This window comes from Bufo bufo, chromosome 3, assembly GCF_905171765.1.
Source record: "Bufo bufo chromosome 3, aBufBuf1.1, whole genome shotgun sequence".
NCBI lineage: Eukaryota > Metazoa > Chordata > Amphibia > Anura > Bufonidae > Bufo > Bufo bufo.
Genome location: NC_053391.1, coordinates 182,829,652 through 182,973,830, shown reverse-complemented (window position 1 = coordinate 182,973,830; position 144,179 = coordinate 182,829,652).

The window sequence follows — 144,179 nt, the reverse complement described above, 5'->3', positions numbered from 1 at the left end:
ACCTAGTTTTTCCGGCATGTGTAAATGCCTACTTTTTCTGGCCTCTGGTGCTGCACTATGGCTGCAAAAACAAAACAAAAAAAAGGCACATACATGTGTTAATTCCCCTTCATGATCGTTACCTTGTTGTGGTGAAGGGGCTTGCGTATCACAATGAAGCGATCACCTCTATTAGTGTGTTGGCAATGTTGGCACACCCCAGATGATAAGGTCGTTGCTTCATTGTGAACAGGCCAAAAGCGATCGGCTGGATAATTTTGCATAGAAAAAACATTAATTTTCTTTGTGATCATCTAAGGTGATCATTAAAGCCTACTAGGCCAACAATGGGCCCATACTTCAGGATCATTGTTTTCTGGGTCACTTAACTGTCACTGAACTACCTCAGCACGACCATAGGCTTTGAAAAACCCCATCGCCTGCAATCTCCCAAACGTGCTCACGAGCACAGTCATCACTACACCAAGATTGACGCATAGAGGAATAAAATGTATGTCAACTATTGACAACTCTTTGAGGTTGTCTAAAATCTATTCGATACACGTCCCCTGATAGGGGACGTAACAGGGATTAAACTGATAAGAATAGTACTACTTAACACACCACTCATATAGGGTGGCACAGGACATTGCATGGCGCATGCGCAGTGCCCCAAATTGGAAGTAAGAGGACCGACCAATCATCTTTTTCCATTTCCCGGTTCCTAAAATCTATTCGATACACGTCCCCTGATAGGGGACGTAACAGGGATTAAACTGATAGGAATAGTACTACTTAACACACCATTCATATAGGGTGGCACAGTACATTGCACGGCGCACGCGCAGTGCCCCAAATTGGAAGGAATAGGACCGACCAACCATCTTTTTCCATCTCCCGGTTCCTAAAATCTATTCCATACACCAGCCCCTGATAGGGGACAAAACAGAGATTAAACTGTTAAGAACAGATTTTTTTTTTATTAAAAAAAAAGAGGACAGCCTCTGCGGAGCTGGGTATTTTTTGGCCACGTTACTGAACGCTCATGCACAATGGCTGTAGGCTCATTCGTCCTTTTGCGGAGGTGACAAACCTGGTCAGTCAAACCCAAGGCAACATCATCGACCTCATCCCATATACGTTTTTTCTGGATCGTGCCCTGCGAAGAGTGCTGGATCAGGCCGTAGATGAGCATGAAGAGGAAGAGTTGTGGTCACCATCACCACCAGAAGCAGCCTTGTCGCCGTCGATTGCTGGACCTGCAGCAACGCAGAGAGGAGTCTGAAGAAGAGGAGTCAGAGGAGGAAGGTGGCTTTGAGGAGGTGGAAGACCAACCACAGCAGGCGTCCCAGGGGGCTTGTTGTCACCTTTCGGGGATCCTTGGTGTTGTACGTGGCTGGGTGAAGGAAGAGACCTTCAATGACGTCAGTGAGGACAAGGAACGGAACATGGCTAGCTTGGTATTCAACCTTGTGCAAATGGTTTGCTGTTGTTTGCGGTGCGTTAAACGGGGAGTTTGGTCTGTCACTGTGAAGCCCTTACACTACCTGATCAATACAACATCATACCTGATCGTATACACACACTGGATGTTTTAAAGCACGTTATTCCAAACAATTTAGGAATGTTAGGTGATTTATGCCCTTTATGGATTAAAACCCGACTCTGCGTCAACTACGTAATTTTCCATGGGAGTTTTGCCATGGATCCCCCTCCGGCATGCCACAGTCCAGGTGTTAGTCCCCTTGAAACAACTTTTCCATCACTATTGTGGCCAGAAAGAGTCCCTGTGGGTTTTAAAATTCGCCTGCCTATTGAAGTCTATAGCGGTTCGCCCGGTTCGCGAACATTTGCGGAAATTTGCGTTCACCGTTCACGAACGAAAAATTTTATGTTCGCGACATCTCTACACCCCAGTCCAGCTCCTAGGTCCTGTCCAACACACAGTCATCATCGGCGTCCTCTCCCACCCTTCTACTTTTATCAGACTGTGAGATATCATAGTCAGATGCTTGGTCCCAACCCCTGCTCTGCATTTGCTCCAACTGCCACTGTCGTTGCTCCAACCACCAATACCGTGGCTACGGGAGCCACTATTACCACCTCAAAGCTATTTATGGAGACCGTATCCTCCTCCTGAGCCTCCTCCTCAGTGCAGTACAAGCGCTGACTGCTCTGTCACCTCCCTGACTGAACCCTGTTCAACAGAAATGCTGTGGAATGATTCCTCCCTATCCTTTCCCTACACCTTGAATATTCTTTCTGCACTTGTAAATCTTTTTTTTTTAGCACAATGATGTTTTTTCTATCACTGTCCCTAGCGCCTGCAGACATCTTGCCCTGCACTAAGTACACTCGTAAATGGCAGAATCTAAGATGGCTGCTGCTATTTATAGGGCTGTGACGTCACAGGGCTGGCTAGCTGCTGATTGGCTGCATGCATGGCATTATGGGTGATCCCGCCTTCCCAGAGTTTCTTTTCTCCATGTCCTCACACAGGCAGCAGCCATTTTAGCAAAAAATGCAATTCGTTACCACGAAGCGCAAGGAAATTCGCATTCGGTGCAAATCAAATTTTTCTTGAAATTCTAAACTAATTCCACTTCTTCAGCTTCGATTCGCTCATCTCTAAATATGACCTAAGATTTTAAAGGTTATTATGAAAATGAAAGACTATACCTCCTAGATCATTTGTGTCATATTTGTGTTTGTCTATAGTTTTAGTATGTATACAATGCACAGCTTTATGAAACAAAGAACTGCAGGCCCTCGCAGATAATGTTTTACAGGGTCAGCTCACCTGTAGGCCCTCGCATATAATGTTTTACAGGGTCATCTCACCTGCAGGCCCCCGCATATTATGTAGTGGTGAAATTTTTTATGTGAAACTGTTTTTTGGGGGGAAAATTGATGGGTGATTGTAGACTTTCTTCTGCATGAACCAAATTCCATTATCCTTTCATTGGTGAAATTTTTTATTTCAACCATGTTTTCTTCAGGAAAATTGGTGGGTGGTTGTAGACTTCCTTTTGCGGTATGGACCGAATTACGTAGTGGTGATATTTTTTATGTGAAACAGGCTTTTTTTGGGGGAAAATTGATGGATTGATGGGTTATTATAGACTTTCTTCTGTATGAACCGAATTCCATTATCCTTTCATTGGTGAAATTTTTTATTTCAACTATGTTTTCTTCAGGAAAATTGATGGGTGATTGTACACCTCCTTTTGCGGTATTGACCGAATTACGTTATCGTGGGTCCTGCAGTAAACATAATAAAGACGATGATGACAACACACCAGCAGACTTTGCCTTTACAATCTATTCACAATTAAGCAGCTTCACTAAGTTGAAAATATTAATGTGTTTTTATCTGCTCTGTCTGCATTCGATCTCCACAGCACACAAGACATGACAGGAGAGCCTCTGCTTTGGAATCCAAGTCCAGTTTCTTAAGATCAGGAGTTCTATCAGAATTTTACGTAACAATCTTGCTCCCTGTGCAAAGCCATAACAAAAGGACTCCGTAGGCATACAAATCAGAGGAAGCTGAAGCTGGTTGCTCCAATTTTAATTCAGGAGCAGTAAACAGCGGGAAGCAAATAGAGGTGGCTGAACTTCACTGCTCTGTATCTCTTGTGAAGTCAATGTCTCCAGCTATGCCCCTCTCATGATCAGGGGCGGATTAAGTGCATGATAGGCCCGGGGCTGTCTACCAAACTTGCCCCCCCCCCCCCTCCTCCATATTAGTTTTTTTTTTTTGTATGAAGAGGCTGCGGTGCTTCATGGGCGCCACAGTCTCTTCTTAGGCCATATGACATCTTCAGACTAAAAAAAAAATACCTCAAATTGGGTCCTAAACTGAAAAATTTGGTCACCAAATTTAAAATACATATAATTGTAATAAAAAAGACATGGAGGAGAATACAGCACCACATACCTCTTACATCCAGGGACATCTCCTGTCATGTAGACCTTCTCTTTCCTCTTCTCCTCCATTTGACCCAGACCACCATGGCAAATTCTTTCAGCCACATCTCGTCTCTACAGTTTGTAACACAGACACATTCGATTTCTAAATTTTTCCATCAACCTCCTCATCCTGGTGTCTCCACAGCGTCATCCTGCCACCCCCAATACTGTGCCCGTTGTGCTTCCCAATGCCCCAGGAACTATACTGCTGAAAAAATAGTGACCCCAGTAGACATAATTGGGGTAATTTATCAAACTGGTGTAAAGTAGAACTGGATTTCCAAAAGAGCTGTCAAATATGAAAGGTGGAATCTGATTGGCTGCTATGGGCAACTAAGCCAGTTCTACTTTACACCAGTTTGATAAATTACCCCAAATGTTCCTATAGTGTCCACAGCAGCTATAATGTCCCTTAGAGTGCCCCCAGTAATAATAACACCCTCTATTGTGCTCCAGGCAATAATCCCTGTATAGTGCCCCCAGAAATAATAGAATTGCCCCTACAGTGCCTCCCCAATAGCAACACCCCATATAGTAATTTCCACCACACTGCCCCCACTTAGTAATCCCCCCATAGTAATTTGCCCCCACACAGTAATTTCCCCCAAACTGCCCCCATATAGTAGTTTGCCCTCCACACAGTAATTTGCCCTACACTGCCCCCACATAGTAATTTCCACCACACTTCCCCCACATAGTAATTTCCACCACACTGCCCCCACATAGTAATTTGCCCACACTGCCCCCACACAATAGTTTTCCCTACATAGTAATTTGCCCCCACATAGCAATTTCCCCACACTGTCCCCACATAGAAATTACCCCACACTGTCCCCACATGGCAATTTCACCCACACTGCCCCCACATAGTAATTTGCCCCCACACTGCCCCATATAGTAATTTGTCCCCACACTGCCCCCACATAGTAATTTGTCCCCACATAGCAATTTCCTCACGCACAATAGTTTCCCCCACACTGCCCCCATATAGAAATTTGCCTCCACACCGCCCTCACATAGCAATTTGCCCCCACACTGCCCCCACATAGCAATTTGCCCCCACACTGCCCTCACCTAGCAATTTGCCCCCACACTGCCCTCACATAGCAATTTGCCCCCACACCGCCCTCACATAGCAATTTGCCCCCACACCGCCCCCACATAGCAATTTGCCCCCACACCGCCCCCACATAGCAATTTGCCCCCACACTGCCCCCACATAGCAATTTGCCCTCACATAGCAATTTGCCCCCACACTGCCCTCACATGAAATAAAAAAAATAATAAATGAACAAAAAAATTAAAAGATAAATACTCACCTACTGTATGTCCAGGGCCAGGCGCTTGCTCGCAGAGTCAGGCGCGTCACGCCTGCGCCGGGATTTCTCTACCGCATAGGCCTCAGGCCTTCAAGGCCTGAAGCCTATGGCGGTGATCGCGGACGGGACAGGGAGCTATGTACTCCCTTGCCCCGCAGCAGTATGTGGGCGTTCGGGTCAGCGTTGGGCCCCCCAGCAGTGCTGGGCCCGGGGCTGCCGACCCGAACGTCCCTATTGTAATCCGCCACTGCTCATGATTTACAGCAAATACATTATTTTAATGTAGAGATCCAAGAATTATGTTGGAGGCATGTAGTATATGCAAGCCATCTGCGACTCCTCTCAATTAAGGGCCTACTTGACGTTCAGCGGTGCAGTTATATGTGGTAAAGCACTTTTTGCTGGATAAAAGAGCTGTAAACCCACACTGACTAAAAGTGCTCAAATATGTCCAATGTTCCTGGTTAATATACAGTATATTATTACTTAGTCACAGTTATAGTTTTTACCTGCTCCAGGCGTGCTCAGGTAAGCCTGATTACATATAATCTGGTTGGTGTTTGGGTCCTCTCGCAGTCATTCCACGGTAGCTTTGCGATATCTTCAAGCTTCTGTCACTCACGTGCGCACGGCTGTGGCCGGTAGCTCGCATGTGTGGGTAGAAGCCGCTTGATGATGTCAGGGAGACAGCTTCTTCTGTGTGACGTCACACTGTGCTTGCTACGGATGCCTCCTAGGTCCACACTACTGCCGACGTGTTTTGAATTTCACAGATTTCTTCCTCAGGGATAGATGTGGATCCCGTTACCTGGAGTTATACACTCACCTAAAGAATTATTAGGAACACCTACTAATACGGTGTTGGACCCCCTTTTGCCTTCAGAACTGCCTTAATTCTACTGGCATTGATTCAACAAGGTGCTGATAGCATTCTTTAGAAATGTTGGCCCTTATTGATAGGATAGCATCTTGCAGTTGATGGAGATTTGAGGGATGCACATCCAGGGCACGAAGCTCCCGTTTCACCACATCCCAAAGATGTTCTATTGGGTTGAGATCTGGTGACTGTGGGGGCCATTTTAGTACAGTGAACTCATTGTCATGTTCAAGAAACCAATTTGAAATGATTCGAGCTTTGTGACATGGTGCATTATCCTGCTGGAAGTAGCCATCAGAGGATGGATAAATGTTCTCATTCTGTTTACGCCAAATTCGGACTCTACCATTTTAATGTCTCAACAGAAATCGAGACTCATCAAACCAGGCAACATTTTTCCAGTCTTCAACAGTCCAATTTTGGTGAGCTCGTGCAAATTGTAGCCTCTTTTTCCTATTTGTAGTGGAGATGAGTGGTACCCGGTGGGGTCTTCTGCTGTTGTAGCCCATCCGCCTCAAGGTTGTGCGTGTTGTGGCTTTACAAATGCTTTGCTGCATACCTTGGTTGTAACAAGTGGTTATTTCAGTCAACATTGCTCTTCTATCAGTTTGAATCAGTCGGCCCATTCTCCTCTGACCTCTAGCATCCACAAGGCATTTTTGCCCACAGGACTGCCGCATACTGGATGTTTTTCCCTTTTCACACCATTCTTTGTAAACCCTAGAAATGGTTGTGCATGAAAATCCCAGTAACTGAGCAGATTGTGAAATACTCAGACCGGCCCGTCCGGCACCAACAACCATGCCACGCTCAAAATTGCTTAAATCACCTTTATTTCCCATTCTGACATTCAGTTTGGAGTTCAGGAGATTGCCTTCACCAGGACCACCCCCCTAAATGCATTGAAGCAACTGCCATGTGATTGGTTGACTAGATAATTGCATTAATGAGAAAAAGAACAGGTGTTCCTAATAATTCTTTAGGTGAGTGTATGCAAGTTTGTTTCCATAGTAACTAGTCTGTTATATATAAACACCTTGTACGGAGCGTTGTGTATGCATGTCTTCTGCCCCACCTGTATATTGCATGGTATGGTTTATGCTACCAGGGGGAGGTTGGAAGCTCCCCAAAGACATTCAATTCTCTTGAAGGATATATATATTTTTACATGCTCTCCATAACATAGGATCACTATTAGTGTTGATCTAGCACCAAAGTGCTCGGATGCTCTGGCCGACCACATCGGGATGCTCGGGTGCTCTACCGAGCACCCGAGTATAATGGAAGTCAATAGGAGAACCCGAGCATTAAACAAGGCACCCCCTGCTCTGAAGAGGGGAGGGTGCCTGGTTCATAGGAAAAGATCATAAATTGATGGAAACAGCACCAAAATGGTTCGGGAACAGCATGGGGAGGATGTCTCGATGCATCTTGGACTCCTAGGTCGCTGCTGGGAACCATGTTGTCCAAGTAGTATGCCACTTTTACAGACTGACAATAATGCGCACAAAACAAAAAAATAATATCAAATTAGAGGAAAAATTGTTAAGAAACATTCTTTCCTGTATATTTACTTGTATATAAAGTGCAAGTGATGCCAAAAATTACAAGGAAGAGGTACTTCAATACAACCTGTATATCACATAATGGAGGGCCTCATTCACATGGTGGTACAATAGTTCAGGTAGTGGGACTTCTACACTGATAAAGCCTATGCACTATGTGAAAGGGCTGCCAAAAATTACAAGGAACAGGCACTCCAAAACACCCTTTGTTACACATAAAGGAGGGCATCATACACCCCCTTGAAAAATTATGATTGATGGCCTGCTGGTGACTCTCAAAAACATTTGGAGCAAGGGCCTCCTGATCTGACCATCTAAAACCTTAGGGGCGAGGGCCTGCTGCCGCATTGGTGACTCTAGATAACCTCTGGGCGATTGCACGTCCCCGTGACGCCGAAGATCCATTCTGATGTCTGCCTTATCAACTTTCGATGTTCTTTTCTGTGCTTACCATGGTGATCACGGGTAACGGGGAATCAGAGTTTGATGCCTTTAAAACCTGCGCTGCAATTGTAATAGACATGTCTGATTTACCGAACCCCCAGAATACCCTCCAAACCCCTAGAATCCCCACACACACACCCTCTGAATCCCCAGAATCCCCCCACACACCCTCCAAACCCCCAGAATCAACCACACACCCTCCGAACCCCCAGAATCCCCCCAAACCCTCAGAATACCCCCCCACACCCTCCAAACCCCTTGCACTCCCAGAATCCCCCTCATTTCCAAACAACACTGCCATTGTCACGTCACAGATAATCGGCTGCACAGAGTCACCCGAGGTGCAGAGCCGGGAAAAGATCCCCATCAAATCCACATACACAACATGGACACACAGCGTTACACAGCACCAGGGGGGTACAGTTGAAGGACACATGTGCGACCCTAGAATCATATGACATACGTGATGTGGGAAACATACAAGGTTCACATGAAGAAATTCTGTGTAAGCATTTCCTATGCCGAGTATTAGGGTTGAGCGAACCCGAACTGTAAAGTTCGGGTTCGTATCAAACTTTAGGATTTTTGGACCCCGGATCCGAACCCGAACATTTCAGTAAAAGTTTGGGTTCGGTGTTCGGCGATTTCTTAGAGCTTTTTGAAAGGCTGCAGAGCAGCCAATCAACAAGCATTTAACTGTCCGACCGTAGAAGCCATCACAGACCTGCCTACTAATGGCATAGCTGTGATTGGCCAGTGCAGCATGTGACCAAGCCTCTATATAAGCTTGGGTCACGTAGCGCTTCATGTCACTCTGCTGCTACTAGTGTAGGGAGAGGATGCTGCTGGTGATTTCAGGGAGAGAATAGGAGAGAATCTGTGATCAGAACTCAAATCTAACTCAGCAATCTACATACATTTAGTTGTGTGGGTGCAGTGCACAATCTTTTTACCCTGCCCTGAGCCCAGTGACAGAAAAAAATAACTTTTATCCATTTGTCAGTTAGCTGGGCGGCGGCGGCCATTTTATGCAAGCTCAGTGCACCAGCACTGCATCTGAGCTTTTGTGACATTCAAATCCAAGCTTGAAATACTGCACTAGTAAACTGGTTTTAAAAAATCACCCTTTTTTGGCTATTTACAACATGTGGTGCATTTGCAGGATTAGTCAGTGTGTCCAATTTAAGCTAGAAATACAGCCATAATTTTCTGGGTTTTTAAAAACACCCTTTTTTTTGCAAAATCCACTATTTTACAGATCTGCACGTGTGAAATTCAAGTTTAATATATCCAGCTTTCATATTCTGTTACTAAAAAAACATTATTTTTTTTTTGCAATATACAACATCTGGATTAGTCAGTGTGCAATTTAAGCTAAAAATACAGCCATAATTTTCTGGGTTTTTAAAAACACCCTTTTTTGGCTTCCTGCAGAAGTGGTAGCTGCAAATACAGTGAAGGAGTTTAAGCATGCATGGGATAGGCATAAGGCCATCCTTCATATAAGATAGGGGCAAGGGCTATTTGTAGTATTCAGTATTTTGGGCAGACTAGATGGGCCAAATGGTTCTCATCTGCCGACACATTCTATGTTTCTATACAATTTTACAGCCCTTACAGCCTCAGCACATGTGAAATTCAAGGGTTATATACAGCTTTCATATTCAGTTAGCAAAAAAACAAATTTTTTGGGCAATATCCAACATCTGGATTAGTCAGTGTGCAATTTAAGCTAGAAATACAGCCATAATTTTCTGGGTTTTTAAAAACACCCTTTTTTGCCAAAATACACAATTTTATAGCCCTTGCAGCATCAGCACGTGTGAAATTCAAGGGTTATATACATCTTTCATATTCTTTTAGTATAAAAAACACACTTTTTTGGCAATATCCAACATCTGGATTAGTCAGTATGCAATTTAAGCTAGAAATTGTCACGACCGCTATCCCAGCAGCAGTCGTGTCGCACCAGACGGAGGGGAAGGGGGACCCTTATCTACGGATGAGAATAGTATGGCCACCCCTGACTAACCCTTAGCTGGCACCTGTCTGCCCTGATACCCTAGACGGGGTGTGAACCCGTGCGGCGAGCAGGATGCCTAAACCCTCAATCACCCTAACAAGCCTAGAGTGGGGAAAGGCCGATGGGAGCACTAGTCACCATCACTCATGTCTAGGAGAACAGCAGGGGAAGACAGCAACAAACAAACTATAGCAGAGATAGACTTATATAGTCACGAGCAGAGAAGGCGATCCCAATCACGACAGTCCACGCCGGACAAGAGCTCCACAGCAACACCATCAAACGATCTCCTTCAAAGGTCAGAATAGAACTGGAAGTAAGGACTATATCTGGCAATGACTGCAAGTGAAAGTGAAACTAATATAGTAGCTGGGAGTGGCAGACAGGACTCACCTGAGAAGGATGCCTACAAACTCCCAGTCAGGACAAAAAGGTTCACAAGGCAAAACCCAGATGACATACCCTGAACCACGGAGCAAACTCACAAGCTATCGCGAGTAGCAAGTCGCTGCGACCTTCTCCTCCCAGACTTGTCTGGATCAGTCACAGTCGTGACAGTACCCCCCTTTCTACGAGGGGCCCCTGGACCCTCAAGACCAGGCCTCTCCGGATGGGAGCTATGAAAAGCCCGAATGAGTCTGTCCGCTTTTATCTCTGATGCTGGAACCCACATTCTCTCTTCGGAACCATAACCTTTTCAGTGCACCAGGTACTGAAGAGAGTGGCGAACATATCGTGAATCAACAATCTTTTCTACCTGAAACTCAAGACTGCCATCAACAACCACCGGTGGAGGCGGTAGTGGCAATGGTTCAGGAGGTTCTACATATCTCTTAAGCAGAGATCTGTGGAAGACATTATGGATCCTAAGAGTCTGAGGTAGCTCCAGACGAAAAGCCACCGGGTTAATGATCTTAATTACCCTATAAGGACCAATAAATCTCGGACCTAATTTCCACGAGGGAACCTTCAACTTGATATTTCTGGTAGACAACCACACCAAGTCATTCACCCCAAGGTCCGGACCTTCAGAGCGCTTCCTATCAGCCGCACGTTTGTATCTACCACCAATTCTCTTCAAACTTTCTTGCACACGCTGCCACACTGAAGAAAGTGAAGACGCAAATCGTTCCTCCTCGGGAATCCCAGACGGCCCCCCCTCACTAAACGTACAAAACTGAGGATGGAAACCATACGCACCAAAAAATGGTGACTTATCGGTGGATTCTTGACAACGATTATTAATCGCAAACTCGGCTAACGGTAAATAAGATGACCATTCCTCCTGATTTTCGGAAACAAAGCATCTCAAATATGTCTCTAGGTTTTGATTGGTACGTTCAGTCTGACCGTTGGACTGTGGATGGAAAGATGAAGAAAACGACAGATGAACCCCTAAACGAGAACAAAAAGCTTTCCAAAATTTAGAAACGAATTGGGTACCACGATCCGAAACAATATCGGAAGGGACCCCGTGAAGCTTCACGATGTGGTCAATAAAAACCTGAGCCAGTGTGTTAGCATTAGGCAATGCGGCAAGAGCAATAAAGTGCACCATTTTACTGAATCTGTCAACAACTACAAGAATAACAGTCTTCCCCGCTGATACTGGTAGATCCGTAATGAAATCCATTGACAGGTGCGTCCAAGGCCTGTTGGGGATGGCCAGAGGTAAAAGACGCCCTGCCGGACGAGTATGATCTACCATAGAACGAGCACAGGTAGCACATGCAGACACAAAATTCAACACCTCCTGGCGCCATTTAGGCCACCAGAACCGACGAGACACTTACTCAGAGGTTGCCCTACTACCTGGGTGTCCTGCCAATGTGGAGTTATGGTGTTCTTTTAGTATCTCCAGTCGTAAATTTTCTGGCACAAACAGTTTACCCGAGGGGCAGGAGGCCGGGGCGTCCCCCTGAGCTTCCAACACCCTCCCCTCCAAACCTGAGTGTAATGCAGAGACCACCACCCCCTTTTGCAAAATGGGCTCTGGTACCTCAACATCACCTCCTCCAGGAAAACTTTGAGACAATGCATCCGCCTTAGTATTTTTTGCCCCCGGGCGATAGGTTATTACAAAATTAAACCTAGTAAAAAATAACGACCACCGAGCCTGTCTAGGGGTGAGACGTTTAGCAGACTCCAGATATAATAAGTTTTTGTGATCAGTAATCACCGTGACGGGATGAACCGCCCCCTCCAAAAAATGACGCCACTCCTCAAAAGCCAACTTAATAGCCAAAAGTTCCCTGTTGCCAATATCATAGTTCCTTTCTGCAGTAGACAATTTCTTCGAAAAGAAAGCACACGGACGCCATTCACCAGGGTAAGGGCCCTGAGATAGTACCGCTGCCACCCCCACCTCTGATGCGTCAACCTCTACAATAAAAGGAAGCGAGACATCTGGCTGTACGAGAATAGGGGCCGAGGTGAATCTCTCCTTCAGAGATGCAAAGGCAGTTTTGGCTGCATGTGACCATTTGGAAAAATCGGATCCCTTTCGGGTCATGTCCGTCAGTGGTTTGACCACCAAGGAATAGTTCTTTATAAACTTTCTATAAAAATTGGCAAACCCCAGGAAGCGTTGCAATGCCTTCAGGTTCTCAGGCAGATCCCAGTCTATAATCGCCCGGACTTTCTCTGGATCCATGCGGAAACCTGAATCTGACAACACATACCCCAGAAATGGCAGTTCTTTTACGGCGAACACACATTTTTCTAACTTAGCAAACAATTTGTTGGCCCTTAATATCTGCAGCACTTGTCTCACATGGATCTTATGTGTATCCAGATCCGGGGAATAGACCAGGATGTCATCAAGATATATCACAACAAATCTCCCGATAAGGTGACTAAAAATATCGTTGACAAAATGTTGGAATACCGCAGGCGCATTAGTAAGACCAAATGGCATGACCAGATTTTCATAATGCCCTTCCGGAGTATTAAAAGCCGTCTTCCACTCATCCCCCTCTTTGATGCGAACCAGGTTATAGGCTCCTCTGAGATCCATTTTGGAGAACCATTTAGCACCAGCAACCTGATTAAAGAGGTCGGGAATGAGAGGAAGAGGATAGGGATCTCGGATAGTTATCCGGTTTAATTCCCGGAAATCCAGGCCCCCATCTTTCTTTTGAACGAAAAAGAACCCTGCAGCCACAGGTGAAGAAGAGGGTCTGATGTGTCCCTTAGCCAAACTCTCCGAAATATAATCTTTCATAGCCTTCCTCTCCGGGCCGGAAAGATTGTATAACCGGGTTTTAGGTAGTTTTGCCCCAGGTAATAGATTAATCGGGCAATCATATGGACGATGAGGTGGTAACCCCTGACAACCCTTCTCAGAGAACACATCCATAAAATCTGACAGAAAGGCAGGTAAAGATGTTACAGAGAGTGTAGAGCACCTACTACTCAAGCAGTTGTCCTTACAATGTTCACTCCACTCCACAATCTCCCCGGCCTGCCAATCCACCACTGGATTGTGAGTCACCAGCCAGGGAAGCCCCAATACCATAGGAGCCGGAAGACCGTCCAGGACATAACAAGAGATATGCTCTTTATGGAGGTCCCCTACCTGCAGATGGATATTATGGATGATCTGGTAATAGATTAATCGGGCAATCATATGGACGATGAGGTGGTAACCCCTGACAACCCTTCTCAGAGAACACATCCATAAAATCTGACAGAAAGGCAGGTAAAGATGTTACAGAGAGTGTAGAGCACCTACTACTCAAGCAGTTGTCCTTACAATGTTCACTCCACTCCACAATCTCCCCGGCCTGCCAATCCACCACTGGATTGTGAGTCACCAGCCAGGGAAGCCCCAATACCATAGGAGCCGGAAGACCGTCCAGGACATAACAAGAGATATGCTCTTTATGGAGGTCCCCTACCTGCAGATGGATATTATGGATGATCTGAGTTAACTCTCTCTGAGTAAGAGGGGAGGAGTCGATGGCAAACACAGGAATAGTTCTGCATACCGGTTCCGGAGTAAAACCCAGAGCCTGAGCAAACCATGAATCCACCAAGTTGACCCCCGCCCCACTGTCCAAAAAGACAGAACAGATCTCAGTCTTATTGCCCGCCTCAACGGTAGCGGACAACAAAAACTGAGACATGCGTATGGAGGAAACGAATACGCCCAGACTGTTCTCCTCCACACAATCTGGGGACTCTAGTTTTCCGGCGGCTCCTTTGTTTGTGGTCTCTTGGGTTCTGAGGGACAAACCTTTACAAAATGACCCCTCCCCCCACAACGAAAACAAACCTCTGACCTACGGCGGAACTTAGGAGGATTCACCCGTCTAGTGGCGCCCCCTATTTGCATTGGTTCGACTGGACCATAACAGACCGATCCCTGCCCTATAGAGGCCTCCATAAAATTTAATAGTCTCTCCCTGAGTCGTCTGTCGATTCTTATGGACAGAGACATAGCAGCCTCAAGAGACCCAGGAACCTCGTATACCGCCAGCGCGTCTTTAAATTTTTCAGACAACCCCTGGCAGAACTGACTCCTAAGGGCCGAGTCTTTCTATAATGTATCAGTAGCCCACCTACGGAATTCGGAACAATATAGTTCAGCAGACCGGTTCTCTTGCCGAAGTCTACGTAGCTTAGACTCAGCCAGTGAGACCCTGTCCGGGTCATCATATACGAGACCCAGGGCTTCAAAAAACTCCTCCACTGATCGTAAGGCTGGAGAGTCTGATGGTAGGGAGAAAGCCCAAGCCTGCGGATCTCCTTGCAGGAGAGAAATTACAATGCTCACCCGTTGTTCCTCACCGCCGGAGGATCTAGGGCGTAACCTGAAGAACAATTTGCAAGCTTCTCTGAAGGTTACAAATTGGTCTCTCCCTCCTGAGAATCTATCAGGTAAAGCCACTTTTGGCTCAGGAGTACCTTGGTTTCCCGTAGCAATGGTGGAACCCAAGGATTGCTGCTGCAGCACTGTTGCTTTTAATCCTGCCACTTCAAGGGATAATCCCTGTAATTGTTTCGCCAAAACCGAAACCGGATCCATAGTGAAACAGAAAAATACAAAGCAAAACAGCAAGCAAAAAAAAAAAAAAAAAAAGAAATGTCCCTTTTTTTTTTAAAAGGCCAGATATACTGTCACGACCGCTATCCCAGCAGCAGTCGTGTCGCACCAGACAGAGGGGAAGGGGGACCCTTATCTACGGATGGGAATAGTATGGCCACCCCTGACTAACCCTAAGCTGGCACCTGTCTGCCCTGATACCCTAGACGGGTTGTGAACCCGTGCGGCGAGAAGGATGCCTAAACCCTCAATCACCCTAACAAGCCTAGAGTGGGGAAAGGCTGATGGGAGCACTAGTCACCATCACTCATGTCTAGGAGAACAGCAGGGGAAGACAGCAACAAACAAACTATAGCAGAGATAGACTTATCCAGTCACGAGCAGAGAAGGCGATCCCAATCACGACAGTCCACGCCGGACAAGAGCTCCACAGCAACACCATCAAACGATCTCCTTCAAAGGTCAGAATAGGACTGGAAGTAAGGACTATATCTGGCAATGACTGCAAGTGAAAGTGAAACTAATATAGTAGCTGGGAGTGGCAGACAGGACTCACCTGAGGAGGATGCCTACAAACTCCCAGTCAGGACAAAAAGGTTCACAAGGCAAAACCCAGATGACATACCCTGAACCACTGAGCAAACTCATAAGCTATCGCGAGTAGCAAGTCGCTGCGACCTTCTCCTCCCAGACCTGTCTGGATCAGTCACAGTCGTGACAGAAATACAGCCATAATTTTCTCGGTTTTTAAAAACATACTTTTTTGCCAAAATACACAATTTTACAGCCCTTACAGCATCAGCACGTGTGAAATTCAAGGGTTATATACTGCTGTCATATTCAGTTATTAAACAAACACCCAGTTTGGGCAAAAAAATTAAATTGTGGCCTAGTCTGGATCAGTATGTGTGAGATACACCCTTTAGATACTGTGGTTCTATTCAGTTATTTGAAATACAGCCATTTTGGGCGAACAAATTTAATTGCGGCCTAGTGTCAGGGCCTTTGGTGTGTGCCGTGACACTTTTGCTGTGCATGCTGGTTGCCGTTGGCAATTTGTTGATATGCATGTGTGCGCTTTGCCTTTAAGGATGTTTCCTTTCCCTGCTTTGGTGTGTACAGGGTTAAGGTGTGCTTGGTAGGTGTGGTGGGTGTGACCTCAGGCCTCCTTATATGTTGGTGTGGTGGAGCCTGAAGGTCAGTTTGATTTTGCTTCAGTCTGTGTAGGAGCTCTGCTCCCTGGCTGAATGAATATGTCTGTGTGAGCTATCCCTATTTGTTATTTTGTTTACCTTGCTCTGTCTGTTGTCCCCTCCGGTGTGTTTCTGTCATCCCTCCCCCCACCTGGTGTATGTAGATATGGTGTGGGTTTTGCTTGGAGGTTTGATTGTGGTATGTGGCTCCGGAAGTGGCGTGCTTTCCCGGAGGGGTTTAAGCGAAGACTAGTCTGTGGGTTTTCCAGCTTGGAGCCCCCTTTCATCATGGCTGCGGCAGGTAAGGGTGGATAGCATTGTTATGTTGCTGTTACTTACCTGCCGTACTGTTTAGCCCATTGTCTTGCATCCTGTTTGCTACTGGGCCTCTGGAAACACCATTCATCCGTGGTGTAGGATGAATGGGTGGTCTCTGCCCTGTCATAAGGCCTAGGGCTTTGCAGGGATAGCAGGGTCAAAGGTTGGTGAGCATGAGCCCCCTTACCTTCTGAGGCGGCTCATGCGTTAGGAGTCTAGGGAGAGTTCACGGTTGCATTAGGAGCTGACCTGCTCCCTGTTCCCTGCTATCTGGCATTGCAGCCACTGCATTGCACGGTGGGGGGTTTTCCCCACTCCCCGCCGCGACACCTAGTCTGGATCAGTCATTGTGAGATACACCATTTATAAACTGTGGTTATATTCGTCTATTAATAAAACACCCTTTTTTGGGCAAAATACACAATTTTTCAGCCTTGCAGCATCAACACTTGTGAAATTCAAGGGTTAAATACACTCTGTCATATTCAGTTATTAAACAAACACCCGTTTTGGGCAAAATAGTTTATTTTGCAGCCTTTGCTGCATATGTCATTGTGAGATACACCCTTTACATACTGTGGTTCTATTCAGTTATTAAACAAACACCCATTTTGGGCACAAATCTTTAATTGCGGCCTAGTCTGGATCAGGGTGTGTGAGATACACCCTTTACATACTGTAGTTTTATTCAGTTATTTCAAATACAGCCATTTTGGGCAAACAAATTTAATTGCGGCCTAGTCTGGATCAGTCAGTGTGAGATACACCATTTATATACTATTCTTCTATTAATAAAACACCCTTTTTTGGGCAAAATACACAATTTTTCTGCCCTTGCAGCATCAGCACATGTGAAATTCAAGGGTTATATACTGCTGTCATATTCAATTATTAAACAAACACCCGTTTTGGGCAAAAAAGTTTATTTTGCAGCCTTTGCTGCATATGTCATTGTAAGATACACCCTTTACATACTGTGGTTCTACTCAGTTATTAAACAAACACCCACATTGGGCAAAAAACTTTAATTGCGGCCTAGTTTAGATCAGGGCGTGTGAGATACACCCTTTACATACTGTGTTTCTATTTAGTTATTTGAAATACAGCCATTTTAGGCACAAATCTTTAATTGCGGCCTAGTCTGGATCAGGGCGTGTGAGATACACCCTTTAAATACTGTCGTTCTATTCTGCTATTAATTAAACACCCATTTAGGGCAAGATCCTAACTTTGAGAAATATGAGGAGAGCGTCAAATAAGGGACGTGGCCTAGGTCGTGGTGCTGCTGGTGAAGCTCCTGTTGCAGGGGGAGGACGTGGTCGATCTGTGCCAGCTACACGCACAAGTTAAACCCCTTTCTCAGGTGCGAGTATGCGACAGATCCTGCAGCGGTATTTGGTAAGGCCTAATGTGGCTCTGCGAATGGAGAGGCCTGAACAAGTACAGGTTACTGACAGTGCCTTCAGTTCCTTCACATTGTCTCCCACCCAGTCTCCTGCTGAAAGATCAGAGTTTGCACCTGCAGCCGATGTCCATCAGTCTTTCACCTCATCCCCTTGCAAATCAGTTAAGCAGTCTGAGCCCCAAGTCATGCAGAAGTCTCTTCTGATTTTTGATGACTCTGTTAGCAGGGTTTTCCAGGGCCATCCACCTATCCCTGCCCCAGAAGTGGAAGAGATTGAGTGCACCGATGCCCAACCACTTATGTTTCAAGATGAGTACATGGGAGGACCATCGCATCACGTCACGGATGATGACGAAACACAGGTGCCAACTGCTGGGGCTTTCGAAAGTGTGCAGACCGACAAGGAGGGCAGGGGTGAAGACTGGGTGGAAGATGATGTAGAGGACGATGAGATCCTCGACCCCACATGGAATCAAGGTCATGCGAGCGACCTATGTAGTTCGAAGGAAGAGGCGGTGGTCGCACAGAGCCACCAGCACAGCAGAAGAGAGTGCAGGGTGCAAAAGCGGAGCGGCCGTCCCCTAGACAGTACGCCTGCTATTGCCCACCGCAGCAAGGGACTGAGCACACCAAAGCCAGCTCCAAGGAGTTCCCTGGCGTGGCAGTTCTTCAGACAATGTGCTGACGACAAGACACGAGTGGTTTGCATCCTGTGCAATCAGAGCCTGAAGCGAGGCATAAACGTTCTTAACCTAAGCACAACCTGCATGACCAGGCATTTAAGTGCAAAGCACGAGCTGCAGTGGAGTAGACACCTCAAAAACCAAGAAAGGTCTCTGGCTCCTCCTGCTTCCTCTTCTGCTGCCTTCTCGGCCTCTTCATCCACCTCTGGAGTGACAGTGCCACCTGCCACGCCGGAAACAGAGGATCTGCCAGCAACACCAACTTCTGGGTCACCAAGCATCTCCACAATGTCCCATGGAAGCGTTCAGCTCTCCATCTCCAAAACACTGAAGAGGAAGAGGAAGTACCCCCCTACCCACCCGCGATCCCTGACCCTGAATGCCAGCATTTGAAAATTACTTGCCTTTGAAATGCTGTCATTCCGTCTGGTGGAGACGGAAAGTTTTAAAAGCCTTATGGCGGTGGCTGTCCCACAGTACGTCGTGCCAAGCCGCCACTACTTTTCCAGGCGTGCCATCACATCCCTGCGCAACCAAGTGGGTGACAAAATCAGGTGTGCACTGCGCAACGCCATCTGTGGCAAGGTCCACCTAACTAAGGATACGTGGACCAGTAAGCACGGTCAGGGATGTTATATCTCCCTAACAGTACACTGGAAAAATGCTGTGGCGGATGGGCGTGAGGCAGATAGCAGTTTGGCGCATGTCCTATCACCACCGAGGATTGCAGGGCGCTTCAGTTTGCCTCCTGTTGCTTCCTCCACCTACTCCGCTTCCTCATCCTCTACCGCCTCCTCATCCGGTCAGCGTAACACCTTCACCACCAACTTCAGCACAGCCAGGGGTAAACGACAGCAGCCAGTTTTAAAACTTATCTGTTTGGGGGACAAACGCCACACAACGCAGGAGCTGTGGACGGGCCTTGAACAACAGACCGATGAGTGGTTTGTACCAGTCAGCCTCAAACCCGGCCTGGTGGTGTTCGAAATCTCGTAGCAGCTCTGGGACTAGCCGGTTTGATGCACATCCCTTGCCTGGCGCATGTGCTGAATTTGGTGGTGCAGAGATTCCTTACAAATTACCCCGATATGTCAGAGCTGCTGCATAAAGTGCGAGCCGTCTGTGCGCGCTTTCGGTGTTCTCACCCTGATGCTGCTCGCCTGTCAGCGCTGCAGCGTAACTTCGGCCTTCCCACTCACCGCCTCATATGCCGTGCGAGCAGCAGCAGGCGATAGTGGAGTTTCAGCTGCAGCACGCACGGGTGAGTCGCTCCGCTGAACAGCACCACTTCACCACCAATGAGTGGGCTTCCATGCAAGACCTGTGTTCCTTGTTGCGCTGTTTCGTGTACTCCACCAACATGGCCAGTGCCGATAACGTCGTTCTCAGCGTTACTATCCCACTTCTATGCCTCCTTGAAAAAACAAAGCTGGCGATGATGGAAGAGGATGTGGCACAGGAGGAGGAGGAGGAAGAGGGATCATTTCATAGGGTTTCCGGCCAGTCATTCACAAGTGGCTCCGAGGGTGCGTTTCTGCACCCACAAACGCCAGGTACACAATTGTCCAGCCAGAGCACAGTTCTGGAGGATGAGGAGGAGGAGATGGAGGAGGAGGAACCGTGTTCACAGCAGGGTGGCACCCAAACCAGCTCATGGCCATCACTGGTGCGTGGCTGGGGGGATACAGAGAACACAGACGATACACCTCCCACAGAGGACAACTGAGTGATTACATGCTGCAGTGTCTCCGCAACGACCGCAGAGTTGCCCACATTCTAACTTGTGCTAATTACTGGGTGGCCATGCTGTTGGATCCCCATTACAAGGACAACGTACCGTCCTTAATTCTGTCACTGGAGCGTGATCGTAAGATGCGCGAGTACAAGCGCACGCCGGTAGACGCGCTGCTGGTGGCCTTCCCACCTGACAGCGGGGGCACAGTGGAAGCACAAGGCAAAGGCAGAGGAGAAGGAAGAGGTCGCCAACGCAGCTGGGGCACCACCAGCACCTTAGAAGGTAGGGTTAGCATGGCCAAAATATGGAAAAGCTTTGTCAGCACACCACAACAACCAGCACCACCAGCTGATATGGAACGTCTTAGCAGGAGGCAGCATTTCAGCAACACGGTGGAGCAGTATGTGTGCACACGCCCACAGGTACTGAATGACGGGTTTGCCCCCTTCAACTTCTGGGTCTCCAAATTGGGCACATGGCCTGAGCTTTCCCTTTACGCCTTGGAGGTAGCACGGCAGGGGGCGTTATCACAGACAAGCGCAGCCGCCTGTCCACAGCCATTGTGGACAAGCTCACGTTCATTAAAATGAACCAGGCATGGATCCCACAGGACTTGTCCGTACCTTGTGCAGAATAGACATGTACTCCACCAACATGGCCAGTGCCGATAATGTAGTTCTCAGCATTACTATCCCACTTCTATGCCTCCTTGAAAAATAATGCCATTGTTATACTACAAACCGGATTCCAAAAAAGTTGGGACACTAAACAAATTGTGAATAAAAACTGAATGCAATGATGTGGAGATGGCAAATGTCAATATTTTATTTGTAATAGACTGTAGATCACAGATCAAACGTTTAATCCGAGTAAATGTATCATTTTAAAGGAAAAATACGTTGATTCCAATTTTCACGGTGTCAACAAATCCCCAAAAAGTTGGGACAAGTAGCAATAAGACGCTGGAAAAAGTTAATTTGAGCATAACGAAGAGCTGGAAGACCAATTAACACTAATTATGTCAATTGGCAACATGATTGGGTATAAAAAGAGATTCTCAGAGTGGCAGTGTCTCTCAGAAGCCAAGATGGGTAGAGGATCACCAATTCCCACAATGTTGCGCAGAAAGATAGTGGAGCAATATCAGAAAGGTGTTACCCAGCGAAAAATTGCAAAGACTTTGCATCTATCATCATCAACTGTGCATAACATCATCCGAAGATTCAGAGAATCTGGAACAATCTCTGTGCGTAAGGGTCAAGGCCATAAAACCATACTGGATGCCCGTGATCTCCGGGCCCTTAAACGACACTGCACCACAAACAGGAATGCTACTGTAAAGGAAATCACAGAATGGGCTCAGGAATACTTCCAGAAACCATTGTCAGTGAACACAATCCGCCGTTGCCAGCTGAAACTCTACAGTGCAAAGAAGAAGCCATTTCTAAGCAAGATCCACAAGCTCAGGCGTTTTCACTGGGCCAGGGATCATTTAAAATGGAGTGTGGCAAAATGGAAGACTGTTCTGTGGTCAGACGAGTCACGATTCAAAGTTCTTTTTGGAAATCTGGGACGCCATGTCATCCGGACCAAAGAGGACAAGGACAACCAAAGTTGTTATCAACGCTCAGTTCAGAAGCCTGCATCTCTGATGGTATGGGGTTGCATGAGTGCGTGTGGCATGGGCAGCTTACATGTCTGGAAAGGCACCATAAATGCAGAAAAATATATTCAGGTTCTAGAACAACATATGCTCCCATCCAGACGTCATCTCTTTCAGGGAAGACCCTGCATTTTTCAACAAGATAATGCCAAACCACATTCTGCATCAATCACAACATCATGGCTGCGTAGGAGAAAGATCCGGGTACTGAAATGGCCAGTCTGCAGTCCAGATCTTTCACCTATAGAGAACATTTGGCGCATCATAAAGAGGAAGGTGCAACAAAGAAGGCCCAAGACGATTGAACAGTTAGAGGCCTGTATTAGACAAGAATGGGAGAGCATTCCTATTTCTAAACTTGAGAAACTGGTCTCCTCGGTTCCCAGACGTCTGTTGAGTGTTGTAAGAAGAAGGGGAGATGCCACACAGTGGTGAAAATGGCCTTGTCCCAACTTTTTGGGGATTTGTTGACACCATGAAATTCAGATTCAACATATTTTTCCCTTAAAATGGTACATTTTCTCAGTTTAAACTTTTGCTCCGTGATTTATGTTCTATTCTGAATAAAATATTAGAAGTTGGCACCTCCACATTATTGCATTCAGTTTTTATTCACGATTTGTATAGTGTCCCAACTTTTTTGGAATCCGGTTTGTACAACGCAATTGCTCATTGTTGTATTTTGGATATTTCACACTCTTTTGGAGGGTTCTCTAATTTAAAAATAAATAAAAATTTAAACCAAAAACCAGTGTTTGCTACCTCGTCCTCCTCCACTGCCGCTTCCACCTACACCGCTACGTCCACCGCCTCCTCAAACTCCTACTCCATATGGTCCTTCATAAATCAATTTTTAATTTTTTTTTGTACGTATTTTATTTAATTGTATTTCACTAATTTGTCTGTTAAATTTTCTGGTGAAATTCACCAATTTTGGGGTGTGATATACCCCTGCTCTACCTAGTAGACAGGTAAAAAAAATCACTAATTTGTCTGTTACATATTCGGGTGAAATTCACCACTTTTTGGGTGTGATATACCCCGGCTGTACCTAGTAGACAGGTAAAATCATTTCACTAATTTGTCTGTTACATTTTCTGGTGAAATTCACCAATTTTTGTGTGTGATATACCCCTGCTCTACGTAGTAGGCAGGTAACATTTCACTAATTTGTCTTTTACATATTCGGGTGTAATTCACCAATTTTTGGGTGTGATATACCACTGTTATACCTAGTAGACAGGTAAAGAAATTTCATTAATTTGTCTGTTACATTTTCTGGTGAAATTCACCAATTTTTGAGCGTGATATACCCCTGCTATACCTAGTAGACAGGTAAAAAAAAAATCCTACATTTTTCTGTTACATTCTTGGGTGACATTTTACCATTTTTGCCGTGAATAAACCCCTGCTCTGCATAGTCGACAGGGACCGAAATTTTAAAAAATCATCTGTTCCATTGGTGGGTGACATTAACCCATTTCTGGCGATGAAAAACCCCTGCTCTGCATAGGTGACAGGGAATAAAAATTTTAAAATTCGTCTTTAATTGGCCATTTCATTCGATCCTTCTGCTTTAATAATTTGTCCCACATTTCAGCTCGATCACATTGCAGCCATTGACCACCCTTGAATGCGGTTTCCCTTTCTCACGCTCCCTCTCCGGCGTGGAACCCTGATTTGCCGATAACCGTGATCAACATGGTAGGCTCAGAAAAGAACATCAAAAGTTGATAGAAAAGATATCCAAATGGATCGTGGATGTCACGGGGACGTGCGATCAGGCAGAAGTTATCTAGAGTCAACAAAGAGGCAGCAGGGCCTCTCCTGTCTAACGTTTCCAAATCCAAAATACCCTAGTGACATTCCCTATAATTTTTTATTAATTATTCCAATAACAGGGCATCTTAAGTGTCCTGTATTGTTATTTATCATCACTACCTCCCCGAGTCGGGAGTGGGTAATTGCCGCGCGCCCCCTCCTTTCCTTTAATTCTTCTGCTTTAATAATTTGTCCCACATTTCCGCTCGATCACAATAAATTTTCATCCATTGATCTCCCTTGGATGTGGTCTCTCTTTCTCACGCTCCCTCTCCGGTGTGGAACCCTGATTCGCCGCTAACTGTGATCTACATGGTAGGCGCAGAAAAGAACATCGAAATTTGATAGAGCAGATATCCAATTGGATTGTGAACATCACGGGGACGTGCGACATGGTGGGGCAGTATGTTTGCACAAACTGACTGATGGGTGTAACGGGATTCCGAAGGTGCACTCGGTCCCCCATTGCCTGCAGAACTGTTGCTTAGCTTTGGGAATGAGAATCTGTGTTTGACCTCATTCCCAGGGTGGCTTTACTAGCTGGGTGGCTTTACTAGCTGGGTGGCTTTACTAGCTGGGTGGCTCCCTGCTCTTAAGTCTGCCTTGAGCACCGAGCTGATCACTCGGTGCTTGACTGGTTGGTCTGTCGGTCATGTGACGCTGGCCACGTCACATGATCCTCACTCCCCACTATAAATACAGGCAGCCTGCTAGCCACAGGTTGCCTGTTAATTTAGGTTCCACCTGTGATTTGGTCTTTTCTGGCGTACTTACCTCCTGCTGAATTCCTGACGATCCTCTGCCTGCTCCTTGTGTACTTTGTAGCTTTCCTGGTATTGACTCGGTCCGTTCACATCCTGTTGTTTGTCTGTCTGTCATCCCTGCACTTATTCCAAGTTAGGGATTGCCGTCCAGTTGTCCCCTGTCATTAGGACTCGCGAGGCAAGTAGGCAGGGCCAGGGGTAAAGGTGGAGCGCAGTGGTCACTTCCCTCCCCCCTGTGTGTGTGTGTGTGTACGTGACCGTTACAGATTAACAGGCCCAATAATCACTGTATAATGAATCCTCTGGTGACCCTGACTGACCATGTCTCTAATCTGATGCAGATAGTGCAGGAGTTAGGAGAAAAACTCAGTTCTTTTGAGTTAGGGCAAGGCTCTTCCACTCCTCAGGCCTCCAGTCCGCATTTTGAGCCCCAGATTAAGCTCCCAGAACCCTTTTCTGGAGACCGGAAGAAGTTTCTCTCTTTTAAGGAGAATTGCAAACTGTACTTCCGTTTGCTCCCTGTGTCCTCTGGCCCCGAGAGTCAATGCGTGGGCATTATCATTTCCCGATTACAGGGTGATCCCCAGGACTGGGCGTTCTCTTTACCTGCTGGCACCAGTTGTTTATCTTCTGTGGAGGGGTTCTTTCAGGCCCTGGGTACGCTCTATGATGAACCAGACAGGGCTCTAGTAGCCAAGACGGCTCTAAAGGCACTGGTTCAGGGCAATCTACCAGCAGAGGATTATTGCACCCAATTCAGAAGGTGGTGTGTCCCCTCAGGATGGAACGAACCAGCCCTGAAGAGTCAGTTCAGGTCAGGTCTGTCTGATAAATTAAAGGATCTTCTGGTCAGTTATCAACTTCCAGAGACCTTAGAGGAGATGATGACCCTTGTTGTCCGACTTGACCGACGGGCTAGAGAGAGACGACGGGAACAACAGTTTTCTTCCCAGATGGTGGTCCAGCCAGAGGCCTATCCCAGAGACAATGCTGAGGTCTCCACCGAGGAACCCATGCAGGTTGGCATGACCCGAGGGAATCTTCGCCGCAGACGTGGAGAATGCTTTTACTGTGGAGATCCTGACCATTGGATCAACCAGTGTCCTAAGAAGGTCCTCTCTGTCAAGTCTCCAAAGGCAAGGCAACCTAAAGACCAGGTACACCCTGAATTTTCTAAATGTAAGCTTTCAGTACCCATTACGATTTCTCTGGGAGTAGATAAATGGCCGGGTAAGGCCTTTATTGATTCTGGCTCAGCGGCTAGCTTTATTGACTCTGAGTATGCTATAAGATTGGGTATTCCTATGTTTGCCTTACCAACTCCTATTCATGTCATGGCTATTGATGCTACTCCTCTTATTGGTGGTACGGTGAGCTTATGTACCTCAGAGATTTCTCTAACCGTGGCTGTGTGCCACTCAGAGAGATGTTCGCTTTTAGTCCTGGAGAACCTACCGGCTGAGGTGGTACTAGGGTTGCCTTGGTTCCGACTACATAACCCCACTATAGATTGGTCCAATGGGGAGTTGGTGAGATGGGTGCCTAAGTGTGACTCGTGCTTGTCCGTGGTACAGGCTGGGGTCTCAGTAAAGTCTGATACTTTACCCTCTGTTGTTAGAGAATATTCTTATGTATTCTCATCACCAACCCCGGAGGTTCTACCCCCCCATAGACCTTATGATTGTACCATAGAGTTAGTAGAGGGGGCCAAGTTTCCTAAGGGATGAATTTATAATCTTTCTATGCCCGAACGCAAGGCCATGGAAGATTATATTAAGGAGAGCCTTGGTAAAGGGCATATTAGACCTTCTGTCTCTCCCATGGGGGCGGGGTTTTTCTTTGTTAAGAAAAAAGATGGTGGTCTTAGGCCATGTATCGATTACCGGAGATTAAATAAAATCACTGTCCAGAATAGATACTCCCTCCCATTGATTCCGGATTTATTTAACCAGGTTCTGGGGGCAACCTGGTTTTCCAAAATTGACCTGAAAGGGGCATACAATCTAATCCGAATCAAGGAGGGAGACGAATGGAAGACGGCGTTCAATACTCCGGTAGGACACTTTAAATATCAGGTGATGCCTTTTGGACTCAGCAATGCCCCAGCTGTGTTCCAAAACTTCATGAATGACATTCTTAGGGAGTTCTTAGGTCAATTTGTTATTGTCTATCTTGACGACATTTTGATATTCTCTCCTGACTTCGAATCCCATGTGTCTCATGTTAAACAAGTATTAGAGGTGTTGAGGGAGAATCAGCTATCCGCTAAGCAAGAGAAATGTGTCTTTGGTGTACAGGAGATTCTGTTTTTAGGGCATGTTCTGACTCCTCACGCCTTCAAGATGGATCCTGGTAAGGTAATAGCAATTAAGGAATGGGTAAGACCTTCATCCTTAAAGGCCTTACAACGGTTCTTAGGTTTCGCCAATTACTATTGTAAATTTATTATGATTTTTTCCGTAATTGCTAAACCGTTGACCGACCTTAAAAAGAAAGGGACGGATTTGGAGAATTGGTCTACTGAGGCCATTTCTTCATTTGAAAAATTAAAAAAGGCATTCAGTAGCGCTCCCATTCTGATCCAGCCTGATCAGGAGAAACCTTTTATTGTGGAGGTGGATGCGTCCGAGGACGGCGCAGGAGCAGTCCTTTCACAAGGTCCTGCTAGCCTCACTAACCTGAGACCATGTGCCTTCTTCTCCAGGAAATTCTCTCCCACGGAGAGAAACTACGACATAGGGAATAGGGAGCTGCTGGCCATTAAATGGACTTTTGAGGAGTAGAGGCATTTTCTGGAGGGGGCAAGGCATTGTGTAACTGTCACTGACCATAAAAACCTTATGTTTCTCGAGTCTGCTAAGAGGTTGAATCCCCGTCAAGCCATATGGGCTCTGTTTTTTACTCGTTTTGATTTTCCCATTACGTTCAGTCTGGGAAGTAAAAATGTGAAGGCGGAGCATTATCTCGGAGCTTCCAGGCTTTTCAACCTACTGAGGTACCACCTGAATCCATCCTACCAGCAAAAATCTTCTTAGCAGCTCTTACCCAGGATATCTCGGCTCGCATTAGGTCTGAACAACATCTGGCACCGGTATCCACCCCAACAGATAAGTTGTTTGTTCCCGTACAATTTTGTCTCCAGCTGTTGGGTGAGTGTCACGATTCTGCCTTTTGTGGACATCCGGCGGTTGAGGGCACTAAGGATCTGGTTTCTAGATCTTATTGGTGGCCCACTCTAACTAGGGATGTCAAGTCCTACGTGTCAGCCTGTGAGGTTTGTGCCAGGTCCAAGACACCTAGGACTCGCCCTGCTGGTAACCTACGACCCCTACCCATTCCCAGTAGACCCTGGTCCCATATCTCGATGGACTTTATAACTGACCTACCGCCGGCGGAGGGTAAGACTGTAGTTTGGGTAGTGGTCGATAGGTTTATCAAGATGGTCCATTTCATTCCCCTGTCTAAAGTCCCGAATGCCAAAACCCTGGCGTCTATTTTTGTGAAAGAAATTGTTCAATTGCATGGTATCCCGGAAAATATTGTTTCTGACAGGGGTGTGCAGTTTGTGTCCAAATTCTGGAGGGCCTTCTGTCAAAAATGTAAAATTTCATTGTCTTTTTCCTCTGCCTACCACCCTGAGAGTAATGGGAAGACTGAACGCCTTAATCAGTCTGTGGAACAATTCTTGAGGTTGTATGTTGCTGATGACCAGCAATTATGGGTGAAATTTCTTCCATTGGCTGAATTTGCTTTGAATAACCGTGTCAATTCTTCTGCTGGGGTTTCACCTTTCTTTTGTAACCATGGTTTCCATCCCCGTTTTCATTCTGGGTCATCCGTCTCCTCCTCTAACCCTGAGGCGGATAGGTTCTCCTCTGAACTGTGCACAGTTTGGGCCCGGGTTCAATCGAACTTAGAAAAGGCTCAAAGTTCTCAGAAACTCAAGGCCGATAGGAGACGTTCAAGGGGGGTGAATTTTCAGGTTGGGGATAAGGTATGGTTGTCCTCCAAGAATCTCTCTCTTAAGGTAGATTCTAAAAAGTTTGCTCCTCGTTTTATTGGACCATATAAGATCACGGAGGTGATTAACCCGGTATCATTTAGGTTGGAGCTGCCCAAGTCATTCCACATTCATGATGTGTTCCATAAATCTCTACTTAAAAAATATTTTGAACCGGTAGTACCATCGAAAGCCTCGCCTCCGCCGGTTCTTGTTAATGATGCTGTCGAGTATGTGGTGTCTAAAATAGTGGATGTCAGGAAGGTGCGTAATTCCTTGCAGTACCTGATTCACTGGAAGGGGTATGGACCTGAAGAGAGATATTGGGTACCTGCCAGGGAGGTTCATGCTCCTAGACTTGTTCGAAAATTTCATTTAGAACACCCTGAAAAGCCATCGCCTGAAGGGTCCGGTGGCCCCTCGTAAAAGGGGGGGTACTGTAATGGGATTCCGAAGGTGCACTCGGTCCCCCATTGCCCACAGAACTGTTGCTTAGCTTTGGGAATGAGGATCTGTGTTTGACCTCATTCCCAGGGCGGCTTTACTAGCTGGGTGGCTCCCTGCTCCTAAGTCTGCCTTGAGCGCCGAGCTGATCACTCGGTGCTTGACTGGTTGGTCTGTCGGTCATGTGACGCTGGCCACGTCACATGATCCTCACTCCCCACTATAAATACAGGCAGCCTGCTGGCCACAGGTTGCCTGTTAATTTAGGTTCCACCTGTGATTTGGTCTTTCCTGGCGTACTTACCTCCTGTTGAATTTCTGACGATCCTCTGCCTGCTCCTTGTGTACTTTGCTGCTCTCCTGGTATTTATGACCCCGGCTTCTCCTGACAATTCTCTCCTTGCTCCATTTGTACTTTGTAGCTTTCCTGGTATTGACTCGGTCCGTTCACGTACTGTTGTTTGTCTGTCTGTCATCCCTGCACTTATTCCAAGTTAGGGATTGCCGTCCAGTTGTCCCCTGTCATTAGGACTCGCGAGGCAAGTAGGCAGGGCCAGGGGTAAGGGTGGAGCGCAGTGGTCACTTCCCTCCCCCCTGTGTGTGTGTGTACACGACCGTTACAATTGGTCTGCCCCTTGCAACTTCTGGGTCTCCAAATTGGGTACATGGCCTGAGCTTGCCCGTTATGCCTTGGAGGTGCTGGCCTGCCCTGCAGCCAGTGTATTGTTTGAACGTGTGTTTAGCATGGCTGGAGGGGGTTATCACAGGTTTTATTTCCCAATATTTTGGGGTGTACCCTAATTTAAAAAAATCAAAATAAATTTAAAACCAAAAGCAGTGTAGGCTACCTCCTCCACAGTCGCTTCCACCTACACGGCCACATCCACCGCCTCCTCAACCTCCTACTCCATATGGACTTCGTCCTCCTAGCTCAAGATTATTATTTTTTATTTTTACATATTTTATGTTATTTAAAGTCATTTCCCTATCCACATTTGTTTGCAGAGCACTTGCCATGCTCTTAACCACATTTTGCTGGCATTTGCAGCCCTCTAGCCCTTTCCATGACATTTTTACAGCCATTTTAGTGCTCAAAAGTTCGGGTCCCCATTGACTTCAATGGGGTTCGGGTTTAACCACTTAAGGACCACAGGTTTATACCCCCCTAGTGACCAGGCCCTTTTTTACAAATCGGCACTCCGCAACTTTAGCGGTTTATTGCTCGGTCATGCAACTTACCACCCAAATGAATTTTACCTCCTTTTCTTCTCACTAATAGAGCTTTCATTTGGTGGTATTTCATTGCTGCTGACATTTTTACTTTTTTTGTTATTAATCGAAATTTACAGATTTTTTTTTTTTTGCAAAAAAATTACATTTTTCAATTTCAGTTGTAAAATATTGCAAAAAAAACGACATCCATATATAAATTTTTCTCAAAATTTATTGTTCTACATGTCTTTGATAAAGAAAAAAATGTTTGGGTAAAAAAAAAATTGTTTGGGTAAAAGCTATAGCGTTTACAAACTATGGTACAAAAATGTGAATTTCCGCTTTTTGAAGCAGCTCTGACTTTCTGAGCATCTGTCATGTTTCCTGAGGTTCTACAATGCCCAGACAGTAGAAAACCCCCACAAATGACCCCATTTCGGAAAGTAGACACCCTAAGGTATTCGCTGATGGGCATAGTGAGTTCATAGAACTTTTTATTTTTTGTCACAAGTTAGCGGAAAATGATTTTTTTTTTTTTCCTTACAAAGTCTCATATTCCACTAACTTGTGACAAAAAATAAAAACTTCCATGAACTCACTATGCCCATCACGAAATACCTTGGGGTGTCTTCTTTCCAAAATGGGGTCACTTGTGGGGTAGTTATACTGCTCTGGCATTCTAGGGGCCCTAATGTGTAGTAAGTAGTTTGAAATCAAAATGTGCAAAAAATGACCTGTGAAATCCTAAAGGTGCTCTTTGGAATGTGGGCCCTTTGCCCACCTAGGCTGCAAAAAAGTGTCACACATCTGGTATCGCCGTACTCAGGAGAAGTTGGGCAATGTGTTTTTGGGTGTCTTTTTACATATACCCATGCTGGGTGAGAGAAATATCTCGGCAAAAGACAACTTTTCCCTTTTTTTTATACAAAGTTGGCATTTGACCAAGATATTTCTCTCACCCAGCATGGGTATATGTAAAATGACACCCCAAAACACATTCCCCAACTTCTCCTGAGTACGGAGATACCAGATGTGTGACACTTTTTTGCAGCCTAGATGCGCAAAGGGGCCCACATTCCTTTTAGGAGGGCATTTTTAGACATTTGGATCCCAGACTTCTTCTCACGCTTTAGGGCCCCTAAAATGCCAGGGTAGTATAAATACCCCACATGTGACCCCATTTTGGAAAGAAGACACCCCAAGGTATTCAATGAGGGGCATGGCGAGTTCATAGAATTTTTTTTTTGCAACAAGATAGCGCTAACTTGGGACAAAAATTTCAATCTTTCATGGACTCAATATGCCCCTCAGCGAATACCTTGGGGTGTCTACTTTCCAAAATGGGGTCACATGTGGGGTATTTATACTGCCCTGGCATTTTAGGGTCCCTAAAGCGTGAGAAGAAGTCTGGAATATAAATGTCTAAAAAATTTTACGCATTTGGATTCCGTGAGGGGTATGGTGAGTTCATGTGAGATTTTATTTTTTGACACAAGTTAGTGGAATATGAGACTTTGTAAGAAAAAAATAAAATAAAAAATTTCCGCTAACTTGCGCCAAAAAAAGTCTGAATGGAGCCTTACAGGGGGGTGATCAATGACAGGGGGGTGATCAGGGAGTCTATATGGGGTGATCACCCCCCTGTCATTGATCACCCCCCTGTAAGGCTCCATTCAGATGTCCGTATGTTTTTTACGGATTCACGGATACATGGATCGGATCCCCAAAACACATACGGACATCTGAATGGAGCCTTACAGGGGGGTGATCAATGACAAGGGGTGATCAATGACAGGGGGGTGATCAGGGAGTCTATATGGGGTGATCACCCCCCTGTCATTAATCACCCTCCCCTGTAAGGCTCCATTCAGACGTCCGTATGTTTTTACGGATCCGCGGATACATGGATCGGATCCGCAAAACACATACGGACATCTGAATGGAGCCTTACAGGGGGGTGATCAATGACAGGGGGGTGATCAATGACAGGGGGGTGATCAGGGAGTCTATATGGGGTGATCACCCCCATCATTGATCACCCCCCTGTAAGGCTCCATACAGACGTCCGTATGTGTTTTGCGGATCTGATCCACATATCAGTGGATCCGTAAAAATCATACGGACGTCTGATTGGAGCCTTACAAGGGGGTGATCAATGACAGGGGGGTGATCAATGACAGGGGGGTGATCAGGGAGTCTATATGGGGTGATAAGGGGTGATCAGGGGTTAATAAGGGGTTAATAAGTGACAGGGGGGGTGTAGTGTAGTGTGGTGCTTGGTGCTACATATTACTGAGCTACCTGTGTCCTCTGGTGGTCGATCCAAACAAAAGGGACCACCAGAGGACCAGGTAGCATGTATATTAGACGCTGTTATCAAAAAAGCGTCTAATAAACCTGTTAGGGGTTAAAAAAATCGCATCTCCAGCCTGCCAGGAAATGATCGCCGCTGGCAGGCTGAAGATCCACTCGCTTACCTTCAGATCCTGTGAACGCGCGCCTGTGTGCGCGCGTTCACAGGAAATCTCGGCTCACGCGAGATGACGCCAATCGGCGTTAGTGTAGCCTGGGAGTGCCGCAGCAATGACGCCTTTCGGCGTTACGTGTGCGGCAAGAGGTTAAGTTCGGCTTCACTTTTTTGTGAACTTCGGCCAAAACCGTCAAACCCGAACATCCAGGTGTCTGCTCAACTCTATGTATTAAGTATTTTTGTAACAATGTGTATTTGGCGCAAAGGATGGGCGGGCCTTAAACTGCTTAAAAAGACTGCCCAAAACATGGGAGCATTTTCGCCCCTGACGAAGCGTCAAGCAAAACCCAGGTCGGGCATGAAAAAGAGGATATACACCTTTTATAATATGTTTTAAACTCATTTACATTTGTGAGTATAATAAACCTTTTAAATTTATTTGTGGCTGACGGTACATCACTATTTGTGCGACCCCTTTGTTAATCCGCAGATAAAGTTAAAGGATTAAAGGGCATTTTGTGAGGATATTGACGTGTTCCTATATCAGAAGCTGTGTATAGCTCCGAACTAGAAAGGAACTCTTCCTGGCGATACTTTAGCAGCGCGGTCCAATACCTACAAAGACTTGTTGTGTGAACCTACCCACTTCACTCCTGGACCTGCAGCGCATAACGAACAGGCAACGTATTGGAGACTTTTTATCGTTTTGCATATGGAGGGTGGAATTCCAACGGGTGTAAACGTCGCAGATCAGCCTAAGTTGGGGGATGACATTCTGCCACTGCAGCTCAAGGAGGGTGTGTATTGCGGTGTACGAGTGGCTGAAGTGCATGCAAAGTTTCTTGACCATTTTTAGGATGTCTTGCAGATGGGTGGAAGACTTCAGGAACCGCTTAACAACCAGATTGAACACGTGTGCCACGTGTGCCTTCCCTGACGCAGCGCCGACACAATGTTCTTCCCATTGTCGGTCATTATGGTTCAGATTTTGAGTTGTCAGGAAGAAAGCCAGGATTCGATCTCTTGACGAAGGACATGGAGCAGTTCCTCCCCTGTGTGACTCCGTTCGCCCAGGGAAATGAGGTGCAGAACAGCGTGACACTGCAGTGCTCTGCACATGTGGTATGCTGGAGAGGCACTGTGACTTGTCCCTGAAGTGGAGGCTGAGGACATGGTGGACGATGAGGAGGCAGAGGCGGACATTTTAGCAGGACCAATGGCATGACAACGTGGAGGCAGAAGCGGCATGACCTGGCAAAGTTACTGGTGTGGCTGTGCAGGAACCACATTCACCCAGTGGGCCGTAAAGGACATATGCTGTCCCTGACTATAGTTATAGCTCCACGCGTCGGCAATGCCATGCACTTTGGCAGACACTGACAGGCTCAAGAACTGGTCCACCTTCTGTTCTACATATTTGTGCAGGGCTGGTACTGCCCTTTTGGCAAATAAATGATGGCTTGGAACTCTCCACCTCGGCTCGGCACAAGCCATCAGTTCTCTGAAAGATGCAGAGTCCACCACTTGGAAAGGGAGGGACTGCAGCACCAGCAACTTGGACAGGAGCACGTTTAGCTTCTGCGCCGTTGGATGCGTGCACGCATACTGCTGTCTTTTAGCAGTCGCTTCGGTGATCGATTGCTGACGAAATGACTGACGAGGAGTAGGAGGAGGAGCAGGAGCATCTGGACCAGCAGAAGATGGGAATGACAGACAGCTCCCTTCGGCTGAGGTGGTGGAGCCTTGACTGCCTGAAACCGGGTGCGTGCCGCTGGGTGATGCAGCGGTTGCTGCGGCCGGCTGGACCACCACATCGGAGCCACGGTTCTCCCAGGTCACTTTATGGTGATGCTGCATATGTTGACGCAAGGCTGTGGTGTCAACAATGGCACCCTGGCCACGCTTTACCTTCTGCCCACATATTCTACATATGGCCATGTGAACCTCCTCCGGCGGCTTAACAAAAAACTGCCACATCATCATCATCGAGTAGTGTCTGCACGTCACTGATGTCCTCCTCAATGGTCTCCGGGTCAGGAGCCTGACCGCGCGCAACACCATTCTCCTCATCACTACTTGCCCGCCTAGTGGAGGAAGCAGCGGATGTCTCCTCCAGATCTTGGCTGGGCAGTAGCTGCTGACTGTCCTCTAGTAGCCCTTGCTGAAAAGTGGAGCTAAGCCTACGGCATATAATACTTCTCGCGGTGAGGGAACAGAATAGGATTGAGGCCAGGTGAGGGCACAGGGCCTGCTCCCGGGCCATGCCAACTAAGGGTTGTGTCTGACGAACCCACTGACTGTTGGCTGGGGTGTCTGATGTAACTTGGGATGAAGTGGATGACCGAGTTAACCAATCTAAAACCGCTGGGTTGCTGGTCAAGACACGACCAGTAGATGACACCGGGAGCTCAGGTCTCTCGCTGCGACTCCTGCTGCCACGCCCCCTTACTCTGCTGCGGCCTCTGCCTGTTCCAGAAACATTTATGCCTCTGCCACTCCACTGTGCATAGCCTGGCACTTCTCTGTCTGACATACTTTTAGCTGAACTAAATAAATTAAAAGCAAATTAAAACACCCCTAAAAAAGAAAAAGAAAAATTTATTTTTGTACTGAAATAGGCCACTAAACTCTTTCACCACAAATAAATGTACCAGTGAAGTGCATATATAGTTTTCTTTTGGTACTGAAATAGGCCACTAAACGCTTTTGCCACAAATAAGTGCACCAGTGAAGTGCGTATATCTTTTTCTTTCTATAATGAAATGGGCAACTAAACAATTTTGCCACAAATAAGTGCACCAGTGAAGTGCGTATATATTTTTTTCTTTCTGTACAATTTCAACACATATAACTGCAGAAGTAAACTGAGAATATATTTTTCTTTTTGTACTGAAATAGGCCAGTAAACGCTTTTAGCAGAAACAAATGCACCAGTGAAGTGCATATATATTTTTCTTTCTGTACTGAAATAGGCCAGTAAACGCTTTCAACACAAATAACTGCAGAAGTGAACTGAGAATATATTTTTATTTTTGTACTAAAATAGGCCAGTAAACACTTTTAGCATAAATAAATGCACCAGTGAAGCGTGTATACATTTTTCTTTCTGTACTGACATAGGCCACTAAATCCTTTTGCCACGAATAAGTGCACCAGTGAAGTGCGTATATATTTTTCCTTCTATAATGAAATAGGCCACTAAACGCTTTTGCCACAAATAAGTGCACCAGTGAAGTGCGTATACGTTTTGCTTTCTATACAATTTCAACATATATAGCTGCAGAAATGAACTGAGAATATATTTTTCTTTTTGTACTGAAAAAGGCCAGTAAACGCTTTTAGCAGAAATAAATGCACCAGTGAAGTGCGTATATTTTTTTCTTTCTGTACTGAAATAGGCCAGTAAACGCTTTTAGCAGAAATAAATGCAGAAGTGAACTGAGAATATATTTTTCTTTTTGTACTGAAATAGGCCAATAAACGCTTTCACCACATATAACTGCAAAAGTGAAATGCGTATATATCTTTTCTTTTTGTACTGAAATAGGCCACTAAACTCTTTTACAAATAAATGTAAAAGTGAAGTGCGGATATTTTTTCCTTTTTGTACGGAAATAGGACAGAGGACGCTTTTACCACATACAGTATGTGAATTTAACAATTAATTAACCAACATGTGTGAACAGTAACAGGAAGTGCCTGAGATAGGAGGTGGCTATTTAGTCACAGACCACTGTTCACATAGTGAGGTTGAGTAAAAAACAAGGCACATTCCAAAATGTGTCAACCAGCTCTTCATGCTAATCTGCTGAATAACTGCCACTGGACTATGCTGCATTTTGATTTTAGTAGTAGCAATAGTGTTCTTAACAGTAATAATGTCCCCACTAAGCCCCAGTAATAATTCTCTTTATAATATGTAACAGTAGAAAAATGCCCCTTATAATGTGTGCCAGTACATAAAAATGCCCTGTAGAGCCTATGTCTCCATAGTGCCCTCATAATGTGTGCCAATGCCCCCTACTGTGTGCCCAAAAAACCCTATTAGTGCCCCAGTTGAGCTAAGGTGCCCATAGTGCCATATAATTTGCGTCAGTATAAAATACTCCTATATGGTGCCCCCATAGTGCTCCTCCCTTTGTCCCCCTGGTGCCTGACATAATGTGCCAGTATAAAATGACCCATAATGTGTGCCAGTATAATGCCCCTATAAGATGACACCAATAGTGCCCCCTTCTCCATAGTGCCCCCCATGTGTGCCAGTATGTAAGATAGGGCCCCCATAGTGCTCCCCCTCTCCATAGTGCCCCGCATGTGAGCCAGTAGTTAAAAAAGGGCCCCCATAGTGCCTCAATGTTTGCCAATATATAAGATAGGGCCCTCCTAGTGCTCCTACCCCTCCATAGTGTTCCCAATGTGTGCCAGTATATAAAATAGTGCCCCCATAGTACTGCTACCCCTTAATAGTGCCCCCCATGTGTGCCAGTATATAAAATAAGGCCCCATAGTGCTCCTCCCCTCCATAGTAACCCCCATGTGTGCCAGTAAATAAGATAGGGCCCCCAGCATAGTGTAAATGAAAAAAATAAACACATATACTTACCTCCATGCCACTTTCAGAGCTGCGATGCAGGCCTCTTCCGGCCTATATCCCGCGCTCTACAGCTCTGGTGGCGCGATGACGTCATTGCACTGCCTGTGCCAGCCTTTGGTAGGCTATAGGCACTAGGTCTGCAGCCTATCAGAGGACTGGGGAAGGGAGATGTCTTAAGGACGGCGATACCAGTGGCGTACATAGAGAAGTAAAAGCCCCATAGCATGTATCAAACCATGCCCAACACACAGGACAGAAGGGATTCTGCCTAAACCTTTTTCAATGACCATTGGGCCATTTTTACACTGCTTCATTTGCTAAAAGTTGTTCCTTTAGAGGGCAGAGTCCTAACCAAGTTTTCACCTCCAGTAGAAGAGGAGATAATGCCAACTAAGACTGGACCCCCTCTTGCCCTCTGCCCCATAGCAGTCACATGGTCTGCCGCTATGGTAGTTATGCCCCTGGGCAACACAGATGACTATAGAGAGATGAGTGCTTCCACAATAGAAACACTCATCTCTCCCTGCTGCCGGTAAGAAGGGACCCCCTTCCGCATGGGGCCCCTGTGCAGCCGAGCCGTGGCGGTATCAAAGGTAAACAGAAAAACAAGGCGAAGCTTGCACTATATGCTTGTGACGGTGCTCATGGAGCCATTCCGGCCAGTAGCATGCTAACGTCACAAGCTTCTGCCAATCTTCAGGGGTCCACAGTGACATCACTTGGCTCCATGAGGGCGCTAATGTTAGCCACAAAGCTTCCAACATGTTTCATTATGACTGGTTTCCTTCATCAAGGATCTGTCATAGATTCAGTGGAATGAAGAGCACAATGTACGTTATATTCCCTGCTAATGAAATCTTTATTTGAAAACCAGAGGGTCACTTTAATTTGTAGACATTATTCAAAAGTGTATGCATATGTTATAAATGCAGGTTTGTTTTTTTCAATGCTTTGTTGGTTAGTCAGGAATATTATTTCATTTGGTTGCTTTATGTGCTAGTCACTACTTTACTACCCCAACAAATTCCCAAAAGGACAGAGCTGCACTGTAGATTGAAGCTTGAATTGCTTCTAGGAACCTGACTTGGGGATACAATCATACCAGTATAATAAACAAGACTCAGCCCTACAGTGGATAAAGAGAAGTCACAAAATTATGTTCACAAGGCTTGTGAACATGGGAGAATAATTTTTTTTTTACTTCACTTTATCCACTGGAGAGCCACTTGTTTTTGCTTATACTATTTTAATGCCCAAAGGTGTTTTATCGTGGTTTTCCTGATCCAAGGGCAAATATCATATGTTTATAGCTTTACAAAAAGAACCTGGAGTGATCTGCATTTGTTTCCTACAAGCAGAATGTGATCAGTATCATTACTGCATTTTAGGAACTAAGTTAATCATCATATATATCACTTGTAACTTCATCCTCATTAGCAAGTGATCCAATTGAAAGGGGTTTTCCATGCTCCTAGCATTGATGACCTATCCTTAGTTTAGGTCATTAATATCCAATTGGCTCCCCCACCAATCAGCTATTCCCTGCAGCCTCCAGTGCCGGAAGTAGAAAATGAATCAAGAAGGAAACAGACAGCTCCGTTCAAAGTGTAGTGGCTGTGCTGGGTTACTGCAACTCAGCTCCCTTTGAAGTGAATGGGAGCTTACCTGCAGTAACTCGATACGACCACTGCACTTTGAATGGAGCTGTCCTTCCTGTTTCATTCATTGTGCTAATTCCAGGGCCAGAGGCTGCAGGGAATAGCTGATCGGTGGGGGAACATGGTGTTATCCTGAGGATTATTATTACATTTCTAACCATGTTTTTAAACTTAGATATTTTTTTTAAGATTCTGTAATAACTCTATTTTTGCTTCAGTACATTTATTATGGTATTATTTAATGAACGTACCAGTACTTTGTGATATTACTAAATTTAATCTGTATATCACTTATAAACACACAATAAGGCCTCAGAAATACATAAATCTTTATTGACAAAATCAATAAATGCAAAAGGAAAAATAATTAAAATAATGGAGTGACACAAATTGCACACTGAGCCCACTTGATATTTCTAGGTATGTAGACCGTGCCAAAATTCCACAATGCTAAGTTCATAATTAGGTATACAGACTCTGGAGTACAGAGGCTGTCTATTACTGGGTAGCCTTAAAAAAAAAATGTATATATGGACAAATCCGACAAATGGTCAGTTACAAGGCTAGACTCTGTTTAGCTATACCCCACATACATACAAAGTGCATAATGACAAACAATACAGGTAAGGGTACTTTCACACTAGCGTTATTCTTTTCCGCCATTGAGTTCCGTCCTAGGGGCTCAATACCAGAAAAGAACTGATCAGTTTTATCCTAATGCATTCTGAATGGAGAGCAATCCGTTCAGGATGCGTCAGGATGTCTTCAGTCTTTTTGCCATTTCAGGACGGAGAAAATACAGCAGCATGCTACAAATTTCTCTCCGGCCAAAAAGACTGAACACTTGCCGGAATGCCAGATCCGGCATTAATTTACATTGAAGTGTATTAGTGCCGGATCAGTCATTAAGTGTTCTGGCAAAACGGATCCGGCATTGAGTTCCGTCCTAGGGGCTCAATACCGGAATAGAACTGATCAGTTTTATCCTAATGCATTCTGAATGAGGAGCAATCAGTTCAGGGTGCATCAGGATGTCTTCAGTTCAGTCTTTTTGCAATTTCAGGATGGAGAAAATACCGCAGCATGCTGCAGTTTTCTCTCCGGCCAAAAAGACTGAACACTTGCCAGAATGCTGTATCCGGCATTAATTTACATTGAAGTGTATTAGTGCCGGATCCGTCATTAAGTGTGCCGGCAAAACGGATCCGGCATTCCGGTCTGCGCATGCACAGACCGAAAAAAATGCTGAAATTTTTTTATACTGGATCAGTTTTTCCGGATGACACCGGAGAGACGGATTTCAGTGCATTTCAATGCATCTGTCAGACGGATCGGCCTGCCGAATCCTCTGCCAAAAGTGTGAAAGTACCCTAATACTATCTTACATACCATAAATAACCCAACTTGTAGAACACTACCCTAGACATGCATGTACAGAAAGCCAAAATACAGACAAAGGTGATACCCAGTACGCCAACGCACCTTACGCTGATGCTTCTGCTGGGCACTATGCACTTTATATGTGTTTGTAGGGTATAACTAGCCATATAACTTAGCACTGTGGGATTTTTCCCTATATACATGTTTTTTATACCACCCAGTAATATACAGGGTGGGCCATTTATATGGATACACCTTAATAAAATGGGAATGGTTGGTGATATTAACTTCCTGTTTGTGGCACATTAGTATATGTGAGGGGGGAAACTTTTCAAGATGGGTGGTGACCATGGCGGCAATTTTGAAGTCGGCCATTTTGAATCCAACTTTTGTTTTTTCAATAGGAAGAGGGTCATGTGACACATCAAACTTATTGGGAATTTCACGTAACTTTAACGTAACTTTATTCTTTCATGAGTTATTTACAAGTTTCTGACCACTTATAAAATGTGTTCAATGTGCTGCCCATTGTGTTGGATTGTCAATGCAACCCTCTTCTCCCACTCTTCACACACTGATAGCAACACAGCAGGAGAAATGCTAGCACAGGCTTCCAGTATCCGTAGTTTCAGGTGCTGCACATCTCGTATCTTCACAGCATAGACAATTGCCTTCAGATGACCCCAAAGATAAAAGTTTAAGGGGGTAAGATCGGGAGACCTTGGGGGCCATTCAACTGGCCCATGACGACCAATCCACGTTCCAGGAAACTGTTCATCTAGGAATGCTCGGACCTGACACCCATAATGTGGTGGTGCACCATCTTGCTGGAAAAACTCAGGGAATGTGCCAGCTTCAGTGCATAAAGAGGGAAACACATCATCATGTAGCAATTTCGCATATCCAGTGGCCTTGAGGTTTCCATTGATGAAGAATGGCCCCATTATCTTTGTACCCCATATACCACACCATACCATCAATTTTTTTGTTCCAACAGTCTTGGAGGGATCTATCCAATGTGGGTTAGTGTCAGACCAATAGCGGTGGTTTTGTTTGTTAACTTCACCATTCACATAAAAGTTTGCCTCATCACTGGTCCTGTTCCAATTTTTGTTTTGCCCATTCTGCAAATTCAGTGTGCCGATCTGGGTCATCCTCGTTGAGATGCTGCAGTAGCTGGAGTTTGTAAGGGTGCCATTTGTGAGTAGCTAATATCCACCGAAGGGATGTTCGACTAATGGCACTCTCCAGTCACATGCGGCGAGTGCTACGCTGTGGGCTCTTGCTGAATGAAGCTAGGACAGCCACTGATGTTTCTTCATTAGAGACAGATTTCATTCGTCCACATTTTGGCAAATCCAACACTGAACCAGTTTCATGAAACTTAGCAAGCAGTTTGCTAACTGTAGCATGGGAGATGGGTGGTCTCGTAGGGTGTCTTGCATTGAAATCTGCTGCAATGACCCGGTTACTGCGTTCACCAGACATCCACACAATTTCTATCCGCTCCTCACGTGTTAACCTCGGCGACATGTCAATGGCTGTAAACAAAGAGAAACTTGTAAATAACTCATGAAAGAATAAAGTTCCGTTAAAAGCAAGCACACCATTGTTTTTAGTGTGAAATTTCCAATAAGTTTGTGTCACATGACCCTCTTCCTATTGAAAAAACAAAAGTTGGATTCAAAATGGCCGACTTCAAAATGGCCGCCATGGTCACCACCCATCTTGAAAAGTTTTCCCCCTCACATATACTAATGTGCCACAAACAGGAAGTTAATATCACCAACCATTCCCATTTTATTAAGGTGTATCCATATAAATGGCCCACCCTGTAGAGTGAATAAAAATTTATACATTTTAGGTTAGTTTTTAGGACTTATTGTGGGTTTATAGGTGATATCATATGGAATCAAGCCACAATTAGACAGTCATAATATGGTCACATGTTAGCATTCCTTTTAGAGCTGCAGGATTATAAATGAAGGACAACTGGTCTGGTCAATCAAACCTTTTTTACTGATGGAAAATACAAACATAATGACTAGGGATGAGCGAACCCGAACTGTATAGTTCGGGTTCGTACAGAATTTTGGGGTGTCCGTGACACGGACCCGAGCCCGAACATTTTCGTAAAAGTCCGGGTTCGGGTTCGGTGTTCGGCGCTTTCTTGGCGCTTTTTGAAAGGCTGCAAAGCAGCCAATCAACAAGCGTCATACTACTTGCCCCAAGAGGCCATCACAGCCTTGCCTACTATTGGCATGGCTGTGATTGGCCAGTGCAGCATGTGACCCAGCCTCTATATAAGCTTGGGTCACGTAGCGCTGCACGTCACTCTGCTGATACAAGCGCAGGGAGAGGTTGCAGCTGCGACGTTAGGGCGAGATTAGGCAGATTAACTCCTCCAAAAGACTTCATTCAGTGATCGATCTCCAGCTGTGGATCATTGAAGTGCTGATATTCAATTGCTCACTTTCTTTAGGCTGCCCAGAGCGTTTTTATATCACTTTTTTCTGGGGTGATCGGCGGCCATTTTGTGGCTTGTGGTGCGCCAGAACAAGCTACCACCAAGTGCATTTAACTATCAATAGTGTGGTTATTTTTTGCTATATCCTACATCAGGTGCAGGCTGAGCCTGTGTGACCCAAGTGCATTTAACCATCAATAGTGTGGTTATTTTTTGCTATATCCTACATCAGGGTCAAGCTTTCATCAAGTGCATTTAACCATCAATAGTGTGGTTATTTTTTGGCCATATACTACATCAGGTGCAGGCTGAGCCTGTGTCACCCAAGTGCATTTAACCATGAATAGTGTGGTTATTTTTTGGCCATATACTACATCAGGGGCAAGTTGAGCCTGTCACCCAGCGCCGAAAAAATAGGCCTGACATTTATATTCCTCCAAATCAGTACTGTTTTAGCTGGTCAAGTTATTTTTAGTGACCGTAAAAGCACAGTTTTTGTTCTGGGTTGAAAAACCATTCCCAAATTTGCCATTCTAAAAAATAATTGTGGTTTCTGCTGTATCAGGCCTACTTTAAATCTATCCCTAAAAGGGTATATTAGATTCAAGGTGCTGATAGGATCATTCTGAAAAACTTAACACACACGCTACAGTGCAGATACAAGTCTAATTCTGTGATTAAACGTATACCTGTCACACAGCGCCTAAAAAATAGGCCTCACATTTATATTCAGCTAAATCTGTCATTACTGGTGTGCCTGTATTAGTGTAATACGGTACCTAAATAGATAGCCAGACAGTGTTAGGTGTCTGTAAAAAAAAAAGGCCTGAATTTTAATTCAATACATTGGCCCGAATAATATTTTTCTTATTGTGGTGAACGGGAACAATGAGGAAAACATCTAGTAAGGGACGCGGACGCGGACGTGGACATGGTCGTGGTGGTGTTAGTGGACCCTCTGGTGCTGGGAGAGGACGTGGCCGTTCTGCCACAGCCACACGTCCTAGTGTACCAACTACCTCAGGTCCCAGTAGCCGCCAGAATTTACAGGGATATGGTGGGGCCCAATGCCGTTCTAAGGATGGTAAGGCCTGAGCAGGTACAGGCATTAGTCAATTGGGTGGCCGACAGTGCATCCAGCACGTTCACATTATCTCCCACCCAGTCTTCTGCAGAAAGCGCACAGATGGCGCATGAAAACCAAGCACATCAGTCTGTCACATCACCCCCATGCATATCAGGGAAACTGTCTGAGCCTCAAGTTATGCAGCAGTCTCTTATGCTGTTTGAAGACTCTGCTGCCAGGGTTTCCCAAGGGCATCCACCTAGCCCTTCCCCAGGGGTGGAAGAGATAGAATGCACTAACGCACAACCACTTATGTTTCCTGATGATGAGTACATGGGAATACCACCTCAGCACGTCTCTGATGATGACGAAACACAGGTGCTAACTGCTGCGTCTTTCTGCAGTGTGCAGACTGAACAGGAGGTCAGGGATCAAGACTGGGTGGAAGACGATGCAGGGGACGATGAGGTCCTAGACCCCACATGGAATGAAGGTCGTGCCACTGACTTTCACAGTTCGGAGGAAGAGGCAGTGGTGAGACCGAGCCAACAGCGTAGCAAAAGACAAAGAGGGAGCAGTGGGCAAAATCAGAACACCCGCCGCCAAGAGACTCCGCCTGCTACTGACCGCCGCCATCTGGGACCGAGCACCCCAAAGGCAGCTTCAAGGAGTTCCCTGGCATGGCACTTCTTCAAACAATGTGCTGACGACAAGACCCGAGTGGTTTGCACGCTGTGCCATCAGAGCCTGAAGCGAGGCATTAACGTTCTGAACCTTAGCACAACCTGCATGACCAGGCACCTGCATGCAAAGCATGAACTGCAGTGGAGTAAACACCTTAAAAACAAGGAAGTCACTCAGGCTCCCCCTGCTACCTCTTCTGCTGCAGCCGCCGCCGCCTCGGCCTCTTCCTCCGCCTCTGGAGGGACGTTGGCACTTGCCGCCCAGCAAACATGGGATGTACCACCAACACCACCACCTGCGTCACCAAGCATCTCAACCATGTCACACGGCAGCATTCAGCTCTCCATCTCACAAACATTTGAGAGAAAGCGTAAATTCCCACATAGCCACCCTCGATCCCTGGCCCTCAATGCCAGCATTTCTAAACTACTGGCCTATGAAATGCTGTCATTTAGGCTGGTGGAGACAGACAGCTTCAAACAGCTCATGTCGCTTGCTGTCCCACAGTATGTTGTTCCAAGCCGGCACTACTTCTCCAAGAGAGCCGTGCCTTCCCTGCAAAATCAAGTTTGCACTGCGCAACGCCATCTGTGGCAAGGTCCACCTAACCACAGATACGTGGACCAGTAAGCACAGCCAGGGACGCTATATCTCCCTAACTGCACACTGGGTAAATGTAGTGGCGGCTGGGCCCCAGGCGGAGAGCTGTTTGGCGCACGTCCTTCCGCCACCAAGGATCGCAGGGCAACATTCTTTGCCTCCTGTCTCCTCCTCCTCCTACTCAGCTTCCTCCTCCTCTTCTTCCACCTGCTCATCCAGTCAGCCACACACCTTCACCACCAACTTCAGCACAGCCCGGGGTAAACGTCAGCAGGCCGTTCTGAAACTCATATGTTTGGGGGATAGGCCCCACACCGCACAGGAGTTGTGGCGGGGTATAGAACAACAGACCGATGAGTGGTTGCTGCCGGTGAGCCTCAAGCCTGGCCTGGTGGTGTGCGATAATGGGCGAAATCTCGTTGCAGCTCTGGGACTAGCCGGTTTGACGCACATCCCTTGCCTGGCGCATGTGCTGAATTTGGTGGTGCAAAAGTTCATTCACAACTACCCCGACATGTCAGAGCTGCTGCATAAAGTGCGGGCCGTCTGTTCGCGCTTCCGGCGTTCACACCCTGCCGCTGCTCGCCTGTCTGCGCTACAGCGTAACTTCGGCCTTCCCGCTCACCGCCTCATATGCGACATGCCCACCAGGTGGAACTCCACCTTGCACATGCTGGACAGACTGTGCGAGAAGCAGCAGGCCATAGTGGCGTTTCAGCTGCAGCACGCACGGGTCAGTCGCACTGCGGAACAGCACCACTTCACCACCAATGACTGGGCCTCCATGCGAGACCTGTGTGCCCTGTTGCGCTGTTTCGATTACTCCACCAACATGGCCAGTGGCGATGACGCCGTTATCAGCGTTACAATACCACTTCTATGTCTCCTTGAGAAAACACTTAGGGCGATGATGGAAGAGGAGGTGGCCCAGGAGGAAGAGGAGGAAGAGGGGTCATTTTTAGCACTTTCAGGCCAGTCTCTTTGAAGTGACTCAGAGGGAGGTTTTTTGCAACAGCAGAGGCCAGGTACAAATGTGGCCAGACAGGGCCCACTACTGGAGGACGAGGAGGACGAGGATGAGGAAGAGGTGGAGGTGGAGGAGGATGAGGATGAAGCAGGTTCACAGAGGGCTGGCACCCAACGCAGCTCGGGCCCATCACTGGTGCGTGGCTGGGGGGAAACACAGGACGATGACGATACGCCTCCCACAGAGGACAGCTTGTCCTTACCTCTGGGCAGCCTGGCACACATGAGCGACTACATGCTGCAGTGCCTTCGCAACGACAGCAGAGTTGCCCACATTTTAACGTGTGCGGACTACTGGGTTGCCACCCTGCTGGATCCCCGGTACAAAGACAATGTGCCCACCTTACTTCCTACACTGGAGCGTGATAGGAAGATGCGCGAGTACAAGCGCACGTTGGTAGACGTGCTACTGAGAGCATTCTCAAATGTCACAGGGGAACCAGTGGAAGCCCAAGGCGTAGGCAGAGGAGGAGCAAGAGGTCGCCAACGCAGCTGTGTCACGGCCAGCTCCTCTGAGGGCAGGGTTAGCATGGCAGAGATGTGGAAAAGTTTTGTCACCACGCCACAGCTAACTGCACCACCACCTGATACGGAACGTGTTAGCAGGAGGCAACATTTCAATAACATGGTGGAACAGTACCTGTGCACACCCCTCCACGTACTGACTGATGGTTCGGCCCCATTCAACTTCTGGGTCTCCAAATTGTCCACGTGGCCAGAGCTAGCCTTTTATGCCTTGGAGGTGCTGGCCTGCCTGGCGGCCAGCGTTTTGTCTGAACATGTATTCAGCACGGCAGGGGGCGTCATTACAGACAAACGCAGCCGCCTGTCTACGGCCAGCGTTTTGTCTGAACATGTATTCAGCACGGCAGGGGGCGTCATTACAGACAAACGCAGCCGCCTGTCTACAGCCAATGTGGATAAGCTGACGTTCATAAAAATGAACCAGGCATGGATCCCACAGGACCTGTCCATCCCTTGTGCAGATTAGACATTAACTACCTCCCCTTAAAAATATATTATTGTATTCCAGGGCACTTCCTCATTGAATCCTATTTTTATTTTCATTTTACCATTATATTGCGGGGCAACCCAAAGTTGAATGAACCTCTCCTCTGTCTGGGTGCCGGGGCCTAAATATGTGACAGTGGCCTGTTCCAGTGGTGGGTGACGTGAAGCCTGATTCTCTGCTATAACATGAAGACTGATTCTGTGCTGACATGAAGCCAGATTCTCTGTTACGGGACCTCTCTCCTCTGTCTGGGTGCCGGGGCCTAAATATGTGACAGTGGCCTGTTCCAGTGGTGGGTGACGTGAAACCTTATTCTCTACTATGACATGAAGACTTATTCTGTGCTGACATGAGCCAGATTCTCTGTTACGGGACCTCTCTCCTCTGCCTGGGTGCCTGGGCCTAAATATGTGACAGTGGCCTGTTCCAGTGGTGGGTGACGTGAAGCCTGATTCTCTGCTATGACATGAAGACTGATTCTGTGCTGACATGAAGCCAGATTCTCTGTTACGGGACCTCTCGCCTCTGTCTGGGTGCCGGGGCCTAAATATGTGACAGTGGCCTGTTCCAGTGGTGGGTGACGTGAAGCCTGATTCTCTGCTATGACATGAAGACTGATTCTCTGCTGACGTGAAGCCAGATTCTCTGCTATGGGACCTCTGTCCAATTGATATTGGTTAATTTTTTTATTTTTTATTTTTTTTATTTTAATTCATTTCCCTATCCACATTTGTTTGCAGGGGATTTACCTACATGTTGCTGCCTTTTGCAGCCCTCTAGCTCTTTCCTGGGCTGTTTGACAGCCTTTTTAGTGCCGAAAAGTTTGGGTCCCCATTGACTTTAATGGGGTTCGGGTTCGGGACGAAGTTCGGGTCGGGTTGGGATCCCGAACCCGAACATTTCCGGGAAGTTTTGCCGAACTTCTCGAATCCGAACATCCAGGTGTTCGCTCAACTCTAATAATGACAAATGCTCATCAGTTGTACAATTTGGGACATTTGTCATATGACTAACCCCAACTTTTCCATTTAAAATATAGGGTTTGGGCTATACTCGCCATATAAGATTACCCCTGAATGCCCAGCCCTCCCTGTCTTCAAGACGATCTTATCCATTCCAGGGAACTGACTGGGATCTGTGGATGGCACTGTTATGGGGAGGGGGATCTGTGAATGGCACTGTTATGGGGAGGGGGATCTGTGGATGGCACTGTTATGGGGAGAGGGATCAGTGGATGACACTGCTATGGGGAGAGGGATCAGTGGATGACACTGCTATGGGGGGATCTATGGATGACACTATATAGCATCTTATGCTATATGTGTCATCCACAGATCCACCCCATGACAGTGTCATCCACAGATCCTCCTCCCTATAAGGCCTAGTTCACACAAACGTATGGCTTTTATAGTTTTTAGCGGTCCGTTTTTCACTGATCCGTTGTTCCGTTTTTGAGTTCCGTTGTGTTTCCGTTTCCTTTCCGTTCCGTTTTTCTGTATGCCATGAACAGTATACAGTAATTACATAGAAAAAATTGGGCTGGGCATAACATTTTCAATAGATGGTTCAGAAAAAACGGAACGGATACGGAAGACACGGATGCATGTGTTCCGTTTTTTTTGCGGACCCATTGACTTGAATGGAGCCTTGGAACATGATTTGCGGGCAATAATAGGACACTTTCAACGGAAAAACGGAAATACGGAAATGGAATACATACGGAGTACATCCCTTTTTTTTTGCGGAACCATTGAAATGAATGGTTCCGTATACGGAACACCAAAAAATGGCCCATACACTCGCAAAAAAAAGTTAGTGTGAACTAGGCCTAACAGTGCCATCCACAGATCCCCCTCCCCATGACAGTGCCATCCACAGATCCCCCTCCCCATGACAGTGCCATCCACAGATCCCCCTCCCCATGACAGTGCCATCCACAGATCTCCCCCATGACAGTGCCATCCACAGATCTCCCCCATGACAGTGCCATCCACAGATCCCCCTCCACATAACAGTGCCATCCACAGATTCCCCCCCCCCCTAAACAGTGCCATACACAGATCCCCCTCCCCAACGCTCACAGGAGTATACATTTATCAACTGTAATCCGTAACTCTAACTTTAAATCAGCTCTCATCTCTTTACTAGGGTACCTTACTCTCAGCTCTGGTAACAGGCAGTGCGGGCGGCGCTCACTCACTGACGTCACACGCCTGAGCCGCCTAGTGGGAGGAGCATGCGCGTGACATCAGTGAGTGAGCGCCACTAGCACTGCCTGTTACCGGAGCTGAGAGTAAGATACCCTAGTAAAGAGATGAGCGCTGACTTAAAGTTAAATTTACGGATTACAGTTTATAAATATATACTCCTGTGAGCGGCGGGGCCCTGTATATTGTAACCCCCAGGCAAGCGTATCCGTCACCATGGGAATGCCTGGAGGTTAAATATATACCATTGGATTTGAGTTTTCACGATGAGATTGTGAAAACTCAGATTAATGGTATATTCTAACCCCCAGGCAAGCATCCCCGTCACCATGGGAACGCCTTAAGGTTAGAATATACCATCGGATTTGAGTATACCCGGCGTATAAGATGACCCTGACTTTTGAAAAGAATTTCTAGTGTTAGAAAGTAGTCTTATACGCCGGAAAATACGGTAAGTGGAAATACCATAAATGTCCAATAGGTGCAGGTCCAACCATTGAAACCCACCCTTATCTCATGGGCTGAAAATTAATTTCCAGATCATCAACTCGCAGTGATCTGTGAAAACCACTGACCAAGCATGGATGGCATCCATGTTGTGCCCATGGTTATTACAGTCCCATAGACTTTAATGTGCATGAGGGAGCCGTAATAATAGACAAAATAGGGCATGCTTCTGTGGTGTCACCACAAACCCATGGTCCATGAAAAACCACTGATGTCAATACACACATTAAAGGGAACCTGTCACCGGGATTTTGTGTATAGAGCTGAGGACATGGGTTGCTAGATGGCCGCTAGCACACCCGCAATACCTAGTCCCTATAGCTCTGTGTGCTTTTTTTGTGTAAAAAAAAGATTTGATACATATGCAAATTAACCTGAGATGAGTCAGGGACAGGACTCATCTCAGGGTTAATTTGCATATGTATCAAATCAGATTTTTTACACAATAAAAGCACACAGAGATATGGGGACTGGGTATTGCGGATGTGTTAGTGGCCATCTAGCAACCCATGTCCTCAGCTCTATACACAAAATCCCGGTGACAGGTTCCCTTTAAAGTCTATGGGTACGTGTTAGTGATGCTCTGATGTGTGAAAGAGGCCTTATTCTTCTAATGTTTGCTTCCCCCGGACATGCCATTGTAGTGCTTAACTCTGACAGTCTAATCAGTCCAGGAAGAAGAAAATATAGATGAAAGGAGTGATACAAATGAGTGAAAGTGATCTAGGCCTGCATAATGTGTGACTAACAACTGTCACTGACAACAAGGACTATGGCTGACATTATTGCATTATTTTTAAGAGGACCCTTTGGCTGACTGCTAAATATGAGATGCCTACAAATAGTAACAACCTTGACTAAATCCATTCTAAGGTCTTATTCAAGCGAGGTTCTATGGTGATCTAAACTGAGAGAGCCCAGATTTTGCCATTGCATTATCGCCCTCTAAATAAAGCCTGACGCTTGATTTATTGTTTTTACTACTATTATATACTTTAATTTAAATATTTGTCACCCACCACTTTATTTGCTAACATAACAAACATCTTCTGTTAGGAATTATGGATTCTGAAAGGATTATAATAAATATTTCAGCATTATAAATAATCAATTTCACAAAAATCAAGCATCTGAACAAAGCATTTGCATGGAATTTGTAATCTTCCCTTGTGTTTACACAGATGGCATCTATGTATTCTGATACAATGTGCTTTTTAGTTTAGCATTTCTATAATATTAAACCCAGATAGAACATAGCTTGCCTAAGGACAGATACATTAGATTGCAAGCTCCGCTGGACACAAGGACTATATTCTGTATTAGAGATGGCCTTGAAGTTCATCTGGCGGTGGTTTTGCGACTGAATATATGGCGATATTCGCACGTGCCATATTTGTTTGCATAGCGCCGAACTTGACCCATGACACATCCATCAGGTGGGACAGGACAGCCAATTGAGACTTGCACATGGAAACACCCCCAACCCTATAACAGAACCCGATCTGGAAGCCATTTTACATTATGTGTTTTGCCAGTGTAGGGAGAGGTTGCATTTTGGAGCAGGAACAGTTAGGGACAACAAACGCTAGCTAATTGGGCAACAAAAGTCCTTTTAAGGACTCTTATAGGTGTGTTATCGATAGGTGTGATATAGAGGGGTGTGATATACTTATAATATACTTTCTAACAAAGAAAATTATATTATAGTGTATTTGTATTGTGCAGCAGTTGTGTGTGGTTCTGCTGCGATACCGCAGCTAGATAGAGGGACAAATGCTATTGGACTAAATAATTGCAACGGGTGTGATAAACCTGTTGCTCCCCCAAAAAACTGCTTGAGGGCTGCGATATACCTTCTTCCACAAAATTCGGATTGAGGGGTGCTATATACCAGTTTCTGCCAAATACTGATTGAGAGGTGCTATATACCTGTTTCCACTAAATACTGATTGAGGGGTGCCATATACCTTCTTCCACCAAATACTGATTGAGGGCTGCGATGCACCTGCTTCCACAAAATACTGATTGAGGGGTGCCATGTACCTGCTTCCGCCAAATACTCATTGAAGGGTGCTACATACCTGTTTCCGCCAAATATTGATTGAGAGGTGCTATATACCTTCTGCCACCAAATACTGATTGAGGGCTGCGATACACCTGCTTCCACAAAATACTGATTGAGGGGTGCCATATACCTGTTTCCGCCAAATACTGATTGAGGGGTGCTATATACCTGTTTCCGCCAAATACTCATTGAGGGGTGCCATATACCTTCTTATACAAAATCCTGATTGAGGGGTGCTATATACCTGTTTCCACAAAATACTGATTGAGGGGTGCTATATACCTTCTTCCACAATATTCTGATTGAGGGGTGCTATTAGTATATACCTTCTTCCACCAAATACTGATTGAGGGCTGCGATACACCTGCTTCCACAAAATACTGATTGAGGGGTGCTATTGCTATTTACCTTCTTCCACCAAATACTGATTGAGGGCTGCGACACACCTGCTTCCACAAAATACTGATTGAGGGGTGCCATATACCTGTTTCCACCAAATATTGATTGAGGGGTGCTATATACCTGTTTCCACCAAATACTGATTGAGGGGTGCTATATACCTATTTCCATCAAATACTGATTGAGGGGTACTATATACCTTCTTCCACAAAATACTGATTGAGGGGTGATATTGCTATATACCTTCTTCCACCAAATACTGATTGAGGGCTTTAATACACCTGCTTTCACAAAATACTGATTGAGGGGTGAAATATACCTGTTTCTGCCAAATACTGATTGAGGGGTGCTATATACCTATTTCCACCAAATACTGATTGAGGGGTGCTATATACCTCTTCCACAAAATACTGATTGAGGGGTGCTATTGCTATATACCTTCTTCCACCAAATACTGATTGAGGGCTGCGATACACCTGCTTCCACAAAATACTGATTGAGGGGTGCCATATACCTGTTTCTGCCAAATACTGATTGAGGGGTGCTATATACTTGTTTCCGCCAAATACTGATTGAGGGGTGTCATTTACCTTCTTCCACAAAATACTGATTGAGAGCTGCGATACACCTGCTTCCACAAAATACTGATTGAGGGGTGCCATCATGGGCGTACGCAGGGGGTGGTAAGGGGGGGCAAGTGCTCTGAAGCACTGGTGGATCCAGGGGGGGCAATGGGGCAATTGCCCCCCCCCCCCCGAGCTGATCAGAAGTGGGGGATGCGGCGGCGGGGCACAGGGAGATGAACGCTTCCATTGTGGGAGCTTTCATCTCCATAGTCATCTGTATCGCCGTTCTCAGGACAGCGATACAGATGACTGTGCTGAGGCAGGGGAGGGAGAGGCGTGTCCCTTTCCCTTCCGCTGATAGGCTGCCGGCCTAGTGCCTGCAGCCTATCAGAGGCCGGCGCAGGCGGCGCGATGACGTCATCGCGCCGCCTGAGCCGTACAGCGCTGGACACAGGCCGGAAGAGGCCTGCATCGCATCGCTGCCAAGGAGGTAAGTATAAGTGTTTATTTTTTTTGTGTACAATACTGGTGGCTACTGGCACATAATGGGGTCTCTGGCTACTGGCACATAATGGGGTCTCTGGCTACTGGCACATAATGGGGGTCTCTGGCTACTGGCACATAATGGGGGTCTCTGGCTACTGGCACATAATGGGGGTCTCTGGCTACTGGCACATAATGGGGGTCTCTGGCTACTGGCACATAATGGAAGGGGCTGTCATTACTGGCACATAATGGGGGGCTGTCATTACTGGCACATAATGGGGGGCTGTCATTACTGGCACATAATGGGGGGCTGTCATTACTGGCACATAATGGGGGATGTAATTACTGGCACATAAGGGGGGCTGTAATTACTGGCACATGATGGGGGGGCTGTTATTACTGGCACATGATGGGGGGCTGTTATTACTGGCACATTATTGGGGGCACTATAGGGGCATATACTGAGGCCACAAAGAAGGGGGTGTTTTAATATGGGGGGCTCTGTACAGTAGAATTTTATACTGGGACACATTATGGTGGGTACTATGAGGAAGGGGGGAGAGGAGTACTATGGGGTCATCTACGGGGGGCACTAAGAAGGGGTATTTTATACTTGCAAATTATGGGGGACACTGAGGGCATCTACTGGGGCATTTTATACTGGTACATTATGGGAGGCACTATATAGGGGTATTTTATACTGGCACATTATGTGGGCACTATGGGGACATTAGCTCAACTGGGGGCATTACAAGGGGGTATTTTTTGCACTGTCACCTTATAAGGAGAAGTATTTCTACTGGGGGCATATGTGGGCTTTATTACTCCCACATGGTATGACCCCCTAGTAGCAGTACCATCCTCTCCCTGCTCTGCTATTCCTCTGCCCCTTCTCCAAATCCTTATTATGAAATCTTTCTCATTAGGATAAAACACAACATCAGCTCCGCCGAGCCCCCCAGCCAAGTGTTGAAATGGTGTCCAAGATCCCCAAGGGCCAAGCCAAGTAATTGTAAGTTTTCATGTGAAATATGTTTGTTATACACAGCCTACACTGTGCCACACAATATACAGTATACCGCTACACTGTGGAGTCTGTTCTATAAGCACCATTGTTTTGTAGCGGCGGACAGAAAATAATCTGGAAGTGCCCCTCCCGAGACCAGGCTCTGGATTCGCCACTGCACAGCTCATGCGTTATTATACTTTGTGATAATGAATATGCCCCTCCCCTTCATTACATTCTCAGAAACAAGCAGAGCATGGATGTCAATAAAAATTTGCCCCCCACTGGAAAAATTTCTGCGGACGCCCATGGGTGCCATATACCTGTTTCCACCAAATACTGATTGAGGGGTGCTATATACCTGTTTCCGCCAAATACTGATTGAGAGGTGCTATATACCTTCTTCCACCAAATGCTGATTGAGGGCTGCGATACACCTGCTTCCACAAAATACTGATTGAGGGGTGCCATATACCTGTTTCCGCCAAATACTGATTGAGGGGTGCTATATACCTTCTTCCGCCAAATACTGATTGAGGGGTGCCATATACCTTCTTATACAAAATCCTGATTGAGTGGTGCTATATACCTGTTTCCGCCAAATACTGATTGAGGGGTGCTATACACCTGTTTCTGCCAAATACTGATAGAGGGATGCTATATACAGTCCTAATCAAAAGTTTAAGACCACTTGAAAAATTGCAAAAAATCATATTTTACATTGTTGGATCTTATGTGGGGGATTCAGTCAGCACAACCCTGTATGCAGGTGCACATCGCTATGGCAAAATACACATACAATCGCAAAAACACAAATGCAATAGCACTCTGCAACCAGCACTCTGCCCTGCCTCCATGCTGGATGTTGAATGAGGCATTGGTGTACATTTTGGCCAAAGCGTAACAAGCCACTCACCAAGTCAAGGTCGCCTCTATGAGTGGTCCCTAACACTAGTTCCTACCTGTTTATGGGCCATGATAGCCACACAAAGTCCAGGGAGCACAGGTACAGCACGCACGCCAGGCACACTCTGCTTTTAACCCCGTCCGATGCCGTGACAGCTTTCATCGGATCCAGGGATGCAAGTACCAACATGCATGCTGAGCCCACTATATACTTCTCCTGGAGCCAAATGGCTACTGGTAGGCGCTGTAGAAGTAGACTCAGTTTTATACTGACTTTAAAACCAGCCTCCAGGGCACACTAACTGGTCAGGTGTGCATGACTGCATGGAGATCGCCACGCCTCCAATATATGTCTCATTCAACATCCAGCATGGAGGCAGGGAGAGTGCTGGTTGCAGAGTGCTATTGCATTTGTGTTTTTGCGATTGTTGGATCTTAACAAGGTTCCAAGTAGAGCTTCAACATGCAACAAGAAGAAATGAGTGAGACAAAATATTTTTTGAGCATTCAATTAATTGATAATAACGATTAAACTGAAACAGGCTGTTTTTCAGCTGATCCAAATTTTAGGACCACATGCCTTTTAAAAGGCCAAATGTGGATTCATTGTCATTTTCTGTCAGGTAGTCACACGTTGTGATGGCAAAGGCAAAAAAACCTCTCCCTTTTTGAATGTGGTCGGGTTGTTGAACTGCATAAGCAGGGTCTCTCACAGCGCGCCATCGCTGCTGAGGTGGGACGCACTAAGACAGTCATTTGGAATTTCTTAAATGATCCTGAGGGTTATGGAACAAAATAGTCAAGTGGAAGACCCCAAAAAATGTCACCAGCACTGAGCCGGAGGATCCAATTGGTTGTCCGTCAAGACACTGGACGATCCTCGACCCAAATCAAGGCCCCTACTGGTGCTGACTGCAGCCCCATAACCATCAGACGGCATCTGAGACTGAAGGGCTTCAAAAACAAAAAAACTTCTTCAAAGTCCTCGTCTCCTTGAACGCCACATAACTGACTTTGCAAGAGAGCACCAAACATGGGACATTCAAAGGTGGAAGAAAGTTTTATTCTCTGATGAGAAAAAATTTAACCTTGATGGTCCTGATGGTTTCCAACATTACTGGCATGACAAGCATATCCCACCTGAGATGTTTTCTACGTGCCACAGTAGAGGGGGCGACTTAATGGTCTGGGGTGCTTTTTGCTTCCGTGGAACAATGGAGCTTCAGGAAGTGCAGGGGCGTCAAATGGCCGGTGGCTATGTCCAGATGTTGCAGAGAGCATTCCTCATGACTGAGGGCCCTCGTCTGTGTGGTAACAATTGGATTTTTAACAGGACAACGCTAGGAGAATAACATCACTCTTTTGGCTCATCCTGCGTGTTCCCCTGATCTAAATCCAATTGAGAACCTTTGGGGATGGATGGCAAGGGAAGTTTACAAAAATGTACAACAGTTCCAGACAGTAGATGGCATTCGTGCGGAAGTCTTCACCACTTGGAGAAATGTTCCCACTCACCTCATGGAAACGCTTGCATCAAGCATGCCGAAACGAGTTTTTGAAGTGATCAACAATAATGGCGGAGCTACTCATTACTAGAGATGTCCCGAACTATTCGCCGGCGAACAGTTCCCGGCGAACATATCTTGTTCGCCGCGGCGGGCGTACATATGCGATGTTCGGTCCGCCCCCTATTCGTCATCATTGAGTAAACTTTGACCCTGTACCTCACAGTCAGCAGACACATTCCAGCCAATCGGCATCATACCCTCCCTCCCAGACCCTCCCACCTCCTGGACAGCATCCATTTTAGATTCATTTGGAAGCTGCATTCTTAGTGAGAGGAGGGACAGTGTAGCTGCTGCTGATTTAATAGGGAAATCGATAGCTAGGCTAGTGTATTCAGTGTCCACTACAGTCCTGAAAGACTCATCTGATATCTGCTGTAAGGACAGCACCCCAAAAAGCCCTTATTAGGGTCTGCTTTTTTTTTTTTTTCTATGTAATCTAATTGCAGTTTCCTGCCAGCGTGTGTCAGGCTCACAGCGTATACTGTGCCCACTTGCCCAGTGCCACCACTCATATCTGGTGTCACAGTAGCTTGCATTTTAAAAAAGAAAAAACTTTTTTGACTGTGAAATAATAGCAGTCAGTTGCCTTAACGCGTGTGTGTTTCAGGCCCTGCCAGTGCACAGTGTCACACCAGTGCAACTCATATCTGGTGTCACAGTAGTTTACATTAAAAAAAAAACTACAATTTTGACTGTGAAATAATAGCAGTCAGTTGCCTTAACGTGTGTGTGTTTCAGGCCCTGCCAGTGCACAGTGTCACCAGCGCAACTCATATCTGGTGTCACAGTAGTTTACATAAAAAAAATAATACAATTTTGACTGTGAAATAATAGCAGTCAGTTGCCTTAACGTGTGTTTGTTTCAGGCCCTGCCAATGCACAGTGTCACACCAGTGCAACTCATATCTGGTGTCACAGTAGTTTACAAAAAAATAAAACTACAATTTTTACTGTAATAGATTGAATAGCAGTTAGTTGTCTGCAAGCGTGTGTGTGTCAGGCCTACAGCGTCTACTCTGCCAACTTCTGCCAGTGCACAGTGCCACACATATCTGGTGTCACAGTAGCTTGTACGCATAGTACAACTAAACTAATCTAAAAAAAATGACAGGCAGAGGCAGGCCACCCCGCAGGGGCAGTCGTGGTCGTGGTGCTGTGATTCCCTTTGGCCCTAGAATAATGCCCAGTGTTCAGAGGCCACGTACCCTGAACTCGAAAAGTTCTGAGGACATAGTTGACTGGCTAACACAGGACACCCAATCTTCTACAGCTTCCGCTCGGAACCTTGACGCACCATCCTCCTCCAGCTCAGCTTCGAACACCTCTCAAGTTACCACTCGACCGCCTGCCGCCACCACCAACACTATCACCACAGCCGCTTCACTTGATCTGTCAGAGGAGTTATTTACACATCAGTTGGAAGAAATGAATGATGCGCCACCATTATTGCCAGAGGATGTAGATAACAGGGATATGTCTCAGTCAGGCAGCATTACACACAAGGACATACGGTGTGATGATGGTGATGTTGTACCCACTGCTGCTTCCTTTGCTGAGTTGTCAGATACAAGTGAAGCGGTTGATGATGACGATGTGTCCGTGGATGTCACATGGGTGCCCGCTCGAAGAGAAGAACAGGGGGAAAGTTCAGATTGGGATACAGAGAGGAGGAGGAGACGAGTTGGAAGCAGGGGGAGGTCGTCGCAAGGAGCTAGTGGCACAGTCAGACAGCATGCATCGGCACCCGGGGTCAGCCAGACAGCACGCCAATCAACGCATGCTGTTGCCACCACCAGAATGACGTCATTGCAGAGATCAGCAGTGTGGCATTTTTTTGGTGTGTCTGCCTCTGACACCAGCGATGCCATTTGCAACCTGTGCCAAAAGAAACTGAGTCGTGGGAAGTCCAACACCCACCTAGGTACAACTGCTTTGCGAAGGCACATGAACTCAAATCACAAACGCCTATGGGATCAACACATGTGTACAAGCAGCACACAAACTCAAAGCCGCCATCCTCCTCCTGGTCCAGCATCTTCAGCCACGTCAACCACTGCTGTCCTCCTTGCCCCCTCTGAACCATTCGCCACTCCGTCTCTCGCCTTGAGCAGTTCCTGCTCATCTGCCCACAGTCAGGTGTCTGTCAAGGACATGTTTGAGCGTAAGAAGCCAATGTCACAGTCGTCCGGCGTCTGAGGCCTTCCAAAAATTTTTAGCTATTGGGACACCGCAGTGGAAGGTACCCGGCCGAAATTTCTTTGCACAAAAGGCAATCCCCAACCTGTACTCGATTGTGCAAAAGGAAATTATGGCATGTCTGGCACACAGTGTTGGGGCAAGGGTCCATCTGACCACTGATACCTGGTCTGCAAATAACAGGTCAGGGAAGGTATATCACCTACACTGCGCACTGGGTAAACCTGCTGACGGCTGCCAAGCATGTAATGCGTGGCTCTGCAGAAAAGTTGGTGACACCGCCACGACTTGCAGGCAGGCCTGCTGCCACCTCCTCTACTCCTCCTACTCCATCCTCTTCCATAACCTCCTCGGCTGAGTCCTCTTCTGCTGCTGCGTCTTGCTCCACATCAACGGCACACCCCCAGCTCCCTAGGGGCTATTCCACATCCCGGATACGACAGTGTCACGCCGTCTTGGGGTTGACTTGCCTGAAAGCAGAGAGTCACACCGGACCAGCACTCCTGTCCTCCCTGAACACACAGGTGGATCAGTGGCTGACTCCGCACCAACTGGAGATCGGCAAAGTGGTGTGTGACTATGGAAGTAATTTGTTGGCGGCATTGAATTTGGGCAAGTTGACACATGTGCCGTGCATGGCACATGTGTGAATCTAATTGTACAAATATGTCATATTCTAGGTTCTTCAAAGTAGCCACCTTTTGCTTTGATTACTGCTTTGCACACTCTTAGCATTCTCTTGATGAGCTTCAAGAGGTAGTCCCCTGAAATGGTCTTCCAACAGTCTTGAAGGAGTTCCCAGAGATGCTTAGCACTTGTTGGCCCTTTTGCCTTCACTCTGCGGTCCAGCTCACCCCAAACCATCTCGATTGGGTTCAGGACCGGTGACTGTGGAGGCCAGGTCATCTGGCGCAGCACCCCATCACTCTCCTTCATGGTCAAATAGCCCTTTCAAAGTTTTCCCAATTTTTCGGCTGACTGACTGACCTTCATTTCTTAAAGTAATGATGGCCACTCGATTTTCTTTACTTAGCTGCTTGTTTCTTGCCATAATACAAATTCTAACAGTCTATTCAGTAGGACTATCAGCTGTGTATCCACCTGACTTCTCCTCAATGAAACTGATGGTCCTAACCCCATTTATAAGGCAAGAAATCCTACTTATTAAACCTGACAGGGCACACCTGTGAAGTGAAAACCATTTCAGGGGACTACCTCTTGAAGCTCATCAAGAGAATGCCATGAGTGTGCAAAGCAGTAATCAAAGCAAAAGGTGGCTACTTTGAAGAACCTAGAATATGACATATTTTTAGTTGTTTCACACTTGTTTGTTATGTATATAATGCCACATGTGTTAATTCATAGTTTTGATGCCTTCATAGTCATGAAAATAAAGAAAACTCTTTGAATGAGAAGGTGTTTCCAAACTTTTGGTCTGTACTGTACATGTGTCAATTCCCCTTCGTGATCGTTACCTTGTTGTGGTGAAGGGGCTTGCGTATCACAATGAAGCGACCACCTCTGAGTGTGTTGGCAATGGCAATGTTGGCACACCCCAGATGATAAGGTCGTTGCTTCATTGTGAACAGACCAAAAGCGATCGGCTGGATAATTTTGCATAGAAAAAACATTAATTTTCTTTGTGATCATCTAAGGTGATCATTAAAGCCTACTAGGCCAACAATGGGCCCACACTGCAGAATCATTGTTTTCTGGGTCACTTAACTGTCACTGAACTACCTCAGCACGACCATGGGCTTTGAAAAACCCCCATCGCCTGCAATCTCCCAAACGTGCGCACGAGCACAGTCATCACTACACCAAGATTGACGCATAGAGGAATACAATTTATGTCATGAGTGTGTCAACTATTGACAACTCTTTGCGGTTGTCTAAAAATCTATTCCATACACGTCCCCTGATAGGGGACGTAACAGGGATTAAACTGATAGGAATAGTACTACTTAACACACCACTCATATCTGGTGGCACAGTACATTGCACGGCGCACGCGCAGTGCCCCAAATTGGAAGTAGGAGGACCGACCAAGCATCTTTTTCCATCTCCCGATTCCTAAAATCTATTCCATACACATCCCCTGATAGGGGACGTAACAGGGATTAAATTGATAGGAATAGTAGGGGGAGGTTGTGGGCGGTGCGGGCGGTGCGGAAGGCGGGCAGTGCGGCAGGCGGGATCGCGATCCCCCGCCCGCCTCCCCTTGAATAATCGTTGGTGTACAGTGGGTATACCAGGGTGTCAGCACATTGCTGACACCCTGGTATAAACGGCTGACATCTGTGATGCGATGTCAGCCGTTTAACCCTTTTCATACCGCGGTCCGTACGGACCGCTGTATGGAAAAGGTTAACAGCTCAGGGAGCTCCCTCCCTCTCCCATCGGGGGGCTGCTGTGCCTTTGCAGCCCCCCGATGGAGAGGGAGAGAGCCCCCAGACAGCCCCCCCTCCTTACCCTTCCCCGTCTGCGCAGTTGTGGCCACAACTGAGCAGATGGGGAAGGTTCCCATGGCAACAGGACGCCTTCTCAGGTGCTGAACAGATCTGTGCTAAAGGCATAGATCTGTTCAGACAAAGTGTAAGTAAAATACAGTACAAAACACTATATAGTGTACTGTACTGTATTATACAGACATCAGACCCACTGGATCTTCAAGAACCAAGTGGGTCTGGGTAAAAAAAAAAGTAAAAAAAAAGTGAAAAAAAAGTAAAAATCAAAAAACACATTTATCACTGATTAAAAATGAAAAAGATAAAATTCCCTACACATGTTTAGTATCGCCGTGTCCGTAATGACCTGATCTATAAAACGGTCATGATACTTTACCCGAACGGTAAACTCCATAAATATAAAAAATAAAAAACTATGATAAAATTGAAATTTTGCCCACCTTACTTCCCAAAAAGGGTAATAAAAGTGATCAAAAAAGTCGCATGTACGCCAAAATAGTGCCAACCAAACAGTCATCTCATCCCGCAAAAATCATACCCTACCCAAGAAAATCGCCCAAAAACTGAAAAAAATATGGCTCTTAGACTATGGAAGCACTAAAACGTTTTTTTTTTGTTTCAAAAATGAAATCATTGTATAAAACTTACATAAATAAAATAAAAGTATACATAATAGGTATCGCCGCGTCCGTATCGACTGGCTCTATAAAAATATCACATGACCTAACCCATCAGGTGACCACCGTAAAAAAATGAAAATAAAAACGGTGTAAAAAAGGCAATTTTCTGTCATCTTACGTCACAAAAAGTGTAATAGCAAGCGATCAAAAAGTCATATGCACCCCAAAATAGTGCCAATCAAACCATCATCTCATCCCGCAAAAATAAGACCCTACTTAAGATAATCGCCCAAAAACGGAAAAAACTATGGCTCTTAGACTATGGAGACACAAAAAAAAAATTTTTTTAAAAAAATGAAATCATTGTGTAAAACTTACATAAATAAAAAAAATTGTATACATATAAGGTATCGCCGCGTCCGTGACAACCTGCTCTATAAAATTACCACATGATCTAACCTGTCAGATGAACGTTGTAAATAACAAAAAAAAAACGGTGCCAAAAAATCTATTTCTTGTTACCTTGCCGCACAAAAAGTGTAATATAGAGCAACCAAAAATCATATGTACCCTAAACTAGTACCAACAAAACTGCCACCCTATCCCGTAGCTTCTAAAATGGGGTCACTTTTTTGGAGTTTCTACTCTAGGGTTGCATCAGGGGGGCTTCAAATGGGACATGGTGTCAAAAAAACCAGTCCAGCAAAATCAGCCTTCCAAAAACCGTATGGCATTCCTTTCCTTCTGCGCTCTGCCGTGTGCCCGTACAGCAGTTTACGACCACATATGGGGTGTTTCTGTAAACTACAGAATCAGGGCCATAAATAATGAGTTTTGTTTGGCTGTTAACCCTTGCTTTGTAACTGGAAAAAAAATATTAAAATGGAAAATCTGCCAAAAAAGTGAAATTTTGAAATTGTATCTCTATTTTCCATTAAATCTTGTGCAACACCTAAAGGGTTAACAAAGTTTGTAAAATCAGTTTTTAATACCTTGAGGGGTGTAGTTTCTTAGATTGGGTCACTTTTATGGAGTTTCTACTCTAGGGGTGCATCAGGGGGGCTTCAAATGGGACATGGTGTAAAAAAACCAGTCCAGCAAAATCAGCCCTCCAAAAACCAAAAGGCGTACCTTTCACTCTACGCCCCGCTGTGTGGCCGTACAGCAGTTTACGGCCACATATGGGGTGTTTCTGTAAACAGCAGAGTCAGGGAAATAAAGATACAGTCTTGTTTGGCTGTTATCCCTTGCTTTGTTAGTGGGAAAAAATGGGTTAAAATGGAAAAATAGGCAAAAAAATGAAATTCGCAAATTTCATCACCATTTGCCAATAACTCTTGTGAAACACCTAAAGGGTTAACGAAGTTTGTAAAATCTGTTTTGAATACCTTGAGGGGTGTAGTTTATAGAATGGGGTCATTTTTGGGCGGTTTCTATTATGTAAGCCTCGCAAGGTGACTTCAGACCTGTAGTGGTCCCTAAAAATTGGGTTTTTGTAAATTTCTGAAAAATTTCAAGATTTGCTTCTAAACTTCTAAGTCTTGTAACATCCCCAAAAAATTAAATATCATTCCCAAAATAATTCAAACATGAAGTAGACATATGGGGAATGTAAAGTCATCACAATTTTTGGGGGTATTACTATGTATTACAGAAGTAGAGAACTGAAACTTTGAAATTTGCTAATTTTTCAAAATTTTGGGTAAATTAGGTATTTTTTTTGTGCAAAAAAAAATAATTTTTTTGACTTCATTTTACCAGTGTCATGAAGTACAATATGTGACGAAAAAACTATCTCAGAATGGCCTGGATAAGTCAAAGCGTTTTAAAGTTATCAGCACTTAAAGTGACACTGGTCAGATTTGCAAAAAATGGCCTGGTCCTAAGGTGAAATAAGGCTGTGTCCTTTAAGGGGTTAAACACACCACTCATATCTAGTGGCACAGTACATTGCACGGCGCACGCGCAGTGCCCCAAATTGGAAGTGGGAGGACCGACCAAGCATCTTTTTCCATCTCCCGGTTCCTAAAGTCTATTCCATACACGTCCCCTGATAGGGGACATAACAGGGATTAAACTGATAGGAATAGTACTACTTAAACACACCACTCATATCTGGTGGCACAGTACATTGCAAGGCGTACGCGCAGTGCCCCAAATTGGAAGTAAGAGGACCGATCAAGCATCTTTTTCCATCTCCCGGTTCCTAAAATCTATTACATACACCGGCCCCTGATAGGGGACAAAACTGAGATTAAACTGGTAAGAACAGATTTTTTTTTTATTTAAAAAAAAGAGGGCAGCCTCTGCGGAGCTGGGTATTTTTTGGTTGCGTTACTGAACGCTCATGCACAATGGCTGTAGGCTCATGCGTCCTTTTGCGGAGGTGACAAACCTGGTCAGTCAAACCCAAGGCAACATCATCGACCTCATCCCATATGCGTTTTTCTGGAGCGTGCCCTGCGAAGAGTGCTGGATCAGGCCATAGATGAGCATGAAGAGGAAGAGTTGTGGTCACCATCATCACCAGAAGCAGCCTTGTCGTCGTCGATTGCTGGACCTGCGGCAACGCAGAGAGAGGAGTCTGAAGAAGAGGAGTCAGAGGAGGAAGGTGGCTTTGAGGAGGTGGCAGACCAATCATAGAAGACGTCCCAGGGGGCTTGTTGTCACCTTTCGGGGACCCTTGGTGTTGTACGTGGCTGGGTGGAGGAAGAGACCTTCAATGACGTCAGTGAGGACAAGGAACGGGACATGGCTAGCTTGGTATCCAACCTTGTGCAAATGGGGAGTTTGCGGTTGTGCAAATAAACTGTTTGCGGTTGTTTGTGGTGCGTTAAACGGGGAGTTTGGTCTGTCATAGTTTGGTCTGTCACTGTGAAGCGGGCGTAACCCTTACACTACCTGATTGATACAACATCCTACCTGATGTTTTAAAGCACGTTATTCCAAACAATTTAGGAATGTTAGGTGATTTATGCCCTTTATAGATTAAAACCCGACTCTGCGTCAACTATGTAATTTTCCATGGGAGTTTTGCCATGAATCCCCCTCCGGCATGCCACAGTCCAGGTGTTAGTCCCCTTGAAAAACTTTTCCATCACTATTGTGGCCAGAAAGAGTCCCTGTGGGTTTTAAAATTTGCCTGCCTATTGAAGTCTATGGCGGTTCGCCCGTTTGCGAACATTTGCAAAAATTCGCGTTCGCCGTTCGCGAACGGAAAATTTTATGCTCGCGGCATCTCTACTCATTACTGAGTTTATGTTTGGAAGTTGGATTTCTGTTTTGGGGGGGTTTAGTATTTTTTTTGGAGGTGTGGTCCTAAACTTTTGATCAGCTGAAAAACAGCCTGTTTCAGTTTATTCGTTGTTTTCATTAAATTGAATGCTCAATTTTTTTTTATCTCACTCCCATTTTTTTCTTGTTGCATGTTGAAGCTCTACTTGGAACCTTGTTAAGATCCAGCCATGCTAAATATGATTTTTTTCCATTTTTCTAGTGGTCTTAAACTTTTGATCAGGACTGTACCTTCTTCCACAAAATAGTGATTGAGGGGTGCTATTGCTATATACCTTCTTCCACCAAATACTGATTGAGGGCTGCGATACACCTGCTTCCACAAAATACTGATTGAGGGGTGCAATATACCTGTTTCCGCCAAATACTGATTGAGGGGTGCCATATACCTTCTTCCACAAAATACTGATTGAGGGGTGCTATTGCTATATACCTTCTTCCACTAAATACTGATTGAGGGCTGCGATACACCTGCTTCCACAAAATACTGATTGAGGGGTGCCATATTCCTGTTTCAGCTAAATACTGACTGAGGGGTGCTATATACCTGTTTCCGCCAAATTCTGATTGAGGGGTGTCATATTCCTTTTTTCAACAAAATACTGATTGAGGGCAGTGATACACCTGCTTCCACAAAATACTGATTGAGGGGTGCTATATACCTGTTTCCTCTAAATACTGATTAAGGGGAGACATATGCCTTCTTCCACAAAATACTGACTGAGGGGTGCTATTTTTTCATACATTCTTCCACCAAATACTGATTGAGGGCTGCGATACACCTGCTTCCACAAAATACTGATTAAGGGGTGCCATATACCTGTTAACACCAAATACTGATTGAGGGGTGCAATTTCTTCATACATTCTTCCACCAAATACTGATTGAGGGCTGCGATACACCTGCTTCCACAAAATACTGATTAAGGGGTGCCATATACCTGTTAACACCAAATACTGATTGAGGGGTGCTATATACATGTTTCCGCCCAATACATATTGAGGGGTGCCATATACCTTCTTCCACTAAATACTAATTGAGGGGTGCTATTGATATATACTTTTTTCCACCAAATACTGATTGAGGGCTGCGATATACAGTACACACCAAAAGTTTGGACACACCTTCTCATTCAAAGAGTTTTCTTTATTTTCATGACTATGAAAATTGTAGATTCACACTGAAGGCATCAAAACTATGAATTAACACATGTGGAATTATATACATAACAAACAAGTGTGAAACAACTGAAAATATGTCATATTCTAGGTTCTTCAAAGTAGCCACCTTTTGCTTTGATTACTACTTTGCACTCTCTTGGCATTCTCTTGATGAGCTTCAAGAGGTAGTCCCCTGAAATGGTTTTCACTTCACAGGTGTGCCCTGTCAGGTTTAATAAGTGGGATTCCTTGCCTTATAAATGGGGTTGGGACCATCAGTTGCGTTGAGGGGAAGTCAGGTGGATACACAGCTGATAGTCCTACTGAATAGACTGTTAAAATTTGTATTATGGCAAGAAAAAAGCAGCTAAGTAAAGAAAAACGAGTGGCCATCATTACTTTAAGAAATGAAGGTCAGTCAGTCAGCCGAAAAATTGGGAAAACTTTGAAAGTAAGGGCTATTTGACCATGAAGGAGCATGATGGGGTGCTGCGCTAAATGACCTGGCCTCCACAGTCACCGGACCTGAACACAATCAAGATGGTTTGGGGTGAGCTGGACCGCAGAGTGAAGGCAAAAGGGCCAACAAATGCTAAGCATCTCTGGGAACTCCTTCAAGACTGTTGGAAAACCATTTCAGGGGACTACCTCTTGAAGCTCATCAAGAGAATGCCAAGAGTGTGCAAAGCAGTGATCAAAGCAAAAGGCGGCTACTTTGAAGAACCTAGAATATGACATATTTTCAGTTGTTTCACACTTGTTTGTTATGTATATAATTCCACATGTGTTAATTCATAGTTTTGATGCCTTTATAGTCATGAAAATAAAGAAAACTCTTTGAATGAGAAGGTGTGTCCAAACTTTTGGTCTGTACTGTACCTTTTTCTACAAATACTGCTTTTCTCTACGGACTTAGACCGAGGGTCATTTAGAAAATGACAGGCAGAGGAACAGGCAGACTGTTCCGCAGGGATGGTAGGGGTCGGGTAGGTGCACCAGGCCGGAGCCTAAGTGGGAAGTTCGAGAAAGCGCGTGCGATAACTTCAAAGGGTGCACCAGAGTTGGTTGAGTGGCTCACTCAGCTTTCCGCTTCTGCATCCACCTCATCCTCTGTATCTGCACCCTCTTCAGATTATTTTCCCATCTATTCCCAGATTTTTCCGATGCACAGCCATTCTTGGCATCGGAATAGGAAGAGGAAGTAGCAACGGCTGCCACCCAGCCGTCTGACGACAGTACCTAGATCAGCCCAAGGAGGGTGGCCCCCGCTGTTGCTGCCTACTCTGAGATCTCTAATGTCAGTGGTGATGAAGGTGACGATGATGAAGTGTTGATGGACGTCATGTGGGTGCCCACAAGAGAGGAAGAGGAGGGGAGTTCAGAGGGAGAGACGGAGCAACAGATAAGGAGGAGAAGCAGTCAAAACTCGCAGTGCACAGGAGGCAAAAAGCAGACTGCTAATGTATCTGGAGCGAGCCATCAACCATGCAAGGTCACATCTTTCGCTTCCAGGACGCCGGCACATGGCTCCTCAGTGTGGGCTTTTTTTAAAGTGTCAGCTGCTGATAATAGTGTTGCCAACTGCAGCATGTGCTGTCAACGCATAAGTTGCGGTAAGCCCAACACTCACCTTGGGACGACCGCCTTAAGAAGGCACCTGGCATCCCATCACCGAGCCCAGTGGGAGCAACGCCGTCAGAACCCACAAAACCACACTCCCGGCGCTCCACGTCCTGCCTCTTCTCCTCTCTCCCCCCATTTGTCCTCCACTTCACTTTCCACCGTGCCGTCGTCGCGTTCATCTGGCACAAGGCAGGCCTTCGTGGCCCAAATTCTCGAGTGTAAAAAAATGATGACACCGGATAACCCTCTTGCCCAACGGCTGACCGCTGGCTTGTCCGAACTGCTAGCCTGCCAACTACTGCAATATATCTAATTGGTGGACTCGGAGTCCTTTCGAAAATTTGTGGCCATTGGCACACCGCAATGAAAGGTCCCCAGAAGGAAACACGGGCAGGGAATGTACATAACTTTTACTGCCCACTGGGTGAACCTACTCCATCCTCCATCTCCTCCTCGACTGACTCCTCCTTTTCCACTGTTACCGCCTCTTCCACTGCGCCCCCCTCCCCCAAGCTCCCCAGAACCTATTCAACGTGCCAGGTGAGACATTGCCATGCTGTGCTGCGTCTGTTGTGCCTGGAAGCCAAGAGCCACACCGGTCCTGCACTGCATTCAGCTCTGCGGTCACAGACCGATCAGTGACTATCCCCGCTCAATTTGACAGTTGGTAAAGTGGTGTGCGAAAATGGTGCCAATCTACTGAGCGCGCTAAAACAGGGTGAAATGACACATGTGCCGTGCATGGCACACGTCCTGAACTTAGTCGAGCATCGATTCGTTGCCAAATATTCCGCGGTCCAGGACGTCTTGCGGCAGGCCAGTAAAATCTCTGGCCATTTTAGAAGATCTTACATGCTTAAATTTGGTTTGAGACAGCACACCAAATGATCTTCAAGTAAAATTGATACTTTTATTGATTTTTCAACATCAGTGGTACATGTTATAGCAACGTTTCTGGTCCAAATTTGTGCTCTTCATCAGGCTATAAAATAGGTAAAGACACACAGTGAAAATACAATCCATTTTGAGATTATACATGCTTATAAAAGGGGAAAGAGGGAGGGGGATGGGAAGAGAGGAGGGTGGGAAAAGGAGCGAAAAAAAGGAGGGGAAAAAAGTCGCCCATATGTTTTTTACATGATTGGAATATTGGCATATTTCATGGCTATAACAATAAGTAGCTGGCACCATCAGATAAATTTAGATGAATAAGTATTATACCATTGTCATGGTTATACCATATTAACATTATATGCAGAACATAATGACGTAATTGTACTTCGCTATAGATCTATAGCAATTTCGGCAATGTCTTGTATACTCATATGATCTTTATAACTGCCGGCATGATAAATACATATAATAAACGTATACTCATATAGCCTTCATAATTAGCTACATGATAAATACATATAATATAATAGATGTTGAAGAGAAATTGATTATACAGGGAAGAGATCAGGTGATAAAAGATCTCATGAGAATAGTACAAGACATAGGTAGGAAGCATGATTGTCTAAAGACATGTGTTGCAAAGGTAGGGAAACTGGGTCTACATGTATTGGACCGAGTCCCTATGTCCAAGTGACTGAGGTAAGAGAAACATAATAAAGCAGCCTACAATATCAGTAAATGTGGAGTATAACTATCTACTTGTAGGAATGAGGTAGATTACCTGTGTAAGACCAATGTCGGATTTCACAGCGTGCATAGCGCCTGGAGCATGCCGTGAGTTTATAAAGGAGAGAGGCTTCAATTAGGACGGCATGATGCCGATACGTGCACCGCCCATAAAGAGCGCATATGGGTGACCGGAAAGACATGCGACTTCGTGTGAACACTTGCGCCATCTCAGGATTCTGTCATCATCTTTAAATATGGCTTGGTGTAAGCGTAGTTTAGGCAGGCTGGTGCATACGCAAAGGCTCACAATGCGATTCATCGCCATCTAAAGTAGTGGCAAATCCCGTATGATATATCAAAAACTACCAAATGCAGTAAATGTAATAACAGTCAATGAAGTATAGTCAATCTATTGTATCATAATTTAACACACTTGCATAAAGTTATGTATATCAATTAACATGAGACATTATGAAGGGCCACCATACATTCAGGACAAAACAACTTGAAGGTGACATTGTAACTTTGGTGACTCTCAACTCCATTATCTAATATTGACAGACTTTTACATATTTGCTTATAGATAATATTAATCACATAAGAGTTGATGTGGACAATATTTCTCATATCAAAAAGCTACCAGGTGGGTGCTAATTACACCTAATGTGGCAGTGTTGTGCAAAAGAAGGAGAATAGGACAAAGAGCAAAAAAGGGGGAAAAAAGGGAGGAAGGGGACAAAAAAAAGATGAGCAGGTTTCAAAGGAAGATGGCTACAAGAAGTCAATGCAAAGGACCCATCTAGTGCTTCTCGGGTGTCCCCACCCGTTACTAGACATAGTCATGGTCCTAGAAAGAAAGAAAATACATATTTAGAATAAAAAAAAATACAGTCAATAGTATATAGATACATGACCTGTGTCTAAACAGTAAATAGTGTACAAATACATGACATGAGTTTATAGGAACCAATACTCTTTATTCAGACCACCCGGACCCAAAGTATCCAGGCGCCGAATCCATTGCATCTCTTTCGTATGTAACAGTCCCTCGCGGTTCCCCCTTCTTCTTGGTATAGGCACCCAGTCTATAACTTGAAAACGGAGTTGGCTGGGTGTATGTTTGTGCTCATAGAAATGTTGTGCCAAAGGGGCTTCTTTCTTATTCGTCCATATATTGGACTTATGCTGGCTTATTCGATCTTAGATTTTTTGTGTTGTCTCACCAACATAGCCCAATCCGCACGGACATTTGATAAGGTAAATAACATAAGTTGAGGTGCAACAAAAGTGTCCCCTAATGGAATATTTCTTCCCTGATGAGAATTTTTTTTAATTCTAAATATGTCTTTTCTTTCTTTCTAGGACCATGACCATGACTATGTCTAGTAACGGGTGGGGACACTCGAGAAGCACTAGATGGGTCCTTTGCATTGACTTCTTGTAGCCTGCTCATCTTTTTTTTGTCCCCTTCCTCCCTTTTTTCCCCCTTTTTTGCCTTTAGTCACATTGCTACATTGGGCACAGCCTAGGCATGTATAGGTGCCAGGGTTGGAACTACCTGTGATGGTGGTTTGTGGGTTATTCATCTCAATTTATCTGATGTGCCAGCTACCTATTGTTAGAGCCATGAAATATGCCAATATCCTAATCATGTAAAAAACATATGGGCGATTTTGTCCCCTCCCTTTTCCCCCCCTCCTCTCTTCCCCTTCCCCCCTTCCCCTTTTATAAGCATGTATAATCTCAAAATGGATTGTATTTTCACTGTGTGTCTTTATCTATTTTACAGCCTGATGAAGAGCACCAATTTGAACCCAAAACGTTGCTATAACATGTACCACTGATGTTGAAAAATCTGTAAAAGTATACATTTTTCTTGAAGATCATTTGGTGTGCTGTCTCAAACCAAATTTAAGTATTTATATTGGTCCATAGGTTGGAAGAGATCAACCTGGGACGTGCATCCATGTAAGCCCTTTGGATGAGTGCTGTAGCCGTACTTCTGTCTACAAGTTACTGACTCCACCTCCTGACTACGTGACACCTTCCTCGGCTACAACCCACGGCCTTCATGTTGTTCAACAGTATCAACATTCAACTTGACACGAGTGGTACTTTTTCATTTATGGATGAAGATGCTAAAAGAATCACCTCAAGTGTGACGGCATCAAACAATTTTCAGGTGAATCCAGAGTCTAACGTCTCGATCTCAACTCTCGAGAAATCCTAAAAGAAGGCAACTTCCCTGGAACTACATGCAGTAACTCTGGCAGAGTATTATAAGTCTAAACGCATACCAAGAGGACTAAGGTGCAAATTAAGCCCTACTTTATTTTCCGAAGATTCTGAGTTTTGCCATCAATTCGAAAAGATTTTGAATAAAGCGTAATTTGACATTATTCTATTGATTTTATAGCGAGCAGATCATGAACTGAAGAAAACCCAAGAAGAAATCAATACCCTAGAAAATAACCTGTTCCGTAATATTTCAGAAGAAGTAACTAATACGCTTAAAACTAACCTGACACAAAAAAATTACTATTTTAAGAGAAATTTAGAAGACAGAAAACGTACAAAATTCTTGCGGGATACTCAGGATTACGAAACGGGCTTTGTTTATACGACCCCCAAAAACAAGCCACCTATCAACGATCCACATCTAGAGCATCTGGCTCCTCTAGCACTATTGAATCTCATTTTTTAGAAGGACTTCAATCCCGAAGAAGAGGACGGCGAGAAGGTCTGGGCGCAAACACCGGACGCAATCCAAACACCATTACATCCCGCAGGGAACCAATCCTGACCAGGTCCAGCAACAGGACCCAGAAGAGATGAGACCAATAACATCTCGAGAACAAGAGAACTTAGTGATAAATCTATTAAACACACTGCTTGATTCCAGACAAACCACACTACTCTGAATAAGGGACTTGGCTTTGCTCCAATGAATAATGTGAATCTATTCCTTCTGGATTCCAAAATGGCCAAGTTTTAATGTATCCTCCGTCTAAAGGTCCATATTGAGATCGTCGAACCAATGTGGACAACTACTCTAGGTATACCTCTGTCATCAACCTTCGGCATTAGAACCCAGAAATGTAAACCCAGAATCACATATGAACCACCACATGGCAATGATGCAGTGGAGACCTACATCTCCTTTGTGAAAACTGACCTGATGAAATTGGAAAAGAACTTCCATCAAAAAAAAGGTGAGAAATAACTTGAAAAGGTCTGAGAGAGCTGCATTAACTAACTTTATGGAGAATAGAGACATTGTCATAAAACCAGCTGATAAGGGCTCAGGGATTGTAATTCTAGACAGCGGAGCATTATAGAATGGAGTTTTGAGACAATTAAATGATACCCACACATATGTGAGGATAGAACAGGATCCAAAAAGTAGTTTACAACAAACACTTAAAGGGGTATTCCCACTTTGCTTTTTCAATCTTACCAGCAGTAAATGTCCTGATAACTTCCTGGTTTGGCTCAGGCATTAGGCCGGCCACGCCTCCTCATGACTCACCCTGAGGGTTCAGTCCATGCGTGCTCGTTCATGTGGATGAGTCATCATTCTGGGAGATGGGAAGTTCGGATCTTTTTCATGAATCGATTCATTTGAATCAGTTCATTCAAAAGAACCGATTCATGAATCGGATCTTCGGTTCACTTCCTGAGCCGGCAGAAGCAAGTGAACTGAAGATCAATGCGCATGCTCAGTTCATCGGATCTTCGGTTCACTTGCTGAGTCGGCTCTCAAGTGAACCGAAGGTCAGGAGCAGGGGCGTAGCTAGAACTGACTGGGCCCCATAGCAAAAAAAATTTATGGGCCCCCCCCCTCCCGGATTTCCCACCCCCACACACCTCTCGGACCTCGCCACCACATCAGCAGCTCCTCATGCACTTGCGACGGTTACGCATAGGACTGAGCACATACAGTTAGTCACTGGCAACACATTTGTGCCAGTGTAGGAAATGTATGAATCTAAATGTCTGTGTATTAAAGAAAATTGTTAAATTGTACAGGGGTCTGTAACACAAGAAGGTGAAAGTACATATTGTGAGGTGTGTATGTGCATTACACAGAAGGTAGGGATATGTATCTTGTGTAGTTTGGGTATTAGGGAGAGTAAGGGGTATATATCTAGTGCTGATACACGTGTAGGTGAAGAGCCGCTCTGACATAATTTATCTCTTTCATATTATAAGCTCCCCTTATATATAATTTACTTACAGTTCTGAAGACTCAGGAGTGCTGGCTGGCTTGGCCTCAGGGGTGCTGGCAGGCTTGGTCTCAAGGGTGCTGGTAGGCTTGGCCGGGCAGAAGGAGTGTCGGAGACTGTGAGGCCTTTTTTCTCCAAGCTGCTCCGGAAAAAAAATATTTTTCATTATACCTCAGGTCAGACCACCAATCAGACCCCCAATGTTAATCAGACCTCAGCTAACAGCCCCAATAAGATCCCCAATGGTAATAAGACCCCAATAAGTCCTCAGATCACACCTCAGCTCAAACCCCAATATGAATGACCCCCAATCGGACCTCAGATAAGAGCCCTCAGTAGCCTCATAGCAGCCCCAAGTAGCCTCATTGCAGCCCCCAGTAGCCTCATTGCAGCCCCCAGTAGCCTCTCCATCAGCCCCTAGTAGCCTCTCCATCAGCCCCTAGTAGCCTCTCCATCAGCCCCCAGTGCCTCTCACCAGCCTCCAGTACCCTCTCCATCAGCCCCCAGTGCCTCTCACCAGCCCCCAGTCCATCTCCGTCAGCCCCCAGTGCGCCCTCCCCGGTATTAAAATCATTGGTGGGCAGTGTGCCCTCACCAAACCCCCCCCCCCCCCCGGTATTTAAATCATTCATTGGTGGGCAGTGTGCCCCCCCTCCCCTGTATTAAAATAATTTATTGGTGGGCAGTGTGCCCCCCCCTCCCCTGTATTAAAATCATCCATTGGTGGGCAGTGTGCGCCCCCCTCCCCTGTATTCTTCTTGTAACGCGTCACAGGTCTGTGCGGCAAATTGCTTATGCTTATAGCAATGCGCCGCACAGACCTGTGACGAGTTACAAGAAGGAGGAGCGCCCGGCGGCCACAGCGAATGTAAGTATGACTAACTGACCATGGCAGCCAGGAATTCAGTAGCGTCCTGGCTGCCATGGTAACCGATCGGAGCCCCAGCATTACACTGCTGGGACTCAGATCGGAGCTGCCGCTGCCACCAATGAGGAGAGGGGGGGCCCCGATCGCACCACCACTTAAATATATTTTTTTTTATCCTCAGCCGGTGGCGTAGGGTCCCATAGCCATTGCTATGGCTGCTATGGCGATCCCTACGCCACTGGTCATGGTGAATGCAGTGGAGCAGACTGGGATGTAATTACACTGTATAGTTATTGCAGGTATTTTGATAATTGTCTAAGAGTTTATTAGTTAAAAGAATCGTGTCACCGAGTCCCTGCCAGGCTTCCTACTCTGCTACATTGCTGCAAGCACCCTATACACACACAGCTCTGCTACATGCAATACTATACCCCCCTATAGCACCCTATACACACACAGCTCTGCTACATGCAATACTATACCCCCCTATAGCACCCTATACACACACAGCTCTGCTACATGCAATACTATACCCCCCTATAGCACCCTATACACACACAGCTCTACTACATACAATACTATACCCCCCTATAGCACCCTATACACACACAGCTCTCCTACATGCAATACTATACCCCCCTATAGCACCCTATAACACATACAGCTCTGCTACATGCAATACTATACCCCCCTATAGCACCCTATTACACACACAGCTCTGCTACATGCAATACTATACCCCCTATAGCACCCTATACACACACAGCTCTGCTACATGCAATATTATACCCCCCATAGCACCCTATACACACACAGCTCTGCTACATGCAATACTATACCCCCCTATAGCACCCTATACACACACAGCTCTGCTACATGCAATATTATACCCCCCTATAGCACCCTATACACACACAGCTCTGCTACATGCAATACTATACACCCCCTATAGCACCCTATACACACACAGCTCTGCTACATGCAATACTATACCCCCCTATAGCACCCTATACACACACAGCTCTGCTACATGCAATACTATACCCCCCTATGGCACCCCATACACACACAGCTCTGCTACATGCAATACTATCCCCCCTATAGCACCCTATACACACACAGCTCTGCTACATGCAATACTATACCCCCCTATAGCAACCTATACACACACAGCTCTGCTACATGCAATATTATACCCCCCCTATAGCACCCTATACACACACAGCTCTGCTACATGCAATACTATACTCCCCTATAGCACCCTATACACACACAGCTCTGCTACATGCAATATTATACCCCCCTATAGCACCCTATACACACACAGTTCTGCTACATGCAATACTATACCCCCTATAGCACCCTATACACACACAGCTCTGCTACATGCAATATTATACCCCTCTATACACACACAGCTCTGCTACATGCAATACTATACCCCCCTATACACACACAGCTCTGCTACATGCAATACTATACCTCCCTATAGCACCCTATACACACACAGCTCTGCTACATGCAATACTATACCCCCTATAGCACCCTATACACACACAGCTCTGCTACATGCAATACTATACCCCCCTATAGCACCCTATACGCGCACAGCTCTGCTACATGCAATACTATACCCCCTATAGCACCCTATACACACACAGCTCTGCTACATGCAATATTATACCCCCCCCATAGCACCCTATACACACACAGCACTGCTACATGCAATACTATACAACCACCCCCCACCCACGGACTTGTCAGAAGACGCAGAGCAGGAGGCCTGGCAGTACTCGGTGACACAGTCTTTGACTCATTCGATTCTTTTAACTAATAAACTCAGACGACTCCCCCTGCGCTGTGAGTCAGTGCTGGACTGCTGGTTGCCTCTGATTGGTTGGAAGGCGGGGAGGGGCGGGGCTAGCTTCCACTGTCGGCTCCTATTACACTGCCTGCTGCTGCCTCTATGCTAATCTGACTGAGCCTTTTCACTCGTGCGCGCTCACAGTGTGAGTGAGAGGCCGGCTGCAGGATCGCAATAGAAACCAGTGCGCAAGTGCGGCATGGATGCGGCCGGCGAGATGTGGCCGTATCCATGGGATACCAGCACAAACACAGGGGAGTGAAAGGAGCATTTTTAGGCTGAATGGTATGCTTTTTTTTATTACATGTATTATAAGAAATGTTCAGTGGGGGGCAATGATTTAATGTAACCCTATTTAATGAAGTGGGAATACCCCTTTAATAACATCGTATCTGCAGCCTTAGAGGATAGGGTTATTACAAAGAAACTGGCAGATTTTCTGAGAGTAGATTAACTGAGAGTTCCAAAAATATACGTACTCCCAAAAATCCAAAAAAGCCTTGTTAACCCCCCTGGCCGTCCCATTGTTTCAGGCTGCGGATCTATTTTTCAGCCAGCTGCGGTCATGCTTGATCAACTATTATGCCCATATGCGCAATCTGGAAAGTCATTTATTCTAGATACTACAGACTTTTTGAATAAAATTTAAAACCTAGAAGTTCAGTGGAGTTATTGTCTTTTGGTTACTATGAATGTAACAAGTCTATATACGAACATCCCCACTGAAGAAGATATAAACTGCGTTAGGGAAGTACTAACACAACAAAATGACTTCCTAACCAGTGATGGAAGAACATCGACCGGAACGGTTCGCGAACACGATAAAAATTTTTCGCGAAACACAAGTTCGCGGCGGGCCCCATTCACTTTAAAGGCAGGCGAACCTGGAATACCTTCAGGTCATATGCAGCCACAAAATAATTACTAGAATTGCACAAATAATCCCACAACATGGACAGTGGCATACCAGATGTATTATTCGAATTTGCAATCTCCATTCATAATTTTTTTCAATGCAAAATATCGGCAATGTAATTTTCGCCTATTTGCATGAGAAAAATAGGCGCGACCTACTATAGCAACTGGGTTTCCACCAGACCGAAGTTGGATGCAATCAGAATAGATGGTTGGCAACAATTGTCGCGACGTTGAGGAAAAATTTCTGATCACTGTAAGTAATTTGACATTAAAACAGTGTATTTGATTACATTGCATATGCATGATATAGCAATCGCTGTATATGCAGATCGAGTGTTTAAAAAAAGCGCCATTGCGAAAATCCCTAATGATGCAACTTATTTTTTCGCGGTACACACAACTTCACATTTTATAAGGTCTCATGAGATATTAGTGATTCGTGCACTAAGTATTGTTGTGAGAACTTGCCCACTCCAGTATAGGCCCCAAAAATTTGCCAATAGGCATTCACCTGACAGCACACAACTTTGCAGGATTCTGTGGCTGGAGGTACATTAGGCGGTCACAGGATAAATATGTAACTGTCGGCCAGTACAGGCCCCAAAAATTAGGCATTCAATGGACATAAAAGGCCTTTTATGCTGCTGTATTTACCTAAGACAGGGACCATGATTTGTTCTGGGTGGTGGCGGATATTGTGGGCTGTCATGAGGGAAATTCAATCAAACATGGTCGACTCGTCACATGTGTTGAATTCCTCCGAGATCCATGCCTCATTCATTTTTAGAAATGTGAGTAGTCCACACTGTCGTGAGATAGGCGAGTGCACTTATCGGTCACGATCCCCCCCTGCTGCCACTGAACGTCCTTTCGGACACTAGATGAGGGGCAACCAACAGTTCCATGGCAAATTGTGCCAGCCTCTGGCCACAGGTCAAGCCCTGCACACCCAGTAGTCCAGGGGTTCATCGCTTCTCAGAGAGTCCACATCGGCCGTTAACCCAATATATGTCGGACACCTGTTGGTCTAGTCGTTCCCTGAGGGCTGGATCCGGAGAACGGCTGTCGATGGGTTGGCTGCCAGAATGATCTCATATCCGAAGTAACCCAACACTCTTCAAAACCGCCCTCTTCTTCCGCTGTTGTATTGGTACCCGCAACTGTTTCTCTATGAGTGGAAATTCTCTGGCAGCACCCTGCAAAAGTAGAATGCAGCATTTCTAGAAGCATGGCCTGGAAGTTGCTGCATTCTGACAGCCCTCTGTGATGGTGGTAACATTTCCGCCATTTTGTGTTTGTACCGGGGGGCTAAGTACGTTGCCACACAGTACTGGTCATTTCCCTTTATTATTTTTATACGGGGGTCCTCTTCAAACACTGAGCATGAAGGCCCCCATTTTCACTAAACTAGAGCGGTGGAGTGGCCTGGCTCCAGCTCATCATCCAGGATAATGTCGTCCTTTTCTCCTCCCCCCATTTACGAACACCAGGCACCATCCTCCTCTGACTCTTCTTCAGACTCCTGTTGCTGACTTGTCTCAGATGTAGTAGCCCCCCTGGGAATTCATCCAGCATTGCGACTTCCTCATCTTCCTGCTCCTGCTCCTCGACGGGCTTGATCAATGACACGACGCAATGCACTCTCCTGAAAGAAGGCGTAAGGTACGATGTCACTGATTGCGCCCTGGCTGCGACTGACCAGTTTGGTGATCTCATCAAATGGCTGCAAAAGTCTGAATGCGTCGCGCATGAGCAGCCACTGGCACGGTGAAAAAAAAAAAGAAGTTCCCCAGAACCTGTCCTGCCGCAGAGTTTGTACAGGTAGTCATTAACTGCACGTTTCTTTCTTGAGCAGCCTATTAAGCATATACAAGGTGGAATTCCATTGCGTCGGGGCCAGTCACAAATCAGACGTCTGACAGGTGGTGTTGCAGCTGAATGTCAGCAAGGCGAGCCATGGCCGTGTAAGATCTTCTGAAATGGCCATAGATTTTCCAGGCCTGCTGCAAGACGTCCTGTACCCACGGGGTATTTGGCAACGAATCGCTGTACGACTAAGTTCAGGACGTGTGCCATGCACAGCACGTGTGTCATTTTGCCCTGTTTGAGCGCGCTCAGCAGATTGGCACCGTTGTCGCACACCACTTTACCAACTGTCAAATTGAGCGGAGTTAGCCACTGATCTGCCTGTGAACGCAAAGCTGAAAGGCGTGCAGGACCGGTGTGGCTCTTGGCTTCCAGGCACAACAGACGCAGCACAGCATGGCAACGTCTCACCTGGTACGTCAAATAGGTTCTGGGGATCTTGGGGGGCGCAGCAGAAGAGACGGTAGATGCGGAAAAGGAGGAGTCAGCCGAGGAGGAGAGGAGGATGGAGTAGGAGGAGAAGAAGAGGCAGTCCTGCATGCAATCTGTGGCGGTAACCTACATGGGTGCCACGGGTTACATGCTTGACGGCTGTCAGAAGGTTCACCCAGTGGGTAGTAAAAGTTATGTACCTTCCCTGCCCATGTTTGCTAGACCACGTGTCTGTGGTCAGATGTATCTTGGCACTGACACTGTGTGCCAGAGATACATTCTATTGCCGCTGAAAGTGGCCATATATCTCTGGGATGCCCTTCTGGGAGAAATATTTCCTTCTGGGGACCTTCCATTGTGTTGTTCCAATGACCACAAATTTTCTAAAGGCCTCCGAGTCCACCAGTTTATATGGCAGTAGTTGCGGGCTAGCAGTTCTGACAAGCCAGCAGTCAGTCGCTGGGCAAGAGGGTTATCCGGCGTCATCATCTTTTTCGCTCGAACATTTGGGGCAAGGAAGCCTGCCTTTTGCCAGATGAACGTGACGACGGCATGTGGAAGTTGGAGTGGAGGATAACTGGGAGGAGAGAGGAAAAGGAGAAGAGGCAGGACAGTGAGCGCCGGGAGTGTGGCTTTGTGGGTTCTGACAGTGTTGCTCCCACTGGGGCTCGGTGATGGGAGGCCAGGTGCCTTCTTAAGGCGGTCATCCCTAGGTGAGTGTTGGGCTTACCGCGACTTATGTGTTGACAGCACAGGCTGCAGCTCGCACACTTTTATCAGCAGCGGACATCATTAAAAAAAGGCCCTACTGCGGAGCCATGTGCTGGCATCCTGGGAGCACCAGATGTGACCGTGCATGGTGGATGTTTCGTTCCAAATACATTAGCAGTCTGCTTTTTGCCTCCTGTGCACTGTAAGTTCTGCCTGCTTCTCCTCCCTATCTGCTGCTCGTCTCTCTCCCTTTTCCTCTCATTGTGGGCACCCGCGTGACGTTCATCGACACGTCATCATCAGATTCCTCACCTTCACCACCACTGACATTAGAGATCTCGGAGTAGGCAGCAACAGCGGGGACCACCCTCCTTGGGCTGATCTGGGTACTGTCGTCAGACTGCTGGGTGGCGACCATTGATACCTTCTCTTCCTGATCCGATGCCAAGAATGGCTGCGCATCCGTAAGGTCTTGTTATGTATGGGAAAATAATTCCTCTGACTCGAGCGAAGGGGATATGGTGTGGTGTCTTTGGGGGTGGACACAGCAGAGGGTGCAGATAGAGTGGATGAGGAGGGTGCAGAAGCGGAAGGCTGAGTGAGCCACTCAACCAAGTCTGGTGCGTCTTTGATGTAATCGCATGCACCTTCTGCAACTTCCTACTTAGTCTCTAGCCTGGTGCACCTGCCCGACCCTACCACCCCTGCCTCTTCCTCTGCCTGTCATTTTCAAAATGACCCTGTGACAAATGTCCCCTATATAAGAGCAGTATTTGTGGAAGAAGGTATATCACACCCCTGCCTCAATCAGTTTTTTTTGGGTTCCAATAGGTGTTTATCACTCTGTGTAGATGCGGTAACGCAGCAAAGCCGCAGACAAATGCTGCACTACCTAATGCACTATATAGAATGTATATTATTGGTATATAAAATCCCTGCTTCAATCAGTTTTTTTGGGGGGCAACTGGTTAATCACACCATAGAAATTATTTCTTCAAATAGTGTTTGTCACTCTGTGTAGCTGCAGTATCACAGCAGAAACCGCACACAACTGCTGCACAATACAATCGCACTATAATAATACTTTCTATGTTAGAAAGTATTTATAAGTATATAACACCCCTCAGTAAGTCACACCTATCGATAGCCACGGCCGTTTGAAGGAATTTGGGGCCCCAAGCAAAATAGACATGGAGGCCCCCCCCCCTCCACGCCCCCCCACCTTACGCACGCCAAGCCTACAGGAACCACAGTTATAGCCATACAGTTTAAGTTCACCCACACTTTATATAAATAAAAAGGAGGTTTACAGTGCAAATACTGCTGTTGCATTTAATGTGCATGAAATTTGAACAGTTGCATTCACAGATCCCCCGCACTGCCATCCACAGATCCCCACACAGTGCTATCCACAGATCCCTCTCCACGACGCTCACAGCAGTATATTTATAAAACTAATCAGTAACTACTTTAACTTTTAATCATTGCTCATTGCTGAGCTCTTTACTTGATTATTTTGATATCTTACTTTGTCTTAGCTCCGTAATAGCAGGCAGTGCGGGGGGCGGCGCTGACTCACTGTCGTCACGCGCCTGTGCCCCTCCCCTAAACAGTGCCATCCACAGATCTCCCCCTAAACAATGCCATCCCCAGATCCCCCTCTAAACAGTGCCATCCACAGATCCCCCCCCTAAACAGTGCCATCCACAGATCCCCCCCCTAAACAGTGCCCATCCACAGATCACCCCCTCCCCTAAACAGTGCTATCCACAGATCTCCCCCCTAAACAGTGACATCCACAGATCTCCCTCCTCCTAAACAGTGCCATCCACAGACCCCCCCTAAACAGTGCCATCCACAGATCCCCCCTAAACAGTGCCATCCACAGATCCCCCCTCCCCATAACAGTGCCATCCACAGATCTCCCCCTAAACAGTGCCATCCACAGATCCCCCCCTAAACAGTGCCATCTATAGATCTCCCCTAAACAGTGCCATCCACAGATCACCCCTCCCCTAAACAGTGCCATCCACAGATCTCCCACCTAAACAGTGACATCCACAGATCCCCCCCTAAACAGTGCCATCCACAGATCCCCCCTCCCCTAAACAGTGCCATCATGGCACTGATTAGGGGAGGGGGATCTGTGGATGGCACTGTTTAGGGGAGGGGGATCTGTGGATGGCACTGTAGGGGGATCTGTGGATGGCACTGCCATCCACAGATCCCCCTACAGTGCCATCCACAGATCCCCCTCCCTGACGCTCACAGCAGTATATTTATAAACTAATCAGTAACTACTTTAACTTTAATCATTGCTCATTGCTGAGCTCTTTACTTGGATTATTTGGATATCTTACTTTGTCTTAGCTCCGGTAATAGCAGGCAGTGCGGGGGGCGGCGCTCACTCACTGTCGTCACGCGCCTGAGCCGCCTAGTGGGAGGAGCAGGCGCGTGACGTCAGTGAGTGAGTGCCGCCCCCCGCACTGCTTGCTATTACCGGAGCTAAGACAAAGTAAGATATCCAAATAATCCAAGTAAAGAGCTCAGCAATGAGCAATGATTAAAGTTAAAGTTGTTACTGATTAGTTTATAAATATACTGCTGTGAGCGGCGTGGCCCTGTATAATTCTAACCCCCAGGCAAGCGTCCCTGTCACCATGGAACGCCTGGGGGTTAGAATATACCATCGGATTTGAGTTTTTACGATCTCACTGAGCTCGTAAAACTCAGATCGATGGTATATTCTAACCCCCAGGCAAGCGTCCCTGTCACCATGGGAACGCCTGGGGGTTAGAATATACCATCGGATCTTCTGAGTTACTCAGCCTTAAAGGAAGCAAAACAAGCATCGGCTCTGCTTGGCCCCGGGCCAGCTCGGGGGCCCCAAGCAATTGCTTGTTTTGCCTGTCTGTTAGCGACGGGCATGTCGATAGCACACCTATACCAGTCCTTAAAAGGACTTTTGTGGCCCTATTAGCTAGCGATTTGTGTCCCTAACAGTCTGTCCCTGCTCCACACAGCAACCTCTCCCTACACTGGAAAAAGACTGAAATGTAAAATGGCGCACAGATCAGGTTTATTTATAAGGTAGGGGATATGTCCATGTCCTGAAACGTCTCAATTGGCTGTACTGTACCACCTGATGGATGTGTCATGGGTCAAAGTTCTTCACAATGTAAAAAGAATATGGCGGCGCGAATATCGCCATTTGGTTCGCATGTCCGGCAAATTGCGAACGCGCAAAGTTCGCAGCGAAACAACCGCTGGGCGAACTGCAAGGCCATCTCTATTCCTATCTGCCTGAGAATCTATTTATCCTGGATCTATTGAACTTCGTGCTGAAAAGCAATTATTTTCTTTTTGAGGATGACTTTTACTTGCAGATAGCCAGGACTGCAATGGGATGTATGTGGCCTCGACTTTTGCAGTAATATACATGAACTCTTTTGAGGAACATTTTGTATATACCCATAACTCTTTTTAAAAAATGTGTGAAAACCTGGTTAGGGTACATTGATGATGTATTTTGTGTTTGACAGGGAGAAGCCGACGATCTGTTGAAGTTCCACTTGGGACCTGAACTCATGCACCGAATCCATTGTATTTCTCTAGAAAAAAGCCAGACTGAACTCCCATTTCTGGATGTCCTTCTCAAGGTACAGAATGACACATTGCAGTTTGACTTATACTCAAAACCTACAGATAGGAACAGCCTTCTATGTTTTAATAGCCACCATCCACCAGGCCTAATAAGATTGCTCCCATTGTCACATTAATGAGAGTTAAAGGGCTTCTGTCACCCCCAAATGTAATTTTTCATTTTTGGGCGAATTAAAATCCTTATAGTGCGATTATTCAATATACAGGGTGGGCCATTTATAAGGATACACCTTAATAAAATGGGAATGGTTGGTGATATTAACTTCCTGTTTGTGGCACATTAGTATATGTGAGGGGGGAAACTTTTCAAGATGGGTGGTGACCATGGCGGCCATTTTGAAGTCGGACATTTTGAATACAACTTTTGTTTTTTCAATAGGAAGAGGGTCATGTGACACATCAAACTTATTGGGAATTTCACAAGAAAAACAATGGTGTGCTTGGTTTTAACGTAACTTTATTCTTTCATGAGTTATTTACAAGTTTCTGACCACTTATAAAATGTGTTCAATGTGCTGCCCATTGTGTTGGATTTGTCAATGCAACCCTCTTCTCCCACTCTTCACACACTGATAGCAACACCACAGGAGAATGCTAGCACAGGCTTCCAGTATCTGTAGTTTCAGGTGCTGCACATCTCGTATCTTCACAGCATAGACAATTGTCTTCAGATGACCCCTGTTGATTGACAGGGCCAGCGAGCGCTCTCCTCCTCCGGCTGGCCCTGTCTGCGTTCCAAATATCGTGCCTGCGCCGTACCGGTCTTCAGTCAGCGCAGGCGCACTGAGAGGAGGACGCTCGCTCGGCCGCTCCTTCCTCAGTGCGCCTGCGCCGATGACGTCACATCTACACCCGGCGCAGGCGCACTGAGGAAGGAGCACCGAGCGAGCGTCCTCCTCTCAGTGCGCCTGCGCCGACTGAAGACCGGGTACGGCGCAGGCGCGATATTTGGAACGCAGACAGGGCCAGCTGGAGGAGGAGAGCGCTTGCTGGCCTTGTCAATCAACAGGAGGAGGTGCCGTTTATTTGAAAGGAGGATGCAGAGGCTACCAACAAGCAACCGTCCTACTTGGCTGGTAGCGAGGTAATTAACATATTATAAAAGTTTGTTTTTTAAGAAACTAAGCCACAGAAAAAGGTAAAAGCACTATATATTGAATAATCGCACTATAAGGATTTTAATTCGCCCAAAAATGAAAAATTACATTTGGGGGTGACAGAAGCCCTTTAAGAGAATAGTATCTGATCCAACTGTCACTGAGAAAAGAATGGTACAAATGACTAGGAAATTCTCAGTCGGGGATTTCCCAAACAACTCTTAGACAACACCCTAGATCGGAACAAGAGCTTATCTAGAGATGATTTGCTAAAGCATAAACTCACGAGGAGTGTTCTGGGGACTCGGAGCTCCCCCTTATTCAAACAAATAACTGTCCCTTCTCTCCATCTTCCCCCACATCCTAAACCAGACCAACGCCATAAACTTCTTAGTCCCTAACCCAGAGGTGACAATGATCACTGGCCTCCACGACACTTTATATAAACATGCCTGTATAGTGGACAGCTTAAAAGGGTTTATTAAGTAAAAAATACAGCTCAATAGAGATTAGTGCGCCATTTTAACGGTCAGGATGTGACGGTGCCACACATACCAAAAACCATCCACTTATGTTGAATCCTGGCTCAGAAAATTTGTTCTTCTGATTGGGGTCACGTGGACACCCGTGTTTGGTGCCCCTGTGACCCCAATACTGAGAGCTGAAAAATGAGCCCACAATTATCGGGCGGGCATTCTCTGTGTAGAGTTATGGGCCAGAAATCCATTTTAGACCAGATTTCAGTGTGACTGACCGGTCATAAAATGTCACAGCCAACACCCTATGTCACGCCCTAAAGGTGGGGTTTACAGACTGCCTGACCAATTCTTATAAATTGGACAGAGCAGAATTGTACTGGGTTCCCCATTTTGAGCCAATCTGATTGAATGAGGATCTGTGTCTTTCTGGTCTTGCCTCAGGACCTGATAGCTGCAAGTCTCTGTGTGAGTAAGGCCTTATGCACACGACCGTATTTTTTTGCGGTCCGCAAAAACGGGTTCTGTTTTTCCGTGATCCGTGACCGTTTTTTCGTCCGTGGGACTTCCTTGATTTTTGGAGGATCCACGGACATGAAAAAAAAGTCGTTTTGGTGTCCGCCTGGCCGTGCGGAGCCAAACGGATCCGTCCTTGAATTAGCAATGCAAGTCAATGGGGACGGATCCGTTTGACGTTGACACAATATGGTGCAATTTCAAACGGATCCGACCCCCATTGACTTTCAATGTAAAGTCAGGAGTTCTCCAATCCGATGGTATATTTTAACTTGAAGTGTCCCCATCACCATGGGAACGCCTCTACGTTAGAATATACTGTCGGATATGAGTTAGATCTGAAACTCAAATCCGACAGTATAATCTAACACAGAGGCGTTCCCATGGTGATTGGGACGTCTTCAGGTAAGAATACACTAAAAGAACTGTGTACATGACTGCCCTCTGCTGCCTGGTAGGTGCTGCCAGGCAGCAGGGGGCAGCCCCCCCCCCCTGTAGTTAACACATTGGTGGCCAGTGCGGCCGCCCCCCCCCCCCTCCCTGTAGTTAACTCATTGGTGGCCAGGGGGCCCCCCCTCCCCTGTAGTTAACTCGTGGTGGCCAGTGGGCCCCCCTCCCTCCCCTGTAGTTAACTCGTTGGTGGCCCAGTGGGCCCCCCTCCCTCCCCTTAGTTAATTGGTTGGTGGCCAGTGGGCCCCCCCTCCCTCCCCTGTAGTTAACTCGTTGGTGGCCAGTGGGACCTCTCCCCTCCTCCCCCTCCTAATTAAAATCTCCCCCCCTATCATTGGTGGCAGCGGAGAGTACCGATCGGAGTCCCAGTTTAATCGCTGGGGCTCCGAACGTAACCAAGGCAACCAGGACGCTACTGCAGTCCCGGGTTGCCATGGTTACTTAGCAATTTGTAGAAGCATATACATACCTTGGCGAGCTCCGATGTCTGCGGTCCGGCCGGGAGCTCCTCCTACTGGTAAGTGACAGGTCTGTGTGGTGCATTGCTTAACCGTGACAGGATACACGGATCACAGTCTCGGCTGCAAAACGGTGCATTTTCCGATTTTTCCACGAAACATTGAAAGTCAATGGTTCCGCGAAAAAAAACGGAAAACGGAACAACGCCGCGGATGCACACACTCGTGTGCATGAGGGCCTAAAGTAGGTGTCAGTATTTCTTTCATCCTTTTTATTTTAAAACTGTTCTGTGTATATTTGTATGTTTCTGTTTTTTACATCTTTCAATTTTTATTAAAACCAATTATTTAACCTAGCACAGGCAATATTTTTTTAAGGCAATTAGAGTTCCTAATTTTCAGCTACCTGTTTGCTTTAAAATGCCAAATCTCAGAAGTTTATTAGTTGTTGGAAGGAATCGGCAACAATTTGATCTCCCATGCAATCTGGAAGATTGTAGGAAGCAGGGTGATCAAAAGTCGATAGTGTGTGTAGTGTCAGTACTTGTCCCGATTGACCGCTGGGACTGATCTGATCAGGTACTGCGACCTGGGAATCGGGCAAGATCCTGACACCTGTGTCACGACATATTCCACACAAGGTTTGGCAATTAGGAAAATAGTGTACAAGCACTGGCCCATTTTTACAAAAAAGTGCACTAATATTTCGCATACGAAATCGTAACAAACGACCAGTTAACATACGGGATCGGCTAATCCTATCTGATTTGGGTTCCAGAAAGAGTAACCTACAAACCACCATCACAGGCAGTTCCAACCCTGGCACCTATCATGCCTAGGCTGTGCCCAATGTAGCATTGTGGACTAAAAGCAAAACATTCACCCACTCCTCATCAGGCAAGAAATATTCTATTAGGGGACACTTTTGTTGCACCTCAAGTTATGTTATTTGCCTTATCACATGTCCGTGCGGATTGGGGTATGTTGGTGAGACAACACAAAAAATCAAAGATCGAAGAAGAAGATACCAAGAAGAGGGGGGAACCACGAGGGACTGTTACATACGAAAGAGATGCAATGGATTCGGCACCTGGTAACTTTGGGTCCGGGTGGTCTGAATAAAGAGTATTGGTTCCTATAAACTCATGTCATGTATTTGTACACTATTTACTGTATAGACCCAGGTCCTGTATCTATATACTATTGACTGTATTTTATAATTCTAAATATGTCTTCTTTTTCTTTCTTTCTAGGACCACGACTATGTCTAGTAACGGTGTGGGATACCGGAGAAGCGCTAGATGGGTCCTTGGTTAACCATCAGGCATTGAACTAAGATAACTTTGCATTGACTTCTTGTAGCCATCTTCCTTCAAAACCTGCTCATCTTTTGTTTGTCCGCTTCCCCCCCCCCCCTTTTTTTTCCTCTTACTTTGTCCTATTCTCCTTCTTTTGCACAACACTGCCACATTAGGTGTAATTAGCACCCACATGGTAGCTATCTGATATGAGAAATATTGTCCACATCAACTCTTATGTGATTAATATTATCTATAAACAAATATGTAATAGTCTGTCAATATTAGATAATGGAGTTGAGATCATCAAAGTTACAATGTCACCTTCAAGTTGACAATGTTTTGTCCTGAATGTATGGTGGCCCTTCGTAATGTCTCATGTTTAATTGATATACATAAGACTTATACAATTGAGTTAATTATGATACTATAGCGTGACTATACTCCCCTTGACTGTCATTACAATTACTGCATTTGGTAGTTTTTGATATATCATACAGGATTTGCCACTACTTTAGATGGCGATGAATCCCATTGTAAGCCTTTGCGCCAGCCTGTTTAAACTACGCTTACACCAAGCCAGATTTAAAGATGATGAAGGAATCCCCGTGAGTCATCGCGCATGCGCAGGTCCTGAGATGGTGCGAGTGTTCACACGAAGTCGCACGTCTTTCCGGTCACCCATATGCGCCCTTTAATGGGCGGTGCATGTACCGGTGTCATGCGCGTCCTAATTGAAGCCTCCCTCCTTGATAAACTCGCGGCGTTCTCCAGGCGCTATGCACCGCTGTGAACTCCGACATTGGTCTTACACAGGTAATTTACCTCATTCCTACTAGTAGATAGTTATACTCCACATTTACTGATATTGTAGGTTGCTTTATTATGTTTCTCTTACCTCAGTCACTTGGACATAGTGACTCGGTCCAATACATGTAGACCCAGTTTCCCTACCTTTGCAACACATGTCTTTTGACAATCATGCTTCCTACCTATGTCTTGTACTACTCTCATGAGATCTTTTATCACCTGATCTCTTCCCTGTATAATCAATTTCTCATCAACATCTATTATATTATATGTATTTATCATGTCGCTAATTATGAAGGCTATATGAGTATACGTTTATTATACAGGTGAAACTCGAAAAATTTGAATATCGTGCAAAAGTCCATTTATTTCAGTAATGCAAAATTAAAAGGAATTGCATTAATGCAGCTTAAAATTAGAATTTTGTGAAAAGGTTCAATATTCTAGGCTCAGAGTGTCACACTCTAGTCAGCTAATTAATCCATACCTCCTGAGCAAAGGGTACCTGAAAATTGTGACTTTGGGGTTTCATAGCTATAGGCCTCATGCACACGACCGTTGTTGTGTTCCGTTCCGCAAAATGTGCTTCCATTGTTCCGTGATCCGTTTCCGTTTTTGCTTCCGTGTGTCCTCCTTTATTTTTGGAGGATCACCAGACATGAAGAAAGTAAAAAAAAGTCTAAGTCAAGTTTGCCATGCAAATAATAGGAAAAAAACGGACTCAGATGCGCGAAGCGGATGACAATCTTGTGTGCCTCCGCGTTTTTCACGGACCCATTGACTTGAATGGGTCCGCAAACCGTTTTCCGTGAAAAAAATAGGACAAGTTATATTTTTTGACGGACTGGAATCACGGATCACGGACGCGGATGACAAACGGTGCATTAGCTGAGTTTTCAACGGACCCATTGAAAGTCAATGGGTCCGCAGAAAATCACGGAACAACGGACACGGAACACAACAACTGTCGTGTGCATGAGGCCATAAGCCATAATTATCCAAATTATAACAAATAAAGGCTTGAAATATCTCGCTTGCATGTAATGAGTCTATCTCATATGTTAGTTTCACCTTTTAAGTTGCATTACTGAAATAAATGAACTTTGCACGATATTCTAATTTTTCGAGTTTCACCTGTATGTATTTATCATGCCGGCAGTTATGTAGATCATATGAGTATACAAGACGTTGCCGAAATTGCTATAGATCTATAGCGAAGTACAATTACGCCACTATGTATATAATGTATATAATTTTTGGGGCCTGTACTGGCCGACAGTTACAGTTTTAGCATGTGACCACCTAATGTATGGTATCTCCAGACACAGAATACAAAGTTATTTGCTGTCAGGTGAATGCCTATCGCCTAATTTTTGGGGCCTGTACTGGCCGACAGTTAAATTTTTTTATCTCTAGCCACATAATCACACCCTTATATCACTACTCTGCCTCTCATCATGTTGACGCATGAACCGCATTCACAATAAGGACCTTCTAATGTCACAGGGTCATGTGACTGTGCCCCCCACCCCGTACTGTGCCCCTCACCCCATAATGTGCCCCCTTATACCCTGCATTGTGCCCCTAGTCATTCCCTGCACTGTGCCCTCTTATACCCTTTATCTGGTCACGGTATAGCGGTGTTATCCAGTCACTGTACAGAGGTGTTATCCGGTCAAAGTATGGCGGTGGTATCCAATAACTGATGGCCATAACTATATCCCTTTCCCTGCCCGTGCCATCCTTTCCTTTTTTAGACCTGGCATGAGCATGAATAAAATGCAGATTGCGGTGCTAAGGACCTTTGCGCCACAATCGGTGTCAGAAATACGTCTAAGGCTAGTTTCACACTAGCGGCAGAAGACTCCGGCAGGCTGTTCCGGCGGGTGAACAGCCTGTCGGATTCCATCCTGCCGCTAGGTCTGCCATTCCGTCCCTATTGACTATAATGGGGGCGGGGCGGAGTTCCGGCGGCGGCATGGCAGTGCAAGGCGAGAGGTAGCCGGACTAAAAGGACGGATCTGACAGGCTGTTCACCCGACGCAACAGCCTGCCGGAGTCCCCTGCCGCTAATGTGAAAGTACCCTAACATAGACGTATTTTTATATAATAAATGACCACCTAATTGTATTATTATTCGGGGGTAGGGCTAATATCTTTATATTATATAAATGCTAGTGTTTTATACTGTGCCCTGTATTTCCCAGTAGAAAATGATCCTTAGGAAACACAGTCCTCATCCCTGACCACCAGGACCAGGTAGCGCTCTGTCAGTACATGGCGGCCTCCCCTCTCCGCCATGCTGCTCCGCTATGTACTGGTGCTTATTCTGACACTAGGGCTGGGTTCACATCCTATTTTTGCCATCTATCTAATGCATACCAAAAAATGTATGCGTTAATAGTGATGAGCGGCAGGGGTCATATTTGAATTAGTGATATTTCGTTAATATTTTGTAGAGTATATATCACATATTCGCAAATTCGTATATTCGTTATATTCAACAGTCTTATTTTTTTACGTGAAAATCTGCAAAGTAATTGCGTAATATGCGAATATTGCGCGCTCAATACAGGCGTGGGTCAAAAACGAATATATAGCACCATAGAATATAGTGCTATATATTCGTTTTTAGAATATTCGTCATTTTTTCCATCTGAACACATGATTCCTCCCTGCTTCTTGCTTGTGGGCCAATGACTCATTGGCCCACAAGCAACTTAAGCAGGAAGGAATCATGACTTCAGATGGAAAAAAATGCTTAATATTCTAAAAAACGAATATATAGCACTATATTGAATATAGTGTTACATATTTGTTTTTTAGAATATTCGTAATTTTTTTCTATCTGAAGTCATGATTCCTCCCTGCTTAAAGGGATTCTGTCACCAGGTTTCACCCCCTGTCAGCTAAACATATGCTGATGTTCAGGGCCTCATCACGATTCCTAATGTGGGCTTATAAATGTGATCTGTAGCCTTATTTTGCTAAAAAAACAGCTTTTACTAACCTGTCACTCAAAGAAATAAGGTGCCCAAGGGGATGTCAGGGGATGTCAAGGGATGCAAGGTGCCCGCCGCACCCACCGCCGTTCGTGCCCAGCGCCGCCTTTCCAGACTTCTGCGCCGCCTCCTAATCCACAGTTTGTTCTAGGCTTCTCAAGGTCAAAGTCTGCCATAGCATGTGCGTGATGAGAAAACTCAATAGTTATTGTTTATTTCACCATTGACTAAGTGTTTGCAAATTAACATATTTCTGTTCTACCCTATAATATACATATTTTTTTGTTCCAGACAGTTACTTCGATGATTTTGTCTTTATTCCTTTGGGTTATATTCTCAGTGCGTGCAGATGCAGAGTAATCAATTCCTCCACTGCAAATCCATCTTAACAACCATCTCCAAAACCAGCTCATTAATTTGACTGCATTTATCTTCAGAAAAAAAGTTAAAGAACCCGTGTACTGTGTGCATACAACAAAAAAAGCTCTAAAGAATTATGAAAAAGGAATATAGATGTAGCAGGGTTGAATCTTGCATTTATCGCACTACAGAGTGCATCCGAGGTGTTTCTTTCCGTTGTTCCGCACTGCAAATAAATATGACATATCATATTTTTTTGCGATGCGGACAGACCACAGACCCATTCAAGTTGAATGGGTCCGGCCCGATGCACGGAGGTTGCCTGTGTGCATGAGGCCTAAATGGAATAAAAGACATTTAGCCCTGTTACATGTTAATCTATTACAGATTTGTTAATTTGCATGGTAACTAGAGATGAGCGAATTTAAAAAAAATTCTATTTGCGAATCGCAAATTTCCGGGCTGCAGACAGCCTTTATAGGGGTGTAGAACACTGTGCTATGCAGTAACACGCATAGGGAGTCTGCTGTGGTAGTGAAACAATACTGTGGGTCAGTACGACAAGCACATGACAGGCGTCGCTCTTAGAATCACTGCATACTTCACTTATTTGGGCAGTCACGGGGCCAACACTGACCAAATAACTCAAGTATGAACTCGGCCTTACAGGTAGATGTTAGCGTCTAGAAGAAGCGTAATCGTTTTACACCGTCATCAGCTGATTTCACATAGATGTCTACAGAACCTATTCTACTAAACGCTTATACAAGTAAAGTCCCCCCTGAGAGTGGAGAGGGTGTCAGCAGTAAGTTTGTGTTTATTTGTAAATATTTTGCCCTTCCTCTGATCCGTCACAACAATAACCTCTCAAAAAACGGATCCTGTCTGTTGAGCATTTGCCTTCACTCGGTCAGCATTTGGTCAGTAATCCATCAGTATTGCTAATGACAAAAAAAACAGGAGTGGATCTAAAACAAATGACCTGTGAACCAAATATTTACATGTCTTCTGTGTTTTCTACCCACTCCTGCTTTTGGCTACCAATTCATAAGCCAATTCTGATGGGACCATATAGGCCTTAAAGCTGCTACACAGACAGGATCCGTTGTGTGTCTCATTTTTCCTTCCGACAGATCAGAAGAAATGTCAAATAAATGATGGTGTCACATAGTGATGAGGTGGAAGCAGCATCAGGAGACCACAGAGTGGCTCAATTAAAGGGTCTAGAGGTGGAAGCAGTATGAGGAGACCACAGAGTGGCACAATGACGAGTCTGGAGGTGGCAGCAGCATGAGTAGGCCACAGAGTGGCATAATGACCGAGTATGGAGGTGGCAGCAGCATGAGTAGGCCGCAGAATGGAACAATGACCAAGTCTGGAGGTGGCATCAGCAAGAGTAGGCCACAGAGTGGCACAACAACAGAGTCTGGAGGTGGCAGAAGCATGAGTAGGCCACAGAGTGGCACAATGACAGAGTCTGGAGGTGGCAGCAGGAGCAGCAGCATCAGGAGGAGGCCACAGAGTGGTACAACGACAGAGTCTGGAGGTGGCAGCAGCATGAGTAGGCCACAGAGTGGCACAATACCAGAGTTGGAGGTGGCAGCAGAATCAGGAGGCCACAAAGTCGCACAATGACAGAGTGTCGATTGACCAAGATACTTCTGGGGGAACCTGCCTGCCATGAACAGGCCTCTAGTAGCTACAGTCCCCCCCTGACGAAGGCACGCCGAAACGCGCGTTGGGGTAATGCCATCCCGGGTTTGGATACACTAGCTTCATAGGTGAGTCTCCCTTGTATATGGCAATTATTTTTCATTGTCAGCAGTCTGGAAGATTCTATGTCCCCACTCATGGGCACTATACCTTTCTGTGATATTTGTTGCCTAGACTGCTGCTGTTATTTCTGGTCTCATTGTCCTATATATAGACATTTGCAATATATGAGACTCGGATATATATACAGATTTTTACAAGTGTTGATTACCATACTAAAACTTGTAGCTAGTGGGCCACTGGGATGGTGGTTTTCTTGCTGCTACCTTTTTAATCACAACGTCTTTTATGTATGTATTTATGTAACTCAATAAAGTATATCTTTTGTATTGGTACCTGTGAGCTTCAATTTTTGTAGGTCTTTGTTTGTTGTAGGAGCTGGTACTCTTATATATTTTTCAATCTGTTGGCCCCCTCATTTGCCGCAATATGTGTTGCATATACTCATTGTAGTTTGGGCATGCGGGCCAGCGTTGGTCTTGTATCGGTATTAACTTAGCTACAGACAATGACAAGACAAAGCCTCAAGATAGCTTTGAGCCCAGAAGAGTTGCAAAGTTCATCAAGATACGTCACTAAAGATTTTAACCGCATATAACCGCAGCGCTTGACCGCAGAATAAATGTTGTTTTTTGACCGACATACTTCAATAAAGATTTTACCACATATTACTACAGCGCTGAAAGCTGAATAAAATTTGTTTTTCACCAAAATAAGTCACAAAAGATTTTTACCGCATATAACTACAGCACTGAACGCTGAGCAAAATTTGTTTTTCCACCGAAATACATCACAAAAGAATTTACTGTATATTACTACAGCGCTGAACGCCGAATGAGATTTGTTTTTCTACCGAAATACGTCACTAAACATTTTACCGCATAGAACTGCAGCGCTGAACGCTGAATAAAAATAGTTTTTACACCGAAATTAGTCACAAAAGATTTTACCGCATATAACGGAGATGGAGAGGGTGTTCGGATTCCCCCCACACTATAAGGACCTCTCAGAAAGGAACCGCTGCTCCCGACAGCAGCTCCTGGGAAGGTCAGGGAGCGCCCCGGTCATCCGGCATCTATTCGCTCAGCTGAAGGATGATTTTGAAAGTGTGTAGAAGCCATAAGGAGCCCCCACGCTGCAGATTTATCATGGAGACATCATGGAGATTTTACCACATATAACCGCCGCACTGACTGACTGCTACCACCGCTATATCCGTGAACCCCTGCACCACTACTTCCCAGGAAAGTAGACTGCTGTGGAAGCAGGTGGTCTACACCGGGCATCTTTGGCTCCCAACCTCCCACTGCTGCCACCCTGCTGACTCCCAGCCATGCCTTTTAACACATATAATCGCCGACCTGAACTGAGAATATATTTTTCTTTTTGTTCTGAAATAGGCCAGTAAACGCTTTCAGCAGAAATAAATGCACCAGTGAAGTGCATATATATTTTTCTTTCTGTAGTGAAATAGGCCATTGAATGCTTTTTACACAAATAAGTGCACCAGTGAAGTGCGTACATTTTTTTTTCTTTCTGTACTGAAATAGGCAACTGAATGTTTTTGCCACAAATAAGTGCACCAGAGAAGTGCGAATATATTTTTCTTTTTTTACTGTAATACACCCTATACGCTTTCACCAGAAATAACTGCAACAGGGCAGTGCGTATATATATATTTTTTTTACTGTAATATGCCCCTATGTGCTTTCAACAGAAATAACTGCAGAAGTGAACTGAGAATATATTTATCTTGTTGGACTGAAATAGGCCACGATACGCTTTGACCAGAAAAAACTTAAACATTTGGCTCCTGACCTCCCACTGCTGCCACCCTGCTGACTCCCATCCATGCTTTCAACACATATAACCGCCGACGTGAACTAAGAATATATTTTTCTTTTTGTACTGAGTTGGCCACTAAACAATTTCAAGACATATAACCGCCGCGAACGTGAACTGAGAATGTATTTTTTCTTTTAGTACTGAAATAGGCCACTAAACGCTTTCAACACATATAAGTGCGTATATTTTTTTTCTTGTAGTACTGAAATACGCCCCTATACGCTTTCACCAGAAATGACTTTAACAGAGCAGTGTGTATATATTTTTCTTGTTGTACTGAAATATGCCTCTATACGCTTTTAACAGAAATAACTGCAGAAGTGAAATGCGTATATATTTTTCTTGTCGTACTGAATAAGATACTAAGATATAAGCCACTAAAGGCTTTTCAACGTAACACTTGCAGCCCAATAACAAAAGCTGGAATGACAGATCTGTCCTAATGACTATTTGGATCCCCAAATAATCCTTCCCTGCACTTGTAATTCACTTTCCTATCAATGTCCCTAGTGCCTTCTGACGTCTCTCCCTGCACTAAGATGCTGTGAAATGATTCCTATCCATTCCCTGCACTTATAAATCGTTTCCTTCATATGTCTGTCCCTGCACTCTGATCGAAGGGAAAATGGCAGAATCTAAAGTGGCTGTATTTATAAGGCTGTGACATCACAGAGCTGGCTGACTGCTGGCTGGCTGCATTGCAGACATGTCAATCTGGGTGATCCCGCCTTCCCAGAGTTCCTTGCCCCATGTCCTCAGTCCTCACACGTGTAGCTGCTATTTTAGGAAAATTGTTAGTCGTTACCACGAAGCGCAAGGAAATTCGCATTCGTTGCTAATCAAATTTTTTCCACTTCCATTTCGTCAGCTTCGATTCGCTCATCTCTAATCGTAACAATAATGAATAACACCATGTTAAAACAAATCTAATCAGACCTGCACTACTAATGGACAGTCATCAAATATTTTCATGGGTGTATGACTCATTACACATGCTATATAAACACTGCACACAGTTTAATCACTTGCATTTGTGTAAAGTTATTTGTGTGATTCATTCTACAAATTTCTTTTCATATAGCTGTACTATGCCTACAAGTCTATATCAGTATTATCATGGTCAAAATTGATTATTTTTTTTATTTAAAACTAGAATGTTTGGCAGAAGAGCAAATAAAAAGATATTTCTCTACCAACTGAGATAAATGATTGTGATGAATTGCTTACTTTAGAGCTGGACATAGACATATTAATTCTTCACTAGCAAACAATAGTCAGATATAGAATTGAGCAGACACCTGGATGTTTGGGTTCGACGGGTTCGGCCGAACTTCTGAAAAAAGTTCGAGTTCGGAACCCGAACTTGACACAGAACCCGAACCCCATTGAAGTCAATAGGGACCCGAACTTTGAGCACTAAAATGGCTTGTAAAAATGTCATGGAGAGGGCTAGAGGGCTGCAAATGGCATCAAAATGTAGTTAAGAGCATGGCAAGTGCTCTGCAAACATATTTGGATAGGGAAATGACTTAAAATAACATAAAATATGTAAAAAGGAGGACGAGGTCCATATGGAGTAGGAGGTTGAGGAGGCGGTGGATGTGGCGTGTAGGTGGAAAGCGGCGGTGGAGGAGGAGAAGGTAGCCTACCCTGCTTTTTGGTTTTAAATTTTTTTTTATTTTTTTTAATTACGGTACAACCCCAAAACATTGGAAATATAACCTGTGATAACCCCCTCCAGTCGTGCTAAACACACGTTCAGACAATACAGTGGCTGCAGGGCAGGCCAGCACCTCCAAGGGGTAAAGGGCAAGCTCAGGCCATGTGCCCAATTTGGAGACCCAGAAGTTGCAGGGGCAGACCCCTGTCAGTCAGTTTGTGTAGGCGTGTGCAAACTTACTGCCCCACCATGTCGCACGTCCCCGTGATGTTCATGATCCAATTTAATATCTGCTCTATCAACTTTCGATGTTCTTTTCTGCGCCTACCATTGTGATCACGGGTGGCGGGGAATCAGGGTTCCACACCGGAGAGGAGCGTGAGAAAGAGAGACCACATCCAAGGGAGGATACATTTTTCAAATTTAAAATTATAGAGTTGAATTATGGAACAAATTATTAAAGCATAAAAGTGTGACAACTTTTTAAAGTTTAAGCATTGAATGAAAGGATGTGGTGCGCATTAATTACTGAAGAATTTATTAAATTTATTCCCTGTCAACTATTCCCTGTCAACTATTTTATTCCCTGTCAACTATTACGTCCTCTATCAGGGGCCGGGTGTATGGAATAGATTTTAGGAACCGGGAGATGGAAAAAAGATGCTTGGTCAGTCCTTTTACTTCCAATTTGGGGGCACTGCGCGTACGCCTTGCAATGTTACTGTGCTACCAGATATGAGTGGTATGCTAAGTAGTACTATTCCTATCAGTTAATCCCTGTTACGTCCCCTATCAGGGGCTGGTATATGGAATAGATTTTAGGAACCGGGAGATGGAAAAAGATGCTTGGTCGGTCCTCTTACTTCCAATTTGGGGCACTGCGCGTGCGCCGTGCAATATACTGTGCTACCAGATATGAGTGGTATGTTAAGTAGTACTATTCCTATCAGTTTAATCCCTGTTACGTCCCCTATTAGGGACGTGCATCGAATAGATTTTAGACAACCGCAAAGAGTTGTAAATAGTTGACACACTCATGAAATAAAATTGTATTCCTCTATGCGTCAATCTTGGTGTAGTGATGACTGTGCTCGTGCGCACGTTTGGGAGATTGCAGGCGATGGCGGTTTTTCAAAGCCTATGGTCGTGTTGAGGTAGTTCAGTGACAGTTAAGTGACCCAGAAAACAATGATTCTGCAGTGTGGGCCCATTGTTGGCCTAATAGGGCTTTAATGATCACCTTAGATGATCACAAAGAAAATTAAGGTTTTTTCTATGCAAAATTATCCAGCCGATCACTTTTGGTCTGTTCACAATGAAGCAACGACCTTATCGTCTGGGGTGTGCCAACATTGCCATTGCCACACACTCATAGAGGTGATCGCTTCATTGTGATACGCAAGCCCCTTCACCACAACAAGTAAAGATCACAAAGGGGAATTGACACATGTATGTGCCTTTTTTTTTGTTTTGTTTTTGCTGCCACAGTGCAGCACCAGAGGCCAGAAAAACTAGGTATTGTAGCCGCGGCCAGAAAAATTTATGTTTTCCATGCAGAAAGTGCACGAAAACATTGCGGCTTGAACCTTAGTTGTGGCGGAGAAGACACGCAAGTCATCCGGCATGCAGAGATAAAATACAGCAGCGTGTGGACCATTGTTAGCCCAAGGCATCTCATCTCATCAGGCCTTTTTTTAGTCAAATGTATCGCCCACTGTCAGTCCCTTCGGGATCCATGCCTCATTCATCTTAATAAAGGTGAAGTAATCTAGACTTTTTTGACCTAGGCGACTTCTCTTCTCAGTAAAAATACCTCCTGCTGCACTGAAGGTCCTTTCTGACAGGACACTTGAAGCGGGGCAGGCCAGAAGTTCTATTGCAAATTGGGATAGCTCAGGCCACAGGTCAAGCCTGCACACCCAGTAGTCAAGGGGTTCATCGCTCCTCAGAGTGTCGATATCTGCAGTTAAGGGCGAGGAAGTCTGCTACCTGTCGGTCGAGTCATTCTCTGAGGGTGGACCCCGAAGGGCTGTGGGCGATGTGTAGGACTTAAAAAGCTCTGCATGTCCTCCATCAACAACACGTCTGTAAAGCGCCCTGTCCTTGCCGGTGTGGTCGTGGTAGGAGGAGGATTACTTTCACCTCTTACCCTGTTAGATTCCCGTTGTGCTGTGACATCACCCTTATACGCTGTGTAAAGCATACTTTTTAACTTGTTTTGGAACTGCTGCATCCTTTCTGACTTCCGGTATTTTGTAACATTTCAGTCACTTTCTGCTTATACCGGGGGGTCTAGTAGCGTGGCCACCCAGTACAGGTCGTTCTCCTTCAGCCTTTTTATACGAGGGTCCCTCAACAGGCACGACAGCATGAAGACCCCATTTGCACAAGGTTGGATGCTGAGCTACTCATGTCCCGTTCCTCGTCCTCACTGATCTCACTGAAGGTCTGTTCTTCCCCCAGTAGAGATGTCGCAAACATAAAATTTTCCGTTCGCGAACGGCGAACGCGAATTTCTGCAGATGTTCGCGAACGGGCGAACCGCCATAGACTTCAATAGGCAGGCGAATTTTAAAACCCACAGGGACTCTTTCTAGCCACAGTAGTGATGGAAAAGGGGACTAACACCTGGACTGTGGCATGCCGGAGGGGGATCCATGGCAAAACTCCCATGGAAAATTACATAGTTGATGCAGAGTTGGATTTTAATCCATAAAGGGCATAAATCACCTAACAATCCAATTTTTTTTTGAACAACGGGGTTTAAAACATCCAGTGTGTGTATACGATCAGGTATGATGTTGTATCGATCAGGTAGTGTAAGGGTTACGCCCGCTTCACAGACATTGACAGACCAAACTCCCCTTTTAATGCACCGCAAACAACCGCAAACAGTCCATTTGCCCAACCGCAAACTCACCATTTATACAAGGTTGGATACCAAGCTAGCCATGTCCCGTTGATGTCATTGAAGGTTTCTTCCTCCACCCAGCCACGTACAACACCAAGGGTCACGGAAAGGTGAATTTAATTGATTTTTCGAACGGGGAGATGGTTAAAAAAACGCTGGCTCCCTCCCCTTTGTTTGGAATCCACGGTCACTGCGTCTGTGCCGTGCAATTTACTGTTCCCACCCGATATGAGTGGTATTTTCTGTAGTTCTCTCTTCTCATCAGTTTAATCCCTGTTACATCCCCAATCTGGGGTCCATTTATTAAATAGATTTTTCGAACGGGGAGATGGTTAAAAAAAAGCTGGCTCCCTCCCCTTTGTTTGAATTTACGCCACGGTCACTGCATCTGCGCCGTGCAATTTACTGTCTCACCCGATATGAGTGGTATTTTCTGTAGTTCTCTCTTCTCATCAGTTTAATCCCTGTTACGTCCCCAATCTGGGGTCCATTTATTAAATAGATTTTTCGAACGGGGAGATGGTTAAAAAAAAGCTGGCTCCCTCCCCTTTGTTTAAATTTACGCCACGGTCACTGCGTCTGCGCCGTGCAATTTACTTTCACACCCGATATGAGTGCTATTTTCTGTAGTACTATTCTCATCAGTTTAATCCCTGTTACGTCCCATATCAGGGTGGGATTGCCTTTTGTGAAAAAAATTTTAGGCCAGGTACCTTCGACTGCCTTCACAGTGACAGACCAAACTCTGATACACCAAACTGAATTGATTTTAGGAACCGGGAGATGGAAAAAGCAGCTTGGTCGGTCCTCTTACTCCCAAGTTGGGGCACTGCGCGTGCACGGAGCAATGTGCTGTGACACCCTATATAAATGGTGTCTAGGGATGAGCGATACCCGAACTGTATAGTTCGGTTCGTACCGAATGTTGGGGTCCGTGACACGGACCCGAACCCAAACATTTTCGTAAAAGTCTGGGGTCGGTGTTCGGTGCTTTTTGAAAGGCTGCAAAGCAGCCAATCAACAAGCGTCATACTACTTGCCCCAAGAGGCCATCACAGCCATGCCTACTATTGGCATGGCTGTGAGTGGCCAGTGGCAGCATGTGACCCAGCCTCTATTAAAGCTGGAGTCATGTAGCGCCGCACGTCACTCTGCTCTGATCAGTGTAGGGAGAGGATGCAGCTGCTGCTGTTAGGGCGAGATTAGGCAGGGATTTATTTACTGAGTGATCGATATACAGCTGTGTATCATAAAACCTCTGCTATTGAATTGCTCACTGTTTTTAAGGCTGCCCAGAGCGTTTTTTCAGTCACTTTTTTTCTGGGGTGATCGGCGGCCATTTTGTGTCTTGTGGTGCGCCAGCACAAGCTGCCACAAGTCCATTTTTAACTATCAATAGTGTGTTTGTTGTTTTTTGCTAATCCTACAATCAGGGGCTTGGCTGTGCTTGCTATTTTTTTGAGGGGTAAAAATACAATTACAAAGAAAAAGACACAAATGCAATGGCACTCTGCAATCAGCATTCTGCCCTGCCTCTATGCTGGATGAGGCATTGGTGTACATTTTGGCCAAAGCGTAATAAGCCACTCACCACGTCAAGGTCGCCTCTATGGAGTGGTACCTAACACTAGTTCCTACCAGTTTGTGGGCCATGACAGCCACACAAAGTCCAGGGAATGCAGGTGCAGCATGCACGCCAAGCACAACTCTGCTTTTAACCCCATCGGTTGCCATTACAGCTTTCATCGGATCCAGGGATGCAAGTACCAACATGCATGCCTGAGCCCACTATATACTTCTCCTGGAGCCAAATGGCTACTGGTAGGTTGCTGTATATAGCAGACTCAGTTTTATACTGACTTTTAAACCAGCCTCCAGGACAGATTGACTGGTCAGGTGGTGCATGACTGCATGGAGATCGCCACGCCTCCAATATATACTACAAAGAAAAAATGTGGGGGATTAAATATAAAAATACAATTGCCAAAATAGCAGTTACCCCTAAATCTGGTGTTTCAGCTGTGGCTAGCCAATTGTAATACTGTCTGCTGTCTGCCGAAGCACAGTTTTTGTCTGGGTTGAATACAATCCCAACTTAGCAATTCCCTAAATCAGTGGTTCTGCTCTATCAGGCCATAGGTTAAATCTATCCATAAAAGGGTATATATAGATTGAAGGTGCGTATAGGGTCATCCTCAATAACTTTACACGCTACCGTGCATTTCCAAGTCTAATTCTGTCCGTAAAAGGGATACCTGTCATCCAGCGCCTAAATACTAGGCCTACAATTTATATTCAGCTAAATTGTTACTGCTGTGGCTGGTCAATCTATTTAGTGTCTGCCAAAGCACAGTTTTTGTTCTGGGTTGAATACAATTCCCAACTTAGCAATTCCTAAATCAGTGGTTTCTGCTCTATCAGGCAAGGTTAAATCTATCCATAAAAGGGTATATTAGATTGAAGGTGCGGATAGGGTCATCCTCAATAACTTCACACGCTAACCGTGCATTTCCAAGTCTAATTCTGTCCGTAAAAGGGATACCTGTCATCCAGCGCCTAAATACTAGGCCTACAATTTATATTCAGCTAAATCTGTCGTTACTGCTGTGCTGTATTAGTGTAATACGGTACCTAAATAGATACCTAAATAATTTTTTTCTCATTGTGGTGAACGGTAACAATGAGGAAAACATCTAGTAAGGGACGCGGACGCTGACGTGGTCGTGGTGGTGTTAGTGGACCCTCTGGTGCTGGAAGAGGACGTGGCCGTTCTGCCACAGCCACACGTCCTAGAGAACCAACTACTCAGGTCCCAGTAGCCACCAGAATTTACAGCGATATTTGGTGGGGCCCAATGCCCGTTCTAAGGATGGTAAGCCCTAAGCAGGTACAGGCATTAGTCAATTGGGTGGCCGACATATCTCCCCACCCAGTCATCTGCAGAAAGCGCCAAGATGGCGCATGAAAACCAAGCCCATCAGTCTGTCACATCACCCCCATGCATATCAGGGAAACTGTCTGAGCCTCAAGTTATGCAGCAGTCTCTTATGCTGTTGAGGACTCTGCTGCAGGGTTTCCCAAGGGCATCCACCTAGCCCTTCCCCAGGGGTGGAAGAGATAGAATGCACTAACGCACAACCACTTATGTTTCCTGATGATGAGGACAAGGGAATACCACCTCAGCACGTCTCTGATGATGACGAAACACAGGTGCCAACTGCTGCGTCCTTTCCGCAGTGTGCAGACTGAACAGAAGGTCAGGGAGGAAGACTGGGTGGAAGACGATGCAGGGGACGATGAGGGTACTAGACCCCGCATGGATGAAGGTCGTGCCACTGACTTCAGAATTCGGAGGAAGAGGCAGTGGTGAGACCGAGCCAACAGCGTAGCAAAGAGGGAGCAGTGGGCAAAAAGCAGAAACACCCGCCGCCAAGAGAGTCCGTCTGCTACTGGCCACCGCCATCTGGGGACCGAGCACCCCAAAGGCAGCTTCAAGGAGTTCCTGGCGTGGCAGTTCTTCAAACAATGTGCTGACGACAAGACCCGAGTGGTTTGCACGCTGTGCCATCAGAGCCTGAAGCGAGGCATTAACGTTCTGAACCTTAGAACAACCTGCATGACCAGGCACCTGCATGCAAAGATGAATTGCAGTGGAGTAAACACCTTAAAACAAGGAACTCACTCAGGCTCCCCCCTGCTACCTCTTCTGCTGCTGCCACCTCGGCCTCTTCCTCCGCCTCTGTAGGAACGTTGGCACCTCCGCCCAGCACACAGAGGATGTACCACAACACCACCACCTCCGTCACCAAGCATCTCAACCATGTCACACGGCAGCGTTCAGCTCTCCATCACACAAACATTTGAGAGAAAGCGTAAATTCCCACCTAGCCACCCTCGATCCCTGGCCCTGAATGCCAGCATTTCTAAACTACTGGCCTATGAAATGCTCTGATACAGGCTGGTGGACACAGACAGCTTCAAAACAGCTCATGTCGCTAGCTGTCCCACAGTATGTTGTTCCCAGCTGCACTACTTCTCCAAGAGAGCCGTGCCTTCCCTGCACAAACCAAGTATCCGATAAAATCAAGTGTGCACTGCGCAACGCCATCTGGGGCAAGGTCCACCTAACCACAGATACGTGGACCAGTAAGCACGGCCAGGGACGCATATCTCCCTAACTGCACACTGGGTAAATGTAGTGGCGGCTGGGCCCCAGGCGAAGAGCTGTTTGGCGCACGTCCTTCCGCCGCCAAGGATCGCAGGGCAAACATTCTTTGCCTCCTGTCTCCTCCTCCTCCTACTCGGCTTCCTCCTCCTCTTCTTCCACCTGCTCATCCAGTCAGCCACACACCTTCACCACCAACTTCAGCACAGCCCGGGGTAAACGTCAGTAGGCCATTCTGAAACTCATATGTTTGGGGGACAGGCCCCACACCGCACAGGAGTTGTGGCGGGGTATAGAACAACAGACCGACGAGTGGTTGCTGCCGTTGAGCCTCAAGCCCGTCCTGGTGGTGTGCGATAATGGCGAAATCTCGTTGCAGCTCATAGGACTAAACCGGTTTGACGCACATCCCTTGCCTGGCGCATGTGCTAAATTTGGTGGTGCAGAAGTTCATTCACAACTACCCCGACATGTCAGAGCTGCTGCATAAAGTGCGGGCCGTCTGTGCGCGCTTCCGGCGTTCACATCCTGCCGCTGCTCGCCTGTCTGCGCTACAGCGTAACTTCGGCCTTCCGCTCACCGCCTCATATGCGACGTGCCCACCAGGTGGAACTCCACCTTGCACATGCTGGACAGACTGTCGAGCAGCAGCAGGCCATAGTGGAGTTCAGTGGCAGCACGCACGGGTCAGACGCACTGCGGAACAGCACACTTCACCACCAATGACTGGGCTTCCATGCGAGACCTGTGTGCCCTGTTGCGCTGTTTCGAGTACTCCACCAACATGGCCAGTGGCGATGACGCCGTTATCAGCGTTACAATACCACTTCTATGTCTCCTTGAGAAAACACTTAGGGCGATGATGGATGAGGATGTGGCCCAGGAGAAGGAGGAGGAGGAAGAGGGGGCATTTTTAGCACTTTCAGGCCCAGTCTCTTCGAAGTGACTCAGAGGGAGGTTTTTGCAACAGCAGAGGCCAGGTACAAAAGTGGCCAGCCAGGGCCCACTACTGGAGGACGAGGATGAGGAGGAGGTGGAGGAGGATGAGGATGAAGCATGTTCACAGCGGGGTGGCACCCAAAGCAGCTCGGGCCCATCACTGGTGCGTGTGCTGGGGGGAACGCAGGATGATGACGATACGCCTCCCACAGAGGACAGCTTGTCCTTACTTCTGGGCAGCCTGGCACACATGAGCGACTACATGCTGCATTGCCTGCGCAACGACAGCAGAGTTGCCCACATTTTAACGTGTGCGGACTACTGGGTTGCCACCCTTGCTGGATCCCCGTACAAAGACAATGTGCCCACCTTACTTCCTGCACTGGAGCGTGATAGGAAGATGCGCGAGTACAAGCGCACATTGGTAGACGCGCTACTGAGAGCATTCCCAAATGTCACAGGGGAACAAGTGGAAGCCCAAGGCGAAGGCAGAGGAGGAGCAAGAGGTCGCCAACGCAGCAGTGTCACGGCCAGCTCCTCTGAGGGCAGGGTTAGCATGGCAGAGATGTGGAAAAGTTTTGTCAACACGCCACAGCTAACTGCACCACCACCTGATACGGAACGTGTTAGCAGGAGGCAACATTTCACTAACATGGTGGAACAGTACGTGTGCACACGCCTCCACGTACTGACTGATGGTTCGGCCCCATTCAACTTCTGGGTCTCCAAATTGTCCACGTGACCAGAGCTAGCCTTTTATGCCTTGGAGGTGCTGGCCTGCCCGGCGGCCAGCGTTTTGTCTGAACGTGTATTCAGCATGGCAGGGGGCGTCATTACAGACAAACGCAGCCACCTGTCTACAGCCAATGTGGACAAGCTGACGTTCATAAAAATGAACCAGCATGGATCCCCAGGACCTGTCCATCCCTTGTGCAGATTAGACATTATAACTACCTCCCCTTAACCATATATTATTGTACTCCAGGGCACTTCCTCATTCAATCCTATTTTATTTTTCATTATACCATTATATTGCGGGGCAACCCAAAGTTGAATGAAACCTCTCCTCTGTCTGGGTGCCGGGGCCTAAAAATAGTGGCCTGTTCCAGTGTTGGGTGACATGAAGCCTGATTCTCTGCTATGACATGAAGCCTGATTCTCTGCTATGGGACCTCTCTCCTCTGTCTGGGTGCCGGGGCCTAAAAATATCTGACAATGGCCTGTTCCAGTGGTGGGTGACATGAAGCCTGATTCTCTGCTATGACATGAAGCCTGATTCTCTGCTATAGGACCTCTCTCATCTGCCTGGGTGCCGGGGCCTAAAAATATCTGACAGTGGCCTGTTCCAGTGTTGGGTGACATGAAGCATGATTCTCTGCTATAACATGAAGCCTGATTCTCTGCTATTGGACCTCTCTCCTCTGTTTGGGTGCTGGGGCCTAAAAATATCTGACAATGGTCTGTTCCACTGGTGGGTAACATGAAGCCTGATTCTCTGCTATGACATGAAGCCTGATTCTCTGCTATGACATGAAGCCTGATTCTCTGCTATGACATTAAGCCTGATTCTCTGCTATGACATGAAGCCTGATTCTCTGCTATGGGACCTCTCTCCTCTGACCTGGGTGCCGGGGCCTAAAAATATCTGACAATGGCCTGTTCCAGTGGTGGGTGACATGAAGCAATGATTCTCTGCTATGACATGAAGCCTGATTCTCTGCTAGGGACCTCTCTCCTCTGTCTGGGTGCCGGGGGGCCTAAAAATATCTGTAGTGGCCTGTTCCACTGTTGGGTGACATAAAGCATGATTCTCTGCTATGACATGAAGCCTGATTCTCTGCTATGGGACTCTCTCCTCTGTCTCGGTGCCGGGGCCTAAAAATATCTGACAATGGGCTGTTCCAGTGGTGGGTGACATGAAGCCTGATTCTCTGCTATGACATGAAGCCTGATTCTCTGCTATGGGACCTCTCTCCTCTGTCTGGGTGCCGGGGGCCTAAAAATATCTGACAGTGGCCTGTTCCAGTGTTGGGTGACATGAAGCCTGATTCTCTGCTATGACATGAAGCCTGATTCTCTGCTATGACATGAAGCCTGATTCTCTGCTATGACATGAAGCCTGATTCTCTGCAATGGGACCTCTCTCCTCTGTCTGGGTGCCGGGGTCTAAATATGTGACAGTGGCCTGTTCCAGTGGTGGGTGACATGAAGCTGATTCTCTGCTATGGGACCTCTCTCCAATTGATATTGGTTAATTTTTATTTATTTTATTTTTATTTTTATTCATTTCCCTATCACATTTGTTTGCAGGGGATTTAACTACATTTTGCTGCCTTTTGCAGCCCTCTAGCCCTTTCCTGGGCTGTTTTACAGCCTTTTTAGTGCCGAAAAGTTCGGGTCCCCATTGACTTAAATGGGGTTCGGGTCGGGACGAAGTTCTGGTCGGGTTCGGATCCCGAACCCGAACATTTCCGGGAAGTTCAGCCGAACTTCTCAAACCCGAACATCCAGGTGTTCGCTCAACTCTACTGATATGGTGTCTGATAGGGGGATGTAATTTGTTTCCAGGTTTTTGGAGGGCGTTTTGTTCTCGTCTGGGTATTCAGTTGTCTTTCTCTACGGCTTTTCATCCTCAGTCGAATGGTCAAACTGAGCATACTAACCAAAACCTATAGACCTATTTGAGGTGTTTTGTCGCTGAGATCAGGATGAGTGGTCCTCGTTCTTGTCTTTAGCTGAGTTTGCCTTGAATAACCGTAGGCAGGAGTCAACTTGATAAGTCACCATTTTTTGACGCATATGGTTTTCCACCCTCAATTTGGTACTTTTTATGGGACCAAATCTTCTGTGATACCGAAAGAGGAGAGATTCTCTTCCTCTTTGTCATCTATCTGGCGGAAGATTCAGGTTAATTTGAAAAAAATGGGTTAAAGATATAAAACGGATGGCTGACAAGAGACATATGACTGTCTGGGACCTGTGTGTCGGTGATTTGGTGTGGTTGTCCACTAAAAACATTAAGCTGAAGCTGCCTCTTGGAAATTGGATCCAAGATTTATTGGCCCTTACAAAATCTCGGCCATTGTCATTTCGGTGGCGTTTCATCTGGAACTTCCGCAGGCCTGGAAGATCCATAATGTGTTTCACAGGTCCTTGTTGAAGAAATATGTGGAACCTGCAGAACCATCTCCTTTGCCTCCTACTCCTGTGTTTGGTTGATGGTAATCTGGAGTTTTAGATCTCTAGAATTCTCAACTCACGTGTTCTTCGGGGTTCTCTTCAGTACCTGGTGCATTGGAGGGGATACGATCCCGAAGAAAGAATGTGGGTTCTGGCTACCGATGTTAATGCTAGCCGCCTTGTCAATGCTTTTCACAGGGCACACCCGGATAATGTTGGACCTGGTGTCCGGAGGTCATCCATAGAGCGGGGGGGGGGGGGGGTTACTATCATGCCCTGCCCTGTGGGTGTTCTGAGGAGATCTGTCAGAGTTGCTGCACGTGACTCGATCTGACAGTTTGTTTTGTTGTGGGTTTGAACTGAATCCCACCTCCTTCCAGGTGTTGTTCTTTAGGTAAATGGTGAGGCTATTTATTCCTCCCTCTCCCCTATAGCGTTCGCGGGTTATAGTTCTGCCTTGTGTGAACTCTCGAAGTTCTGTTTCCTTCCCTTATCTTACCTACCGTGACAGAGGGAGCCTTCTGGGATACCTGAAGAAGAACGGTTTACATCATCACTCTCTTCTGTATGGCGAAAGGTTCAAAGCAATTAAAAAAATATGGGAGGCAGATATAAATGTATGGCTGATAGAAAATGTTTGCCAGGTCCGGACCTAGGGGTGAATGACTATGTGTGGTTGTCGACTAGAAATATTAAGTAAAGGTTCCCTCTTGGAAATTGTAATAGTTCCCCTCTTATAAATAGTCACCGTAATTAACCCCGTAGCATTTAACCTGGAGCTGCCTCAAACATTAAAAATTCATAATGTATTTCATAAATCATTGCTCAAAAAGTATGTTGTACCTTCGGAACCATCACCGGTTACCGCCCCCCTCAAATTATTGTTGATTGTCAATTTGGAGTTTCAGGTGGCAAGAATTGTCATTCTCGTTTTGTCCGTCGCTCCCTTCAATATCTGGTGCATTGGAGGGGTTATGGTCCGGAAGAAAGAATGTTGGTGCCAGCGTCGGAAATAAACTCAAGCAGGTTAATTAGTTCTTTCCACATTTCTCATCTGGAAATACCTGGTCCTGAGTGTCCGGTGGTACCCTTGTAGAAAGGAGGGTACTATCACGAGGGTGTCACAACCTATCGCTGACCCTGTTGTGCCTGGGGTCAGAAGGTCGCAGCAGGTGGATACTCGCTCGGTTTCAAGGGATCGCTCCATGACCTAGTTGTGGGAATTAATTCCAGTCCAGGTTTTCCTGCTTTGGTTTGCGATCCTGTTTGTCCCATTTAGGAATCAGTTGCTTTTCTTTCAGCTGTTCTTTGTCAGCCACTCCCAGCTACTATATATTCTCCCTTTCTGCTTCCCTTGTTGCCAGATATAGACCTTCCTTCCAGATTTCTATTCTGACCTCTGGTGGAGTTGGAGTTGCTGTGGAGCTATTGGAACAGTTGGAACTGGTGCTGTCGGCTCTCCTGTTCTCTTCTGTTTGTTGTCTCTCTTTGGGGATTGTATGTGGTGTTAGTGTTGTTTGTCCTTTCCCTGTTGTTACCCTAGGTGTCAGTGGTGAGAACTAGTGCTCCATCACCCTACTCACTACCTAGGGCTTCTTTCAGGGTAAGCCAGGGACGAGGCACGTGATCAGCGTATGGGTGAGCAGCCCATCTAGGGACATCAAGGCAGCAAGTGCGAGGTGAGTTAGGGGTCACCACTTCTCCTCTCCCTATTGAAAGGATACCTTCCTTCCCTTCTCTCTACACCACACGTCTGTTACCTGCCATATAAGACGTGATACTAGCCATGCAGTCTGCCTTTACAAACTCTTGTGAAAGAATGAGCCATTCTAACGGGATGCCAACAGTTCTTGAAATTTCTTCCCTCATAGATATTTCATGAACAACTGTGAGTGGTATTATTGCAAAATGGAAGCAACTCAGCCATGAAGTATAGGACCACATAAATTTACAGAGCAGGGTCACCGAGTGCTGAGGTGCAGAGTGCATAAACATTGCCAATGCTCTGCTCACTGAACAACTGCAGAGTTCTAAACTTCATCTGGCATTAACATCAGCATAAAAAACTGTGCAAAGCATCAGCATGCCTGCCTTATATAGAGATGAGCGAATTTCTCAAAAATTAGATTCGGTCAGTTCGTCAAAATTTCCAAAAAGATTTGATTCGATACAAATTTATTTGTGGCGAATCTCATTAGAAATCAGCTATAGCATAGGTCTGCTGTTGTAGTGAAACAATACTGTGAGTCAGCATGACACGCAGATGACAGGTGTCGCTCTTTTAATCACTGCACACTTCACTTATTTGGGCAGTTATGGGACTAAAACTGACCAAATGACTCAAGTGTGAACTCAGCCTTACAGGTTAGCGTCAGGTAGTGCAGAGACCCAAGAATCGTGCAGAGACCCAAGATCCTACTATAGCGTGAAAGAGCACACTCCTTTTACACCGTCGTCAGCTGATTCCACCTAGATCTCTACAGAATGTGTTCTATTAAATGCTTATACAAATAAAGCCCCCCTGACAAAGTGGAGAGGGTGTCAGCAGTAAGTTTGTGTTGACGTCACAGATTATTTTGCCCTTCCTCTGATCCGTCAGAACAATAACCCCAAAAAAACGGATCCTGTCTGTTGAGCATCAGCCTTCACTCGGTCAGCATTTGGTCAGTAATCCATCAGTATTGTTAAAGCCAAAGAAAAAACAGGAGTGGATACAAAACAGAGATGACACTTGAATGGAATATTTGTAGTCTTCTGTGTTTTGCTCCAACTCCTGCTTTAGGCTACCAAATCATAAGCCAATTCTGATGCAAAATAGGGACCATGTCATACAGGCCTTACAACTGCTACATAGACAGGATCCGTTGTGTTTCTCATTTTTCCTTCCTTCTGACAGAACAGAAGAAGGGTCAAATAAATGATGATGTCAACCAGGCCAAAAAGGCAAAATAGTGGCCCAGTCATGGAGTGTGGAGTGTGGGAACAGCATGAGAAGTCTACAGAGTGGCCCAATGACAGAGTGGTGATGTGGCAGCAGCATGAGGAGACCACAGAGTGGTGATGTGGCAGTAGTGATGGACGAACATCTGATGGGGCGGTTCGCGAACACCATCGCTCGAACTCGATCAAATGTTCGCGAACCACAGGTTCGCGGCGGGTCCCATTAATTTTAATGTTAAAGATGGTCGGTCAGGAGAGGCAATGGTGTCTCCCTGAATACTGCTCAATTAACAATCAGAAAAACTATGAGGGGCAGTATACTCAATAAAACTTTACTTTTAATAACGTATAGGAGATAAAAAGACGGCCCCTACAGACATACAACAAGTAAGACCTGCAAACACTCAACCTAGTGGGGTGAGTGAGCATAGACAGTTACATAACAAACAGGGATGTAGGTGGTGGACTGGACCAAATGTATGGAGAGGCGGGCGAGACTGTGTTAGAGTGTCTAACCAACTGGCCCTATTGCCTCCCTGCTTGTCCTAGTCCGCCCTACAGGGTGTGTCCAAGGGACGGGGTCCAAAAAGCCCCGCAAGGGGTGGCCCAGACTGGAACTCTCTTCCTGTATAGGTGACCCTAGTAAGGCCCCTCGCACAGGAAAAAAGAAAAAAATCCTGTCAAATGGAACCACACACATAAGAGAATGATGTTACCCCACAAAAATACCACTAAAGGGGATAACATGGGGATATACTCAAGTGTCCCTAACAGGGAATCAAATATTTCTTAAGTGCACAAAACTTCACATTTTATAAGGTCTCACTAGATATTATTGATTTTTGCACTAAGTATTCCTGTGACATCACACCCACTATGTTAGTATGTGGTTTTGGGGGCCACTGGTCACACCAGTTATAAAAAAAAATTCCTTTGAATTTTCTCACTGTGTGTAGCAGAGGTAACGCAGTGAAAGCGGATAAATTTCTGCAGTACTCATATACACTATTTGAAAAGTATATTCTTAGATAACAACCCGCTTCAATATGTGGTTTTGGGGGCCACTGGTCTATCACACCAGTTATAAAAAAGTTTTTCCTTTAAATCTTCTTACTGTGTGTAGCAGAGGTAACGCAGTGAAAGCGGATACATTTCGGCAGTACCCAAATACACTATTTGAAAAGTCTATGACACCAGTTATAATACTTTTTTCTAATTGCGTTTGTCACTCTTTGTAGTTGTAGTATCGCTGCAGAACCGATCACCAGTCACAATGCTGCACTATACAAATCCACTATAATATGCTTTTTATATTAGAAAGTATATTATAAGTGTATTACACCCCTATATACTGCACACCAATCAATAGCACACCTATACCAGTCCTTAAAAGGACTTATGTGGACCTATTAGCTAGTGTCACTAACACTCTAACAGTCTCTCCCTGCTCCACACAGCAACCTCTCCCTACAGTAACAAAAGATAGAATGTAAAATGGCAGCCAGATCAGGTCTATTTATAAGGTAGGGGGTATGTCCATGTGCTGAAATGTCTCAATTGGCTGTCCTGTACCACCTGATGGATGTGTCATGGGTCAAAGTTCTTCACAATGTAAAAGAATATGGCGGGGCGCGAATATCGCCATATGTTTGCATGTTCGGCGAACAGCGAACGAGCAAAGTTCGCCGCAAAACGACCGCCGGGCGAACCACAAGGCCATCTCTATGTGGCAGCAGCATGAGGAGACCACAGAGAGGCCCAGTGACATAGTGTTGAGGTGGCAGCAGCATGAGGAGACCACAGAGTGGTGAGGTGGAAGAATCATGAGGAGACCACAGAGTGGCCCAGTAACAGTAGTGAGGTGGCAGCAGCATGAGGAGACCACAGAGTGGCCCAGTGACATAGTGGTGAGGTGTAAGCAGCATGAGGAGACCACAAAGTGGCCCAGTGACATTGTGTTGAGGTAGTAGCAGCATGAGGAGACCACAGAGTGGCCCAGTGACATTGTGTTGAGGTAGCAGCAGCATGAGGAGACCACAGAGTGGTGAGGTAGCAGCAGCATGAGTAGACCACAGAGTGTCCCAGTGACATAGTGTGGAGGTGGCAGCAACATGAGGAGACCACAGAGTGATGAGGTGGCAGAAGCATGAGGAGACCACAGAGTGTCCCAGTGACATAGTGGTAAGGTGGAAGCAGCATGAGGAGACCACAGAGTGGCCCAGTGACATAGAGTTGAGGTGGTTACAGCATGAGGAGACCACAGAGTGGCCCAGTGACATCGTCTTGAGGTAGCAGCATCATGAGGAGACCACAGAGTGGTCTAGTGACATAGTGTTGAGGTGAAAGCAGCATGAGGAGACCACAGAGTGTCCCAGTGACATAATGGTGGGTGGCAGTAGGAGCAGGTGTGGCATCATGCGGGTGGCAGCATCAGAATAATAGCTGAAGCAGGTAGCCAGAAAAAACAGGTCTCTATTGTTTAAGTGTAGGTGTGGCACCATGGATGATGGAGTCTGATACATCAGGCACTGGTGTTTTAAAATCCTGGCTGATCCACGCTTGATTCATCTTCACAAAGGTCAGTTTCTCCACATTTTGGGTGGATAGGCGAGTTCTCCTTGGGGTAACTATGGCCCCCACCACACTAAACACCTGATACCACACTGCTGGCCGGGCAGGAAAGCTTGTCCAGGGCAAACTCGACCAGTTGCGGACACAAATCGAGCTTGGCTGCTTCTGGTGAGTATTTTCTTCAGTAGGCAAGTGAAGAAAACTGATCATCCGTGACTCTAGACTTAAGTTGCTGCTAATGGAGCTGGTACTGCTTCTCCCCCCCTCCCCCCTCCCCCCCTCCCCCCTCCCCCCTCCCCCCTCAACAGCCATGGCACGTGAGCGCAGAGGGCCCTTCTGGTCAGACTTGCGTGAGGATGGGCGATGGTGCACATAGACAGCAGCCAACTTACTACATAGGATGTCTCTATAGTAGTTCTGTTTGTCCTCCCTCTCAGCGGGTGTAAAAAAGGCCCCCATTTTGGACTAGCGAGGGTCTAACATGGTGGAGAGAGAGTAATTATCCCTCTTTTCCGAATGGTGACAATTTGGCTGTCACCACGCAAGCAACTGAGCATGCATCGGCCCATTTGCGCAAGTGACTCGGAGGGACTCCCTGCCTCCATCTCCACTGCATACTGCCACAGTTTGTCTGGGTACTCTGCCTCATCTTCCTCATCGCCCTGTAGCTTCTCCTGCTGCTCCTGATCCTCTTGCTCCTGGTCTCCTGTTACCCGTGTAGAAAAACCACCCATTTCTATAGGCATTGCTTGTGCTCAAATGTCCTCCTCCTCCTCTAGTTTAGCACCCACAGGGCTCATGTGGCCCTGAGATGTAGTTTCCTTGTCTCCTGTCCCCTGGCCAGCCAGATATAGCAGCAATGTTATTTGTTCCAGGACATGAATCAGTGGAATGACGTTGTTCATCCCGTAGTCCTGGCGACTGACGAATAAAGTGGCCTCCCCAAAGGGCCCCGAGCGAACAGAAGATGTCACGCATGAGCTGCCACTGGCTAACATCAAAGTTACACAGGGGATTACCTCTGTCCGCCTGTATCATAAAGAAATTGTTTATTGCATTTCTCTGTTCATATAATCTGTCCAACATATGCAGGGTGGAATTCCAATTGGTGGAAACATCGCATATCAGCCTATGTTGGGGGATGCCGTTCTGCCAACGGCCAGCTCAAGGAGGGTGTGCTTTGTGGTGTACGAGTGGCTGAAGTGCATGTAAAGTTTCCTGGCCATTTTCAGGATGTCTTGCAGTTGGGGTGAAGACATTAGGAACCGCTTTACAACCAGATTGAACACGTGCGCCATGCAGGGTACATGGCTCAACGCTCCTTGACGCAGCGCCGACACCATGTTCACCATGGTTCCGATGTTGAGTTGTCGAGGAGAAAGCCAGGATTCAATTTCTTGATGACGGATTCAGAGCAGTTCCTCCCCTGTGTGACTCCGCTTCCCCAGGCAAATTCGGTGCAGAACAGTGTGACACCGCCGTGCCCTGCACATGTGGTATGCTGGAGGAGCACTGTGAATTGTCCCTGCAGTGGAGACTGAGGACACAGTGGAGGGTGAGGAGGCAGAGGCGGACATTGTCGCAGGACTAATGGCGTGAGAACTTGGAGGCGGAAGCAGCGTCACCAAGTTGCTGGTGTGGCTGGGCACGAACCACTTTTACACGGGGGCCGTAAAGGACATATATTGTCCTTGATCGTAGTTACAGCTCCACACGTCGGCGCTGAGGAAGGTTGAGGACAAGTGGGGGCACAGGGCCTGCTCCCGGGCCATGCCAACTAAGGGTCGTGTCAGAGGAACCAACTGACTCTTGGCTGTGGGTGTCTGATGTCACTTGCGAGGAATGCCGAATCCAAGCATTCAAGCAACGCTGGGTTCAGTGGCGTAGCTATAGGGGTCGCAGCGGTCGCAATTGCGACCGGGCCCCTAAGTCAGGGGGGCCCACGGGGCCCCCCCAGGAGAGACAGAGTCCCAGACCCAGTAAACAATGAAAGCGCTGCTTCAGAACTGTCTGCAGGCAGCGCTAGTGATTTACATATGATTCCGGCTAAGTTCACATAGTGGTGGGGGCAGAGGCAGAGCGTGTGTACGTGCAGGCACATTCAGGAGAGGGCGTGGCTCCGCTCGGTAGAGTTGTGAGCCGGACATCGATGTGAAGCTGTGCATGCCTGCTGCAGGGAGTGAGTGAGGTGAGGCGGCGTGACCAGCAGAGCTCTACAGAACAATGGTGCTGGGTGGGATGGAATGGGGACTGACTGGGAGATGCCAGCACAGCAGCCAGCATGAGCAGAGGCTTGACTGATGTGGAAGGGTCGGCCACTCCTGCTACAGGCTGGTAGGGCCAGGGGCCCGGGACCTAGTTGCTAGTAGTCTGTGTATAAACCAGCCAGTTTCTACTAGTTTCCCCAGATTGTGATGGCTTGGGATGGGGCTGGGTTCTACTTGCACTGGGTGAGTGACACTGCTGTAATGTGGCTGTACAGCATGTCACCTCAGTTTGGGGGGTACACTGCCACTACCTTGCCTCCTGATGTATCCCCGTTTTAGACTTGACCTAAAGGCATTCTGTCACCTCTCCTAACTCAAAATCGGATTTTAAAGCAGTCATGCAGCACAGCTTACTTTGAATCGGCTGTGCTCTTCTATCTTGTAATCCGTCCAGTAGTTTAGGAGAAAAACGACATTTAAGATTATTCAAATTAGCCCTGAAGGTGCCCAGAGGGGCATTATGTTCCCCTTTGTGTGCCCAGTAACGCCCCTCTTACAGTGCCCAAAACGCCTTCCTTCCGAATGCCTAACCGCCCACAGCGTCTCATCCCTCTCCTCCCCCTCCCTGACGGCCGAGCGAAGTCTCGCACAGACGCAGTACCCACTGAGGGCTGCACCAGTGCGATCTGCAGGAGACTGAGGGAAGAGCGAGCATCGGACATCACTGGGCTCGGCGCATGCCCAGTGACGAGGATGAAGCTCCTGCCCTCAGTCTCCTGCAGATCGCACTGGTGCAGCCCTCAGTGGGTACTGCGTCTGTGCGAGACTTCGCTCGGACGTGAGGGAGGGGGAGGAGAGGGATGAGAGGCTGTGGGCGGTTAGGCATTCTGAAGGAAGGCGTTTTGGGCACTGTAAGAGGGACGTTACTGGGCACACAAAGGGGAACATAACGCCCCTCTGGGCACCTTCAGGGCTAATTTGAATAATCTTAAAAGTCGTTTTTCTCCTAAACTACTGGACGGATTACAAGATAGAAGAGCACAGCCGATTCAAAGTAAGCTGTGCGGCATGACTGCTTTAAAATCCGATTTTGAGTTAGGAGAGGTGACAGATTCCCTTTAAAGTGTCAACTACTGTACATTCACATAGCTGTGGTGCCACAGGCACGGCAGCGCCATAGCCATGTGAACGTAGCAGCCTAACCTTAAGTCAATTATCACTTTAAAGGGGTTGTCTCATCATAGACAATGGGGGCATATTGCTAGGCTATGCCCCCATTGTCTTATAGGTGCGGGTCCCACCACTGGGACCCGCACCTATATCGAGAACGGAGCCTCGCAAGGTGGTGGCTGGAGGACTCCAGTCCGGCCATTACCAAGCCGGCTCCCCATAGAAGTGAATGGGAGAGTACCGCGCATGACCGGCCACCGCTCCCATTCACTTCTACGGGCTCGACGGAAATAGACGAGCCAGTACTCGGCTATTTTCACCGGCCCCATAGAAAATGAATGGAGAGCAGCTGTACATGCACTTATTGCATTAAAATGTATTTTCTCTGTGAGATTTTAGTTCTGCCATTGGGCATGGTGGGCGTGCAGGGGTCTGGTGGTGTTAGGAAACGGTATTAAGGTAAGGGGGGGGCCCAAACTGAACTCTTGCACCAGGGCCCATGAGCCTATAGCTACGCCCCTGGCTGGGTTGCTGGTCAAGACACGACCGCTAGATGACACCAGGAGCTCAGTCCTCTCGCTGCGACTCCTGCTGCCACCCCCGCTTCTTCTGCTGCCACTGCCCGTTCAATTTGAAAGGCCTGCCAACTGTCTGTCTGACATACTGTATGATAAAAGAATTTAATTAGGATTTAAATAATACCCCCCTAAAAAGTCTGTAGTACAATGTTACTTCACCGCAGAGTATCCTTTTTCCTATTACTACACCCCAAAAAAAGAAATATAACAATCACAATTCACTGCCGAACGGCTAATGGGACGTACGAATATGTCCTTTTAATACACCACGTAAATGGATTTAGTACAATTTAAGATTTTTTTTTTTTTCTGGTTAATGAACTCCCCCCCCCCCCCCTCCCAAAAAAAATAAAATAACAATCACAATTCACCGCAGAACGTTAATTAAGATGTATTCTTTTTCCTATTTCTACACTCCAAAAAAAGAAATATAACAATCACAATTCACCGCAGAACGACTAACTGGATGTACGTATCTTTCCTATTAATACACCTTGTAAATGGTTGTAGTACAATGTACTTCACTGCTGAACGGCAATTATGATGTATATTTTTTTCCTTTTTCTTTCTTCTATAAATACACCCCCAAAAAAAGAAATCTAACAATCGCAATTCACCACAGAACGGCTAATGAGACATACTTATCTTTTCCATTAATACACTCCGTAAATGGCTGTAGTACAATGTAACTTCACTGCTGAATAGCAATTATGACATATATTTTTTCCTTTTTTTTGCCTATAAATACACCCCCCAAAAAAAGTTAAACAATGTAAAATCAACACAGAATGGCTAATAGGACGTAAGTATCTTTCCTATTAATACACCCCGTAAATGGCTGTAGTACAATGTAACTTCAATGCTGAATGGCAATTATGATATATATTTTTTCCTTTATTTTTTCCCATTACTAAACCTCCCAAAAAAATTAAAAACAATATAAAATCAACGCAGAACGGCTAATAGGATGTACATATCTTTCCTATTAATACACCCCGTAAATGGCTGTATCACACAGAACTTGCACTCCAATAACAAGCAAGGTTTGCTGGAATTACTGATGTATCATATGGTGCTAACAACCTAAAAGCAGCAGTATAACTGAAATTTGGATCCCAATTAGTGCAGCAAGGTGTAATAGAATCACTCCTATTACTCAGGCTGTACACTCTCCTATTGCACCTTGTTCTCCTTTTATAGTGTAGATCAGGCATGGCCAACCTGTGGCTCTCCAGCTGTTGTAAAACTACAACTCCCACCATGCCCTGCTGTAGGCTGATAGCTGTAGACTGTCCAGGCATGATGGGAGTTGTAGTTTTGCAACAGCTGGAGAGCCTCAGGTTGGCCATCCCTGGTGTAGATGATGCCTCACTATTAGTGTTGGTCGAGCACCAAAGTGCTCGTGTGCTCGAGTAGAACACTTCCCAATGCTCGGGTGCTCTACATTCCATTCAGTATGCATCAGGATCCATCATTTCAGTCCCTCTTACATTTTTTTGGCCAGAGAAAATACCGCAGCATGCTGTATTTTTCTCTCAGGCCAAAAATCCTGAACACTTGATGGAATTTCCATTAAAATGTATTAGTACCAGATCCGGCATGAAAATTGCCGCATTGACGGATCCGTTCTTCTGGTCCTCGCATGCGCAGACCTTTAAATATGTGAAAAAAATATATACCGGATCCTTGTTTCCGGATGACACTGGAGAGACGGATCCGGTATTTCTATTAGTGTTGGTCGAGCACCAAAGTGCTCGTGTGCTCGAGTAGAACACTTCCCAATGCTCGGGTGCTCTACAGAGCACCCGAGGACAATGGAAGTCAATGGGAGAACCCGAGCATTAAACCAGACACCCCCTGCTCTGAAGAGGGGAGGATGTCGGGACTCTAGTTCGGCTTAGCTATGTCCATATATGGAGTCAGCGCTTGGGGACACCGAGTGTATTTAAATTTAATTTAGCCTCTATTTCTGAAAGGTTTTTGGCAGGATTCAAACTCACAACCTTCTACGTTACAGCCAAGAATCTTAACCACTACACTATAGTGCTGCATGGCCAGTTACTATAGTGTAGTGGTTAACATTCTGGGCTGTAATGTAGAAGGTTGTGAGCTCGAATCCTGTCAGAAATAGAGGCTAAATTTAATTTAAACATATATAAAGGTTTTTAGCCATAATATATTTACATATATTATTATATATTTAGAATATATAATATATTATAATGTAAATATATTATGGCTAGGGGTACTTTCACACTTGCGCCAGAGGATTCCGGCTGGCAGTTCCATTGCTGGAACTGTCTGCGGATCCGTCTGACAAATGCATTGAAATACCGGATCCGTCTCTCCAGTGTCATCCGGAAACAAGGATCCGGTATATATTTTTTTCACATATTTAAAGGTCTGCGCATGCGAGGACCAGAAGAACGGATCCGTCAATGCGGCAATTTTCATGCCGGATCTGGTACTAATACATTTTAATGGAAATTCCATCAAGTGTTCAGGATTTTTGGCCTGAGAGAAAAATACAGCATGCTGCGGTATTTTCTCTGGCCAAAAAAATGTAAGAGGGACTGAAATGATGGATCCTGATGCATACTGAATGGAATGCTCTCCATTCAGAATGCATTAGGATAAAACTAAATTAAAAAAGTATTTTTCCGGTATTGAGCCCCTAGGACGGATTTCAGTACCGGAAAAGAAAAACGCCAGTGTGAAAGTACCCTAAAACATCAGTAGTACAGTCCTGATCAAAAGTTTAAGACCACTTGAAAAATTGCAAAAAATCATATTTAGCACGGCTGGATCTTAACAAGGTTCCAAGTCGAGCTTCAACATGCAACAAGAAGAAATGGGAGTGAGACAAAACATTTTTTGAGCATTCAATTTAATGAAAACAACGAATAAACTGAAACAGGCGGTTTTTCAGCTGATCAAAAGTTTAGGACCACACCTCCAAAAAAAAAAAAAAAACCCCCAAAACAGAAATCCAACTTCCAAACATGAACTCAGTAATGAGTAGCTCCGCCGTTATTGTTTATCACTTCAAAAATTCGTTTCGGCATGCTTGATGCAAGCGTTTCCATGAGGTGAGTGGGAACATTTCTCCAAGTGGTGAAGACGGCCGCACGAAGGCCATCTACTGTCTGCAACTGTTGTCCATTTTTGTAAACTTCCCTTCCCATCCTTCCCCAAAGGTTCTCAATTGGATTTAGATCAGGGGAACACGCAGGATGGGCCAAAAGAGTGATGTTATTCTCCTGGAAGAAGTCCCTTGTCCTGCGGGCATTGTGTACTGTAGCATTGTCCTGTTGAAAAAGCCAGTCGTTACCACACAGACGAGGGCCCTCATTTATGAGGAATGCTCTCTGCAACATCTGGGTATAGCCAGCGGCCGTTTGACGCCCCTGCACTTCCTGAAGCTCCATTGTTTCACTGAAGGAAAAAGCACCCCAGACCATTATGGCGCCTCCTCCACTGTGGCGCGTAGAAAGCATCTCAGGTGGGATCTGCTTGTCATGCCAGTAATATTAGAAACCATCAGGACCATCAAGGTTAAATTTTTTCTCATCAGAGAATAAAACTTTCTTCCACCTTTGAATGTCCCATGTTTGGTGCTCTCTTGCAAAGTCCAAACGAGCAGTTCTGTGGCGTTCAAGGAGACGAGGTCTTTGAAGAAGTTTTTTGTTTTTGAAGCCCTTCCGTTTTAGATGCCGTCTAATGGTTATGGGTCTGCAGTCAGCACCAGTAAGGGCCTTAATTTGGGTCGAGGATCGTCCAGTGTCTTGACGGACAGCCAATTGTATTCTCCGGCTCAGTGCTGATGAATTTTTTTGGGGTCTTCCACTTGACTTTTTTGTTCCGTAACCCTCAGGATCATTTAAGAAATTCCAAATGACTGTCTTACTGCGTCCCACCTCAACAGCGATGGCGCGCTGTGAGATACCCTGCTTATGCAGTTCAACAACCCGACCACGTTCAAAAAGGGAGAGTTTTTTTGCCTTTGCCATCACAACGTGTGACTACCTGACAGAAAATTACAATGAATCCACATCTTTGCACAGATTTGGCCTTTTAAAGGCATGTGGTCCTAAAATTTGGATCAGCTGAAAAACAGCCTGTTTCAGTTTAATCGTTATTTTCAATTAATTGAATGCTCAAAAAATGTTTTGTCTCACTCCCATTTCTTCTTGTTGCATGTTGAAGCTCTACTAGGAACCTTGTTAAGATCCAACAATGTAAAATATGATTTTTTGCCATTTTTCAAGTGGTCTTAAACTTTTGATCAGGACTGTAGTGTCCCACATATTATGCATTCATATATATCAAAAGTATGATTATATATATATATATATATATATATATATTTATTTTATTTATTTTTTGTAATTACACATTTTTTACAATTACTAAAAAAAATATAAATTATATGAATTTAATCTCTATTTCTGACGGGATTCGAACTCACAACCTTCTACATTATAGCTCAGAATGTTAACTACTAGAGATGGCCTTGCGGTTCGCCCGGCAGTCGTTTCACGGCGAACTTTGTCCTTTTGCGAATTCGCCAAACATGCGAACATATGGCGATATTCGCACCCGCCATATTCTTTTACTTTGTGAAGAACTTTGACCCTTGACACATCCATCAGGTGGTACAGGACAGCCAATTGAGACATTTCAGCACATGGATATTTGAAGAAATAATGTCTACTGGTGTGATTAACCAGTTGCTCCCCAAAAAACTGATTGAAGCAGTGATTTTATATACCAATAATATACATTCTATATAGTGCATTTAGGTAGTGCAGCATTTGTCTGCGGTTTTGCTGCGTTACCGCATCTACACACAGTGAAAAACACTATTTGAAGAAATAATTTCTATTGGTGTGATTTACCAGTTGCTCCACCAAAAAACTGATTGAGGCAGGGGTGTGATATACCTTCTTCCACAAATACTGCTCTTCTATAAGGACTAGTGTCACAGGGTCATTTTGAAAATGACAGTCAGAGGAAGAGGCAGACCATTCCGCAGGGATGGTAGGGGTCGGGCAGGTGCACCAGGCCGGAGCCTAAGTGGGAAGTTGCAAAAGGTGCGTGCGATTATGTTAAAGGACACACCAGACTTGGTTGAGAGGCTCACTCAGCCTTCCGCTTCTGCACCCTCCTCATCCTCTCTATCTGTGCCCTCTTCACTCTCTGCTGTGTCCACCCCCAATGACACCACCACCATATCCCCTCCCATCGAGTCAGAGGAATTATTTTCCCATACATTCTAAGACCTTACCGATGCGCAGCCATTCTTGGCATCGGATCAGGAAGAGGAGGTATCCCATCACCGAGCCCAGTGGGAGCAACACCGTCAGAACCCACAAAGCCACACTCCCGGCGCTCACCGTCCTGCATCTTCTCCTTCTCCTCTCTCCTCCCAGATATCCCCCACTCCACCTTCCACCGTGCCTTCGTCGGATTCATCTGGCAAAAGGCAGGCTTCCTTGCCCCAAATGTTTGAGCGAAAAAAGATGATGACGCTGGATAAACCTCTTGCCCAACGGCTGACCGCTGGCTTGTCAGAACTGCTAGCCTGGCAACTACTGCTATATAAACTGATTGACTTGGAGGCCTTTAGAAAATTTGTGGCCATTGGAACACCGCAATGGAAGTTCCCCGGAAGGAAATATTTCTCCCAGAAGGGCATCCCAGAGCTATTTGGCAACATTCAGCGGCAAGTAAATGTATCTCTGGTACACAGTGTCGGTGCCAAGATAAATCTGACCACAGACACGGGGTCTAGCAGACATGGGCAGGGAAGGTACATAACTTTTACTGCCCACTGGGTGAACCTTCTGACGGACGTCAAGCATTCAACCTGTGGCACCTGTGTAGATTTGGTGTTACCGCCAAGGATTGCATGCAGGCCTACCTCTTCTTCTCCTCCTACTCCATCCTCCCTCTCTTCCTTGGCTGACTCCTCCTTTTCCGCTGCTACCGTCTCTTCCGCTGCGCCCCCCAAGATCCCCAGAACCTATTCGACGTACCAGGTGAGACGTTGCCATGCTGTGCTGCGTCTGTTGTGCCTGGAAGCCAAGAGCCACATTGGTCCTGCACTCCTTTCGGTTTTGCGGTTACAGGTAGATCACTGGCTAACCCCGCTCAATTTGACAGTTGGTAAAGTGGTGTGTGACAACGGTGCCAGTCTGCTGAACGCGCTGAAACATGGCAAAATGACACATGTGCCGTGCATGGAACACGTCCTGAACTTAGTCGTGCATCGATTCCTTGCCAAATACCCCGGGGTCCAGGACGTCTTGCGGTAGGCCAGGAAAATATCTGGCCATTTCAGAAGATCTTACACGGCTATGGCTCGCCTTGCTGACATTCAGCGGCAACACCACCTGCCCGTCAGACGTCTGATTTGTGACTGCCCGACGCGATGGAACTCCACCTTGTATATGCTTGATAGGCTGCTCCAGCAGAAACGTGCAGTTAATGACTACCTGTACGAACTCTGCGGCAGGACAGGTTCTGGGGAGCTTGGTTGTTTTTCACCGCGCCAGTGTTTTTCACCGCATGCAGACTTCTGCGGCCATTTGATGAGATCACCAAACTGGTCAGTCGCAGCCAGGGCGCCATCAGTGACATCGTACCTTACGCCTTCCTTCTGGAGCGTGCATTGCGTCGTGTCATTGATCAAGCCGTCGAGGAGCAGGAGCAGGAAGATGAGGAAGTCGTAATGCTGGATGAATTCCCAGGGGGGACTATTCCATCTGAGACCAGTCAGCAATAGAAGTCTGAAGAGGAGTCAGAGGAGGATGGTGCCGGGGGGGAGGAGGAGCAAGAAGAGCATGCTTTAAAGGTATCTGGGATCCCTGGTGTTGTCCGTGGATGGGGAAAGGAGAACGAGGACGGCATTATCCTGGATGTTGAACAGGAGCCAGGCCACTGCACCGCTTCCAGTTTAGTGCAAATGGGGGCCTTCATGCTCCAGTGTTAAAAAAGGGACCCCCGTATAAAAAGCATAAAGAGCAAGGACGAGTACTGGGTGGCAATGTACTTAGACCCCCGGTACAAACACAAAATGGCAGAAATGTTACCACCATCACAGAGGGCTGTCAGAATGCAGAACTTCCAGTCCTTGCTTTGAGAAATGCTGCATTCTGCTTTTGCGGGCGCTGGCAGAGGAATTTCCACTCACAGAGAAACAGTTGCGGGTACCAATCCAACAGCGCATGGAAGGAGAGGGTGGTTTGAAGATGTGTTGGTCACTTCGGATATGAGATCATTCTTGCAGCCAACCCATCGACAGCCGTCCTCCGGATCCATCCTCAGGGAACTCCTAGACCGACAGATGTCCGACTACATCGGGTTAACGGCCGATGTGGACGCTCTGAGAAGCAATGAGCCCCTGGACTACTGGGTGTGCAGGCTTGACCTGTGGCCAGAGCTGGCACAATTTGCCATGGAACTCTTGGCTTGCCCCTCGTCCAGTGTCCTGTCCTAAAAGACGTTCAGCGCAGCAGGGGGGATCGTGACCTATAAGCGCACTCGCCTAGCTCACTACCTCACATTTCTAAAAATGAATGAGGCATGGATCTCGGAGGAATTCAACACATGTGACGAGTCGACTATGTTTGATTGAATTTCCTCATGACAGCCCACAAATATCCGCCACCACCCCGAACAAATCCTGGTCCCTGTCTTAGGTAAATACAGCGGCATAAAAGGCCTTTTATGTCCGTTGAATGCCTATTTTTTGGGGCCTGTACTGGCCGACAGTTACATTTTTATCCTGTGACCGCCTAATGTACCTCCATCCACAGAATCCAAAGTTCTTTGCTGTCAGGTGAATGCCTATTGGCTAATTTTTGGGGCCTGTACTGGCCGACAGTTACATATTTTTCCTGTGACTGACTAATGTACCTCCAGCTACAGAATCCAAAGTTCTTTGCTGTCAGGTAATGCCTATTGGCTAATTTTTGGGGCCTGTACTGGCCAACAGTTACATATTTATCCTGTGACCGCCTAATGTACCTCCAGCCACAGTGTAACGGTCACGTCCACACACACACAGGGGGAAGGATAGTGACTAGAGTTGAGCGAACACCTGGATGTTCGGGTTCGACGAGTTCGGCCGAACTTTCGAAAAATGTTCGGGTTCGGGATCCGAACTCGACCCGAACTTCATCCCGAACCCGAACCCCATAGAAGTCAATGGGGACCCGAACTTTTGGGCACTAAAAAGGCTGTAAAACACACCCGGAAAGGGCTAGAGGGCTGCAAAAGGCAGCAAAATGTAGTTAAATCCCCTGCAAACAAATGTAGATAGGGAAATGATGAGTTAACATAAAATAAATAAAAATTAAACAATATTAATTGGAGTGAGGTCCCATAGCACAGAATCAGGCTTCAAGTCACCCACCAATGGAGAAGGTCACTTACTATTATTTTGACCACAGCACCCAGACAAAGGAGAGAGGTCCCACAGCAGAGAACCAGGCATCATATCACCCACCACAGGAGTAGGCCACCATTTAGTTACTTTGACCCCTACACCCAGACGGAGGAGAGAGGTTACACAGCAGAGAATCAGGCATTTAGATCACCCACCACAGGAGTAGGCCACCATTGAATCAGACCCCGGCAACCATGTCAGATGGCACAAGCATAAGCTTTATATCAATCAGCACAGGAGAAGGCGACTTTGACAGACTTTGACCCCTACACCCGGACGGAGGAGAGAGGTTTCAAAGCAGAGAATCAGGCATTTAGATCACCCACCACAGGAGTAGGCCCCAATTTAATGGGACCCCGGCAACCATGTCAGATGGCACAACCATCAGCTTCATATCAATCAGCACAGGAGAAGGCGACTTTGAAAGACTTTGACCCCTACACCCAGACGGAGGAGATAGGTTTCACAGCAGAGAATCAGGCATTTAGATCACCCACCACAGGAGTAGGCCCCCATTGAATCAGACCCTGGCAACCATGTCAGATGGCACAACCATCAGCTTTATATCAATCAGCACAGGAGAAGGCGACTTTGAAAGACTTTGACCCCTACACCCAGATGGAGGAGAGAGGTTTCACAGCAGAGAATCAGGCATCATATCAACCACCACAGGAGAAGCCACCATTTAGTTACTTTGACCCCTGCACCCAGGAAGAGGAGAGAGGCACCACAGCACATATTCTGGCATCATATCAGCCACCACAGGAGAAGCCACCATTGAGTTACTTTGACCCCCGCACCCAGGAAGAGGAGAGAGGCACCACAGCACATATTCTGGCATCATATCAGCCACCACAGGAGAAGCCACCATTGAGTTACTTTGACCCCCGCACCCAGGAAGAGGAGAGAGGCACCACAGCACATATTCTGGCATCATATCAGCCACCACAGGAGAAGCCACCATTGAGTTACTTTGACCACAGCACCCAGGAAGAGGAGAGAGGCCCCACAGCACATATTCTGGCATCATATCAGCCACCACAGGAGAAGCCACCATTTAGTTACTTTGACCCCTTCACCCAAACAGAGGAGAGAGGTTCCACATCAGAGAATCAGGCATCATATCAACCACCACAGGAGTAGACCACAATTTAATGGGACCCCGGCAACCATGTCAGATGGCACAACCATCAGCTTCATATCAATCAGCACAGGAGAAGGCGACTTTGAAAGACTTTGACCCCTACACCCAGACGGAGGAGAGAGGTTTCACAGCAGAGAATCAGGCATTTAGATCACCCACCACAGGAGTAGGCCCCCATTAAATCAGACCCTGGCAACCATGTCAGATGGCACAACCATCAGCTTTATATCAATCAGCACAGGAGAAGCCACCATTGAGTTACTTTGACCCCTGCACCCAGGAAGAGGAGAGAGGCCCCACAGCACATATTCTGGCATCATATCAGCCACCACAGGAGAAGCCACCATTGAGTTACTTTGACCCCCGCACCCAGGAAGAGGAGAGAGGCACCACAGCACATATTCTGGCATCATATCAGCCACCACAGGAGAAGCCACCATTGAGTTACTTTGACCCCCGCACCCAGGAAGAGGAGAGAGGCACCACAGCACATATTCTGGCATCATATCAGCCACCACAGGAGAAGCCACCATTGAGTTACTTTGACCCCTGCACCCAGGAAGAGGAGAGAGGCCCCACAGCACATATTCTGGCATCATATCAGCCACCACAGGAGAAGCCACCATTTAGTTACTTTGACCCCTTCACCCAAACAGAGGAGAGAGGTTCCACATCAGAGAATCAGGCATCATATCAACCACCACAGGAGTAGGCCACAATTTAATGGGACCCCGGCAACCATGTCAGATGGCACAACCATCAGCTTCATATCAATCAGCACAGGAGAAGGCGACTTTGAAAGACTTTGACCCCTACACCCAGACGGAGGAGAGAGGTTTCACAGCAGAGAATCAGGCATTTAGATCACCCACCACAGGAGTAGGCCCCCATTGAATCAGACCCTGGCAACCATGTCAGATGGCACAACCATCAGCTTTATATCAATCAGCACAGGAGAAGCCACCATTGAGTTACTTTGACCCCTGCACCCAGGAAGAGGAGAGAGGCCCCACAGCACATATTCTGGCATCATATCAGCCACCACAGGAGAAGCCACCATTGAGTTACTTGGACCCCCGCACCCAGGAAGAGGAGAGAGGCACCACAGCACATATTCTGGCATCATATCAGCCACCACAGGAGAAGCCACCATTGAGTTACTTTGACCCCTGCACCCAGGAAGAGGAGAGAGGCCCCACAGCACATATTCTGGCATCATACTAACCACCACAGGAGAAGCCACCATTGAGTTACTTTGACCCCTGCACCCAGGAAGAGGAGAGAGGCCCCACAGCACATATTCTGGCATCATATCAGCCACCACAGGAGAAGCCACCATTGAGTTACTTTGACCCCCGCACCCAGGAAGAGGAGAGAGGCACCACAGCACATATTCTGGCATCATATCAGCCACCACAGGAGAAGCCACCATTGAGTTACTTTGACCCCTGCACCCAGGAAGAGGAGAGAGGCCCCACAGCACATATTCTGGCATCATACTAACCACCACAGGAGAAGCCACCATTGAGTTACTTTGACCCCTGCACCCAGGAAGAGGAGAGAGGCCCCACAGCACATATTCTGGCATCATATCAGCCACCACAGGAGAAGCCACCATTGAGTTACTTTGACCCCCGCACCCAGGAAGAGGAGAGAGGCACCACAGCACATATTCTGGCATCATATCAGCCACCACAGGAGAAGCCACCATTGAGTTACTTTGACCCCCGCACCCAGGAAGAGGAGAGAGGCACCACAGCACATATTCAGGCATCATATCACACACCACAGGAGAAGGCCTCTTTCAGTGATTTAGGCCTTTGGACCCAGACAGAGGAGAGAGGCACCACAGCACATATTCTGGCATCATATCAGCCACCACAGGAGAAGCCACCATTGAGTTACTTTGACCCCTGCACCCAGGAAGAGGAGAGAGGCCCCACAGCACATATTCTGGCATCATATCAGCCACCACAGGAGAAGCCACCATTTAGTTACTTTGACCCCTGCACCCAGGAAGAGGAGAGAGGGTCCACAGCACATATTCTGGCATCATATCAGCCACCACAGGAGAAGCCACCATTTAGTTACTTTGACCCTTTCACCCAAACAGAGGAGAGAGGTTCCACATCAGAGAATCAGGCATCATATCAACCACCACAGGAGTAGGCCACAATTTAGTTTATTTGACCCCTGCACCCAGGAAGAGGAGAGAGGCCCCACAGCACATATTCTGGCATCATATCACACACCACAGGAGAAGGCCTCTTTCAGTGATTTAGGCCTTTGGACCCAGACAGAGGAGAGAGGTCAGAGATTAGCTTCATATCCCCCAGCACAGCAGAAGACCGCTTTATTTGACTTAGGCCTCAGCACCCAGACAGAAGACAGAGGTAGCATGGCAGAGGTTATGGCTTCATGTCACCCGTTAGTTTAACCGGCCACTTTCATCTGGTTAGGCCCCGGCGCCCAGACAGAGAAGACTTTCATTCAACTGTGGGTTTCATAAAATTTGTATCAAATAAAGAAGTGGCCCGTAGCACAACAAGACATGTTTTAGGCAGTTAATAAGGACTACTCTGCACAAGGGAGGGACAGGTCCTGTGGGATCCATGCCTGGTTCATCTTTATGAAGGTCAGCTTGTCCACGTTGGCTGTGGACAGGCGGCTGCGCTTGTCAGTAATGACGCCCCCTGCCGTGCTGAATACGCGTTCAGATAAAACGCTGGCCGCCGGGCAGGAAAGCACCTCCAAGGCATAACATGCTAACTCTGGCCACGTGGACAATTTCGAAACCCAGTAGTTGAATGGGGCCGAACCATCCGTCAGGATGTGGAGGGGTGTGCAGACATACTGTTCAACCATGTTAGTGAAATGCTGCCTCCTGCTAACACGTTCCGTATCAGGTGTCGGTGCAGATAGCTGTGGCGTGGAGACAAAACTTTTCCACATTTCTGCCATGCTAACCCTGCCCTCAGATGAGCTGGCCGTGACACAGCTGCGTTGGCGACCTCTTGCCACTCCTCTGCCTTCACCTTCCACCTGTTCCCCTGTGACATGTGGGAATGCTCTCAAGAGCGCCTCTATCAGCGTGCGCTTGTACTCGCGCATCTTACGGTCGCGCTCCAGTTCAGGAATTAAAGTGGGCACATTGTCTTTATACCGGGGATCCAGCAGGGTGGCCACCCAGTAGTCTGCACACGTTAAAACGTGGGCAACTCTGCTGTCGTTGCGCAGGCATTGGAGCATATATTCGCTCATGTGGGCCAGGCTACCCATGGGTAAGGACAAGCTGTCCTCTGTGGGAGGCGTATCGTCATCGTCCACCGTATCCCCCCAGCCACGCACCAGTGATGGGCCTGGGCTGCCACCCCGCTGTGAACTTGCGTCATCCTCGTCCCCCTCCACCTCCTCCTCCTCATCCTCCTCGTCCTCCAGTACAGTGCCTTGGCTGGCGACTTGTGAACCTGTCCTCTGCTGCTTAAACAAACCTCCCTCTGAGCCACTTCGAACAGACTGGCCCGAAAGTGTTAGAAACGAGCCCTCATCCTCCTCCTCCTCCTCCTCCACCTGGGCCACCTCCTCTAACATCATTGCCCTAAGTGTTTTCTCAAGGAGACATAGAAGTGGTATTGTAACGCTGATAACAGTGTCATCGCCACTGGCCATGTTGGTGGAGTACTCGAAACAGCGCAGCAGGGCACACAGGTCTCGCATGGAGGCCCAATCATTGGTGGTGAAGTGGTGCTGTTCGGCAGTACGACTGACGCGAGCGTGCTGCAGCTGAAACTCCACTATGGCCTGCTGCTGCTCGCACAGTCTCTCCAGCATGTGCAAGGTGGAGTTCCACCGGGTGGGCACGTCGCATATGAGGCGGTGAGCGGGAAGGCCGAAGTTCCGCTGTAGCGCAGACAGGCGAGCAGCGGCAGGATGTGAACGGCGGAAGCGCGCACAGACGGCCCGCACTTTATGCAGCAGCTCTGACATGTTGGGGTAGTGGTGAATGAACCTCTGCACCACCAAGTTCAGCACATGCGCCAGGCAAGGGATGTGCGTCAAACCGGCTAGTCCCAGAGCTGCCACGAGATTTCGCCCATTATCGCATACCACCAGGCCTGGCTTGAGGCCCACCGGCAGAAACCACTCGTCGGTCTGTTGTTCAATACCCCGCCACAACTCCTTTGCGCTGTGGGGCCTGTCCCCCAAACATATGAGTTTCAGAATGGCCTGCTGACGTTTACCCCGGGCTGTGCTGAAGTTGGTGGTGAAGGTGTGTGGCTGACCGGATGAGCTGGTGGAAGCAGTGGAGGAGGAAGCCGAGTAGGAGGAGGAGGCTACAGGAGGCAGAGAATGATGCCCTGCGATCCTAGGGGGCGGAAGGACGTGCGCCAAGGAACTGTCCGCCGGGGGCCCAGCCGCCACTACATTCATCCAGTGTGCAGTTAGTGAGATATAGCGTCCCTGGCCGTGCTTACTGGTCCACGTATCTGTGGTTAGGTGGACCTTGCCACAAATGGCGTTGCGCAGTGCACACTTGATTTTATCGGACACTTGCATGTGCAGGGAAGGCACGGCTGTCTTGGAGAAGTAGTGGCGGCTGGGAACCACATACTGCGGGACAGCCATGGCCATCAGCTGTTTGAAGCTGTCTGTGTCCACCAGCCGGAATGACAGCATTTCAAAGGCCAGCAGTTTAGAAATGCTGGCGTTCAGGCCAAGGGCTCGAGGGTGACTCGGGGGGAATTTGCGCTTCCTCTCTAAGGTTTGAGATATTGAGAGCTGAACGCTGCTGTGTGATATAGTGGAGACGCTAGTTGACGGTGGCGGTGGTGGTGGTGTCGGTGGCACATCCTCTGTTTGCTGCTCGGCAGGTGGCAACAATCCTCTCGAGGCGGAAGCCGAGGCAGCAGCGGTAGAGGGAGCAGGGGGAGCCTCAGCGAGTGCCTGGTTTTTAAGGTGTGTACCCCACTGCAGTTCATGCTTTGCATGTAGATGCCTGGTCATGCAGGTTGTGCTGAGGTTCAGAACGTTAATGCCTCGCCTCAGGCTCTGATGGCAGAGCGTGCAAGTCACTCGGGTCTTGTCGGTAGGACATTGTTTAAAGAAGTGCCATGCCAGGGAACTCTTTGAAGCTGCCTTTGTGGGGCTGGGTCCCTGTTGGCGATGTCCAGTAGCAGGCGAACTCTGGGGGCGGCGGCTCGTCTGCTTTGGCCCCCTGCTCCCTCTTTGGCTTCGCTGTTGTCTCGGTCTCACCACTACCTCTTCCTCTGAACTGTGAAAGTCATCGCCACGACCTTCAGTCCATGTGGGGTCTAAGACCTCATCGTCCTCTGCATCGTCTTCCACCCAGTCTCCCTCCCTGACCTCCTCCTGTTCAGTCTGCACACTGCAAAAAGACGCGGCAGTGGGCACCTGTGTTTCGTCATCATCAGAGAGTCGGTGACTCTGCTGTGGTGGTATTCCCATGTCCTCTTCATCTGGAGACATAAGTGGTTGTGCGTCAGTGCATGGTATGTCTTCCTCCACTGGGGAAGGGCTAGGTGGACGCCCCTGGGAAACCCTGGAAGCAGAGTCTTCAAACAGAAGAAGAGACTGCTGCATAACTTGTGGCTCAGACCGTTTCCCTGATATGCTTGGGGGTGATGTGACAGACTGATGGGCTTGGTTTTCAGGTGCCACCTGTGCGCTTTCCGCAGAAGACTGGGTGGAAGACCATGTGGTGAACGTGCTGGAAGCACTGTCGGCCACCCAATCGATTAATGCCTGTACCTGCTCAGGCCTTACCATCCTAAGAGCGGCATTGGGCCCCACGAGATATTGCGGTACATTCTGCCGGCTAGTTGAGGGAGTTCGTTCCCTACTGTGTGCGCCTGGGGCCGAACGGCCACGTCCTCTACCAGCAACAGAGGCTCCACGAACACCACCACGACCGCGTCCTCGTCCCTTAATAGTATTTTTCTTCATTGTTGCGATTCAACTCGCACCACAATGAAATATATTATTTTTTATAAGCAAAATCCCCTCACTGGAATACTTTCAGTCTTTTGACTGTATGGATTACAGATGGAATGACTGTTATATGTGAGTACCGCTTTCTTTGACAGATTCTAGTATGGGTACATATATGTTTTCCCAACCCCAGCACATTAGTTTGCTAATTCCAGATGTATGAAACGCAGGCCTAACTGTATCTAGTATATTGAACGCCAGATAAACTAACTTGGCCTTTTTTAAATAAAAAAAAAATTCCCTCACTGGAATACTTTCAGTCTTTTGACTGTATGGATTACAGATGGAATGACTGTTATATGTGAGTACCGCTTTCTTTGACAGATTCTAGTATGGGTACATATATGTTTTCCCAACCCCAGCACATTAGTTTGCTAATTCCAGATGTATGAAACGCAGGCCTAACTGTATCTAGTATATTGAACGCCAGATAAACTAACTTGGCCTTTTTTAAATAAAAAAAATCCCCTCACTGGAATACTTTCAGTCTTTTGACTGTATGGATTACAGATGGAATGACTGTTATATGTGAGTACCGCTTTCTTTGACAGATTCTAGTATGGGTACATATATGTTTTCCCAACCCCAGCACATTAGTTTGCTAATTCCAGATGTATGAAACGCAGGCCTAACTGTATCTAGTATATTGAACGCCAGATAAACTAACTTGGCCTTTTTTAAATAAAAAAAAAATTCCCTCACTGGAATACTTTCAGTCTTTTGACTGTATGGATTACAGATGGAATGACTGTTATATGTGAGTACCGCTTTCTTTGACAGATTCTAGTATGGGTACATATATGTTTTCCCATCCCCAGCACATTAGTTTGCTAATTCCAGATGTATGAAACGCAGGCCTAACTGTATCTAGTATATTGAACGCCAGATAAACTAACTTGGCCTTTTTTAAATAAAAAAAATCCCCTCACTGGAATACTTTCAGTCTTTTGACTGTATGGATTACAGATGGAATGACTGTTATATGTGAGTACCGCTTTCTTTGACAGATTCTAGTATGGGTACATATATGTTTTCCCAACCCCAGCACATTAGTTTGCTAATTCCAGATGTATGAAACGCAGGCCTAACTGTATCTAGTATATTGAACGCCAGATAAACTAACTTGGCCTTTTTTAAATAAAAAAAATCTCCTCACTGGAATACTTTCAGTCTTTTGACTGTATGGATTACAGATGGAATGACTGTTATATGTGAGTACCGCTTTCTTTGACAGATTCTAGTATGGGTACATATATGTTTTCCCAACCCCAGCACATTAGTTTGCTAATTCCAGATGTATGAAACGCAGGCCTAACTGTATCTAGTATATTGAACGCCAGATAAACTAACTTGGCCTTTTTTAAATAAAAAAAATCCCCTCACTGGAATACTTTCAGTCTTTTGACTGTATGGATTACAGATGGAATGACTGTTATATGTGAGTACCGCTTTCTTTGACAGATTCTAGTATGGGTACATATATGTTTTCCCAACCCCAGCACATTAGTTTGCTAATTCCAGATGTATGAAACGCAGGCCTAACTGTATCTAGTATATTGAACGCCAGATAAACTAACTTGGCCTTTTTTAAATAAAAAAAATCCCCTCACTGGAATACTTTCAGTCTTTTGACTGTATGGATTACAGATGGAATGACTGTTATATGTGAGTACCGCTTTCTTTGACAGATTCTAGTATGGGTACATATATGTTTTCCCAACCCCAGCACATTAGTTTGCTAATTCCAGATGTATGAAACGCAGGCCTAACTGTATCTAGTATATTGAACGCCAGATAAACTAACTTGGCCTTTTTTAAATAAAAAAAAAATTCCCTCACTGGAATACTTTCAGTCTTTTGACTGTATGGATTACAGATGGAATGACTGTTATATGTGAGTACCGCTTTCTTTGACAGATTCTAGTATGGGTACATATATGTTTTCCCAACCCCAGTACATTAGTTTGCTAATTCCAGATGTATGAAACGCAGGCCTAACTGTATCTAGTATATTGAACGCCAGATAAACTAACTTGGCCTTTTTTAAATAAAAAAAATTCCCTCACTGGAATACTTTCAGTCTTTTGACTGTATGGATTACAGATGGAATGACTGTTATATGTGAGTACCGCTTTCTTTGACAGATTCTAGTATGGGTACATATATGTTTTCCCAACCCCAGCACATTAGTTTGCTAATTCCAGATGTATGAAACGCAGGCCTAACTGTATCTAGTATATTGAACGCCAGATAAACTAACTTGGCCTTTTTTAAATAAAAAAAATTCCCTCACTGGAATACTTTCAGTCTTTTGACTGTATGGATTACAGATGGAATGACTGTTATATGTGAGTACCGCTTTCTTTGACAGATTCTAGTATGGGTACATATATGTTTTCCCAACCCCAGCACATTAGTTTGCTAATTCCAGATGTATGAAACGCAGGCCTAACTGTATCTAGTATATTGAACGCCAGATAAACTAACTTGGCCTTTTTTAAATAAAAAAAATTCCCTCACTGGAATACTTTCAGTCTTTTGACTGTATGGATTACAGATGGAATGACTGTTATATGTGAGTACCCGCTTTCTTTGACAGATTCTAGTATGGGTACATATATGTTTTCCCAACCCCAGCACATTAGTTTGCTAATTCCAGATGTATGAAACGCAGGCCTAACTGTATCTAGTATATTGAACGCCAGATAAACTAACTTGGCCTTTTTTAAATAAAAAAAAAATTCCCTCACTGGAATACTTTATGGCTTTTCACTGTATGGATTACAGATGGAATGACTGTTATATGTGAGTATCGCTTTCTTTGACAGATTCTAGTATGGGTACATATATGTTTTCCCGACCCCAGCACATTAGTTTGCTAATTCCAGATGTATGAAACGCAGGCCTAACTGTATCTAGTATATTGAACGCCAGATAAACTAACTTGGCCTTTTTTAAATAAAAAAAAAATTCCCTCACTGGAATACTTTATGGCTTTTCACTGTATGGATTACAGGTGGACTGGTATTAGTAGGGGTGACACAAGCACACCCATGTCCCTGATGTAGGATTTCTATGGCACAGACCACTATTACAAGTGATTAATGGACGTTGGGAGAGATTGTGCTGCAGCACTAGTCCCAAGATGGCCGCCGCCTATCAGCCCAGTAACATGTGCCACAAAATGGTCTGCACAACCTTTAAAAAAAATAGCCTTGGACTGTGCTGCTAAATCGCTATTGGTCTGAATCCCAGGTGTAGATGTCTGACTTGTTTGGAGCTTTGGAATGCACACTGTGGCAGCTTCTGCTGCAGCACTACAAGTCGCAAAATGGCGGCCGGCGGTCAGCCCAGGTACATGTGGATGGAAAAATCACTCTGGCCACTCTAAAAATAGCCAATCCCTATCAAAAAAGCAGCTCAGCTGCAGTTGTTCAGATGAATCACAGGTGGAGGAGAGAAATTTGCTTCCAGTTATTCAATTATCCCTGCCTATTCTCGCCCTAGCATCAGCTGCGTCTATCCCTGTTCTATTCACATCGGGAGTGAGCACGTCCCGACGTGCGCACAAGCTTATAAAGAGGCTGAGTCACATGCTGCACTTGGCCAATCACAGCCTTGCCAATAGTAGGCATGGCTGCGATGGCATCTTAGGGCAAGTAGTATGATGCATGTTGATTGGCTGCTTTGCAGCCTTTCAAAATGCGCCAAAATACATGCCGAACGACGAACCCGAACCCGAACTTTTACGAAAAAGTTCGGGTTCGGGTCCGTGTCACGAACACCCCAAAATTCGGTACGGACCCGAACTATGCTCGAACTGTTCGCTCAACACTAATAGTGACCACTGCGCTCCACCCTCACCCCTGGGCCTGCCTACTTGCCTCACGAGTCCTGATGACAGGGGACAACTGGACGACAGTCCCTAACTTAGGATATGTGCAGGGAAGACAGACAAGACAAAATACGGAACATGAACGGACCGGGTCAGAACCAAGAGAGCTACGCAGTACAAAGGATTAAGCAAAGAATGGTCAGGAGAAGCCGGGGTCAAATACCAGGAGAGCAGAGAAGTACAAGAGGAGTCCTAAGAGAGTAGTCAGGTGGGAGCCGAGGTCACAATACCAGGACGGATGCACAGTACAGGAGGAGCAGGCAAAAGGATGGTCAGGGAACAGGATCAGGTAAGTATTCAGCAGTCCAACAAATAGCCAGGAACCTAGAAATTAACAGGCAACCTGTAGCCAGCAGGCTGCCTGTATTTATAGTGGGGAGTGAGGGTCATGTGACGTGGCCAGCGTCACATGACCGACAGACCAACCAGTCGAGCACCGAGTGATCAGCTCGGCGCTCAAGGCAGACTAGGAGCAGGGAGCCACCCAGCTAGTAAAGCCGCCCTGGGAATGAGGTCAAACACAGATCCTCATTCCCAAAGCTAAGCAACAGGTCTGCGGGCAATGGGGGACCGAGTGCACCTTCGGAACCCCGTGACAGTACCCCCCCTTTTACGAGGGGCCACCGGACCCAAGACTTCAGGCGATGGCTTTTCAGGGTGTTCTAAATGAAATTTACGAACAAGTCTAGGAGCATGAACCTCCCTGGCAGGTACCCAAGATCTCTCTTCAGGTCCATATCCCTTCCAGTGAATCAGGTACTGCAAGGAATTACGCACCTTCCTGACATCCACTATTTTAGACACCACATACTCGACAGCATTATTAACAAGAACCGGCGAGGCGAGGCTTTTGATGGTACTACCGGTTCAAAATATTTTTTAAGCAGAGATTATGAATGTGGAATGACTCGCGCAGCTCCAACCTAAAAGCTATCGGGTTAATCACTTCCGTGATCTTATATGGTCCAATAAAACGAGGAGCAAATTTTTTAGAAGTTACCTTGAGAGATAGATTCTTGGAGGACAACCAAACTTTATCCCCAACCTGAAAGTTTGCCCCCCTTGAACGTCTCCTATCGGCCTTGAGTTTTTGAGAACATTGAGCCTTTTCTAGGTTCGATTGAACCCGGGCCCAAACTGTGCACAGTTCGGAGGAGAGTTTATCCGCTTCAGCGTTAGAGGAGGAGACGGACGACCCAGAATGAAAACGGGGATGAAAACCATGGTTACAAAAGAAAGGGGAGACCCCAGCGGAAGAATTGACACGGTTCTTCAAAGCAAATTCAGCCAACGGAAGGAATTTGACCCATAATTGCTGGTCATCAGCAACATACAACCTCAAGAATTGTTCCACAGACTGATTAAGGCGTTCAGTCTGCCCATTACTCTCAGGATGGTAGGAGGAATAAAAAGACAATGAAATTTTACATCTTTGACAGAAGGCCCTCCAGAATTTGGACAAAAACTGCACACCCCTGTCAGAAACAATATTTTCCGGGATGCCATGTAAACGAACAATCTCTCTCACAAAAATAGACGCCAGGGTTTTAGCATTCGGAAGTTTAGACAGGGGAATGAAATGAACCATCTTGCTAAACCTATCGACCACTACCCAAACCACAGTCTTACCCTCCGCCAGCGGTAGGTCAGTTATAAAGTCCATCGAGATATGGGACCAGGGTCTACTGGGAATGGGTAGGGGTTGTAGGTTACCAGCAGGGCGAGTCCTAGGTGTCTTAGACCTGGCACAAACCTCACAGGCTGACACGTAGGACTTAACATCCCTGGTCAGAGTGGGCCACCAATAAGATCTAGAAACCAGATCCTTAGTGCCCTCAACACCCGGATGTCCACAAAAGGCAGAATCGTGACACTCCCCCAACAGCTGGAGACGAAATTGTACGGGAACAAACAACTTATCTGTTGGGGTGGATGCCGGTGCCAGATGTTGTTCAGCCTTAATGCGAGCCGAGATATCCTGGGTTAGAGCTGCTAAGAAGATGTTTGTTGGTAGGATGGATTCAGGCGGCGTCTCAGTGGGTTGAAAAGCATGGAAGCTCCGAGATAATGCGTCTGCTTTCACATTTTTACTTCCCGGCCTGAACGTAATGGAGAAATCAAAACGGGTAAAAAACAGAGCCCATCGGGCTTGTCGGGGATTCAACCTCTTAGCTGACTCGAGAAACATTAGGTTTTTATGATCAGTGACAACAGTTACTCGATGCCTTGCCCCCTCCAAAAAATGCCTCCACTCCTCAAATGCCCATTTAATAGCCAGCAGCTCCCTATTCCCTATGTCGTAGTTTCTCTCCGTGGGAGAGAATTTCCTGGAGAAGACGGCACACGGTCTTAGGTTAGTGAGGCTAGCAGGACCTTTTGAAGAACTGCTCCTGCGCCATCCTTGGACGCATCCGCCTCCACAATAAAAGGTTTCTCCTGATCAGGCTGGATCAGAATGGGAGCGCTACTAAATGCCTTTTTTAATGTTTCAAATGAAGAGATGGCCTTGGTAGACCGATTCTCCAAATCCGCCCCTTTCTTCGTAAGGTCGGTCAATGGCTTAGCAATTACAGAAAAATTCATGATAAATTTACGATAGTAATTAGCGAAACCCAAAAACCTTTGTAAAGCCTTTAAGGATGAAGGCCTTACCCATTCCTTAATTGCTAAAACCATACCAGGATCCATCTTAAAGGCGTGAGGAGTCAAAACATGCCCTAGAAACAGTATCTCCTGTACACCAAAGACACATTTCTCTTGCTTAGCGGATAGCTGGTTCTCCCTCAACACCTCTAATACTTGTTTGATATGAGACACATGAGATTCGAAATCTGGAGAGAATATCAAAATGTCGTCAAGATAGACAATAATAAATTTACCTAAGAACTCCCTGAGAATATCGTTCATTAAGTTTTGGAACACAGCTGGGGCATTGCTGAGTCCAAAAGGCATCACCTGATATTCAAAGTGTCCTATCGGAGTATTGAACGCTGTCTTCCATTCGTCTCCCTCCTTGATTCGGATTAGATTGTATGCCCCTTTCAGGTCAATCTTGGAAAATCAGGTTGCCCCCAGAACCTGGTTAAATAAATCCGGAATCAATGGGAGAGAGTATCTATTTTGGACAGTGATCTTATTCAATCTCCGGTAATTAATACAAGGCCTAAGACCACCATCCTTCTTTTTAACAAAGAAAAACCCTGCTCCCATAGGAGAGACTGAAGGTCTAATATGCCCTTTAGCAAGGCTCTCCTTAATATAATCTTCCATAGCCTGGAAGAACCTTGCCCTAACTCAAAAGAACGGAGTTTCTCTCCTAGCTCCTGCACCACCTGTGTCAAGCTAGAGACATGGTCAGTCAGGGTAGTAAGCGGATTCATGATACAGTGGTTATTGGGCCTGTTAAACTGTAACGGTCACGTCCACACACACACAGAGGGAAGGATAGTGACCACTGCGCTCCACCCTCACCCCTGGCCCTGCCTACTTGCCTCACGAGTCCTGATGACAGGGGACAACTGGACGACAGTCCCTAACTTAGGATATGTGCAGGGAAGACAGACAAGTCAAAATACGGAACATGAACGGACCAGGTCAGAACCAAGAGAGCTACGCAGTACAAAGGATTAAGCAAAGAATGGTCAGGAGAAGCCGGGGTCAAATACCAGGAGAGCAGAGAAGTACAAGAGGAGTCCTAAGAGAGTAGTCAGGTGGGAGCCGAGGTCACAATACCAGGACGGATGCGCAGTACAGGAGGAGCAGGCAAAAGGATGGTCAGGGAACAGGATCAGGTAAGTATTCAGCAGTCCAACAAATAGCCAGGAACCTAGAAATTAACAGGCAACCTGTAGCCAGCAGGCTGCCTGTATTTATAGTGGGGAGTGAGGGTCATGTGACGTGGCCAGCGTCACATGACCGACAGACCAACCAGTCGAGCACCGAGTGATCAGCTCGGCGCTCAAGGCAGACTAGGAGCAGGGAGCCACCCAGCTAGTAAAGCCGCCCTGGGAATGAGGTCAAACACAGATCCTTATTCCCAAAGCTAAGCAACAGGTCTGCGGGCAATGGGGGACCGAGTGCACCTTCGGAACCCCGTGACACACAGAATCCCAAATTCTTTGCTGTCAGGTGAATGCCTGTTGGCTAATTTTTGGGGCCTGTACTGGCCAACAGTTACATTTTTATCCTGTGACCGCCTAATATACCTCCAGCTACAGAATCCAAAGTTCTTTGCTGTCAGGTAATGCCTATTGGCTAATTTTTGGGGCCTGTACTGGCCGACAGTTACATATTTATCCTGGGACCGCCTAATGTACCTCCAGCCACAGAAACCAAAGTTCTTTGCTTTCATGTAATACCTATTGGCTAATTTTTGGGGCCTGTACTGGCCGACAGTTAAATTTTTATCCTGTGACCGCCTAAAGTACCTCCAGCCACAGAATCCAAAAAAGTTGTGTGCTGTCAGGTGAATGCTTATTAGCTAATTTTTGGGGCCTGTACTGGAGTGGCAAGTTCTCACAACAATACTTAGGGCACCAATCACTAATATCTCATGAGACTTTATAAAATGTAAAGTTGTGCGTACCGCGAAAAAAATAAATCGCATCATTAGGAATTTTTGCTATGGCGCTTTTTTTAAACACTTGATTTGCATATACAGCGATTGTTATAACATGCATGTGAAATGTAATCAAATACACTGCTTTAATGTTAAATTACTTACAGTGATCAGAAATTCTTCCTCAACGTTGCGAAAATTGTTGCCAACCATCTTTTCTGATCGCATCCAACTTCGGTCCGGTGGAAACCTAGTTGCTGTAGTAGGTCGCGCCTATTTTGCGCATGCGCATAGGCGAAAATTACATTGCCGATATTTTGCATTGAAAAAAATAATGAAGGGAGATCGCAAATTCGAATAATACATCTGGTATGTCACTGTCCATGTTGTGGGACTATTTATGCACTTCTAGTAAGTATTTGGCGGCTGCAAATATGATCTGAAGGTATTCCAGGTTCGCCTGCCTTTAAAGTGAATGGGGCCCGCCGCGAACATTTGATCGCGTTCGCGAACCGTCCCGGCCGATGTTCGTCCATCACTATTAACCACTACACTATAGAGCTGCATGGCCAGTTGCTTAAAAAAAAAATATGAGACTTCTGCTGTATAGGAATATTTACTACTAGTAACAGCAGAAGTCTCATATTTTTATAAGCAACTGGCCATGCAGCTCTATAGTTTAGTGGTTAACATTCTTGGCTGTAATGTAGAAGGTTGTGAGTTCAAATCCCGCTAGAAACATTTCAGAAATAGAGGCTAAATTAGATTTAAATACACTGACTCAAGCATCGCGCTCGAGCACACGCGATATTCGGCCGAGCATAGCGATGCTCGAGCCAAACTGGTGAGTACACTACTTCCTATCCTTTCCCTACACCTTGAATAATTTTTCCCTGAACTTGTAAATTGATTTTTCAGCACAATAACGTCTTTCCTAGCACTGTCCCTAGCACCTGATGACGTCTCCCCCTGCACTAAGCACACTGTAAAATGGCAGAATCCAAGATGGCTGAGGATATTTTTAGGGCTGTGACTTCACAGGGGCTGGCTTG